This window comes from Sturnus vulgaris, chromosome 2 (assembly GCF_052056855.1).
Source record: "Sturnus vulgaris isolate bStuVul1 chromosome 2, bStuVul1.hap1, whole genome shotgun sequence".
NCBI lineage: Eukaryota > Metazoa > Chordata > Aves > Passeriformes > Sturnidae > Sturnus > Sturnus vulgaris.
Genome location: NC_142244.1, coordinates 105,844,245 through 105,959,851, shown reverse-complemented (window position 1 = coordinate 105,959,851; position 115,607 = coordinate 105,844,245). Strand labels below are relative to the sequence as shown.

At 40.9% G+C, this 115,607-nt stretch overlaps 2 protein-coding genes and 1 long non-coding RNA gene across 12 annotated transcripts; 2 read left to right on the top strand and 1 right to left on the bottom strand.

Moving 5' to 3' along the window:
- Positions 1 to 5,211: 5,211 nt before the first annotated feature.
- Positions 5,212 to 28,422, top strand: ACOT9 (acyl-CoA thioesterase 9). Of its 4 annotated transcripts, XM_014879722.2 has the most exons (16): positions 5,323 to 5,527; positions 6,870 to 6,961; positions 8,506 to 8,532; positions 11,480 to 11,525; positions 15,135 to 15,305; positions 15,398 to 15,435; positions 17,433 to 17,516; positions 18,091 to 18,194; positions 18,984 to 19,057; positions 21,115 to 21,182; positions 22,130 to 22,241; positions 23,296 to 23,386; positions 24,162 to 24,247; positions 25,027 to 25,114; positions 25,301 to 25,451; positions 25,703 to 28,422. In XM_014879722.2, the coding sequence occupies exons 1-16, from the start codon at positions 5,514 to 5,516 to the stop codon at positions 25,759 to 25,761; spliced, it is 1,305 nt and encodes a 434-aa protein (XP_014735208.1). In that variant the 5' UTR covers positions 5,323 to 5,513; the 3' UTR covers positions 25,762 to 28,422. The 4 variants fall into 4 exon arrangements, with proteins under 4 accessions (XP_088016450.1, XP_014735208.1, XP_088016452.1 ...); XM_088160324.1 differs by lacking the exon at positions 8,506 to 8,532 and having other exon boundaries at positions 5,212 to 5,527; XM_088160326.1 differs by lacking the exons at positions 8,506 to 8,532; positions 11,480 to 11,525 and having other exon boundaries at positions 5,329 to 5,527.
- A 3,986-nt stretch (positions 28,423 to 32,408) lies between these two features.
- On the bottom strand, positions 32,409 to 40,355 carry PRDX4 (peroxiredoxin 4). Of its 2 annotated transcripts, none has more exons than XM_014879723.2 (7): positions 40,087 to 40,355; positions 38,191 to 38,308; positions 37,119 to 37,235; positions 36,449 to 36,571; positions 35,703 to 35,833; positions 34,107 to 34,141; positions 32,409 to 32,532 (listed from the first exon to the last, which is right to left on the bottom strand). In XM_014879723.2, exons 1-7 carry the CDS (start codon positions 40,301 to 40,303, stop codon positions 32,482 to 32,484), a joined length of 792 nt encoding a protein of 263 aa, XP_014735209.1. In that variant the 5' UTR covers positions 40,304 to 40,355; the 3' UTR covers positions 32,409 to 32,481. The 2 variants fall into 2 exon arrangements, with proteins under 2 accessions (XP_014735209.1, XP_088016453.1); XM_088160327.1 differs by lacking the exon at positions 32,409 to 32,532 and adding an exon at positions 32,546 to 32,902 and having other exon boundaries at positions 40,087 to 40,341.
- LOC148224946 (uncharacterized) lies at positions 39,652 to 114,964 on the top strand. 6 transcript variants are annotated; one of them, XR_015801788.1, is made up of 7 exons: positions 39,652 to 39,846; positions 54,109 to 54,249; positions 54,417 to 54,580; positions 57,884 to 57,977; positions 85,191 to 85,305; positions 95,183 to 95,264; positions 104,787 to 114,964. It is a non-coding gene; the product is annotated as an uncharacterized LOC148224946 (long non-coding RNA). The 6 variants fall into 6 exon arrangements; XR_015801786.1 differs by lacking the exon at positions 39,652 to 39,846 and having other exon boundaries at positions 53,966 to 54,249; XR_015801790.1 differs by lacking the exons at positions 39,652 to 39,846; positions 85,191 to 85,305 and having other exon boundaries at positions 53,966 to 54,249.
- Positions 114,965 to 115,607: the final 643 nt, after the last annotated feature.

Sequence of the window (115,607 nt, the reverse complement as noted above, 5' to 3'; positions counted from 1 at the left end):
CAGAGACCCCCGATACTGCCCTTAGGGGCCCCCGGCACGGCCGTCAGAGACCCCGGCATCCCCCTCAGGGACCACGGCACGGCCCTCAGGGACCCCCGGCACGACCCTCAGGGACCCCCGGCACGACCCTCAGGGACCCCGGTACTCCCCTCAGGGACCCTCGGCACCGGCTGCCGCGGGACCCCGAAAGCCGCGCCGGACATGGCCCTCGGCTGGGGGCTCTCTCTCCCTGCGCGGGCCCCGCGTTAGGGGCCGTGGCGCCGCCCTGGCCGCAGAGCGCGGGGCGGCGTTGGGGACACTTCGTGCGCCGCTGTGGGGAGGGAGAGGGAAAAAGCCGCAGTGTTTGGGAAACACGGAGCACTGATCCGTATCCAACCCCGAGCGCGGGGGAGCGTGTCTAGCACGAAGGTACACCCCCGGGCAGGAGCGTCCTTACGGAAACCAGTCCGAACCACTGAAGTTTAACCTTGGGGTTGGGACGTTTCCCAGGCTGGGACACGCACCGTAACCCGCCTGACTGGAGGGGAAGGGGTTGTGCTGGGAGATGCACGGAGTGGGTTTAAAGCAGGGGGATCTGCCAGTAGTCTGCTGTAAGGGAGGCTGCCATGCCATCCCGATAGCGGTATGGATGTCACTGAGGAGAGAGGGAGTGTGATGAGGAAAATTCCATCTGCGTAGACTCAACAACATGATTTTGGAGTATGAAAGGATGGAAGAATTATCCTCAGCCCTGCCTTCCTCTGGGTATTACCTAGAGATACTGCTGTATGCTGAGGAACGAGCTGCATCATGACCTAGATGACTGTGTGGTCCATGGACCTGCCACTGGGCCACCCAGAGAAGTTACAAGTCTTTGCCATATGTGTGGTTTGCTTTTCACCCTCTTCTATTAGCTGTGCCACTATCATGTACATTCTTAGATACTGCATAGGAGCTCTTTATCTTACATTTAGCTTAATCTGACTTGTTTTAAGAGTGGTTTGGGATTTGGGAAGACACCAAGTCATGCTGCTGACTCTCACAACACACCCCCCCATTTTTTAATGTATCCAACAAACTACAAGGTTGGCCTTCACTTAGCATGGAACATGATACTGCAAGAGGATTGTATAAAGAAGTGTTTGTAAAGTGTGTGTTCGGGTGGCTGGTGTTAGCACGCAGTGGAAAGTGCCTGAAGGCCTGGGAGAATAATTTAGGATTTATGCAAACAGCCTAAGTGGCTCAGTTTACCCTCTACTGGAGCAAGAACAGAGATGCCCAAAGAATAGAAGCATTTCCATATCACTAAGCAACTGCCAGTGACTAGTAGTAGAAAAATTAAAATTTATTTCATGAGTTGTGAGTCTAGAAATCCCTCGGGACAAGGTGTTTAGTAGGGAGAAAGAATCTGAATAAACTACCAGACTCAGCTTAAAAACATACCTTTAATGAATACAGATTTTTTCATTTCCTAGAAATTATTAGACTGGAATCAGAAATGGGGAATACTGTCTCTGTGAAAGACAACAGCATTTGTGTTGTCTCAACTCTCCTTGTTTTGCATTTCACAATGAGGAAGTCACACTATCAGGGAACCTACTGCAGTGTAAGAACGCCTGGTTTCTTTCTTCTCAAGTCAGAAAAGTCACATGATTTAGAAGTTGAAGTCTCAGCAAAAAAAGACGCAAACATTTTCTCCCTTGAGTGTTTTTAAAAGTCCTGCTTTAATTTGCTCAGAAGTATGCTGATATTGTGTTGCCCGAGTTAATACAGTTCATTGGATTTAGCTTTCAAATTCACAAGGCAGAAGGAAAAAATATTAAAATAATTTCATGAAGTGTCAAAGTTTAATAAAACAATAGGAAATGCAGAGAATTTAGTGGAAAAAAAGGAAAATTTAAAATAGCTAATTAAGATGCCTAGGTCTCAGAGACTGCAGTACAGTTATTTCATTGTGTATTATTAGGAATATTTTTCCAGAATAAGTTTAATAAGAATGGTAAGAATATTTTACAAAAAGGTTTTCCAAAAGAACTCAGTTTGTGAATTAACCAGACCGTTTGGCGTGTGTTTTACAGCTTCTTCATTTTGTCTCAGGTCTCTTTGACTTCGAGTAGGTTTCATGTAATCTTGACATAGCTGAGGCCAGTGATGAAATCTCTAATGACCTGCACAGGGCTTGGATTTTATCCTTCAGTGGTCACAGCCTGTTGATCTGCCCTTTTTTCCAAGGAACGAGTAGTGGCAAGTCTCTTGAAAAGGATCAACATTTTTTTTAAATTATGCAAGTATGTGTGCTGGTAGATGGTTAGCAAACGTGTTCAAGGTAAACCAATGTTGAACTAATTTGTTACAATGAAATGTGCACTGAAGTCTGGAGTAGCTCACTTCTGTACCAGCCAGCAGCTTCTTCCATGCAGAACCTGCTGACTGTGAATCCATCTGCATTTCCACACGGTGGGTTGAACTTTGGTATTTGAGAAGGTAAAGTGGTTAGAACTATCTAAAATGTGCATCATTCCTATTATTCTTACTGTATCTTCTCCTTAAATATTACTCATAAGAGAAACTGAAAAATTTGTGCAAAATAGCAAGCACCACTTTCTTTTTTAGCATGCAACAGGAACTTTTATAATCAGCTGTTAATAAAAGCACATGGAGCACTACGTAGTGACTGAGGCAAGTCTTCCCCACATCCTGCCCAGAGATGGAGGTCTTTTCTAGCCTGAAGATACAGGAAATAGCCAAACCAGTTCCCCCAGTTCCTTTCACAGCAATGCAACTGAACAATATATTCAGAGAGTTATGGGACCCCATCTGCACTTGTATCAAAACCATGTTTTCATTTGCATCTAAATTTTCTAATGTTCTCTTTCCTTGGAGAATGGGCAGAAAAGCTCAAAGTGGGCTTTCTTTCTTTACTGTTCAGCTAATCAAACTCTCTTCCCCTGTTTTAATTTTTGATTTCCTTCTTCGCTAGGAAGATTCTTTGCATTCCTGTATGAATGCCTCTCTCATGCCTCAGAGGTTCTCTGTTTGTAATAAGTAAGAGGAGAAAGAGAAAGGAAAGGAGAAGGAGGAAACCTCTTTATTCCACATTAAAATATAGTGAGTTAATGATTTTTGATTGTGCTAAAAAATATTTCCAAGTATTTCAATCCAAGTTATATGTCCTTATTAGTTATATGTCAAATCTCTGGAGTGAAACACAGGAAAGGCAGTTAAATATTCAGTAATGACCTGTATTTTTTCATGATTTTGGATATTTTTTCATGATTCTGGATATATTTGGATATCTCTTATAATTTTCAACTGGATATTTTCTTCCTAATCCTTAGACCTTGCATTGGTATTTATGAGTTCACAGTTGCTTCTGATGTTTTATTTAAGCTACTTAAATTACAATTTATCAACACTAGGCTGTACATAGAAAAATATTAATCTCTCAGAATAGGACAAATAATAAATACTGCATGAGCAATGCTCAAAATTCAGGGAAAATGCAAAATTAACAGTTTCATGTGATAAAGCTACATGAATTTCCATGTGCTGGCAATAAAAGGACCATAATTTTTCTTTATTGTCTTTGAAAACATATTTTAGATCAGTAGAACCCTATTTCCTGTATGCTAATACATCTTATCTGTCTTTGTAATTATGCAGTTTAATGAATTTGGGATTTAGACACAACTAATTATCTGCTTGAATCCAAAAATCACCTATATAATGTTGCAAATGATTTGGGGTCTAAAAGTTTTAGAAATACATGTTGGGAAAGAAGCCAGCCAGGCGTCAGTTTTGGATACAGTAGAAGTATTGCATCTGGATACAGTAGGAGTCTGATCCTGCAGTGTACTTAAATCAGGGGGAACTATCTCAGGCTTTACAAAGAAACCTATGAAATCTAAATTTTTCCTTATAACTAACAGGGGCTTGCACAATGAGTAGGTGTTTTTATTATGTATCACAGTCACAGTTTTGTCTTTGGCACAGTCTTCTGCACTGCCCAGAGGTGATTCTTTACATGGCACCTTGATTTTTGAACTTTCAGCATGCACACTTACCAGGTTTCCACATTTTTTTCCCCCACGACCAGATGAGTGAGAAGCTTGGCAATAGCGCCCTCAGCTTTTTTCATGGAATCACACAATGGTTTCAGTTGGAAGGGACTTTAAACACCATCTAATTTACCCTTACATGTAATGAATATTCTGGTTAATGTACTTTGTGTTTGCCAGGACATGTTTTCTCATGTCCTCATCCCATCTTGCTGGTGTTTTGCTAAGTCTTCAGCAAGGTGTGCTTAACAACTTCATTGCTAACCTGTACCTCCTGTGTATACTGTTTTGCTGGCAAGCTGAAATGGCCAGTGAGGACCACAAGCATTATGGTTGGTGTGGAAGCCAGGGGCTGCACCTGGACACGTGTATGTATCCCAGTCCCCAGGAGCTGCACACACGATTATGGCACACACGATTATGGTCCCTATGGGCTCTGTGGTGTCTTGGTGCTGAGCCAGGGCTGCCCCTCTGCCACACACCCCGGTGCAGGCCCCATGTTGTCTCTGCTCTAAGTTTCTTCAGCTCCCAGAAATAAAAAACATTCTGATTAATTGAACTTGTTATTTGTCTGTGCAAAGCACACAGCTTATTTAACATAGATGTATTTTCACAAAATCAATTTTAGGTTGGGAAAGACCCGAGATTATCGAGTCCTGTGACAGAACACCAGCGTGTCAACTAGACCCGGGCACCGAGTGCCACATCCAGTTTTTCCTTAAACACTTCTAGGGACGGTGACTCCAGAAACTCCCCTGGGCAGTCCATTCCGATGTCTAAATACCTTTTCTGTGAAGAAATTGCTCTACCTAATGTCCAACCTAAATTTCCCCTGACGCAGTTTAAGACTGTGTCTTCTCGTCCTGTCGCTGGTTGCCTGGGAGAAGAGGCTGATCCCACCAGGCGACACCCTCTTTTCAGGGAATTGTACAGAGTGATAACGTCACTCTTCAAGATCTGAAACCTCTTTTTCTTACAAAATTCCGAGGCTCTCAGTTACCTTCCCTAGCAGTGCCCCCAAGTGACGGGCCGGAGCAGGAGGCCGTGTTCCCCATAAGCCGTGTGACGGCTCGGGGCGCGCCTCAGGCTCCTGGCACAGCGCCCAGCTGAGTGCCGCCAGCCCGCCTTCCTCACGGCACATTGAAAAAACGGAGCATTAACAAGAAAAAAATCACGATGTTTATTAAAAGCAAGTCCCGGCAGGGCCCGCCCGCTCTGCCGGGCCCGCCCGACGACTAACGGTGTCCTGCCCCAACCTCCGCCCCGGGGAGCGGCCGCGCTGCGCGCCCACGGTGACACGGGGAAGGCCAAGGCCGGGCGGTGCCGCCTGGGGATTCCGGGCTGGGCAGAGCGAGGGCTCCCAGCTGCTGGCGTTCCGGAGCCAGCTGTGTGCGCGGCGAGCCGCGAGTCGCTGGTGCGGGAGGACCGTGTGGCCAGGGCAGGCGCGGCCCCGCGGTGACAGCCCCGGCGAGCACCATGCTGCCCACCCGGTAAGGCGGCTCCCGCGTCCTCCGGCCCGGGAGGGAAGACGGTGACCCCGGCGGGCCCGGGGCTGGGCCTGGGCAGGAGAGGCCGTGTCCCGACCCTAGCCCCGCGGCTTCGCCGCGCTCCGCCGTGGGGGGCTCGGGGCGCGGCCAGGGCGGGGCACCTCGAAACTTGAGCGGCGCCCCGGGCAGCTCGGCCTCGGGCGGGGCGCCTGGTCCGGGCACCGGGCGTGACGGGCCCGGGGCGTGCGGCTGCCGCGGGAAGGCGTTTGCGGGCCTGGCCGTGACACACCGAGCCCAGAGGCTGCAGCAGTCACGGAGGCGTTTCACCATCGCCATTCACGTCGTTCCTGGTGCATATGGGATTCCGCTGCCCCTGAGTTTTATTTATTTTTTTTTCCCATGTGTGTTTATGTTCCCTTTTACTCTCTTAAGGCCTCTCTGTGTATCTGCAGACAGTGAAAGCTTGTGTGTACATAATATATATATATGTAGATATATATAAAGGGGAGAGAGATGTGTAAATGGCATTGCTTTCCTGTTGGTGCCTGAGGACCTGCAATCTTTCCTTTTTTGAGGTGGAACCCCAGTCCCAAAGGAAGAAAATTAAGCGACCAGCAATCCATATTCCTTGTCAGGATGATGCCATGAACTATCACAAGGGGTTTTACAGAGTTTTTAAAACTCTGTGTGTTTTTGTGCTACCATGGTTATGCTTGCCTAGAAGAGTAGTGCTGGCTGGTACCTTGTAGAACACTTAGTGAATTGTGGGTGGATTACATTCTCTGAAGGGTTTCATGGTTGTCCCTTCTTGCTTAATGGCTAAGAGGATTATATCCTGCACTTTAGGCTTGAGTTGCTGCAGTACTAAGCCATGGAGGAGAAAACCTGGCTTAGCTGAATGGGACTGCTTATGAGACCTTGTGAAATCCTTTGTGGGATATTCCTCTTTCCACTGCTATGCACACCAGCCAAGTGCAGGAGAAGTGTATGTTTAGGGTCGTGGATGATTTCCTAGAGGCACATAGACCCCATCTGTGGTAAGATGCTATAGAGGAGAAGCTGGTGTTGAGTCTAAGTTGGTTGTCTCAGGATATCTGAATAGTCAGTGAAGATTACAATTACTGCCAGTGAAACATTCTTCTTTTTTGATTTCGGATAAGGAAAGGGGTCAGTTGGAATTTCAACTGTCTTGGAACCGTTGTGCTGATAGTATCTAGTTCTAAAAATCAAGCTGAAAATAAGGACTGATGTTTCTGAAGTCACCAGCATAATTCCAAAATTAAATCCTAAATTATTTTCATAGGATTATTTTTAATGACACTAAATTCTTCTGCTCTACCTATAGGTTGTGCATCATGAGGAAGCTTCCTTCTGTTCTGGCTAGGACACTCACTTCTGGGACCAGTGCCTCCCCGGGGTTTCCTGACATGTCTAAAGGTAGAGTAAATAGCTATGCTCCAGAAGATTTAATGATGTTAAGGAATTTATTTTTTCAGATGGTGTCCCTTCATGCATTAATATGGTTTGGATAATGAATGGGCGCTTGTCTGTTAGCTCATGGTACAAGTGTTTAGGAAGCAGCAGAAAATCACTGTGTGTTTGGAGGTGAATGACACAAATATGCAGAATCATTGAAACTCCAGATTTAGAGGCTCCTGTGGTTCTTCAGCCTTTGCCGACCTTGGTTCTTTTCTGACAGGATAACTGCTGCTCAGCTTGGGTCTTGATAGAAAGTCAGTGTAGTGCAGATAGGTACAATGAGACTGGAGAGGATGGCCAAGAAACGGGGAATTGAGTGGAAATAATGCCGTACAGAACTTTTAATCTGTCAATCCTGTTAATTTCGGGAATTTGTAGAAATCTTTTAATCAGATAGCAGCATTGCCTCGTGAAACTGCTCTTGTCAATAGAGCTTTGTGTTGAAAGCTTGTTTCAGTGTTCTAATTACAAACCGTAATGCTCCTGTTTCAGAAGCTTTTAAAAAGGTTTTCTTGCTTTCTAATCCCTTGTACTGAGAAAAGGGCAGGCGGAAAAGGCTGGATCCAGGTACAAATAATTCCTTCAGGGTGCTCTGCTTATTTCTGAGATATTATTTTTTTCTTTGTTTTCTAAACAGAAGTCACCAATAGTTACTGGTTATCCAGTAAAAGAGAAAATGAGGGTTATTTCTTGTTAGAGAACTTATTTTTGTTGTTGTTAATAAATGGCAATTCAGGAAATAAGGTGAGAATCAAGGATAGAGAATGTTGCATACTTGCAACTTGCCTTGATTCTTTATTTAAATATTTGAAAATGATGCCATATAGGCCAGTAAAAATAGTGAAACTGTGAGGTCATCTTGGTACTCCAAGGGGTACTAATATTTTATGGACTACAATAACTGTAAACATTTGAGATTCTGTTTCAGAATTATTCAAAATTTTGCTGATACGTAAACTATTTCACTGTTATGTAAACGATACCTTCAATTTGGTATCCATGGTTTCACAGAACACCAAATACTTTCCCTTACTAGTTTTTCACATGCTTCCTTTTCACAATTTTGGGTTCCTGTTGTGATTACCCTGACTTCTTCCATGGCTCTTCCAAAGGCTACACAAAATAGGACTTTTCCTCTGAAAAAACTTTAATCCCACTTCCTGAAAAATTCAGCAGATACTCTTTCCAAAGTTAACAGTTCTTGTCAACAGTACGTGGCAGCTCCAAGTTTGAGGAACTGTTTGGGGTTACACTGCAAGCAGATACCACACGGAGTCAGTGGTCAGGGAATTGGAAAGCTGGCCTGAAGGGGAAGGACGAACTGAGTTGAAAACAAAAAGACTCTAAATCAGGCAAGGATAGATTGCCTGCAGTTACTAAAATTAAGGAACATGTGTCTAAATGGAACTGAAGCAGGTAGAATAATCAAGTATCTCCTTATTAGATGTAAATTGCATTGTTTATTTTCATTGTTAATCTAACCTGTGTTTTGTACTCCACAGGACAGTCACCCATTCATGTGAATAATGGTGTGTTGTGGTAATTTGTACATATTAAAATATTTGCTATAACACTAAACTTATTCAGCTACTGTTTCTCCTTACTTTAGCACTCATGAAAAATGAAGTGCCATAATTCTTCTCTGTTGCCTTGCTTAAAGCCCCTTTGCCTTTGGTGAATGGCCCTGGTCTTAATTGTGTCAATGTTGTTGCACTAAATCTCTGTCAGCACACTCTGTCTGTAGTGCTGGGTAAAACGTTTTTAAGAGGCTTGTGGGATACAAAATCTCTCAGGGCAGCAGCTCCTGCAGTACTTGGCTTCATTTTAGACATTTGAGTCTGTCCTTCACCTAAGTCCAGACCAAGCTCCGTAGCAAAGCTGATGGTCTGTCTGAACCTGGATGCAGCTGGGGAGGCACCAGCACGACGGACATGGATCTCACTGGTGGAGATGAATGCAGGGATCTTGTCTAAGTGCCCTCCTCATGTCCTTTTCCACAGTGCAGTGCTGATAAACTCAGACCCTGCTGCTCTGGCATTGATGGCCCACTGATCACGATTTAGGAGATACAGTGAAATATGCTACGTGAGCATGATGGAGGAGTCCCATTTGCTGTAACTGTTTTGCACACTTAAGACATTTGCCAGATAAGAAAAGAAATACCTTGTAGATTTTTGTACTGAATTTTCTTATTTAAGTTTCTGTTGTTCCTTACTTAAATTTCTAATATCTAGAAGAGCAAGATAGTCTTCCCAGGAGGAAAAAAAGGAAAAAGTTAAAAACTATGTATTTACGAGCCATAACATGGACTAGATTTGGCTTGACAACATTTAGAAACACTTTACACTTTGTCGCTTTTATTGTTAAGATAAAAGTTTCAATGTGTTCTCTGCCTGGAAAATATATTTTTTTTATACCTAAAAGTGAAATCAGATTTAAATGAGTGAAATCAGTATTAAATGAGACTAACAGCTTATATATATAAATGTATATATTTTTGCAGGTTTGGACCCGAGATTTTTTTTTCAAACTTTTAACCTCTTTAGAATTGAAAAGGAAGAGGAATTTGGTTTAAACAAAGAGAAAGCACTGTTTATTCCCTGTCCATCCCCGCACGGTCTGCACACTGTTGAAAAATTGAGGTTTTGTGTTCTGGAAGCTGTAACAGTGTTTTTGCTAACACTGTATTGATCAAATGCATGCTATGGCAGATTCACAGGTGGAGTATGAGTAACAAGAAAGTAATACCTATCCTGTAAGCAAGCCTGCTGCTGCTTAAGGAAAAAGAAATCAGATCTTCCCTGTTTCCGAAAGAAATCAACTCTCAAGATTTTCAGTCAGGTTCTTTCCTTGAAATTTTTTTTTGTTCTTAGAATTAGTAGTAGAAGTCTTCTAATTTCAAAACATGTCTTAGCCTAATTTTGTAAAGAAATAAGGCCTAAGCAATTTATTTTGTCTTTGTCTGCCTATCTTCTTGTCCTTCCTCTTCTTCCTCCTCTTCTTCTGACATGTTGTTCATGTCAGCCAAAACAGATGAGCCACCAGTCTCAAAGAGAAACATATTTCCACAAATTTTGTGAACATTTGCTTTCAAATCAGAGGTTTGTTAGGGTGCCAGAGCCGGTGCTGGGGTCAGCCGTGGACCCTAGTGTTTGCTGGCTGTTGGTGAGTCACTGGATCCACGTGCTGGCTGGCAGTCATTCCCTTGCCTGCCTCTGGCTCAGGCTGATGATTCTCTAGGAGGCGTGCAGAGCAGAAACGGGCTGGGAGTGTAGGGACAAGGGCTGAGGGTGCTGCAGGGGAAGGAATGGGGAAGGAGAGGTTTGGGATATAGCAGTAGTGGTGATGTGGGGGGACTTGGGCAGAAGCTGAAGTGACTGAGGAGGAGGGGGGCAGAGCTGAGCTGACTGAGAGAGTGGAATGTGATTTAAATCCTAGGAATTCAGCTAGGCTTGCTCCATGTTTTATAGGACAGCTTGCTGATCTCTGTGAATACTCTGACCATTTAGTCATTTAGTTTGAAAAATGCAAGCCTGATAAAGGATTAGCTTGTGACTCACCAGCAGCCTCTTTCAATTTCACCATGAAATTCTGAATATTTTTTGTTTGCTCTTCCTTGATGTGTCCCTAACATTTGAACCTCCTAGTATAAAAAATCTTTGTGAATAGACAAGGATTCCCTTCTGTACAATTCTCAACTTCTATTCTGAGCTTGGGAATTGTTGCTGCTTGTTTTCAGATACTTCCAAATAGCCAATATTCACCAGCCATGGAGTAGTTTGGCAAATTTGATGGGACCTTAGCACACATAATTTCATCTGAGAAAGAGCAGAAAAGATGCTTAGGAAGATTATTCTTGAAATTTTGGAAAAACTTGTGCAGAACTACTATTAACTCTGAGAGTGCAAACAGGACCAGAATAAATTGTATAGGCCTGGCTTCAATGTCTTAACACTGTGTTCTTTCAGACTGCTAAAAATTTGGGCGATGGAACGCTGCTGGCAAGAACCAGTCTGCTGAAACTGCCTGCCTTCGTGGGTGGGATAATTTAATTGGTGTTCTCCTCATTCCCTGTTTCCCAGCTGCACTGTTCCCTTTCAAGTTCTCTTACGACTTTCTGATTTGTGTTATCTCCATAGTTTGTGTTTAGGCTGTAATATTTTCATATCGAAATTCCCCAGTCTAATCTTGATCCATGCTGTCTTTCAGCTATTAATTAGCACTGGAGGTAACTGATTGCACTAACAAACACTACATGCAACAGGCTATGGCATCATGTTACTCAACCCATTACTGTGATATGCCTACTAACAGCAGCAGTGAATTTGGCCAACCTTTTGTTTCTGGGCTGCTATTTGCATGAATTTGCTTAATTTTCCTGTTCTGGGTTGAGGATTGTGCCTTTAATACCAGGCAACCTCATGTTTATCACTTGCAGAGCTAAGCTTGATTTGCTTTGATTTTTTTTTCTTCCAGTGCGGAGCAAATTGAGGGATATAGTGGGAGCATCTACCAACTGGAGGTACAGTGTGCATTTACATGTATTTTACTTGATTTGTGAAACCAAGGTGGAGCTCAGGGCTGTGGTAGTGGAAGTTGCCAAAAGTTAGCTTGCTGTCAGAAGAAGAAAAAGATCCCACTAAAAGGTAATTGAAACAAAGCTTCTGATTTGGTACTTTGTGGATCACAAAGATTTCTCTGGCAGAAACAAAATACCTGATCTAGATGCTTACAAGATTGTCCCACTAGCTTTAAATCCAGTGGGAGTTATGAGCTGTAGAGTCTGGCTGTCAATGCTGTGTTGCTGTTACCTCTTGGGTTATCTCTAGGTGGGTTGCCAGCATGGTGGATTTATCCTGCACTGGATGCAGAACCAGCTGAGCTTGTTCACTGTGTAGCTGGCTGTGTTCTGAATGGCACTCCTGTCTCCTTGGAAAATTGTCAGTTTTGGGATTAGGGTCTCCTTAATCAGGAACATTTTGAGCATTTTCTTTGTCTGCTCTAACTTCATTTTTTATTAATTTACATATGCTTTAAATAATTGCTGGTTTGATTTTATTCAAATTACTTTCCTCCCCCTTCATTACATTGAATAAGCCAGAGTTGACTGTAACCCTCTGCTGTTACAGTCTGGAAAAGTAAATGTAGCAAGCAGTCTGGAGGAATACACATTGCAGTTTGGTTGGTCCCATGTTTTTTGTTAATTTTGGCTGTGTTTGCTGAGCTCTTTTCTCCCATTTTATGCAGTGATAGGGAAATGAAGAGAGACTTGCCTGGGTGAAGTGTCTGATGTGTCCAGGCCTTCTGACTCAGTTTATCTAAACACAACTTTAGGCATTCTAACAAAAATGCCTGAGTCTGGGAAGCTGATTTTTGCCTAGTTAAGAGTAGTATCTCAGTATCAGGGAGCCTGAACTTTTCATCAAGTCAGCTAGAAAGGGCTCTAGAAATTGTTTATGAAAAAGCCTTTCCCCATTCCAGAATGGCTGAGTAGGAACGATGCCATATGGAAATACCATTCAAAATTTGAGATTTTAGAGGGGGCTCTGGTCAGATCTGATCTTCCATCTATTTTTTTCCCTCCATTGCTCCCATCCTGGAGGGAAGGCAGACTGAGGCCAGGATCACCACAGCAGTGTTTTTCTTGGGCAGGTACTTCTATCGTGCTGTACAAAATACAGCAGAAATGGTTTGCAGAGTAATGAATCCTTTAGCTTCCATGAAAAAGTAAAGCCAGGGAGACTACAGATGGCAGTGCTTGAGAGTGACATGTTTAATGTAAGGAGGTTTAGTGGACATGGATTGTGTAGCCTTTGAGGGCCCACTTTAAAAATAGAGTGACAAAGAGTTGATACATGTGGAGACTGAACAGTTGATACATGTGGGATTTAACTGAGTTAGGCCACAGAATAACTAAAGAGGACAAATCTGAGGAACAGCTTGATAGGGGTCCTGAAAAGGGAGCTAGGGAAGGACTGATGTACACATCTGAAATGCTGGGAGAGAGGAGGCATGCATGTTGGAGGAACATCTTTAACCATTGATTTAGCTAAAAGGAGACTTTGGTTTGTGATTTCTCTTGTAAAGGCCAGTGGCATTTTGTATTCGTTACTAAAAAGAAATATCTTGTGTATGTGTTTATTCTGGTTTTATACTTAAATTGTAGTTAAAACTATTGATCTGTTCAGATATAGTCTAGATGGAGTTGTGACCATTTCAGAAATATATAAATATTCCTCAGAATGTTTAGGGCAGATGATAGTTAATATTTAGATGAATTGTTGTTACTGTAGGACTAGTGCTGCAGTGTGTAAGAGTATTTGTCTGTTGAAAAATGTTACTGCATTGAGCCTAATTCTTCTGAATATTGAAGAGCACATTCTGACGTGGAAGTCAAGAAGAATTCTGCTGCTGACCTCAGAGGAGCCAGGATGGAGCTGGTGAAAACAGAATATAGTTACATTTTTATTTTTAGGTTTCTTTATGTTTGTAGACAAATTTCTGATTTAGTTTCTGATTAATTTCTTTTAAGCCTTTCACTGAAAGACCTTGGAAAAAACTTTTTAGAAAGCATGAAGATGCATCATCTTGGACCTTGCATCTTTCTTTAGTTATCCAGTAATATTCCATTGCTATGCAGTGGCATAACTTTAAACATTAACCCTCTGCAGGAGGTTGTTATCTTTCTGTTTCCTCTGAACTCCATGGTAATCATGTTGCCCAGATGAGGTAAACCACATCTCATGTTTAAAACAAACAAACAAATGAAACTAACTGAAGTTTTTGGCTTGACTTTCACTCTCTTTGATCATGGATTATTTGTATTTCTCTGGAACTTATTAAACAGAAAAGGGGGAATATAAATATGTTGAAGCTAGACTTTCTAAAATAATACTCAATCCAAATAAGCATTCGTATTAAGTGGGTAATACCCAGATTTCATCCAAAGTCAAAATTTAAGACAAAATTCCTTTTTGGTGAAAAGGCTTTCTGTTGTTGTCTTTATTTCTTTTTTTTTAATTGATTTTGTTAAACACAGTGTCACTGAAATCTCAGCAAGCACAGCAGCAGGCACAACTTGAAGGAATGGCATGCATCCAGAAATATACCATTAAGTTTTGTTGCTTAGTGTTTTATGCATTCTCTTGCTCTATGAAATGGATCTGTATTTTTGGATTCTGTTTTCTTCTTGGCCTTGGCTTTATACCAGAACTGTTGCATGTTTAACCTTAGATTTTTAATAGATGGGTATTGATTCTAGGGAAGTTATGAAACACTTGCTTTATTCAGTCAGGTTGCACTTATAAGGGGAGGGAACTTTGGAACAGGTAAGAGTGTGTTGGGCAAGATTGTTACATCTTGTAGATACCTGTGCAAAGAATCAACTTGGTAGATTGGGAAGAAGTGACAGTAAGTTGCGTCCTTCTCCATTGTGAGAGTTGCAGCCCCTCTGACTTGGTGGTGCTGGAAAAGCAACTCTGAAGGAATTTTTCTCCCTTTTCTGTGTTGTTTCTTTCTGTAACTTTCCTGTATAATTTTAAGATGTCTGGGTAGGAAGAGAGAAAGAGAAGTAGGTTAGTTTTATTTGTCTTTTAGCTTGCTATTAGAACTGATGCTGCAAAGGGGGAACTCACCTATGCATGATGGCAAGTCTTAGCAGATTAGTTCTCTTGTCGTTAGTGCTAGCCAACACGTACATCTACTTCACTTCTTGGGAGAGATTGTAAATTGATGGTCAGTCCTTTAAAATTGGCGGTGTGGGAAGATCTGTGGTCCTGTAGCTCTGAAAGACATGAATATGCACAAAACCTCATAAATTAAATTATGTGTGATTCGTTCTTTTTGAGGGGAATGATTTTGGTAGCATTCAGAATTAGATGCATTTTGTTCATCTCACTAGTGTGAAGTATGTGCTTGCCACTTGTACACAAACTATTTCAAAGATTTCATCAGTAGTCTTGCTTAGCATCTCTCATTTTGTGCATTTCAATTTCATTTCAAGGCACGTTCACTGTGTCTTGCTATTTCTACTTCTTTTTGGTTTTAACTTTGATAATCGTTGATGTGACATGTTTTACTTAGGGTTTCAGTTCTCTTGTACTTCAGAACTAAGTTTTTTTTTTCTTACCAGGGATCATGTGCAAGCAATGCAAGAAAGAAAAGCTCTTCATACTTTACTGGCAAAACGACAGGAAGATCTCCCTCCTAGGAGAATGAAGGATAGCTACTTGGAAGTTATTCTACCTCTAGGAAGTCAGCCTGAAATAAGAGAAAAGTACCTGAATGTACACAACAGTGTGAGGTAACAAAGCAACCATGTTACACCTACAGGAAACTCTTAACTTCTTTTTGCCACTTATGTAAGTATTTAATTGTCAAACCCCTATATTGCAGGTTTGGAAGGATACTTGAAGATCTTGACAGTTTAGGAGGTATGTACCTGTGCCCTTGTAAAGACTGCACAAAGTGAGTTAGATTACTTCTGAGCTTTGGGTAGTGTGACACAGTATGGTCTTGGAGGGAAAACCCATAATTCTGCCACCTCAGAAGGGAAGGAAAACAAGAAGACACTGGTACTGGAAGAGAAGGACAGATGATAAAGAACAGATGGAAGCAAAACTGTTTGGCTTCCTGCCTGTCAGATTTTTAAAGGACCAGCTACAAAAATAATTTACTGAAAAGTGATCCTAGATTATGAATTTGCATTGGGTGTGAACTCAGAGAAAATTTGCGGAGTGCATATTGAAAATGAAAACTTATGATTTTTTTTAATCTTAAAAAAAAGCCTCAACAAAAACTGCCACAAACATCAACAGTTAATGAGATGCAATTATTTTAATCTTCCCTTTGGGGAGAAGAGAGCGTTGTATGGAAAGAATGTAATGTATCCATTGAGAACAAATTTTAAAAAATAGGTTTTGGATTCTGCAAATTGTTGTTAAGGGTAAAACCAACTCAAATGTTTCATGGGTTATCTTTCTTAATTTTTTCTCCTTTTTATTAATTTATGGTCTTGAAAAGTTCACAATCTTTTCCTTTTGTAAGTGTAAGGTTGTTAATAAAACTGAGAAATACTTTTTTTAAAACATCACTAGGTGACTTCCTCCTTCATCCGTGTTCCGTAGCTGGTTGGGAGCTTTTTGAGAGAGGTTTTTGACAAAGAATTAATTAAAGGAAATTTGTGAATAGAACATCTTTTTTTCTGTTCCTTCTGAGAGTCCAGATGTACAAAATTGAGGAAGGCAGAGAAAGAAATGAATGCATGTCTGTTGAGGATAGATGAAATAGCTGCATGACTGATAGTTCTTCCTGGGAGGTAGAAGATACTCGTTTCAATGTCTGTCCTGAATTAAGAAAGGAGACTTCAAACTCTTGGCTACCCTGCATTGTTAGATGAGATGAGCCTGTTTTTAATTCTGTGCCTTGTTTAATTTCCCCAGAAATCTGTGAAGATCTAATTTTTTTCCTGTCACAGCACAGAATGTCTTTGCCTTGTCTGCAGTCATACTGGGCTCCAATCAGTTCCACTGGCGATGAATTGTTTTGGGTTAATCAAGATTCTGTCCCAATTAAACAACACTCAGGGTGATCATATTGATATACTAAGTTGATAGGCTTAAGAGGTTTTAGAATTGTAACTCCAGTAAACATAGGGAAAAAACATCTTAGATTACTTGGAAGGATAGAGATCCTCCATATCACAAATCACAGCCCCTTTGGAAGGGCCCCACAAGGATCATCAAATCCAGCTCTGAAGTGAATGGTCCATGTGGGGATTCCTTCTCTCTTATTAAGTACAAGACAGATATTTTTGATAATAGAGATCTGTGTTGAATGAAAATTACATGAACACTAGAAAAAACCATATCTTTGCAGCCTTGAATTACTCTAAGGAGTCTGTTTACTTGGGTGTGCTCTTATGAACAAAGCTAATTAGTTTAAATAGTGGTTTGGCTAGTAGTAATTGCAGTGTGATAAATACCTCTGACTATGGTTTCGTGCCTGTAAGGCACAGTTTATTTAATCTCCACCTCTTTAAAGGAATCAGTATTTAAAAAGTCCTCAGATAGCATGTATCCTTGGACAGCCTTCATGAAATCAAAATAAAAGATAGGAAAAGTCTGAGACAGGAAGCTGCAGAGGTAGAGCGAAGAGACTGTGGGATTGGAAGTCAAGTGATGAGCTGGTTTAAAATGCTTAGTTAAATTTATCTTTGTAGTAAGTAAATACCCATAAAACTGAGACAGCTGCTGTTTCTTTGTAGCAGTCCCATGTGTTACATACATAAAGATGTGGAAGCTGTGCTCTCCTATAGTAGGGTACTTTAGTTTGTGTTTTCCAGGTACCTGTTACACCTTGAAAGACGACTTTGATCAGCTCCACTTATGTTTTTGTTAAAGAGCTGGCTCCATTTTTGATCTCTTCACAGTTCTTATTTGCTACACTCACACCAAGCAGGAAATGCAGCAAAGGTCTCCTTTATCCATAGTTACAGCTCTGGTGGATAAAATCAGTAAGTGGAAATTTAGTAAATAAAATAATTTCATCTGCTTGTCTTACTCTTTCATCAGCTACTGTCTTCCCATGGTTGTTATTGAGGATACCTTTCTCACTCCTGTTTAGTTCACTTCATCTTCTTTTAGCTTTGAAGGCTTTTATTGACAAGAGGTGGGAAGAGGGTTTTGTAGATGCTTTTCAGCATTTCATATGTCATTTCCCTTCAAAATGCAACTTCCATGGTTCCCGCACTTTTGTGTTTAGTTTTATTTTGGCATGCAGATTATTAGCTTCTGTATTGAACAGTGTTTTTTCTGGTGGAGTTGGACCTTGCCTGTGTTCCCTGTTCTGCTGAACCCTCCCTTGGGTCTGCTGTTCACCTGTGTGCCTGCTTCCTACTCCTGTTCTGCTTTCAGAAGTTTGCAGAGGCAGAAGCTGCAGATAAGTAGTGTTGTCCCTTGCAACAACTGTCTTTTCTGGGTTGTCTTTGTGTGTGTTGCCACTTTCAGATCACGTAAAGGTCCTAGAGAATCTGGCCTGTCTAGTTGAGAGTGATCTGTCTCCAGTAACCACTAATGTTTGTCTTGTAGATTTGTGCCAGAAGATTATACATCCAGATTGTGACATCAAATTCACAGGCAATGTTTCCTGGGTTGGGAAGACCTCCATGGAAGTGAAGATGCACATGCTGCAGGTTAGTTCCTGTGACTTCTCTCCATCTTATGACAAGCATTAGGTGCTTCAGGGGGAAATTATGCGAGCATATAGTGACAGGACAAGGGGGAATAGCTTCAAACTGACAGAATGGGTTTAGATGAGATAGTGGGAAGAAATTATTTCCTGTGAGGATAGTGAGGTACTGGAACACGTTGCCCAGAGAAACAGAGATGCCCCATCCCTCTAAGTGTTCAAGGCTGGGTTGGATGGGGCTTTGAGCCACCTGATCATGGACGGGTGATTGGAACTGGATGTCTTTAATGTTCGTTCTAACCCAGATCATTCTGTGATTCTATGATTCTGTGATAATTCAGGTAAACAGGAATTTTTTTAAATTCAATTGTTCTCCTTAAATAAAGTCTCTGATGTAGAAGAGAATGCTATATCTTCTTGTTCTGAACTCCTCACAGTGCTGGTATTAGTGGCAATTTAGTATGTATATATTTAGATAGATAGAAAAAAAAAAGCTATGGCATATATTAGAGTAAAGGTTAAGTGGGTCTTTTTACAATGACTGTGTTGATTTCCTCCCCTCCCAGCTCAAAGTTTTATTTCCTGGTAAATATTTACATTGCAGAATTCCTGAAATTAAAGTTTTAATTATTTCCTTATCTTTGACCTAATGTGAGAGGTTGGAAGGAATGACAGAATGTGAAATTAAGCAGAAGTAACAGTATGATTGAATAATTTATGCCAACTAAATAGCTTGCTAAGCACATTTCCAATTTTGGAGTTCAGTAATGTATTTCTTTCCTGTCACTTTTAGCTACATGATGGTGATTACAGCCCTGTGTTAGATGCAACCTTTGTCATGGTGGCCCGGGACCCAGAGAATAAACGGTAATTTGTAGGACAGGAAAAGTTTCCTGACTTCTGCTGTGCTGAAAATGGCAAACATGGCAGCTTGCTCTGTATAGGTAGAAGCCATATAATGTAGCATCAGCTAGGTGGTAACTAAACCACATGGTTGGTGCTTTCTGCTGGCAAGTGTTAACTTTCCTGTGATAAACTTCATGATACTAGAAATTTCTGGTAGTCTTGGGATCTGACTCTTCTTTAAAAATATATATTTCTCTGTGTGTGAGTGACTGGTCTGAATGAACACAGAAGTGAATGAGTCTGCCAAAAACCCACCTGCATTGTGCTAGTTGTTTGAATTAATGATTGAGTTTCAGTGGTTAAATAATGTTTGCGTGAATAATACCATTGATTCCCTAACAGACACTTAATAGGTATCATCAGAATAATTCATGTTAGAACTTGCTTGTGTAACTAAGATGGAACTGATAAGTATTCCCATAGAACTTAAAAACCTCCCAGACACTTACTTGGTTATTTTTCTGGTTTTACTTTCTCTATAATTCTTTAGTTATTAGAATAAAAGGCTGCTCAGTTGCCATTTAGATTTATGACTCCAGCATCAGAAAAATTGGCTGTAATTCTTGCCTCTTTCTTATATAGCCTGTACAAGTAATCAACATTTCTGTGTTTCTAATTAGTTTAAATAATTGCTGGTATTTGACAAAGATGGATTTAATGAAGGGGTTTTACTTGATATAATTATGTGGTCCTGATAACATTAGAAGTAGTTTCTAGATTTTTTTTCTTCAGATTTTTTCTAGAACCAGTGAATATACTATACATTAAGAAAACAAATTATATTATGGTTCCCATTTAAAAGACTAATTTTTCAAAACAATGACATCAAATCTTATGTAATTTTACAGTAGCAGATTGACTGAGGACAAGCCTACATGGACTTGTGCAGATAGATGCAAACTTCCGTGGCTCTTGTACAAGCTAGCTGGCCACAGGCCAACCGTGTTTTGGAAGTATTCTGTCCATATAAGGAGGGTATTTATGTGAGGCCAAAACCATTCAGAGAGATACAGGATATGTTAGGGTGGCTGTAGCACCACAGGAACAGGGTTGTGTGGCTTTGGGACCATAGCAAACTTGCATCTCAGCACCTTAGGGCTTGGCCAGGAGAGCTGATGTAGATGTGTGCTGAGCTGAGAGGAAATGAGCTCTGTGATGGAGAAGAAGCTGGTGGATTTCCAAAATCCAGAGGTTTAGCAAACCAGGAAAGATCAGTTTGTTCTGAGAGAAAAGCTCCTCTCTGCCTCTTGTTGCCAGCCCAAGTAAAGGCTTAGGGTAGAGGTGAATTGTTCAGCAGGTCTGTGTGTGTGTGCATGTATGTATGTATATGTTGTTCTCAGCATTTGTGTAAATGTTGAAAGTTGAAAAATAATAGATAGAAACTATGGGGAAGAGCAAGTCTTGAAAATAAGTGTTTGTCTTTACTTGTGCAAATAATGAAGTAATTAAATGTTATATAATTAGGTTAAAGTAAACTTATTTGTGCAGTAAAATAAACATAGAAATGTTGTGCTCAAGGCAGCTTATCTTTGATAAGTGGTACACATGGTAAACAGTTTTTGGCTGTTGATAAGGCTGTCAAGGGAACATGTAGATTATAAAACCAATTGCTAGCTATGGCACCATGCTTCTTCTGTTCCAGGAGGAATGGTACCAGTCAAGTTTTGGTTTAGGCTGCCCTGTATCATCATGTTTTCACTTGCTGAGTTTCTGAACAGCTTTCTTCTTGAACAATCTTCATTATAATTTGAGTACAATTTTAGCTTCTTAAGAACCATAAATGTGACATTTTCTCGTTCCTGATTGCACTAGGTAGTGGTTGGATCAATTAGATGCCTCTTCAGAGTTAAAGCTGATGTGATATTCTGTTGGCAGCCATATTTATTTCTATCATATAACCTGAAGTATGTAATTTCATCTTGTACTACGTATGTAAGCAAAAGTGGAAGACTGTTATAATGTATTTACTGGACAAATTCTTGTAAAGTTTGTAACTTAAAAAAACTTCCTGTCCATAGGCCAGCATTTGTTAATCCACTCATTCCTGAGAGCCCTGAGGAGGAAGAAATCTTCAAGCAAGGGGAATGTATGTCATATTTCCTGGTAGTATGCACATCTGCCTCAGTTTCAACTTAATAGCTGGGAGGAAGCAAAGTTCAGGAGTGCTGCTACTTAGAAATGCTCCTAATTTGTGTAAAATCAGATTTTTGTTCTGTCTCATTTATGTCAATAGAGTAAGAGGATTTAAAAGCCTGCTACCACAGGCTTGGAAACTCTGGCTAAACTGACAGACACTCCTGATGTCTGCACACCTTCTGGACTTCTCCCTTGTCAGGATGCTCCCTCTGCTTTGGATCTGAGCGCAGCACAGGGGCTCCTAAATATTCTGGCCAATTGATTATCCCATGGTGGGCCTGCAGGACACCTCAGCTCCTCATCTGCCTGTGTGCCCATGTTCCTTTTGGAAAGAAACTCAGGAAAAGGAAAGGAGGAAAGCAGGGGAGAGCATGTAGCTCCATCCTCATTTATTTCAAGCTGGAGTTTTAAAGTGAAGAATTAGAAAAACACTGAAGACTGAATAAACTGGACAGAAGATTTTTTAAGCTATAATTTCAGTCACTGCAGCCTATGGTAATGAGTTCTGTCATAAACTTCCATTCTTGTACTATTGGCAAACCTGGAGCTGACTGCTCTGTAGGGTTTCCTGTTAGATATGTTCTGTACTTTGAGGGCAGTACTCAAGTTTTCTGTAGGAACAGCATGTGGGCGTCATAAAATATGTGTAGAAGTTCTTCATATTGGTGAGCTACTGGTGAACTTCTGCTTTATTTTTATTTCACTGCAGTCAATTAGAAAAGCCAAATTTCTCTTTGGATCTGTAGGACCATGAAGTTACAGCTTTTAACTTATGAGGGAAAAGAAAAACTGGAAAGACAGTTGATTTCAGGTTAAAATCTTCAGAGCCATTATTTGATCTTTCTTTGAACTTTAATACTGTGTTTTGTTTTGTTCTGTTTTGTTTTTAATATTCAGTGAACAAGTTGAAGAGGATTGAATTCAGCACTGCTTCCTTACTGAAAATGGCTCCCACTGCAGAAGAAAGAAACATTGTGCATGACATATTCCTTAATACACTGGACACAAGGCAAGAAGGGGAAGGGTGAAGGAGAACTTACGTCTTGTGAAAGAGAAAAGTGCCTTTTGAGTGGCTGCTTGTAACAGGGTAGTCTGGAATAAATGCACATTTAAATTCTGTGGCAGTTTATTTGACATGCAGGTACAAACTTTATTATGACAGCTGCAGCTCTTAGAACAGTCTTCTGTTGTTCTAAACAAGCTGCTTAGGAATAATTTTGAGGAAAAGGGTTAATGATGTTCAACCAGATAAGAGAATGGAATGGTTTTGCAGTCATGACTTGCACAATCAGTTTTCTTTCATGGTATCTAATTAAAAAAACTGTGAGGGCAGGAACTGGCCACCTTTTAACCAAATAACCTTGCAATGTGTTTTAAATACAATACCTGACAACATTATTTGAGGGAGTTGTTAGCATTCTTCTCTTATACTCGAGACTGGTGTGAAGTCATCTGAGGCCAACAGTGATAGAACAAGGTATAATTACATTAGTGCAGTGTTGTATTTATGCTGATTTATAATTTCTTTAATTTATTAGCCTATACAATTGTTACTTTTAAAGCTGTTTACCAAAGGCAGACCTGCTTTCCCTTAAAATTAGCAGTTGTACTTTGTACACATTCTGTCTGGGTTTGAAAACTTGAAAAACTGCATGTTTGATGTTGAATTATTCTATTACCTCACTTTGTGTTTTTATTTCCTATTATGACTTAAAAAACAGGGCAAGGCTGTTCTGACAAAGTGTGCACTTTGTGGTTGTGATTCATCTTCTCTTTCATGTACCTTTCTCAAGCCTCTTCATTCACATGAACTTGAACATTAGCAGAAGCTTTTGAAAGATCAGGAGCATAGGTTTATTGCAGTAACAAATCAAAGGACAGTTTTAGATAAGGCTTCAAGGTCAGCTGGAACAGTGTTTAGTGATACCATTTCTCTTTTGGGTTTATTTTGGTGTTCTATGTGGGTTTTTTTAGTATATGTCTGCATTTGCTATTTATGCTTTTTTTGGCTTGCTGAATTCTGCTAATTCTGTGGACTATAAAGTTTATTGTCTTCTCCAAAGGACAGTGAGTTTCCGGAGTCGTAAATTGCCACCCAATTCAGTGTGGATGGAAGATGCAAAGCTAAAAGGCCTGGAGATTTGCCATCCTGAGGTATTTTGAAACATATTCATGAATTACAGAAAGTTACTTAACAAGTGACTTTGAGAGGAAATTTTTACAGGGACACATAGTGACAGGACAAGGGGTAATGGCTTTAAACTGAAAGAGGAGAGGTTTAGAATAGGTATTAGGAAAAACTATTTTACTGGGATTGTGGTAAGGCTCTGGAACAGATTGCCCAGAAAATTTGTGGATACCCCATCCCTGGAAACCTTCAGAGCCAGATGGCTTGGGGCTCTGAGCAACCTGGTCTAGTGCAAGGTGTCCCTGCTCATGGCAGGGAGGTTGGAACCAGATGTCTTTAAGATCCCTTTTAACCCAAGCCATTCTATGACTATGAATTTTTGTCTAAGATTAGTCAAACCATTATTTTGTTTGGCTTCTGCAGTCCTTTCAATTTAGAGCCTACTTTCTTTTGCTAGTTTTTTGTTATTTGTATGGATGACCACTGCAAAATGGATGATTTTTAGTGACCTTGTTTTCTTACCAGACTATTCATTCTGTGTAAAGAAATTCCTTTGCAAAGTGTTTGCAAAAATTTTGGCCTTTGCTTGCTGATACAGTTTTGAGTTATCTTATGCTGTCAAATTAGTCAGATGAGCTCCTATTAAGTAAAATTGCCTTGGGCATTTTGAATTTTACATACATATTTCAGTAGTGCTTTTTATATATTCATATGTTGGGACTTCTGGTAAATACTGTGAACTGAACTGCAGACTTCAATACAAGGCTGTGAAAATAATTTGGTATTTGCTTCTTTGTACAGGAACGGAACATCTTTAATAGGATCTTTGGGGGTTTTCTCATGAGAAAGGCATTTGAACTAGGATGGGCAACTGCTTGCAGCTATGGGTGAGTTGTGGATCTGCAATATTTGTATAATCCAGAGCATTTTTCTGATACACAGAGGTTGGGAACCAAAGCTAACCAACCTAATGACAATCTGAGCTGAAAACACTTAGGGGTCTAGTAGAATCATGCACTGTTAGTGCACAGTGCTGCTTTACTTGGAGCATCAATCATATTTATAAAGAGATTGGCATCTTGCTCCTTGGAGCTTGGGTTTTATCACTTTTCAAGATAGAAAATGCACCCATTTTCTGTTTTGTTTTATCTTACCAAGCTATTGAGATGGACTTTTTAACCATATAGCATATTCATTCTATCAAATAAATATTACATCTTTGCATTTACTACACAAGAGGAATAGGTTCTAAACTTCTCTTAACTGTGTGAGGTTAGGAAGTGTGACTAAAGTCATTACCCAGCAAAGGTCTATGTGTAAGTTTAATGGGATATGCAAAGCCTGATATAAAGTTAAAGCTAAGTGGTTTGTGTCGGTGCTTGAAAAACTGAGGCCTGAGCACTGATGGCCTGAAGATAGTCTAGCAAGTGTAAGTCATAAGATACAATAATGGTGCAATAATGTATTCTTAGAAAGTGTGTACTTCATTGGTGTGAGAGATTTCCTCCAGTGATGACATAATTAATTAATAGTTCCTGTAGCGTCTGTTTAAGGAAGAGATTTATTCTCTAGTAACCCTTCATTAAAATACTGACAAGTGGATATTTTAAATTTCTGCAAACATCCTTTTTATTTTTGAGAAGAAATTTCTCTTTTGCTTCCTTAGGGGTTCCAGACCCTTTATTGTATCTGTTGATGATATCATGTTTCAGAAGCCAGTTGAAGTTGGATCCTTACTACTGCTTTCTGGACAGGTAGGAATTGATTTCCTTTTGAAAAGGAGCAGACCTTGTCTTTGCTGTCCCAGTGTTAGTCACTGATAATTAACAATATGTTATGAGAGTGTGTGACTTTTCTTGTTAAATGGTGTAATTAAATCTGTGACAGATTTCAGAACTGGTGATAAATTACAAGCTCTAACTCTTGTTTTAACTGTGTAGGTCTGTTACACAGAAAAAAACTACATCCAGATTCGAGTACACAGTGAAGTTTACAATGCAAATACCAGGGAGCACCATACTACCAACACTTTCCATTTTACATTTATATCAGAAAATGAGGTCCCACAAGTTGTACCTAAGACATATGGAGGCAAGTATCCCATTAATATGTTGTCATCATAACTCTGTAAAAAAAATTAATTTCTTTTTCTTGGAACACTGGTCATTTTAATAGATGAACTATTGTCATTTAAATAATAACAGGATTTCATGGCAAACCACATAGATTTTATGCTTTGATGACAATGTAGATTACTTCTTACTTTTGCCAGTCTGTTTAGTTGTAGTTGCCCAGTATTGATACTAAGGTACTAATGTGGTTCTCTCTTTTCTCCATTTCAGAGTCCATGTTGTATTTAGATGGAAAGCGACACTTTACTGCAGTCATGAAAGAAATCTGACAGGCACTGGGTGCTGCAGCAGCAATGCAGCAGCATGCTGTCTTGGCAAAAGCTGTCACCAGAGGTGGCTAATGGACAGGTGCTTGTAATACTCAAAGAAAAACCCAACAACTGCCCAAAACCAAACCAGCCAAACCCAAACTCCATACCAAAACCTGCCTTTTCAGTACTCTTCATGTATTTGCATATATTTGGATTTTTTAAATTCTTTACTACTAGAATTTGTTGAAATCTTTTACATGCCAATGCTAGGAAAAGAGACTGAAAATATGCAGTCTTAGGCTTTGGATAGACTGTCTGCTTTGAGAGATCACTTTATAACCTTTTCTGTCCTGTCACCATCTGCTGCCTTTCTCTTAGCAGCTCTCCTTTGTGTTTCCCTGATAAGGGATAGAAGTTCTGTCAGAAAAAGGTGTGCAATAAGTAGATATACACGGGTGAAGCAATTTGACCTACATTCTTGTGTAAATTAGGTTAAGGGTCATAATTCTTTTTTGAACAAGGATGTATGCATCTAAGTAGCAGCAGAGGCTCAGAAGTTACCAGTGTGTGCACAGTGGAAAGCAGGTGTTTCCCATCACTGGGGATTTTACAAGGTTATTGCAGCTTCTTTTTGGATGGTTTCATGTTCCCTTGAGAGGAGACTGATTTTTGCAATGAAGTGAGGTGACTAGATGGTATTTTCTGGCACTCTGTTTCCTTGCCAGCCTCTTCTGATTTTTCGTTTGTTTGTTTTAATATATTAACTGTGAGTTCCTTAGTGAATTATTGCTCATGGCTTGGAGACTAGAGGTCTGATTGGTGAGACTGGGTTGGACTGGGAAATGGTATTGTAGAACAGAACATTTTTGTTTATTAAGGACTGGTAACAAAAAAGGTAAAATGCTGTCCAAATGGTAATGGTGATGTTTGGTGCTGCAGTTAGGAGTCCTGAGAATCTGTGTTGAGCAACTCCCAGGTCAGTTGCTCAATGATGAGAGGATCTTTATCCCACTGAGGGGTGGTACAGCTGTCTCCTCCTCAGCTGGATTATCTGTTCCCTTGGTGGACTGTAGTGCAGTATGAGTATTGTACAGCTCTGAAAGTTGTCAAGTTTACCTGTGAAAGGACAGAGGGAACACCATGGTGATCATGCTATGGCAAATAAATAACAGGAGCAGAGTACTTGATACTGAAGTGCTTCCGATGTAATGGAGAAAGTTTTAATAATCTCCAGTTTTTGGCACATAAAGCTCAATTTCTTGAAATCAGGAAGCTGAGTGGATGGGAGGCATCAACTTTTAGCAATGAGAATGTCACAAGCATGAAAATGGATCTCTGGTTCGTTCACATCAAGATTGATGTCCTAATTGATCAGGACACCCGAAGAGGAATTGGGCTCAGTGGTTAAATATGATGACTTACAATACATAAGAACAGATTCTGGCTTCCCTGTGCGGTTTAAAATCTTTTGAAAAGAGGATGCAGGAAATAGGAATTATGTCAATCAGCACAGATACATGAAGCACGTTGGTAAAATAAAGCAGCATGTTGAGCTTTTATTTCTAAGTAAGAAGGCCTGAAATAGTCACAATTTGGAGCAGTTTCCTTTGGTGCTAGGATGGTATGAAGTTCATGACCCCTAGCAGCTCTTGTGATTGAGCATTGTAATAACCAGCATGTTATACATCAACCTTTCCTTCTTAAGATTCAGCTGCTGTACTGGATGAGTTAGGTGGAGGAGGCACAGCGGTGTGACCTGATCCAGAGCAGATTCATGCATTGTCCTGATGGTAAGCTCTTGGTTCCTTCCATAGGGTTTCTCTCTTCAGCCACACTCCAGTGCTGACTCAGCTCTATGACATTAAAATCTTTTTCTTTAGGCTATGATGCTGTGGAGATAAATCATATTTTCTGGGTTTTTCCTTTTAAAAACTGACTCTAATAGACTGACCACACAAAGAACTGAAATTGTATCTCAATCCCCCTTGTTGCAGGGATCAATCCTTTGTTGCAGGGATCAGTGTAGACTGCTTTTTAACAGTCTACATAGTCCATAAATAGGAAGGCAGGAAATGAACGGACCTTTTTCAGAACTGTGTTTTACTCCTGAGTACCTGCAGGTTTTTATTACTGACCCAGTGATCCTACCCAGATCACTTTTTTATAACACATGTAAGTTAAGGGGATACCAAATTCATCCTCTACTGACTTTTCAGCTGCATTTAAAGATTAATTTATCATAATTCTAAATTCAGCCTTTGGGGAGGGCTTGGAGATGAGAAGAGGTAATAGAATATGGGGGAAGGTGTGACATCAAAACCTGTGGACACAATGAAGAAAATGAATGCTACAAATGAAGATGGGTAGAAGAATTGATGTGTTCTCAAAGTTCGTGATAACTTATCACATACCACAATGACCGTACTTACAGAATGTATGTACAACCGTGCAGAATGTGTGTGTGTATATATACACTTCTGTAAAAGATACCTGCATTTCTGTTTATTGCTATATATATATATGTACTCATGTATTTTTTATTCCAAGATGGTAACTCCAAGCTGTCACCCTCTCTGGTATCTTTGTTCAGGAGTATGCATGTTGCTTTGTGCCTTTATGTGTATGCGAAAAAATATTCTCAGATCTCACATTTAGAATTAAAATATTTCAACATAGTAATTCACGTTGGGTTTATGTTGCAACTTATATCTAGCCTGTCACTGCTATAGGTGACTAACCATTACCACAGAAGCCTAAAGGAATTGCTAGAAAATCTTTTTATTTATAGTAAGCTTATCTATATAATTAATTGACTGTGGATCTGTAGAAGGAAGCAAATGTCTGTGCCCATTGTTTCTTGAAATGCAGTGAGGAGGAGCAGGATTTCCTCCCCTTACCCTCTCACTTAATAGTGATACAAAAGGAGATTTCTGTGGGATTGTCTGAACTCGGTGTTCAAAGGAGTGCCTTGTTTCAAATGTTTTTGTTCTGTGGTTTAAAAAAGTACTAAAATTGCTCAAACTTCATGTAACAGTTTCTGGTAGCCCTTTTTCAAGTGCAGACCATTTCTTTGCAGCCATACCAGATTTTGCAGCCATGTCACATTGTACAGCACTCTGGGAAGAAGTTTGCAGGGCCTGCTGCAATGTGGAACATTGAGCAAGTTTTAGGTCAGAAACTTGCTCCAAACTCACTCCACGCTCAGTTGGTTTTACTGCACATCTGGTCCAGCCTTTATGTGGTGACACTGGTTTGATTGCTGATCCTCCTCTGAATGCATTCTTAAGTAGGCATGGGAGAGATCATTTCTTCGTAGGCTAGGCACAAGCTAACAGGAAAATAAAAGGGTAAATACTCAGCTTTCATGAAAGAGAAGTTGGGGACTCTTGTTTGTGGAAGGTAGTTGGATGACCAGACCTGCACAGAAAATACTACTAGAGCACTTCTCTGCTAGCAGAGATCCTCATCCCTGCAGGGTTCCTGTCCATGAGGCTGGAGACACTGCTGGGCATTGGCTGCTCCTTATTTCCCTTCTGTTACGTAGCAGAAATGGGAGATTTCTGGAGAAGGAGAGTGGGACTCAGGGGATTGGTGCTTGGGGCACTCAGAAAGAAGAGTAGTACTAGTTCTGGTCCTTACTCTCAGTGTCACTCTTTTATGTGGTAACTGCTCAGCTCTTTGCTTTTTCTGTTGAGAAGACAGGATCACAGTGGCATCTACATTAGCGATTAATCACACCACAGAGCTTGCTCTGGCATCAGCTCATTTCAGCTCAGCTGAGATCAGACCACTGAGAGAGACTTGCAGAACAGCTGGGTCTCCAGAACCATATGTGACCTCCATAGCAAACTGAAAAGAGCTGTGCTAGCTTGCCATCACTGCCTGTTTCTCTACAGATGTGTAACAAAATAATTCAAGTTGGAAAATACCTGCCAAGATCATTGAGTCCAACTGTAAACCTAATACCCCTACAGACTCCCAGCAATGTAGTGTTAATTTTTAGATATACTTGAGTTTGCAGAGGAAGAGGTTTCTGTGGGCAAGGAATGGATGTAACCCAGGAAGGCTGCAGAGGACTACATTAGCTAACATCAAAAATCTGTGCCATTATTATTATCTGAATTGATGCTTCTTCAGTACTGCTGGAAGTGACATCCAGGTCTCAGCTAGGATCCATCCTGCTTGGAGAGGTGGCTTTCATCTGCAGACCTCACCACCATACATAGTTTAACAGCTGAGGGGGCAGTAGAGGGATGTGGGTGGCTTGCCCAAAATAGCAGAAGTTGAAGACTGTGTCTCACTATTAGTCATAACTTGCCTTGCAGAAACATTTTTTCTTTTTCTGTTGAGAAGACAGGCTCACAATGGCATCTGCATTTTATGCACTTCCAAAAGAGGGCCATGAATATATTCTGGGGTTTGGGAAAGCAGAGATAGATGAAATTTAAGTTTTCCACTATTTCAAACCTCACGTGAAGAGTACTGGAAGAACAGACTGCTTTGCCATTTGTTCATTTCAAGTATGTACAATCACATGGCAACTCAAGTCTTTGCTTAAGGACTATTTCCCTATTCCCCTAACACTTTTTGTCCCCACTGAACTGCATTAAAAAAAAACAAAAAAACCTACACCATCACTTACACGTTTAAAATGTAAATGTGCATTTATAAAAACCTTGAAAGTTGACACATCTGCACTGCTGTGACTTAAATTTCAGTGGTCAGAGCATGCAGATGGCATCAGTTTTCTTCAGTGATTAAGTGTTCTCAGTGCAGTTTTCTTAGCTCAGGCTCTGTACAGCTTTTGACATCTGCTGTAATTTGCTGCTCTCAGTGCTGATGCTACAGAGATACACCCTGTGGCTGTGTTGGTGTAACTGGCTGCTCACTGGGCTCTGCAAGGAGCCGTGGGCTGGGTGGAGCATGTTCAACACGTGGCTGATAATTCATCTCTGTCTTTATCAGGTGTCACTGGCTGGCTCAGTGCCAGAGGTTCCTGCAGCTGGGAGAGCATTAGGTGTGACTGAGAGCCCGCTGGCTGGAGAGGTGGGCAAGGCCTGTGGGGAGCAGAGGCCACAGGCACCAGGTCTAAAGGGGGCACAGGTATTGTGATCGTTTTGTGCCTTGGGCTGCTGCTCAATGTCTGTGATAGCTGGGCCCACATTTCTCACACTGCAGTGGCTTGGAGTTATTTGGATATTCTGTGTGTTGTTCTTAGTGCTTCAGGGTTGATGTAAACAGAATCCAGAGTAAAATTCAAGGTGATTTACATGCTAGTCATGTAAGAAACCACCTCTGCATGCTGCCCTCCAGTCTTTGGGATCACAGGCTGGAGCAGCACTTTGGGGTTTGGCATGGATCCCATTCTGCCTCTGTTACCCTCTAGATGGGAACAGGGAGGCTGAGGCTCAGTGGAGCTCTACTTGCTCTGGCTGTGGCTTCCTGTGCCCCTAGCATCTGCACAGGTGTTATTTGTATCAGAGCTGAAGTGAAGTAAAACAGCTGTTTCTGCTTTGTGTCTGCAGTGACTATAATGGAGAGCTGCTCCATACTCACCCAAGTCCACAAAATCATGTAACTTCACAGTGCAAATGCAACTCCTGGCCTAGTTCTGCAGAACTGTAGTTAAGTGTCTGTGTATAGGGCAGGGAATTGTATGGTCTGGTGAGGGAAGTGAGTTCTCAGGCATGCAGGATCCAACCAAGAATAATAATGTAGTGCAGACTGGGGAGGGAAAGTGCCTGTTGTCCTTTTCAAGGATGTCCCTGGTGAAAATGTCCCTGTCACACATTTCAGTTGCTGTTTTTTCAGTTGCACAGACTCTAGAATACCGTGCCAAAAAAGAGGAAGAGGTAGGAAGAAGCAAGATGACATCTTAAGGAAAGGGTTCTCCAGTGCACACTGCAGAACACATGTATGTCTTACATGGAGAGGTTCTTTTCCCTTGAAAGAAGAGATTCATGTCCATCAGCCACAAGTTTCTGATGATCACGTGTCAGTACTTACTTTGGAAAGACTACAACTACTCCCTTAAAACGAGGAGCCACAGAAGGAGTGCACTGGCACAGGACACTATCCCCCACATCCATTTGTTAACAGTGCAGAGACAGGGATAAAACTCAGTGTGAAACAGAATTGATCTTATCAGCAAATACACTACAAATTTAAGCATAGAAAAATTTACTGGTTCAGCCCTTGAATCACATGAACTAGGGCTGTGCTTTTTTCAGCAGATGTACTGATTTATACAGTGTAGGGTATGATCTTAGTAGCTGAAAAATGCTTTCAAGATTTACACAGACTGGAAATTTAATTCAGCAACTGTAACTTATTCCTGGCTTTTAAGTTAGCTGCTATTGCCCCTAGACTACAGACAAATGTAGCATAACCAAGTGGCTCTTTTCTAGCTGTAGTGCTAGAATCTGACCAAACACAAGATTTTTGAATCTATTGATAGCAAAAGTCATGAATCTAAGCCCAATATGCTCAGTGGATTTGGAGAAGACTGAACATCTAAACACAACCTAAAGAGAAAACCTGTATTTCATAAGAATATTCTCTGAAAACTAATGAGATACCTGTGCCTCACACAGGTTAGACTTCTGTTTAAACAATGAGCCCTTTAATGTTTTACTGCTGTTACATATTAATCAAACTCACAAAAGTACCAAAATTAATGACATTTTATTGGCAAAAATCAAGTTGAATATGACCTATTGAATTCAACAGATGCGAGCCTCAGTTTAGTTTATCAAAATACTTCAGTTTTCCAGCTGGATCTGGAATTATCTGTGCAAGAAAGAAAATGAAAATATTAGTCAAAAACCAAAGCCACGAAAACATAGCGAACTATAAAGCCACAACAGCACAGTATTTCATAGTAAGATGCTACTGACAACTCATTAGCAACGCTGAAGAGTAATTTGTCAGTTGATTTGGTACTAGATTACTGTTCATCTCTAAAGGTACCTAACAGCAGTAGCAGAGAGATTCAACCGACTGAGGCATGAGAGAGTGCAGTCTACCAAAGGAAGAATTTTGACAGCTTGCCCCAAAAGCAAGATATTTTGGTAAATTATTATCTGTAAGCTAGAGGCTTAGAATTTACTTACAGTTCTTCCCTTGGCCACCACACTCTCATGGCTTCCTCTGGTTTGATCTAATTAAATTAAACACATTTAGAAGGCATGACTACATCTTTGAGAAAGGCTTTTTCAACTACTCTGCTACTGTCTGCATCTTTTTCACAGAGGAGGTGGAGAATGCTTATGTATTGCATTAGATTATTAAATTGGCAGTGTTGGAGCTGTTAATATCAGCATTGTCAGACTATTTTCCAGAAAATATATCAATGTCTTGTTATCTAGGTGATCCTAATTATGGAAGGCAGAAGTTTTCAGTGTCAAAATACGAATGTTAAGCCAGCCAGCCCTCTTTTATTTTACAGTCTTAATATTCAGCTTCCCCCATCATAATGACACTTCTCTGCTAGTTTGAAAAAATTGACTCCCAGTCTCAAGTCATCCTAGGAAACTTTTACATCCAGCAAAGAAACATGGTTTAACATTCCACTGTTCTTTACTATCAAGTACAATGCTCACTAACTCTTAGTTAGTGCTTAGAGGCTGCTGAGACCTGGTTTTTGTTGAGCCAGCTCTTTAACCTCTGTCATCATCAGATGGTTCAGAAGGAAGCCACACGCTCACAAAAGTGACAGTGATCTCATGTGAACCAGGCAGCTCAGACCTCTGGTGGAAGTTTCATTATTCTGCTGAGGCTCACTCTGGACAGGGAACACAAACAAGTTCAGTGTTTGTGTGAACTCTGGCTCCTCTGCCTCCAGTCACATGGAGCCCAGGAGTAACAAAGAAGGGAGGGCAATTGCACAGCAAAGCAGTGCTCCCTGCTGGAATGCTGATAGTGGCACTGGCTCTGGCACATACCACAGCAGCCTAGGAGCTTTTATCTTTCTTTTTTTAGGTAGTGCCCAGGATCTGCAGTAAGAACCACCAAGAATTTATATGGACAAATAACGAGGAAGATACAACAAACTCAATAGTTTTGTACTTTGCCTCATCAGGTGTTAACAGGAAAAAGTTCTTGATCACAAACTCACTGGTGATTAAGTGAATTTTGTTCACACACCAGGAGTTTGAAACAACTGGAACATGTCTAGTGTGAGGGAAACAATCCCCTAATGAAATCAGTAGTAATCCAAATGGTGTAAGCTTAATAATGCAACATTACTCATACCCTCTCACTGACAGTTGCTAAGATTTTGGATTTGGGCCTACTAGAAATGGTAACTGAGTGCTTGTTAGTGCATGCATGTTACATGCATGTTAATATTAACAGTGACTTACTGTTTCACTGCCAGGTTTCCAACCAGCAGGGCAAACTGAAAAAAAAAAGGGACAAAGTTAGCTCAAGTATTTTTACACAAACAGACTTTTGTTTGCCTAATATTCTCTTTCTGACCTTGAAGTAAAACACCATGAAGTGTCACATGTCAATATCTGAAACTATTAAATGTGCAATTTTCTTTACACATGGGATGGTGACCTAGCAGTTTATACCTGACACCACCCACTACTTCTGTTACCTAAAAACTGCAGATCTCTGGATGGATACCTTAGTTTAATTCTTGTGCCCTTCTAAATTAAGTACTGGCAAAGCAGTATCAGAGAATGAACAGCTATTCTAGTAAAACAGAAGTTTTGCAGTGAAATTCAGGTGACTACACAGAGACACACCTTTCTTTCTTTAAAACCAAAAATAGAGGCATTTTTTAGATCAGTTCAAAGATTCCACAAGAGACTAATTTTATTTGAAGCCTTGCTTAGGAGCAAAGGGATCGCAGCATGTGCTTACCACAGTGTGGCTGGGAGCCCTGGGACCACCTGTACAGCTGCATATTCTGGAGTAAAGCTCTCATCTGTTCAGAACTCTCCCTCTGAGGCTTCAGCCCAAGCAGTTATGTCATATTACATTGCTTTAAGACATGCTGACAGACAAAATGCCCCACATGCTAGCAGGAATTGTGGAGAACTGTTATTCTGTGCAAGTAAACCAATGAGGTGTCTACAGAGGCTCTCCTCAATATTCATGTAAAAGCTGGGAAAAAAATGTGGTAAACACTGCAAATTAACATTCTGTAAGCTGGCTTTGTAACTAAATATGGGTAAATTTCCTTAGTCAGATGTGCACAGCCTAAGTATCAGCATCTGTTTTTTCAAGTCTGTACAGCACAGCAGAATAGTGATTTGTACCTTCATATAAAGGTACTTTAAAATGCCTGGTGACATTGAGTTGAACTGGAAGTTAAGCTGCTAAATGTGTATTCATATTTAAACAAATTTTCAAATAAATTATTTAAAGAAATATGAAAAAGTTCACTCTATGCTTGAACTGGAGGAATAAGAATTCTTGATACAAAGTAATGATCTGAAGACAATAAAATTTCTTTGTTGGGGAAAGATGATCACACAGCTATTACACAGAAAACACAAGTAATGGTGCTATAATTTTCACAGTATCACCATGTATCTTGATATGAAACACTCTCAGTTACTTGTCACAGGTCCTCACTGAATGGCACAGGACAAGGTTGGCCTGCATCTCCGTTATTTTAGTATGCAAAAATGTACTATTTGGCCTCATTCTTCACAGCCTCACATTTTGTACAAATTTGTGCTTGTGACACATGGTACATAATGCCAAAATTCAGACTAAGGAATGTTTTATGCTCTCATTCTAATGGATGTGAATCAAAATGTAAATTACTATTCTAGAAACAACCTAAGGACCTGGGACCACGGAATCAAGCAGGGCAATCAAATCACTTCAGTCACTGTATGAGGCCAGTCCTTAATGCTACTAAGCATCTCTCTTGCAAAAAGCTAGTACAGCTTCCAGGCTAAGTAAAACAATCTTCAATATGGCAGTATTTAAAAGAGCACCTTCTCCATGTTTGTCTGTGTACTGGAATGCTTGTACTAAACGAAGTGTTTCATCCACTGATCTCCCAACAGGAAGGTCATTCATTGTGATCTGTCGAAGGATTCTCTTATTGTCAATAATGAAAAGGCCTCTGTGGGGAAAAAAAAAAAAGTGTGTGTGTATTAGAATTAATGACAGAAGTGTTTTCATGCACTCTTTTATGTCTGCTGGATGGGAGTAATTTGATATTTGCAAACACCATATAATGCTCACCACCAGTAACCTACTATTCTTTACCTGGGTATCAGATGACATGTGCTGGGCTCCAGTTAAAACCAGAAAAAGATACTTCTTTGCAGAACACAGAACTAAGGTCTGACAGGCCCTGCCAGGGGATGCTGCACATGCTAGGGCATTACAGGGATCCCAAAAGAAACGATTCAGTTTTAAGCAAATGTATCTCTTTAGGTAACCTTAGTCTTGACTCCATTTGGACTTGGGAGGTTCCTGAGCCACTGTTCTGAACTGAGCAGTTCTTCCATATTTGTCCTGCTGTAGGTATCTTCTGATGCCTGCTGTTAAACAGGATATTAACCTTGACCCCTCTTCTGACTCATTATATTTTTTGTGTTCTTCGATTTTTGCTACTCACCATGAATCCCCAAGTAAAAGCTGCTCTAAAAGAAAAATTTCAAATGCTTCTTTAAATATAAGGAGTAAGTATTACCCCACCAAAACCCAGCCAAACTGCAGCCCAGTGAAATACCTAAGTGTATGTCCTTGATCTTCCAGATACACTCCGTAATCCTTTGAAATCTGGTGTGTCAGATCAGAAAGAAGTGGAATCTTCATTGGTCCAAGTCCTCCTTGTTTACGAGGAGTATTAATCCTTTGAAGGAAAGGAAATATAGATGCATTTCTCATACAGATTTATATTGCCCACACAAATCACAAACTACATCAGTATGGAAAGAAAGATTTAGTGCAAGTGACATTTTTTCTGTTATGCACACAAAGAGATGAACAGTATTTGTGGCTTGAACAAAATGCTCAGTAGATGTTTTGCAGGTTTTGGCCACATGTGTTAATGATGACCTTTTTCTTACCAGTCACATTTGCTTTATGATTACGTGCTCGTGAACTGGGACAATGCGAAACATTTACCGATAGTTTCATTAATATTTTCTTTTTGTATTTGTAGTATTTCTTGGACTGAGACATGACATACTGCAAGCAATACATGTTAAACAAGCTTAAAAAATAAAGGTACTTTCACATACTAGGGTTAAAATGTATTTTAAACATTTGTGTCAATAGCATCACACTTTCTCACATTATGATATACTTGCACAGGCTAAAAATCTGGGGAGTACTGTTCTTTTACTGAATTGGAACCATAAAAGATGTTTAGTCAAAGACAAGAGGAAGATACATACCATGCTAAGTGAGTGAATTTTGAGTCCACAGAACATGCTACTACTTCAGTATTTATTGCTCTGAATTCTTCAATTCGGTCACTGAAGGCAATTATCTCAGTTGGACAGACAAACGTACTAGAGATGATTGAAGATGATAAAAGTCAAAATTTCATGAGAAAGCCAGTAAATTCTCTGCCTATCTTAAAATGGTGTATTTATCATAAATTATTTCAGCTTTTGCTTATTTTTATTGCTTCTTCAGGTATTTAATGAAAATGCTGCCTGACAAATCCTCCACCCTTACACTCCATCTTACTTACAAATGGATTCTTTCTGAAGACTATAAATCTATGGTGATTTTACAATCTAGACTCAGAGCTTGTACAGTTACTTTCTTTTAGACTTTACAAATGTGGCTGAATTTAAGCACTACAATGCAGTATTTTCAGAGGATCATACTATAACTTGTTGTTACTGTGCAAATCTCAACGAATTAGTCTTCAACTTTTTCTATTACAGAAGAACTAAAGTAGTAAAGATAATGATGTTATAATATTAAATGTAGTTATGCATCTCTGTCCTCTTATGTTCATTTTGTGGAAAACAATGGGATTGTCCCTTAAAAAGCAGAGATGTTTTCACTCAATCAGTGAAGTTACTGCATTTTAAATAAAGGAAGTTAATGTTAAGTGCTCCGAGGATGTTACAGGATGAACTTAAAGGGAAAATGCCACTTCCATACACACTCTAGAAAAAGTAGATGTGATGCTTTCTTCTACTTGCAGCACTGATTTACAGCACAGAACAGAACAGAGTCTGCCTAACTGGGAAACTACAAAGTTGTTTGTTTTGTGTGGAGACACAAATTAGTTATTAGTACAGTTATTAGGACAAAGATTGTGTGGCAAGTTTACCAATGCATGATGAGAAAACAAATGCAAAGAATATATTTTCTTCTGTCATTCCTTTCTTCTCTCCCAAATTCTTACCAAACAAAAATATAAGACCTCAAAAAAAGAGAGGAATTAATGAATTATGAATCTAGTGTAGCTGCACTCACTCTTGGTACGCCTACAGTGCTCTTACTTACAAGTCAAGAGGATAAAAGAAGAAGACAAGATATTTTCCTTCATAATCTGTTAACTTCAGCTCTTTAAACTCTCCATTAATGACTGCTGTTCCCTCCCAGTAAGGCGCAGGCTTGGAGACTGAAATGCAAAGAATGTTGAATTAAATGTCAGAATATAACACCTGTGTTCAAACCAAGCTGTCCAAGGACACCTGTTCTTCCTTTTTCTTGAAAAACAACCTGCAGCAAAGTTCCAAGATGAAACTGCTTTCCAGCTCTAAACAGGGGGGTACAGAATGATGAAGAAATGAAGGCTTTAGTACACACACAAAGTAAATAATTTGGCCAACCTGTGCTCATACATGAGTCCTGTTGATCACTGATACTCAAGGCCACACAAACCTTATCTGGGCCTACTGAACAAACCCAGTGTGCACTGCCAGCTCAAGGCACCTGCCAGGCTGAAGGGGAAAGCTCTTTAATACTTCAGGTACTCTCATTGTTTTGTTAGGAATAGCTGTTGGGAACCAGAAGCACAGAATAGTTCAAATTCACTTTGCTACTTTTTAGCCATGGAAACCTGTCTGGAATTCTGGTCTATAAAAAATACATGCTACAACATGTTTAGAGACAAATGCCTAAAAATGCAGCATATGTTTACTAAATTACAACTCCTAAGCAAATTTAAACTTGAAGACAGCTGTGTTTTAAAAACAATATCCAGCTGCAGAGCAAGAAATATATTATTCCTATCAGAAGGGATTAACCTTGAATTTAAAATATTAAAAATTAATCTGCCAGGTACTATTTTCATACCACTGTGAATTCTGAGACAAAGGATAAGGTATACTGGAATTACAAGGTGATCTGAATACACTTGCCATACATCACATAAAGGACATTGACATACATCTCCAGCAAATTAGGGGAAAGCTGCTGAGAAAAACTTGTGGAATCTTGAATATTATCTGGGTGGTACCTGAATTGTTTGGCTCTCCTTTTGGAGACAACCCAACAGCTGCAGAATATAGTTACCAAGGATGTATAACAAGGACCTTCAGATTAGGAGGGAAAAACAAAATTAAACAAAATACTGCATATCTTAACCCCTTCCTTAATTAAGGTAATTGTTTTTGCAGTTATAAACATCTGTCTGTAATAACTTACACTGAAAAGGGAGAAAAACACAAACTATCAGTTACAAATATCTTGGCTGCTTTTCCGTTTTTTTTTTTTGGGGAGCATCTGCTTGCAAATGTTTCAAAAAAGAACGTATGCTCTTGGCTCAGTAAAAGAAAAGGACTTCACAGCTGTCAATTCTCACAGGGAAGATAATTTCTGTGTGATCTCTCTGTACTCTCTGTCCTGCAGGACGGGACTTTTAGCAGCTGTTCCTGAACATCTCACAGTGACGCGATTTACGGTGTTTGTCCCCACCGGTGTTTGTCTGTCATGTAAGCATTTAAATCGCGAGAGAGCACAGGCACAAAACCAGCGTCAAACCCAGCGCGGTGGCAGCGGGTTACGAGAGGTGCCCATTCATTGTTTCTGATGGCGAGCACAAAACATTCCTGTGCATCCCCTGAAGCGCTTCCCTGAACTCGTTCGCCATTTCTGGAACCACGGAACTTGCTGGAGGCCCGTGAGACGGCGACGGCGACCACGGTGGAAATACAGGTCTGGAAGGGGCTGGCGGGGCCCGGTCCACCCTCCGCCCTCCTTCCCTCTCCCCTGCGTGCCCCGGAGGCCGCAGCAGGGCTCGGAGAATGGCAGGGCTCGGGGAACTCCGCGCTCCGCCTGACGTGGCGCTGCCGCTGCCGCCGCCGCCGCCCCGCTCCGCAGCCCCGAGGCGCACTGCGGGCACATCCCCGCCCCGGCCCCGCCGCTCCCGCAGCCCCGGCCGCGCCCGCAACCTACTCTTGGCCTGGCTGAGGTGCAGCGAGTGGTCGGAGACGGGCAGCCGGGCCGCCTCCCCGGGGTACACCTGCCCGCCCGCGTAGTAATGGCACTGCTCGTCCCCGCGCTGCCGCGCCGCCCGCGGCTCCTCCGCCTCGGCTTCGCCTCCCAGCGCCGCCGCCAGCAGCAACAGCAGCAGCGCGGGGCACCGGGCCCCGGCCCCGCCGCCCGCCTCCATGGCCCGCCGAGCGACTGCACGTCCCCGCGGCGCGGCGAGGGGCGGTGGCGGCGGGGAGGAGCTTGGTCCGCACACACTCCCGCCTCATGGCCTGGCCGGGCCGGGCCGGGGCTCAGGGAGGCGGGGGGGGAACCGAGGGGCTGGGCTGTGCGTGTCCCCGGCCCTGCACAGTCACCCCGGGTTCGGCATAGGAGCCCACTCTCGGCACAGCCACCCAACCCGGCTTAGGAACCCCATCCTGGCACAGCCATCCCAGCCCAGCACAACCACCCTAGCCCGGCATAGGAACCCAATCCTGGTACAGCCATCCCGGCACAGCCACCCTAGCCCGGCCTAGGAACCCAATCCTGGAAGAGCCATCCCGGGGCAGATCACAGCCACCCCCAGTCCGGCATAGGAACCCTAGCCTGGCACAGCCACCCCGGGACACAGCACAACCACCCCCGGACTCGGCACCGCCACCCTTGGTCCCGGCACAGCCACCCTGGCCCGGCATAGGAGCCCCATCCCGGCATAGGAGCCCCATCCCGGCACAGGCACCCTGGCCCGGCATAGGAGCCCCATCCCGGCACAGCCACCCTGGCCCTGACCGGTCCGTGGCAGGGCGCTGAGCGCGGGCGGTGCTGGCCGGGCTGCGGCCTCGTGCTCCGGCCTCGGAGGAATCGGGAATTATGTACATACGTAGAGACAGAGGGGGAAAGTCCACGTGTGTGTGGAGAGAGAGCGCACACGTATCTGGAGCGGGTGATTGCAGAAGGAAGCTATGATTGTGAGAGCTTCCCGTCTGTTATCATCTCTTATCTGTGGCGGCGTGGGTTCTGCGGGCACGGCCCCGCTCGCGGTCGTAGCCAGACATGCTAAGTGCAGCTTGTGCATTCCGGCCTCATCAATACAAACAGTGCGGAGCAGGGGCACTGCCTCAGGCCAGAACCTTCAGTTGTTGACCCCTGGACAGCAACGCGTAAATGGGCACCATGTAGTGATGAATGTGTAAGAGTAGGTTAGACAGAAATTAAATGCTAAGTGCCTTAATTCACAGAATCACAAAATGGTTTGGGTTAGAAGGCGCCTTTAAAGATAATCTATCCTAATACCCCTCCAATGGTAGCGTCATTTTCAGCTATATCAGGTTGCTCAGAGCCCTGTCCAGCCTGACCTCGAATGTTTCCAGGATTGGGACATCCACCTCTGGTCAACCTGTTCCAGTGTTTTGCCACCCTCATTGTAAAAAATTCCTTATTTATATTAGTGTTAATCTACTGTTTTGCAATTTGAAACCATTACTCCTTGTCCTATCACAGTAGGCTGTGCTAAAAAGTCTGTCCCTATCTTTCTTATAAGCCCCGTTTAGGTACTGGAGGGCTGCTCTAAAGGCTCTCTGGAGCCTTCTCCAGGCTGAACAACCTCAATGTTTACAGCAGAGAAGCTCCAATTCTGTGATCATCTCTGTGAACCAGATGCCTTGGTTCAAGTTTGCCTTGTGAGAGGTCATTTTTCTCAATGCTGAGTAGATTCATATCACAAAACAATTACATAGTCGCAGATAAGCATAGATGGAATATAATTGCACAGCGCATTTAATAACAAGATTTTGAAGACAATAAGTAGGCTGTGACAAGCAGTTGGTAAGGCTTTGCAGCACAATTTCTGGTTGAACTAGGCATACCTATTGGACAGGGACAGGTCAGGTCATCTGTCACAGTGTATCAATTAAATTGTACCCAGAGTCCTTAAAAATAAGGGTGTGAAGGAGCTGGAGCTGTCCCTTATCAACAGTGTTGACCTTTTGTGCTTTGAGCACAGTGGATGCCATCCTCTGGGAAAACTGGTGGTCCAGTAAAAGTTCTGCAGACTGACAATGTCAGGAATGTCTGCATTGCAGCCTGTCTCTGCAGATGATTTGTTATAAATGCTTGAGGATGGTGTGGTACCTGTGCCATAATGGACAGTACAATTTCTCTCTTTTTTTTTTTTTTACAGAGCAGGCATGTAAAGAGCAGAGGCAAAAGAAAATGCTGAGGGACACTTTGTAAGAATAAAGGCCCTGTAAAAGAAGAAAAGGATTAGCAAGGCACCTGTGATTATACAATGTATCTTGAAAAAATCCTAATGTTTTTGTGGTTTCCTGCAACGGATTTCACTCTTTAGAAAGATACTTCACAAAATTAAATTCACAGGAGTGGAAGAAACAAGATCTTGTAGGCGTGCTTGGACTTCTTAACCTATGATTTTAGTGTTCCTTTCTCCCAAAGCCCTGACTTCTCTCCAGAAGGGTCTCCTTTTCTTTCTCATCTCTTGTGGCATTTGTCTTTAAGTTTCAGTCTAGGTTCTACAAGTTAGGGTCATGCCACTCATATCCTTACTGCCACAGTAATAATCTTCCTTGGGTGCATTTGCCCACCTGAAGGAAGGGATTGAAGATTACTGAGGGTCAGAAGCATAAGGCTCTGGAACAACCCTCTTATGGGTAAGGGAGCAAAACACCTGTATATTTACCAGGCTTGATCAGCATGTGTGGAATTAGAAATAAATTGTATTAAATGTCTGCCTAAAGGGGAAATGGACTTGATGACACATGAAATCCCCTTGTCTTGTTTTTCTTACAGGAAGTTGGTGGTGGCCATTCTCTGTCTATACCTCCCAAAGTGTCGAAAGCAGGATAAAACCTATTCTTTTCAGTGCTGCTGTTTGAGTTTGATACCCCTCCCCTATCAAGGTCATGTCATTAAAAGGAGGATGAAGAAAACCTGTTTGCTCATGTTAAGCACTCTGGCTGTGGTAGAAAAAAGCACTTAATCTGTGTACTCCCACTGATCTCAGAATCAGAGCTCTACATTTAAGCTTGTTAAAATGTGTTGATAGATTACTGTTTTACATGATCTAACTCTAGTAGCACTGAATTTAATATCAAGCTTTCCTTAGTCTCAGTGCTCCTAAGAAAAGTGATAGTCATGGCCTCTGTGAGTTCACAGAGAAAATTATTTTGGTTGACCCTGCTCTTTTCTTTGTGCTGGTGTTTTGAGCCATAGGAAATGGCAGTGATTTGAAAAGCAGACATACAGTGAGGTTAAAAAAAAAAAGAGCAGTTGCAAGGTATGCACTTTGCAAAGTATGTTAACATTGCTCAGTTGAAAGATATTCCCACATATCTCTAAATGAGAGAGAAAACCAGTAAATTCAATGCAGTAAAAATAGAAAAAAAAGCAGGCCTCTTGTGAGTGGAGAAAATGCTGAAGGACAAAAATGGGTTTTATCTGCAGAATATAATGTTAATTTAATAGCACTAATTTGAGGTTCATATGTGATTAAGTATATATAGGCATGGAACAGAGTTCAAAAGAGCAAAAAGAAAGACTCTAGCTGATACTGTACTCTCAAGACTTCTGCAAGTGATTAAAAAATGAAAAAAAAAATAAATGAAATCCAAGATGAAATCTAAATACATATCACTCTTCAGTGTCTAAATGGAGAAAATGGGCAGCAGTCTTTCTTTTTCCAGTGATTAAATACCTGACAATGCTGATTGTTGTGTTTAAATTGGTGATATTAAGTGATGCTGTTAAAATGTGATAAGAGAAACACTGCTACATATTCATCCTGTTCTACAGCTCTTCTGAAGCTGGGAAGGCTTAGCATGTGTAAAGGGAAATCTTTTAAATCCTTCCTTACCCCCACTACACTCACAGTATTTGTCCTGTCATGCTGTATCCAGACCCATGAGGAAGGTTCAATTTTGGCAAAGGGCTTGATAGTGGTAGGAGGTCATTGCCACGGTGGCACTTAAGTTATGTAAGCAGGGAGTGATTTTGGCTACTGAAGCAGTTTAGAAGTGGTTATGGAGGTTCTGTGTGGTGCTGAAATTACCTCACTGCAATTTAAATGACCGAACATAAAAATATCTTGGAAAAATTAGTGTAATATATTTTAGCAAGATACCTGTCACCATTTCCTGGAACAGATGGAGCAGATGTTCAATATTGTGCTGGTGAAACTAGCAGTTGGTTTTATCCTCCTCATGGTTTACAGGGACATTTTAACAAATATATTGCATTGCTCATCATTCATGCCAAAAAAATCTATAGCATAGGAAACTTTGCTGGAGAAATGAGGGTAGAAAACATCTGTTTTGTGAGAGAGATTGGAACAGAATGACCATAATTAAAATTAACAATTTAGAGAAGACTTCTTGTCTTTGGTTCTTGCCAAGGCCAGACTGGTGGGATCAGCTGTGTGTGCTGACTGCAAAGGGTCCTTGAAGAAAAAGTGTATCAGGCTGAGAAGTGCTGGGTGGTGCCATTTACTTTAACAGGAGCTGCATCCTGACTTCTGACGGCTGCTTGTGTTGTCAGCTAGTGGAAGCAGTATGACTGAGTAAACATAAACATAGAATTTGTAAAATCTGCCACTTTATACTATAGAAGCATCATATATATGTTTATTCCTGCAGCCTACCTTTAGGGAATACATTAGTGTTTAGAGATGAATTTATGTTTTTCCTCTGCAAACATAGCTGCCATAGAAAAGTCTGCTTCATTTCTTTCCCTTTCTTCTCCAGCCAGCTCTGTTTCCTATGTCATTGGTATCAGCAACCCTGCAGGGCCTGTGTGATAGGAACAGGGCAGAGCATGTTACTGATGTGTTTGACTGAGCATGGCAGCAAAAGGTGGTTGGTACTGCTAGTCACTGGGTGAGGGGGGAGTATGGTTTCTAAAGCACCTCCTGTTCCAAGCTCTCTTCTGCCTCTGTAAGTGCTGACAGAATCTACAAGTTTGTGAATAAAAACAAACATTGTGAAACCACCTTCTTGAGTTGACAAATCATGTAGTCCTTGCAAGTTTTCCTTGCAAGTCCTTATATCAGTTTTCCTTTGGCTGTCATCTGGGGGTGGGTTACAAGTCTGTCTATGCTCTATCTCATTTTTTCTTCCTTTAACAAGTATGTATTCAAAGAAAGTGCCCAAAACATCTCTGTGTACTAGCATAATTTTTGGACAGCTGTACTGACGAGGACAGAGAAAGTCAGTGCTGAACTGCACCTGTTAGACATATGTTGTTCTCTACAAGTCAGTGAACTGTGAAGGACAATTGAGGAATTGCACTGGAAAGCCAACACTGAACGTCTGGACCTGCTGTTGGCAGCATGCTGCTGTGTGCCCTGACACCATCACAGCCGGGAGCTTGCTAGCCAAAATCACCTAGCTGGCTTTGTCTGGTGGTGCTGACCAAGGCACACCTTGACCCACAGAGCAGTAACCCCACCTTGTCAAGTGTAGTGATCTCCATCAGTGACATTCACAGGGGTTCACAGGCTCCTGCCCTTGGGGTCCCACCTTTGGTTCTGCCTTCTCACATCTGAACTGAGCCTAGAGCATTCTGGTCCAAGCCTTGAGCTCAGTCAGACTTTGGGAAAAGGTGGAAAATTTGTCACCTCTCTGCTCAGACAAAGCAAAGCTGTGTCTTGCCCTCGCAGGTGCCTGAACCACAGCCTCGTGGATGGAAAGAAGCCCTGTGGCAACCTAATTTCATATTCTCTCAAACCAGAATGGGACAGATGCTGCTAATATTTTTTGGTGACACCTGGGGGATGCTTCTTCTGTGTGGAGCACTAAAGCCTTGCTCAAGATTGTGGGTATGCTACATGCCTTGCATTTGGGCAGTGAAGGAAAATGGAATATTTAGCTATTGTCAAAAAATAGACCCTAGTGTCTGAAGCATGGCTGATCCCATGGTCTATGTAGGAGAGAAGGCTGTATGCCCAGCATGGTGGGATGATGTGGTCATAAAGAGCTCCCAGCTACTCTTGTTATGCTGGCCTGCCTGTGCCTCTTCACTTTTAGCTTGCAAAGCTTTTTATATTATCTATTTTCTAGCAGTGTTCGATACCTAAATTTGCTTTTCTCTGCTATTTGTACTTATGAAAGAGAAAAATGGCTAGTAATGAGAAATATTTATGCGCCTTAAAGTGTCAGTCGCTTTTACATTGCTCACTAGATGGCAGTACGATGCTTGCTATGCAGATTGAAAGAACTGAAGTCATCTATTCTGTATTGTCTGAAAATCCTGAAAAACCTGGGGATCTGGTATTTTCTTTTCTAAAATACAAGGTCCACAGGTATAGGAAATGCAAGTTGAAATCTATATTCAGTCCTCACAAACAACTCCAGTTCCTCTGAACTTGTTACAACAATCAAGCTTATATAATTTTTCAATAAAAAGTTTACTCTGTTGAATAACCTCTGAAAGTGAAGATGCTAGTGATACTACAGTAGTCTCTTAAAAAGGAAGAAAAAAAATTAAGAAAACCCCGTAAAAATTCTGATAAAAGAGGCGAATATGTGTAACAGAAAATGAGTTTTAGCCTGGTCACTGTGGAGTACTGAAATCAATACTGTTTTTTTGTTTCTGCGTCCTTTTTTGCTAGCTACACACAGTTTTCTGGGAGTTTAGGAAGCAGTCCAGAAATCTTTCATCTCTACTTTGACTGATCAGAGTGGAGTGCATAGGCTCTGGTTCTTCTCTCGTCTTTCAGAAATCTCTGGGCTCCATTTGGAATGGCTGTAAATAAATGAAGCCTTTACCTTTTTTATAATAACATCCTCACCTATCCCAGTTCAATTTTGCAAATATTTCAGAGGTTCAACTATTTCAGCTTGCCTGCTTGATCTAATGCAAGGACCTAGAGGTTTCCATACAAAGCCAAATTTCATAGTAATTGGAAATGAAATGGACCCAGTATTTGTGTTCCTTGGACCATATGTATATGTCTTAAATCTCCTTCAGATAAATCCAGTAGTCTAATTTAGCATATAGGTTGTGTAGTAAACTGTAAATTACTTTGGCTTAATACTGAAATAACTCCTCTTAGAGTCAAAGATCTTTCTCTGCTTTGATTTGCCAACTTTCCAAGTGGCCTTGGGATGCTGTGCCTCTGTGCAAGAGTAAATATTTGATCAACCACAACTAAACTTGAAATGTAGGTCTGTTGTTTTCCCATGATTAAAGGAAAAAAAGCTCGTGATTCATAGATATGAGTTTTATTTCTTGCTGCATGTTTACTCATTTTTAAGAAAGTCATCATTCTTAGAAGTTTGGAGAAGTTTGCAAATTTAAAAATTCTTAAGTGAAAGCATAGGGATTTCAAGATACTATAGATACTCTAGGTAGTGCACTGGAAGTATACTACCTGTGTGCAAACCATTTATGTATTTATACCCTAAAATCTCATTCACCATTACAGAATCAAAATATGGATGAAAATGTTTAGAAAATACCGATACTTGCTGCAGTTGGGTGCAGCTACTTTTCTTTTTTCTGCTGCTCTTGAAGCCTAAAATAAAACACAGTGTGCAACTTGCACACTTAAATTGTAATACAAGAATGAGAGCCAAAATACTCTGACTGTTTTCTTCAGTATGGGGCCTAAAGTGATGAAAAGGGAAATGGGTTGGTGCACACCACCGTGTAATCTGAAAATAAAATAGCACTTCTCCATGAGCACAGTTAATGCTCCCTGTGCCATTCCAGGCATGACCCAGAGCCTGTCCCTGGACATAGGGATGAGTGTGTCTGAACCACTCCTCAACTGCACTGTCTTGTCAAGATTTGTGTCATCTCTGTCATTCACTGTGTGGGAGGTGCTGCCGAATAATTCCCCCTGTTTTAAAAAAGGTTTCAAAACTTCCTAAGATTTTGAAGATGGTAAATGTTGCTGAGATATATAAAATGATGTGTTGACCTTCTGCACAAGTAGCTGTTGCAAGGGATTATTCCTCAAGCCTACGCTTGAAACAGTTGCTGTGAGCAACTATTGAGTGAGCTGAAGTTGCCAGTTAAGAAAGCTGATAACACAGAATAGTTCATGGAGTAGAGTTACTCTCTTAGACCTGGGTGTTGATTTCTGAGATAAGTTTTTTGACAGATGGTATTTTTAATGGAAATGAAACAAGCAGCATTTAAAAAAAACCAACAAACACCAAAAAGTTAGATTCTGTATCTCCTGATCGTCCTGTAGGAAAGCAGACTTCAAGGTCGTTTGCAACATTTTCTGCCATTTCTGAGAGGCCTGGTGTGATGCTTTTTATCCTGGTGAATCTGCAGCCACATTATCAACAGACTGGAGCCTCTTAGTGTTTAGCAAGAAATAATTAATTTTAAAAATGCCTCATTAAGAATACCTGACATAATCTCTTTGGTCATTTAATTTTTGTTACCCATTTGGTCCGTTTTCTTACTAGAAAGCCATTTAGAACCTGTTGTGGCAAGTTGGCATTGATACTGAAAGGCTTGGCTAGGCCATGAGCTTTGTGCTCTGCTCCTCCCCAGGCAGCAGCAGTACACCTTGAGAGTCACCTGCTTGCTGTGCCTGCTGTCTGGACATACTTGAGTAGGTCACCAGAGCAAACCATTGTCTGTATTTACCAAATTGTTTGTTAAGGGTCAGTAGCTCATTATAATCCAAAACCACTTTGTGCTTCAGTGCATTCACATCTCCATCTCGGTGCTCCTGGGTGCTTCTGATAAAGGCAGGAGAGCTGCTGTAGGGTTGTTATTGTGCAGGGAGGGATAGACTGCCACCAGTATGTCCTGCCTTTCAGAGGAGTTTCTTTGAAAAATTGCAAATAAAGTGCAAGCAGAAGGCTCGAGATGACAGAACATATAGCCTGTACTAAATCCTTCTGCACCCACTCGAAGAAAACAGAAGTCTGTCCTGTCTGGAGCTGTCTGTTTTTCAGAAGCTGTGAAGATTTTGATTTTAGCCTGAGCATTCGTGATGTGAAGCCTACTGTTGGTGACAGCAGTGCTTCCACAATGGGAGAGTGTGAGCTCTGCTGGGCAGCAGTGGTTGCTTCCCAGCAGACCAGCCAAAATGCTCCCTCTTTCCTCACTCCCCAGAGTGAGCCAGATCACAGCCCCAAGCCTGGAAGGAAGAAACACTGAGTCCTGTGCCTTGAGCTTTTGTGCAGTGTTGCTAAACTCAGATACTGAGAGGTTGGAAGATGGAAAGCAGTAGCAGTAAGAGTCTTGGAGGTCTTTGAACCTGTCTGTTTCCTGGTGTCCATGTAAGATTCACGTCTGGGTTTCCATGTGGCCCCAGACTGCCATTGTTTTAAATGGAAGATGAGCTTCCATATAATTGTGAGACATTTGAAGGAAAGACTTTGGGGAAACAAGCAAATATTGTGATGTTCCTGAACAACTGTGCCCAGCCTTTGGGTGGCTGGAAGCAGAAGAGTGAGGAGGACTCTTTTGCCATGGGTCAGATTTGATTGTGGTTGTTACACAAGGTTTGTGTAAAGGCAGAGTGTGTGGGGTCAGAACAGCTGCCCTGCTGTGCCTGCAGGCTGGTCCTGCTGTGGACTGGCTGAGGGAGAAGCCAGCAGCTCCTTCCACCTTCCCTTCCCCAGCAGAAAACTGCTGCTGAGAGAGGCAGGAGGGTCAGGGCTGGAGAAGAGGTTACAGGCATCACCAGGAGGAGTCTGGCATTACCCTGCTCCTGTCCAGCCCAGCAGATGCTGCTGCCCTGGTTAAATACCTCAGAACAGCTGGACCAGGCTTGGGTTTGGAGGAACATCATCTCTGAAAGGTTAACTCAGGCACCTGAGGAAATTAGTGTGGAATAAAAACTTGGGAAAACTGAACTGAATCTGAGCATCGGCAATGCATCAAGAGACACAAATATTGCTAAAATATATGAAATGAAAGTTAGTGGAAAAAATTAAATATTTAGTGACGCATGTAGAGCTGGAAATATTGCTATGGTTATTAGGTTTTAATTAGTTGGAAACTGTTCATTCAAGCTCAGTTTCTGTGCAGTGATTGTCCTAATGTGGTTGGGTTTGGGATTTATCGTTTCTGAATTTTCCTTTCATTATGAGTTCTATGGCCTGAAATATTCATTGTACATGTGTCCTTCTGGCTTCTGGAGTGCTGTGGAGGGAGATTTTTTGTACACAAATTTTGCAGTAAATTGTACCAGTTACTGCCTAGTGGTAATTACCGTAGCTCTAGGCACTTAAGTGGTCCTGCTCAAAAGATATTTAATGGGAAAGAAAACATTTGAGGTTGTTTCACAACAGGAAAGTAGTGCCACCTTAGCTGTTTCACCTTTCAATATTAAAAAGACTGAGAAACTCAGGGTCTGTGTTTTTGCAATGCTCTGTGAGTTCATGTGGCCTCTATATGTACATATATGCACACAGACACTTAAGTGTGTCAGTGAAAAAAATCAAATTAAATATTTTTCTTTCACTGAAAGGTTTCACCTCCTCAGTTAAGAATTCTCCATTGCTATTAACATTACTTCATAATATCTGTTTTCAGGGACAGGAACATTTTTAATCCCTGGTCTTGCTTCACATGAGTGAATACAGATCTACCTGTTGACCAGAGCATTGGTACCTGGAATTAAAAAGGCATATTTTGGCCATTACTGTTGTGTCTGTTTTCCAATTCCTTGTTTGGAAGTCTTTATCTTTGCTATCTTATCTGATGCCTTCTGGAAACAATTTTCCCTTAACACCACTTCATAAATTTCAGCATACACTAGACTGAAGGTTCTGGGCCATTTCTCACATTTTATAATGAATTTTCTGATTGAATTCTTTTACAGATAACACCTCATACATGCAAAGCAGTGACTAAGATCCTGGTGGATTTTTTACTGATTTTATGTATACATCCCTAAGAACTTGTGATATATTCTGAAAAGCTAAGTTGTGACGGAAATGGGCACATTTATGTTTTCCAAAGCTTTAAATGAAAAATCTGAAAAGGTATAAGAATAAGATAAGAATAAGCCTATTAACATAATACCAGGAAAAATTAGAAACCAAGTGTGTTGGCATAATTAAATTTTATTTGGACTAACCACAACAATTTGAAATAACTACCAGATCTGTTGTCAAATAGTAGCTGAATGTTATTAGAGAAACTCTTGTCACTTACATTAATTTAATTAATGCCTCAGGCTTTACATGAGTAGCCATAACACAAAGATGATTAATCTCTGATTGTAAAGGGAAGCAGTGTATTTCTGTGGGTTCAAAATTTTCCTCACTGGGCAACCCACATGAATTTTAATTTGGAGTTTCGTTAAAACTTCTTAAAAGGTAGTTCTATCATGTCATGTTCTTCAGGGATGGCTGAATGTGGGGAGAAAGGCAGGGGCCTTTCCCCTGTGAGAGCAGATCTCCAGAAAGGCTGCAGGAAGGGTTATTCTCTGGGGGTGTTGTGGGCACTAAAGGTGTGGAAGCAATTCACAGAACTGAACAGCTGCAGAAGAAAGCAGGACTGTTAGTGGAGAAAGAATAATGATGAGAGGGATTCTGCTGCTGCAAAGTGTTGAAGGCACTGAGTGGGGAATCCCTGGAGAAGAAGCAGTGCTTGGCATCATTCAGAATGGTTAGGGCTGGAGGGACTTTTGGTCATTGCAACCACTGCACATTCAGATTTAGCCAATTTTCTGTAGTGGAATAGGAACTCCTGCACCTCTGCCCCACACATCTGCTGTGCCTCAGAAAGGGAAAATAGCAATTTGTCACCTGTATTTAAAAAGGACTTTGGAAACATATCAATGTGGCTTTTGTTGGGAGAAATCGTGTCTGAGAGAAATCCACTGCTCTTTGTCTGAAGCACTGACATGAGTGTGGATTAGGGTGATTTGGTTGGTACAGTGTGCTCAGATTTTCCTAAAGCTTTTGATAAGCTCCTCAGTCAGAAGATCCTAAAGAAGCAAAACAGTAGCAGGATGAAAGGAAAGTTCTCTGCTGGAAATGATGCGAGGAGTAGGAATAAACAGTCAGGTATTTCTGTGGGAGATAACAAGTGGAATCCCACAGGGATCTGCACTGAGTTCTGTGATGTCTGGCATATTCATAAGTGGTCTGGAAAATGTCCTAAATAGTGCTGGATGCTTCTTTGCCTGAGTTATTCAGGGTAGGAAAAATAAAAATCTTCTTTTAAAAATGTGGTGAGTAGTGTTTCAGTGAAATGGCAGCCTGCATTTGGTGCCAATAACCACAAGATAATGCACATGGGGAAAAATAAACCTGACTATATGATGCTGAAATGGGGTTTAAATACCTATTGTGACTCAAGGAAGAGAGCTCAAATTAGCTGTCAGTAATTCTAAGAAATGTTGGCTGAGGGCAGAGCAATGCTCAAAAGCAAATGGATTGTCAGCAATTGCTAGGGAAGACCCAGCAAACAAAAGAATTATTTTGCTATGCATTCACCTCTAGATTACTGTGTGCTGTTCTGGTCTCCACGTCTAAGAAAAGGGGACAGAGAAACCTGACAAATGTTTTCACAAACAAAGAACAGCTTCTGAATTGAGATTGATTAGATAGACTCCTTAGATGGGAAAAGGGAAGGTGGAAAGGCATGTGATAGCGGTGTTTAAAATCATGAGTGGCACGGAGAAAATAAGTAGCAAATGATTGTTTGCGTTTCTCCCAGAACAAGAACAAGGGACATCAGGTGGAATTACTGGGTAGTGGCTTAAGCAAACAACAGCAAACTTGGTCTTTGTGGTGTGTGATTAAACTGGAACCAGTCTTACAGTATCTGCTGGGTGTCAAGAGGTTAGATGGGCTCAAAACCAATCAGGCCAATTAACAGAAAAAAAGCCTATCAGGGATTAATAGGCAAGAAGATGACATTTGTGCCTGAGGAGCTGCTTGCGTGGCAGGCTCTGGATGTGGGGAGGAGAGAGTGGAGAAAATAACTGCATGGTTACCCCTTTTAAAAACTGTTTGCCTTGGTGTCTGCTGCTGGCTCCTGTCAGTGAAGGAACACCGGACATAGTGGGCCTTTGATCTGATCCACAGAATTCTGCATAATGTTTCTGTTTAATGTTTTTTTATGTTTTTGCACATAAAATAGCTCAGAGACCTACAGGGTCCTAAGGTTCGATCCCTACTTAAATAATTTAGACCCAGCCTGGATGTCCACTCAGAGTCTTGAAAGAGAACATATTTGGAAGGTCTCATTGATCCAGCCACCTGAGAAGGTGAGAGCCCTGGGATTATGGTGATGAGCCAGAGGCACCCATGCCTCTGGGTATGGAATTTGGTTCCTTGTGGGGTAACTAAGTAAAATGAATACCAGTGCTGCACTGGGTTTTCTTTCATCCTGAAATTCAGTGGTTTGTAGTTGTCTGAAGAGTACCTTTTGCATTGCACAGTTTATTGTTCTGCTTTCTGAGCTTGTGTATAACATGGATGTGCAGGAAGAAGCCAACATATTGTCATTGGTAAGAGAATGTCCCTTTAAAGCAGTGACAAAATTACTCTGTAGCTAGAAGTGTGACCATGAGAACTGCATTTTGATACCAGGAGAATGTCGATCTAGAGCTAAATTGAATGTCTGTTTCTTCAAGGAGGGTAAATTTAATCAGCTGCTCAAAATCAAATTAAGGGGGAAATCAGTTTGGAAAAACACAAGAATTACAATATAGCTAATGACCTGAGGTAATACTGGCAAGAAATTTGCTTTCACATTATAAAATGAAAAATTGTTTCTCTAAGAGGGAACTGCTTGTAGCTCTAGATTGCCTACGGTAGTTCAGAGCCCGGTGTTTCCTTGAGAGAACAATTAAAATGTGCCGCCCTTCCACCATTTACTTCCCCTCTATTATAGTAGTAATACCAACAGTTATTATACTGTGATCAAGCCTTTCAGTGTTTCTATCATAGTATTATTTTCTAACTTGGATGTTAAGCTGGAAATGTTTTCCCAGCCCAGCCTGAAACAGCCTCTTGCAGCTGGTGGTCCATGAGTGATCCACAAGTGTCATATCTTTTGCAGGAACATAGGCTCTGCTACAGCACCAGTCCTTACAGGAGCTCTCTCTACAGCTGGGAATAGAAAGTGAATCCTGCATTTGATTGCATCTTGCTGCAGAGAGGGATTTGGATTTTATTGTACAGATTATTTTGATTAACGTGGGTAAGTAGAGGGACTTTATTCAGTGCGGTTGAAAGGGGGAACGTCTTCTCTTGCTGATTTACTTACAATATAAAGGAAAGACACTGAAGGAGCTGTGGTTCAAAGGTACTGCTGCTGTTCCCTGAAGGTGATCCCTTCTGGCATAACTTTGTCTCTCTTATTGACAGAGAATTTGGAGATGATGGCCAGAAGCTGCAGCCATGACTCAGTAAGAAGGGGAAGAGTGCTGCTCTGATGTTACCTAGAGTTGCATTTAACTTAAACCAGCACAGTGCCTTGCTCTTCTGTGACCTTTACCCATCAGGAGTTATTAGCTAATTGAATTCAGAAGGTAACTCTCTAACTGTTTTCAAACTAAATTAACTTGCTTCAAGGGACCAAGTTGTGTTTGTATTTCCACAGAGATAATGAGTTTAGGCTTCAACTGAAACCTTGCCAGATAATGAGGAAAAAATAAATCAATGACCTCACTCTTATCTGGTCTTAACAGGCAGGCTTTCCTTTGCTAAAAGTGACCCTGAAATGGTCTGGATTGATTCACACAAATACTGAACCCTGCATCCTGCTAAGCAGAGCTGTCCTGGGGAACACTTTGCTCCATGAGGAGATCTAATCTGAGCATCAGCAAAGCTGCAAGGATTTAAATCACAGCTTTTCTTAGAGTCAAAATGAATGCTTCTGAGAAATTAAAATGAACAGTAAGATGCAGAGTTAAGGAAAAATTTAGCTTCAATACTTATTAGAAGAAAAAACCACATTCTCACACTTGTGCCTGGGACTGAGCAGTCTTCACAGGCATATACTTCCCTGATTCTCCATAGACATATGCTTCTCTGATTATTTAATTAGCTGGTATTGTTATATAAGAAATGCTTTACAGATGTTAAAGGGAGATTGTTGCCTGCTGAAAACTGGTGTAGCTGTATTGGTGGAGACCCTTCCTTTGGTGCCTTGATTAATGGAAGAAGTACACAACTCAGAAATGTTCCTCTCCAAAAGTACCTCCTTAGTCTCTGTATGGATCTCTCAAATGAAGGCTTAAATCTTCAGGTAATAAATGTGATTAATAATAGTTCTAGAGCATATATGAGGCAATCTGTTCAAATATGCAGAGGTAAGAGGCAGGAGATTTTAATTACTTGTAAAGAATCTATAAAACCTACTGTTAAGTCCAGAAAAGAAAACTGAAATTTTATAGTAGCAATAGCAGCAGTAGTAGAGAAGACCATTCTGGTCTAATAAGAGATCTGATGTTTCAGGGAGAGAGGTTGCTTTTATCAAATTTGTTGATACAGGTTGCATAGTGCACCAATTCTTCTATTGTTGAAGATCAAGGTAAAAGTGCCCCAAGGGAAAACCCCTTGGAGATCTTCAAAACCTGACTGGACATAGCCCTGAGCAGCTGTCTTTTTTTGACTCTGCTCTGAGCACAGGTCAGGACTGGGTGATCTGCCTTCCAAACTCAACCAATCTATGACTTTGTGAACCTAGAATACATTTTTAATGGTGGCCAGGACCTTCTCATGGGAACTGGTGCAGAGAGCAGGGCTCAGGTCTCCTGTAGGGGAAAAAGGCTCTCATGCATCAAACTGGGCTCCTTGCATTGCTTAGCTCTTTGTCCTTTTGCAAAACCAAAGTCCCATGCAACTTTTAGACAACTTACTCCTGGGAAGTGGCTGTGATTCCAAATTTATCAACCTGCCACCCCTGCAAACTGTGAGAAGTGGGCCTTTGGGCATAAGTGTGTTCCACTCAGAGCAATCTTCATTTGTGACTGGCCTGGGTGTGCTTCCTTCAGTGCTGCATCCAAAAGGATAAATGAACTTATTAGGGAGGTGGTTTGATCTGGGAATAAAGTTAATTAATTCCGAAAACATCATAGGATAAAGCAAAATGGACAGAACACTCCCATAAAATAAATCAGATAGGGATAGAAAATGTTGGAAGCTGAAATCATTCTATGTAATGCATTTTATTTTTCAAGTATTTGCAATGGAAAAGTTTCTTTTAAATGGTCACATTTGGAAAATCTTTTGATTAAAGAAATTAAATTAAAATCTCCTCTGCATTATTTAAAATATTTCAATCTTTTTATATGTTGTTTCTGTGATTATAAAAATTAGAAGAATAAAAGATAGAAAATAGATGTTTGAAAAGCTGCTTTAGGTCATTGTCTTCAAGCAATTGCCATAGCTCCTTAGTGACAACTTGAAGATTATTATATAGTCAGAGTGCTGCAGGGATGAGAATTAAGGCTTGAACTTTAGGAAAATTGTAGGATATTTTCTACCAGGAAAGGTGAAGGGCTGAGTCCTTGCACTTGGTGGAGATCCAGTCAAAGACCACACAGAATGTAACATGCTAACATAAATATATACAAAAAGCCCCCCTCATATCAACAGTGAAGAAGTTGGCTGCTATTTGATTGTAAATGTGATTAAATAGATATTTTCATCAGAGTCAAAACTGATTTTTTCAGCTGGATCAATCTTCACATGGAAGCAGAATATTCATCTAATACATGAACCACAACTTCTATTATAAAGCTTGCACCCTAGTTTTAAGTTGTTTTGTGGGAACCAAACCCTTTTCCTTTCTTGTCAGCTGTTGCCCTGCCTGTGCAGGGCAGTTCACTTGGCAACCAGGGCTCCATCAGTTTTATCAGTGGTCACCTACTATCAGCAATTGCAGGAGGCAATTCCCCAGTCTCAGGGCAGTTAAAAATACATTACAGCTTCATATTATGTGAGGAGTGTTTCCTTCCTGCATGAAGCTTATGTGGGCTCACAGATGTGCACACTTGGGCTCCAAGCACAAATATATCTGATCCCCCTCTCTTTTCAGGTCCCAAAACTAAAATAGATTGGATTACCCCCAATGGTAAGACTGAGTGTCAAAACGTAGGAAGAGAGAAAGTTTGTGTTTGTTTCTGTGGTTTTGATCTTTTTTTTTGGGTCCTCTGCAGACCTCAAGCTTTCCCCACACTTGGGATTTTCATTACCACTTGCTTTCTGTCCCTTGTGTGCAATCTGGTTTCTAAAGAGGCGGGAGTTTGTTCACCAGCCTTTCCCCCACAGGCAGCACTAATGAGCTCTTTCTCTTCCACCCACACCCTGTTTTCAGGAAATCTGTAGGAACTTAATGACTGTAATACTTCTGGCTTGTCTTATTAGATCTAAATTGTCCAATGGGCTCACAAAAGGTTAGGGAAGAGACACAACAAAAGACAAACAGCCCTGGATGCAGACACGAAGAGTCTTGTTTCCTTAAGAAATGTTGGCATTTTAGCTTTCACTCAGAGCTGACTAGAGCAACATCTGGAAAGAAACAGTGCTTTTCTGCCTAGATGGTTCTTCAGACCTGGGACTTTCAGGACGGGGTAGTGGCTGAAGGAGCCTGGCTGATCTCCTTTCCCATGTTTGATCAGTCTGGACAAGTCTGGACATCCCTGTCCCTTCAGGGATTCATGGGTTTCCTCTCACATGTGCAATCTTTGCCTTTCCTGATGGTCTTGGTTTTAATGTCTGCCAGTGTGTCCACTCTGAGCTGAAGGAAGTCATCATATTGTGATAATGTGGAAAACTGTTCTATTAATTCAGCCCTTTAACAAATTATTCAATTTTTCTTCCCTCAGCAGCTTGCTTGCAATGATCCTTCTTTATCCCACTCCTAAGTATCAAAAGCCTGGATAGATGAAACCATTCATGGAAGAGCTGGTGTCCAAACAGGTGAGAAAGACTTCCAAAAGTGTCACTAGCATCAGCCTTCTTCTCTTGGAGGCTTTAAACTGGGCCACTCATTATTGTTCCTCTTCCAGCTACTGCGTTTCCAAGTGCAGGTTTTCTGTGCCAGCAGCAATTCACTGCCTGCAGTCATACCCCAGCACTACAAGCACTTTCTGCTTGGCTAGGTGGGTTCTGCATACTCTTACAGCCACAGCAGTGTCTTATCTCTGCTGCCTGATGAGTCCTTTCCAGGTACTCTCAACACTTAAGTACTCACTCATCTCCCTCTTGTTCCTACCCCAGGGCCTTGCCCAGCTGCTGGGGCTGACAGGAGGAAAAGGTCTGGGATAATTCCCAGCCAAGGTGGCAGGCCCGAAGTCAGAGCAGTTTTGTGTCCCGACAGGGATTCTCCTTTTATGTAACCCTATGCATAAAATCACAGTAGCTTGAAATTTTATGGTAGGCTATAGGGGATGTTAGGGGATGTGTGTTTTGGAAAGAGCTGTGCTCATGCAGGGTTGTTACTGCAGTGTAGGAAGTCTCAGACCTTGGGCTCCAAGTTTCCATTTTGATTAAAAATAATTGAACTGAAATGAAACAGTCCATCCTGCCATCCTGCTCAAAATATCTTCTCTCTTTCTCTCTCTTTTTTTTTTTTTTTTTCTTTTTGGTGGGAAAACTTGAAAAGTATGGTTTTTTTTAGAATTATCTGAAGAAGTGATTTTAGATCTATTTTGTCCCAAAGTCAAGATTTCGTGGCTGGCAGTTCCTACTGTGTAAAGCAGTTGTATGCTATGTAAAGCAGAGTCAGCTTGAAGGCAGCAGGTGGTTACAGATGCTGTGATACTTCAGTGATACAGTTGAAAGAAAAACAGAGATGGACTTACATGTTGTTAAAGTTTAGGTGGTTTAGTGTACTATCAAAAAGACATCACAACAGCTACCTGTAACTTCACTGAAGATGGAAAACACCAATTTAATGTGGAGTTGGTATGTATAATTATGTTCAAATTCTGCTTTAATAATGTTGTCCGTATTTGCAATACTGTAAATGTGAAAATGAATTTCTGTCTGAAAGAGTGCCAGTGTGAAGCAGCATATAATTTTGTTTTTGTTTGTGCTGTACTCTGCATAATTACTGTAATTATGCATATTAGGCTGTTCTGTGTAATGGCACCAGAAGGTAGATAATTTTGCCAATGAAGCAGCTTATATACATTTTGTACTATCTACAGAAGTGCTTTTAAGATCACTTAATAGTGCTGATTTGCCCATAATAGGTCAAAAATTATGGCTGCTGCTTCCAAAATGTCTATCTGGAAGAGATGTTTTCCATAAAAATCAGGTGCTACTAAAAATATCAGAACTTTGTGTCTGAGAAAACAGAGAAAAGAAAAAGGGTAAAAATCTTTAATTAGCTGATAGGGCCTCTATCAGTATGATATGACAGGAGGATGCAGCACAGATTATACTCTGCATAAGAAATGGCAAATATAGAGCCACAGAATCATAGAATGGCCTGGGTTGGAATGGACCTGCTCAATGCCATTTACTTATTTTTCAACAGAATAAAATTTTAGATGAATATACTTAACAAAGAGCTAACATGAAAACTTAATTTTAAAATGATTCTAAGCAGAAGCACATGGATGATAGAGAAAACAAAAGGGGGAGGGAACGCAGGTGGGAAAAGTGGAGTCAGGCAGGGTGAGGTTGGCATGGAGTAAGTTATTACTTGGGTAAACTCAGAGTTTCAAAGGAAAGGTGTTATATAGGAGATGGTTCCTTCAAAGGTTCAGGAAAAATGCTTAAAAGTAATCTTTTTTGCTGTATGAGGTTGTTAGTGATGGTATTAGGGTAACTGGAGACCTCAGCCATTCCCTGGGAGTCTTTTGGCTGCAGCAGTGGGGCTGCAATGCTGGGACCAGCTCTCCTGCAGACCCGGCTCTGTCTGGCACTCAGTTGCAGTGGCCGAGCTTTTCTCAGCATGGAAAAGCCCAGCATGGGGGCCAGCCCTGTCCCTGTTAGAGGGGGTTCCTAGGTGGTGGTCTGCAGATGCTGTGGCCTGGGAGAGCCTGGCACATGGATTTGTGTGCTGGTCCCTTGCTGTCTGTGAGCAGCACCCTGTTGGCAATAGCTGTTTTTTAGTTGCTCTTTCTATCCCTCAGAGTGATGGATCTTGCATAAGTTTTTTTCCTGCCATAAGAGGCCTGGGTGGGTAGATAGTGACTCATTTGTCAGAAAAGTTTGGGAACTAGTCACTGGAAGCAGAAGTGGAGTTGTTTGGGGAGATGAGCAGGGCACAGGGTCTGAAGCTGTCGTGATTTGCTTTTGTATTATGCTCTGCATACTCATCAAATTAGGGCTCTGTTCTGTGAGAGGGGATGCCTGAGTGATCCTGCTGATCAGATGCATTACAAGTGTCAGCCCTGGTGAAACAGGAATTCTGCTGCTAGATAAGAGCAAATTCTCTGAGAGGATCTGTGTCTCCCAAGGCTGAATGGATTCACTGTGAAGTAAAAGCCACATGAAAACCTTCAATGTCATTTTTAGCTGTCCTTCAAAAGGCATGGTTTGGCAGCACTGATTTAAGATACGCAGGCTGTGTGGGGTACACTGTTATTTATCTTGCATTGATCTGGTGATCATAACCTGTGCTTTCCTGAGATGGCTCCCTTCTTGTTTGGCAAAACTGACCTGCCACTTGCAATTCATTTGAAATGCAGCAGCCATGGATCTGAGCTGGCACATTCACCCTGCACCGTTTTCTTTCTTCACCCAAATCAGGGTAGGTGTGAACACAGCCAGCTCTGGAAGGGGCTGGCTTTGGTTGTGTGTAATATCCTCTCCTTGGTCTCTGTTTGAGGGGACTGCACTCACCTGTCATGTGAGATTCTGGGTTTTGACATCACGATAGAAGTCAGAAACTAATAATAATTTGGCTATGGTGGCTCTGACAAAAGGCCATTTATTCCTCTCTGAAATTTGGCTGAATTAATTTCCACTCATAAAAGCAGCCACAGATAAACATTTTTCCCCTGAGTGATTTGAAATTATGATTGTTGCTTTATTGACTGATGTGAATTTCAGTCAACTCACTCTTCTTTTGTTGACAACTTTGTAGAATATTTCAGGTAATAAAAAGCTGTTTTCTCTTTGTTGGTCACCTCAAATGTATTTCTGTTCTTCAGATAAAATTGTTATTGCTTTGGTTAATATCTAAAAGAAAAAATCGTTATGGAAGTTGTAGAGCCTTGTTTATCAGCCTACAGTCTCAGGGAAGGGTGCTGTCATAATATAAAACTCAAGTTCAGCCTTCTCTTTAATAAGGAAGGTGAGAAAATCTGGTCAAATGACAGAAAAAAATAATTAATCTTAAAACTCAGAATTAAATCAGATGGTGAGATTTAACTGTAGACTGGTCAGCTGAGTGAGACCTTCAGTTTGGTATTGGGAAGGAAGCTGTAGTTCTTGGTGACCTGGAGTCACTGACATGGCTGGGGGTGGTTTTGCTCTAATGTGCACAAGGTCTGAACAATTTTTTCAGCTACTGCCAACCTTATTTCCCCAGGAAGTTTTCTATCTGAAGTGTCTCTGCACTGTTTTTTTTCTACTAGTACAGTTTGTAAACTTTAACTACTGCTGTGCTACTAACACCCTTGTTCTGAGAACATCTTGGACTAGTTTTTCAATTTGTACTTTCATTCCTGAGATAATTTTTATCATTCATATAGAAGAGTATAGCAAAGTGGAGGCCTCAGAGGTGGAAGCATAGTTTCACTCTGTGCTGCACTTCCCTGGGTGATACAAGTAGCTCCCCTACAAGGTCAAGCAATCCAAGTGTACTTGAAGAGTTTGGACAGTTTCACTCTGTTTTTCAGGAGATCTCAAATGAAAGTCTGTCTTGTTTTGATGCATGAGACTTTAGCAGTACTGCTTGCCTAAACTAAATTCTCCAGCATAAAATCAATCAGATATTCAAACTTGTATAGTGGAAAGTCTAAATGTCATTCATTTACTTGCAGGGACATGACAGTCTTCATTGATTTCTGAAAACCAGTGAGTTATTTGCACTCCTTGCGATATCAAAAAGAAGAGGGAAAAAGGGAACGAGGGAAACTTATGTTGCCTCATTCTTTTTCTGAATTCTGGTTATCAAATTTTGGCAAGTAATTCCTAATGAGCATAAGGAAAGAAACACCATTTTAGACCAGTTATCCTGCCTTTAGTCAAGCTGCAAATACTCAAGTGAGAGAGGAAGATAAGAGAAAGTACACAGTGATACTTCCTTAACACTCTCCCAAATACTTGGGATTTGTGGCTTAGGGTCTATCTCACTGCAAGTCCACCAAAAATCTGTGAGCAGGTTTCATATTGTCAATCCAAAAGTCTGGACTTGTTCCAGAAAGAACCCTAATGGCTGAATTAATGACCTTAGAGATGTTTTCCAGTCTAATTGATTCTGTGATTCTAAGCTGAGAGGAATACTCCAGTGTGTTGCAGGTGTTCCTGGAGACCTCTCTGGCCCACAGGAGGGAAGGTTGCTCCAGTTTTTTGAGAAATGTTGGTCTTGACCCAGTTGGAGGAGCAGGGCAGAGGAGACCACACTGCATATGAGTGGTTGGTCTGGCCACCAATAGTTCTGTCAAGTTAATAATGCTACATGATTATAGCAAAGCTGTGTAAGAAGCAACTTTGTCCTTCTATAAGAAGTACAGGACAGACTTACAAAAGTTTTAAAAAAGAGTTGTGACTCTCAAACTAAATTTGGGTACAGTCCCAGTGATGCTCAATAAATAAAGACATGATAATTGGCAAGGTTTAAGTTAATTTACTTCAAGTAAATAATAATATATGAAGTAGGTCATATGCTGAGCAGATCATGGACAAATATGTTTATTTTAGTTAAATTTTCCAACGTGTTCCCAAAGATGGACATTTTAGTTTGTGAGAGAAAAGCAGTTTGATCAGTTTTTCAATGAGTTACTCAATTTTTTGCTTCCTGCAGCTTTGCTTGCAGAGGATGATAATCAGCTGAAAATTGGACAAAGTACCATGAATATTTTTATTGTCAGTCTTATGGATTATAGCTCTGACTTAATGAAGAAAGTCAATGTTCCCACAATTTCAATATGTGAGAAGAATTGGCCTTAAAACCAAATGTGCTCCCAAGTGTTACTTAAAGGAAGAAGTTTGGACAATTTTTCAGGAAAAGCACTAGGTCTCCTCCATATGTTCTTCTTGCTAATGTGATTTCTTTTTATTCCATGTTCTGTATATGTTTAGCAGTAATGTATTAAGAGTTGCTTGATTATTCTTCACCTTACTTCTTTTGCCTTCAGCTGCTACATCATCAGGTTGTGGGTGAAAATCACATCTAAATGATTTCAAATGTAAGATCAGTGATTGAATTCTGCTACTAGTTTGTGGTCATAGTGGTGGAAACTAAAAGTTAAGAAGTTACTACTTTTTTGCCTTTGCCTTTAATTATCTGTTTTCATTTTGCAATCTCATATTAAAACTCAAGTTAAGTTTTAGACTGACAGAGATCTCCAGACAGACACTGCCATGTGTATGTGATTACATCAAGCACTTACTGAACCAGTCCAGTTACTCCACAGCTACAATTCATTAAAATATTTAATATTTCCGTAAAATATTTTCAGGTCTTAGCTTCAGTGCTATAAGTCTTCACATGATTTGAAGACTACTTATATTTTTGTGTAAAGAGCTGGTGCAGCTGTAGGTAGAGATCTGTCATGGAAAGCTACTAGAGGCTGTATTGTCAGTAAATCTCCACATTAGGAGTGAGTTTACTATAGCAATTGTCCACTCCACTTGTCCTATTCCAACAGTGTTGAAACAATGTTATTACAATGACAGTATCCCTTGGGAGATTTCTTAAGTAATTTACAAACAGAATATGCAGCAGTATTATTATTGGGAGTCATTAATAACATATTTATATTATTTATGTATCAATATACATGCACACATATGTATGCAAAACACAAGTGAAAAAATTGAATTGTCATGAGCAATTATGCACAAGGGATAATTTTCTGTGTCTATGCACAGCACTACAAAAATTATTTCCTCACTTCTATTTAATGAATGTCCAACTTACAGACCAACTATTCTTTCAGACAGGGCACTCAGAGATGATGTTCAAATGGGAAGGGATGTAACTCTGCTCACTCTGAGACACAGGGCATTTTGAGTGAGTACCCTTTTGGAGGATAAATCTTGTTTTATAAGTTTTAAAGTTTTTCTCATTTTTTGAGAGAAATAATTACTGTCCCTTCCTAGCTTCTGCCAGATAAAAATAGAAATTATATTAAGGAACAATAAAAAAGTGTATAGCAAAGGAGTATTTGACTTTTTTTTCTTTAGGTGGTTACATTCAAGGTTGAAAATAGCAACATGTACTGATGTAAAGGATTTACCAGTTCTCTAACAGATTGTGTTGAGAAGAAAACAACAAATCCAACAAGGAGAAAAAGAAGGAAGGGAGTAGATGCAAATTTTTATAGGCTTATGGGTGAATACAGATACATATAATTCGTGCTGTGCTCTGTCTTACAAGAATTCATCTTAGAAAAGTTCAGGCAGTAGGGAAGTACAAGTGCTTTAAAACACTGTAAATGAACTCCCTCTTTTGAGCCTCTGTTGAAAGGAAATTAGGCCTAATGTAAGAGTACCATACTCCCATTAAAATAACTTCATAAAATATTTTCATTTACATAGCAGAGGGCAAAAGTTGTGGGGAGGGACCTGCAGATTTAGCAGGGTCCATTTCATTGTGTACAGTGGAGATAACAACTTGAGTTCCTGTTCTCAAAGCAACACAGATGATCAGATAAGGGAACAGAGAAAGAAATAAAAAGCCTAGGCATTTTTAACAGACACTAACAGTGCTTTTAATTTTTGATTCTTACCGAATTTTGAAATTTCTAGAATAAATGCATGGGATGGCCTGTGCTAATAGGGCTTTTCTGTCTACTAGTTAGAAAAGGATCCTAAAGTTTGTGGTTTTAATGAGACCCAGACCCAGGAGGGAGTAGGACCCAGGACAGCAGCAGGCAAAGACTTGTCTCAGCTGTTGTGTGTCTCAGCTGCAGGTTTGTTCTGCTGAGAGCTTGGATGCTCTCCTGGTCCTCTCCTGTTGTGTCTCTAGATGAAAGAAGAGCAGCTGTCCCTGGAACCTGCTCCTTCAGTCCCTCCCTGCAGCCTCTGGGCGAGACCCAAGTGCCCTGGAGAGAGCATGTACATCTCTTGTGTGTTTTGTGTGGCCTTTTGTCAGGTGGAGGGAAGTCTGAAGTCTTGGCCTGACTGGAGGCATGAGTTACAGGTGTCCCACACAGAGTCAAACCTCCCACTCCAAGGTGTGCATGAGATGCACGGAAAGCAAACCTCAGCTCTCAGACAATGGCTTCCTCAGGCTGGAAAAGTAGGGCAACATTTTTGACTTTGATAACTTTTTTCTGTGAAGAGGATGGGATGAAATGCATTGAAATTATGGATGAGCTGGGGCTAGAGAGAGTCTTTGCTGTAACATGAGGCAGTGTCAGCACAATAATCAGTGGTGCCAGTGCAGGCTCTGAGCTGACAAATGCTGACTTCTACAGGGAACTCTGAAGACTGCAGAGACAATTGAAGTTATGCACAACCATAAATATTTAATTCCTATTATTGCATCCCGAGAATTGCAAGACCGTCTGCAAAACACTGTAAAACAGCAGCATAAAATATATCAGAAATACAATATGCTATAAATATTGGAGGGAAAACAGAAGCATAAAGTTAAATCTTAAGTTTATTTATAACTATAGACCTTGGGATTCTCTTGTGCATTGTGGTGGTATTTTGTAATTATACCAGCAGGTAAAAATGACCAATTCTCTCCTGGCATAAAATATGCTGCGATTTAATTAAAGCAGAAAGCTAATTTAAGTGGAATTGAGAAAGGCTAAATCAATTACGAAGAATGCTATTATTGGATTTGAAAGTCTTGCAAAATTAGTCAAGTACTATAGCACCACATTTTCTCCTTTTTAATGTAAGAAAAAAGATTAGTTCATCATTGCCTCCAATGGTTCAAGGAAGGTAATTCACAAAAATTGAGAGGTAACATTTTCAATCAATTAAGATATAATAAAATAATCACTTGAACTTCAATAGCATTTTGGCAGAAATAGGTGCTTTTCATTGAAAACAGAGGTGGTACAGCCAAGACCTGTGCCTGTGGTTTGGTTTGGCCATGCCAAATCCTTTGGAAAGCTGCCATTTGTTTTCCTCATGCCCCCATTTTGCCCTGTAAGGTTCCCCAGAAGCAATGGTTTTCATGAGTGAGGGGGACTGATATCTTCAGGATGTACAACTAGAGAGCTTGGCCTACATCAAGGGCAACATAAGTCACTCAAATGATAGTTATTATTCCTGCTTTCCCAGTGTTTTTTGGTGAAAATATGTTCTTTTTTTTTTTTTTTTTTATTTGAGATTTTGCTTTTCTGTAGCAAAAGTCAGAAATAGTAACTTGCTTTTCAATTGTTTTTATTTTCAATCAGATTTCTTACTCAGCCATTTTAAAGAGTTCTCCTCCATTACCCTTATCCTGACCCTCACAAGCTGTGTATCTGGACTGGTGGTTACTTTTCTAAAACATCAGTATGTTAAATCTTTTTTAAACATTGATCAAGTAAGTAGTGGAAGTGCTAGAGGTGCAATTATTATTCCTGAACATTATGATGTGCCAGTCTTCCCACATTGCCAGAGGAGAACATTGTGTCTTCTCAATACACATCCTTCTGCTCCTCCCTGCCCACTCAATGGCTTGCATACAGAAAGCTAATAAATGCTTAACTGAAATTAGGACATTATCGACTTTTCTAGGTGAGGAAAACTCCCCAGGGAATAGTTTAATAGGCTGGAACTGCTTACACAAGTTGTACCAGTGTAGCTTCAAAGAAGCCCTACGTATGGCCGGCGAGCTGAGGTCTGGAAGAGTCAGAGGGGCAGCATCAAATCATCTGTGGTTTGGGGGCCGATGTTTCTGCCTGTTCATAAGAGGGATGGAGAAATGACCAGAAATTTGGACAGAAGAGTGCAAGTGGAGCCATAGGATGTATCTTCTTGAGTCATGGCTGTAGGCTACTCTAGAACATGTCTAGTGCAGCAGAGCAGCTTTACAGCCCAGCCCTCTCATGATATCAGCAGGCACGTGCAAGACTTGAAGTGGTTCAAGAGCTTTTCAGTGCAGAAGCTGTGACTGCTTAGTTTGTGGTGCTGTGATTTCTACCTTGCTATCAATGCTATCACAAACCATCTGAGTTGAAATAATCCAAGACACTGCACTTTGTAATAAACTGAACTGAGGAGATGTGAAAACCATTCACTACATCTCAGATAACCTCTAGATGAGCAGTAGGTTCATTTCTCACAGTTGTCTAATATAGTTGGAGTCTTTATAAGTTTCTAACAGCAAAAAGTTACACTTGACATTATTTATACCAGGTATATCATAAAACAAGGAATAAAACAAATGAGGTTAGCTAAAGTGATTTTCCAACAGAAATATATCTATGCTGGCAAGTCTAAAAATGTCCTATGATCTCATTTGTCCTCTCCCTTGTTTCCTCCCCCTCTCCCCTCCTTGCTCCCTTCTTCCCCATACGTACATAGAAGATGATTATACTGGCAAATATTCCAAGAACAGAGCTTGCCTGAGACGAGGTGACAATAAAACTTCACAGCAGGGGAAAAAAACTCCAATAGGTATTCCCACAATGCAGCTTAACTCAAATGTCTGTATACTTTCGCTTTTTGCAATAAATCTGTGTCAGTCTGACTGAACAGTTAAATTCTGAATGTTCTTGCTTCTGATGGGCAGGCTTACCTACTAATACTATTCACCAGTTTTGACATTCAAGAGTTTAGTTCTCCTATAAAAACAAACAAAAAAATCTTCCAAAGTTTTTGAAGTGCTGTGTAATGATTGGTTATATGAATTTATAAGTTAATTTAAAAAAAAGTGCCTGGAAGTTGATAGATCTTCATTGGCCATTTAATAGTCCAAGCTCAAGAGGACTCTCAGTGTCTTTTATCAGAAAAAAACCCTTCTCAGTACACAGACAAACTAATTTGCAGCACTCTAGCACAGAAACAACCACAATAAAGTAAAATCTCACAATGCTTTAGAAATGAATTTTAGAAAAGAAGTGGCAGTAATAAATGTTCTCACTAACCCCAGAAATCTCTCATAACTTTATGTATCTTGCTGAGAAGTTACTTTTTCTAGACTTGCATGAAATCAGCTAATGGTGTGATATCAAGGCTCAGATTTCTCTTCAGAAATTGTTTATATTAATTCTAAAAAAATTTACTACGAACTGTCTTAATCTAAACTGAGAGAAAATGCTCTTAATTGAAATATCACTTTCTACAGATGGTTGAGCAATAGTGCAATACTGGCTATGAAATTGATTTAATTTAATTGGTGCAACCAGTCCTTTGGGGCCCTCATTATAGGAGACAGCAGTATGCATTTCCTTCACATAACACCCTCTACTTCCATTACCCAAAACTCATTTGCTGCATTTATTTGGCAGGAGGAGCAGGTTTCTCAGTTCAACTCCTGCTCTCCAGCCACTAATCCTTCTGGATTTGTCTGCAAATTCTGCTGCAAAACACCATCCCAGTGAAATGAGCTGGTTCAGCTCAGAAGACAGCTTGGCCCTTGCAGCATCCAGCTTCAGGTGATGTTCCCACATCTGAGATGCAGCTTTAGTGTGATGGAGGCAGCACACCTGTGTTGTGATCCCTGCTCCTGCCTGGCATAAACCTCTGCAGGACCTTGGTATGAGAGACCACTACAAAAATGTCGCATTATAAGTAGGTCTGTGAACGCATAATGAAACCTTCACTGGTATTTAGTTTCTTTTCTTTACTATAAAAAAGCCTAGACACTTCTAAAGTCCTAAGATTCCTGTTAAGTATTAATTTGCCAGCAGGTTCTGAATCTACACTCCAGCTAAGAACTTGGACATCTGACATTACAGTTTAAACTGGTGCTTGTTTCAAGTCACTCAAAGATGGTGGATTTTCCTCAGTCTTTACCACATGAAAAACAGTGAAATTCTGGCCAGTGCTAAAGACCAGACATATTTTAATGTGATTCTAAAAGTCTCCCCCAGGCTCTCCAAGGTTTCCTCCTGGGAGAGTCCTTGTTGCTGATGGTGACAAAGTTGTATTACACAGTTAGTCTTAAAAATTAGGGGAATGTGTCCAGTCTTAGCTCAGAGCTGGCCTTGCTTCAGGCCCTGCCAGGCTAAGAGCTATGGAAGGCTCTTTGGGATGGATGTGAAATCATTAGTAACAAAATTTATAAGGATGAAAATGATCTATTGAGATTTTTTTATGGTTGGTCCATTTGTTAGTGCCAAGAGTTGTTCATCTGGGGCTGGTTCATGGTCTCCCTGCCAGGCTGCTGCTCTGTGCTGGTGTCAGTCTGGTTGCTGGTCTGTGCATACAGCTCTGGACATGGTATTTACTGCACTCCTGTTTTTTCTTCACCCTGAAGTACATGGGGGTGCCTTGTGTTCACACCTTCTTCTCCCTGGGAGTGTGTCTGGATTTCAGGTCCTTACAAGCTGGGATGTACCTGAAGTGCACACCTAGAGCTGAGGAAGAGAATCGTGTTCTGGTTTGCAGAAGAGATGTCCCTGCTCACATCTTCTACTCTTCATGTCTTTGATCCTTTTGCTTCTTTGGACTCTCTTCCTGCTGGTAGCAGCACTTCTAAAAGCCTGAGATGATCTTGTTTTTCTGTATACTATCCTTGTGAGTCCCTTCCAACTCAGAAAATTCTGTGATTCTCTACCATTGTTTGGTTTGTTGTCCTTTAGTTCCTGTGCCAACATCCTCCTAGCCCATTATAAATTACAAAACTTACAGGTGAAAATCCACAGTAAAATAGCAAAGTAGTTTATGTTAATTTTCTTCCCTGAAAAGCATTTCCTCTCCACTTTGTTTTGAAATACTGTATTTTGAATGCTTTTCATGGAGGAAACTTAACATGAGCTGTCTAATGGCCCTGCAGCCTCTAAGTGTTTCCAGGACTAACAGAATGATTTCAGGATTACTCTTTTTCCAGGAGACGATCCAGTACTCAAATCCTAATTTGAGGGCTGATATCTAAAATAGGAACACTGGCATCTCTCAGTTTGCTGATATTAGTGTTTTCAGAGAGTTTCCTGGTAGCACCCAGTCTTTACCCAGATGTGTGGAGCAACCAGATGTAGATATTTATTTGAGGCATTCCCTTTTGGTGCTTCATTCTGTCACTGCCTGTTATTGCTGTTGTTTCTCTGACTTTTTTTTCCTTTTTCTTCTCCCTGCCTGTTTATCTTCTGTTTTTCATCTGCTTCTCTTTAAATTTCCCCTTCTTAAAGGGTTTCGATGGCCATTCACACCCTTTTCTCCTAGCGTTCAACCCCCAGATGGCTGGTGCTGACACTACAGTGTTATAACTAAAGCTGGTTGTGCTAAAACCAAATAAGCAAAATTAAATGCACATTAGCTCACCATTTCAGGATGCCTCTGGACTACAGTTAACAGCTTCAAATCCATTAGTGCTCAGCCAGCAGTAAAACACTCTTCATCATATCCCTGAGAGTTGGAAATGCATATTAAAAACCATGTGGTTAAGGCTCCTGATGATCCAAGTGCCTCCTCCAAGCCTTGTAAAGTTGTCAGGTATTTCATGCTTGTAATTTGTTGTGGACATCAACTACCAATTTTTGCTTATGTAACTTTATTTCAAAGCCAGAAAAGAGGATGGGAAGAATGGGAAAAACACGGAGTGAAGAATGATTTGTGCTAACCCTGGTGACATTTATCAGCTACTAGGCTGCTTGCTTTTACCAGCTGCACTGCCATAGCTAAACAGCTCAGGGCTGTGGCAGTTGTTGTGTAGTGTCTGCTGTGTTTTGGGGTGCCCTGAGAACCCAGCTGAACAATTTCAGCACTTACAAAGGATCTGCCATTGCTTGAGGTGGAACATGCAGAGCACACACAGAAACCAGGAGGTAAATGGCAATGTAAGCTCACCTGGGAGCTACACTTGACCTAACATTTCATCCAGTTCTGTATAATGAAATTGAGAGAGTGGTGCTTGATAGCGCTTATTAGGAACTGGGAATTAAAACTGATATTGCTAAGCAGCAAATACAGTTGCAAGGGAGAGGATTAAAGGAACAGGCACAGTTCAGGACAGAAATATTAATCTCCTTATTTCCAGTTCCAGTTATGCCCAATGCATGAACTGAATGTTCAGCAGCACCTGGTGTGTCTGCCACCCACTGAGCTCCCAGCAGCAATAGTTTTCACTCATTTGAGAGATTGTTTTTAAAGGAGATCCTAAACTCTATGGTGAAGCTGCCTTTCCTGTAACTCCAGGTGAAAAACCCCAAAGTGTCAAATGCTTCCCATGATGTCTGTGGCAGGTGAAACAGTATGATTTCTATCTGAACATTAGAAACCATAAAACCAAAATGGAAACATTATTGAATAGGTACTAATCAAAACCCAGTGACAGCAAAATAATATTATTGATAAAGATTCAATTGAAAAATACTAAGAAGATATTGCATCTTCCTGGAAGCTGTCCTGGTGCAAAAATGGTAATCAAGTCTTCAAGTTTTACATTTCTGTTGGGGTGCATTTCTGTTTGGGAATTATGCTTCAACTTGAAAAACCCATATGCACATGAACTAGTTTTGAGTGTTCTATGTTTTTCACTAGAGGATTTTTGCTACTATGCTTTGAATGTACATAGACTTGTACTTTGTGGGATACTTTCCAAAGGTGATGTAAAGGACCCAGTATAAAAAGAGTAAAATATTTTATTGTGTGAGCAATTAAAAAAGTGATTACGTAAACGTTGATTTTAGAGATTTGGATGTGATTCAGCAAGGTTTTAAATGTCCTGCAGAAGAGCATTGTTTTATTTAATCATAATTTTTAAATGAATTTGTGTTTTTTTTTTAATTCAGGAAATACAGATTCAGATTAGTGTTAACTAATGAAAACATAATTGCTATTGGTATGATTCATCCTTGCAAAAAGGATATGGATAAGGCAATGGATGTTTTGATCCCTGCAGAACAGAGCAGATGTATGTGCTTCACATTATCCACCTACTGTGTCACCCTGACTTTCATGTGTAGTATGCTGTGTGCTTTGCTGGAGCACCACCTCATTCCCAGGAAATGAATCACAGGATCACACAGAATGGGTGAAAGGGGTCACTGGAGGTCATCTGGTCCAACCTCCCTACTCCCCTAAAGCACATCACTCAGGAATGTGTCAAGGGAAGGGATCTCCAGAGGAGGAGACTCCACAACCTCTTTGGGCGGCCTGTTCTGTGCTCAGAATGAACAGGAAGCTTCACTTTCTAGACCTCTGGATTCTTGACAGCTTTTGTGATTGCAGAGGTGGCAGTAGCTGTTACAGATGGTTTTCCTTTCTGTTTTTTAAAAATCTTTTTCGTATGCCCAAGGCAGCCAGTGTGCTGCAGACAATATAAATACAGATTTATTGCTGCTCAAGGCAGCATGAGGTTGAAAGATGTGGCTTGCAAAGGCAGAGTCAGAGCCCAGTGTTGGAAGTGTGTTTGCCCTCCCTGCTGGAAGTGGCTGGTGTGGCACTCAGGCAGGGGTGTCCTTCTGCAGGTGCATGGTGGTGGCCTCATGGTGTGTGTGCCTCACTCAGGATGGCATCTTCCAGTTGCCCTGGTTGGCAGAGATTGCTTAACCTGACTCCTGCTGGTAAAGATTCTGGGAGGTTGATGCTGAACAGCAGAGGACTGTGGAATATGCCCAAGAGATTTGCTTTTTGTTTTACTTACTCAGTACAAAGGAAAGTACTTCCCAGTAGGAGCCCATGGGAGCAACTTTTGTCTCATCTGGGTTTGCTGTTTGAGACCAGATGAACCAAGAAGAGTTTCTGCAAGAGTAGCCCCTTGCTCATGAAAACTGAGTCTCTGGTGGCAGGCTTCACTGTGCCAGTTTGTACATTAGAGAACTGGATGAGGGGGAGAATGTCTACAGGCAGGAACTGCCTAATGCTTCTTTAAATTCAGTCATGCCCCTGGTCCCCAGAGTGTGCTGTGTGTGACACAACCCATTTATCCATTTTTAATGCTGAAATTCTATTTTAAAAGAGAGATGGTTGAAATCTTACACCTCTCTATGCCAGTGAAAACACTCCAAGATCAAATAGCCCAATATTTATTCTCCCCCTCATGCTCCAAGGTTTAAAAAGAAATGATAACCTTTATGTTCCCCCAATTACATCTTGCAGAATCATTTCCAAATTCTGTAGCTGAGATGTAAATGTGATGGATGTGATAGAATTACTGAGTTGACTAACAAGAGCACATTAAGTCGTCATAATGAAACTTGGATTAATTGCTTGGGTATACTTGTTTTTTAAAGTTTTTAACTTATGATCCTGCCCACGCATAATCTATGTGCTTCACTGATCTTATTCTCCCTTGCCTCTATGGAGAACCTCTGTCCCTGGGCCCTTGAAATAAGTGCTCAGTCATACATTCAATTGGACCTGCTCTGTGAAGGCTGTTGCTCATAGAGTGAGCAAAGAGAATGGGAGAAAACAGCCTGCAAAAAAAACCAGCAGTGTGTTAAAGACAGAAACAGCAATTCCCATAAATTACATGTATTTGAGGAATATGTCTGTTCTGGGAAATAAAGGTAAGCAAGTTGAAGATGGTTCCATGCTGTGTTATTTCAGCCCATATTCAGTACATTTTAACAGCTCATTTTGAGGACCCATTTCCTACATGATTCAGGTTCAACACATTTCTCCAAGTGCCAGGCAAACTGCAAACTGTATGGAAATACTGAGCTCTGGTATCTGAGGCTGGACCCAGAGACAGACACGAGTGGTTGTTAACATACAGAAATGCAGATTTACTGTGTTTAATATTCTTTGCAATGGTTAAAAATTCTGTGATATAGAAATCAATAGTGTTAATAGTTCTAATGAGAAAAAATATAAAGATTACTGATTTTAATGTGTTGTTATAGGAAAAGCTGAAGGCTTTGATTCTACTATTTTTTCCCCACATCTTTTAGAGAGCAGGCTGCAGCTTTGCACACACATATAGCATACTAATAGGATATTATTTTCCACCTCTCAGATCTCTTTTGAATTCAAATATATCTATTAGCACCTTTACACCTCAGCTTATGCATATCCCAAGCCTATGTGATTAACTATTTCTACAGTACCATTTGGTGGGTGGCATTGCAAATTACAGAATAACGCAGGGAAACAGAATTTTCTGCTGTGGGTCTTAACACTGTGTATGGAAAATGCAGAGAGGAAAAAAAAGAGAGATTTAAAGTCATTTGGATCTGCATTATTTAAGCTGGCAGGGATCCAGGGTTTGTAATTTGAAGGCTTGTGTATGGGTCAGGATGATGACAGGTGAAGGGAAGCCTTGATAAGGGGTTTGAAGGCAGTTTCAGGAGCACAGGTCAGTGCCAGTACAAGTCTGGTGGAGGAAATGTGTATGGCTGAGAACTGTTCCCCAAAGGAAGGTGCAGAGTGAGAGCTGGCTCAGGACAGCCAGCAGGGTGGGCATTACATCTTCTGACTCTGGGCTGAGGTATTTGGCTGTTCCTTGCTATAGAAAGACGATGGTGGAAGATGGAGACAGACTTTGCACGGGGAACTGAGGGAGCAAGAACAAGAGTAAACAAGGGAAAAAACTTGTTTTGATGTGACTGAAATGTCACAGTGGTGAGGCACACCTGCCTGCATATCCCAGAGCCACCTTTGGGAGCACCCACTTGTCTGGCCTTTGAGGGCTCTTGATGTGGGTGAAAAAGGCAGTGAATTCACTCTGCTGCTCCTGGTAATCAGTTTCTCCACGAACTTTGTGGGAGCCTGAGGCTGTCCTCTCCTGGCTTCTGAAAGCAGCTTCAATACCTGAACAGTCTTGTCATATTTTATGTTTCCAGGCAACTTTGAAAGCTGCACTCCACTCCCAGGAGGGCATCAAGGGTCTTTCTGTTGAAGACAATGAAGACTGAATCAGGTCTGCAGGCTGCATCAATCTAGGGCTTTTTTTTTTTTTCATATTATATACAATTTTTTCCTAGCAGACAAAAATAAAATGTTGGATTTTCTGAACAATGCAATTGGTGGGATGGTCCAGCTCTGGCAGTAGACTTGGGGTATGGCAATACTGACTATCATCTGCTGCACTGCTCTCAGAGTCCTGGTGACTCTCCAGCTAGTGTTAAAACTAGCTTAAAACTGAGCTGTCTTGATGCTTTCCTACTCAGAAACTTAGGCATTGTGGTTGAAGAGGAGAGGATTGGTCTGTCAAGTGGTTCTGCCTGTTGTGTTTGAGGTATGGGCCTGCACCACTTACTGCAAGGCTATAAAACTGGATTGTTTCCTTACCTCTCCTTGAATTTAGCACCAGTTCTACACTGTCTTCTGGAGCGATGACCTGCTCTGCTTCTCATTTCTGAGGGCAGGTTTTGACAAGCATCTTTCTGACCCTGATCTCCAAGTGCTGCTTTTCATTACAGTCCAGATAGGGCCAGGACTATGTGCTCTTCTATGCTTACTTCCAAAGGACTCTCCAGAGACTTCAATGCAGTGTTCTCTATGGTTTCCAGCTACCTGCATGGGACAGATATAAATAATTTCAATCCTGTCCTCAACTTTTGGGGCCTTTTTTGTAGATATTACTATTTTAAAAATTTTTGGTTTTTGTCCTTAAAATCCTCGTTGTTAATGAAGTTGCTTGCTAGGGACCTTTTGTAGAGCAGTGTTGTCTCTTGTTCTGTAACCTGCTGGCTTGCTGTCATCATGAGCCATAGCCATAGAGAAATGTCTGCCTTTGCCTTTACAGTAGTGATGCTTAATGGATTTGACAATCAAGTGGAGTTGCAACATGAACAACTCCTGCAAGTTAGGTAAGTCTGAGAGCCTAACTGTTATCCTAAACTCCATGAGCTAAGTTTAACTTGGATGCTCTCTAGTTACCTTCTGGTACAAGACTCTGAAGCCAGTGTCAACATTTTAAAATAAATCTAGTTCACGACTTGTCACATTATAAGAATAGCCCCATTATGCTCAACCAAAGGCCCATCAAGCTAAGTATCCTGTTTCTGACAGTAGCTGATAATTAAGGAAAGGGTGTAACTGCAGGGAAAGTATTGAGTGATATTTCCCCAATATGTTCTCCCGCCCCTCAGCAGTTCATGGCTTAAAGATTTTCTGATCTCTGTGTTTAATAAGTCTTTGTGGCTTTATCTTTTGTTGATTTGTCAGATTCTAGTTTTGCTCTCAGCATCTGCAGCACTTTTGGCAATGAGTTTAGCAACTTAATGATTCACTCTGACAGAAAGTCCTCACTTTTCTTTCTTTTAAAGCCCTGGCTGAAGATCTCACGTGATGCACCCCTATTTCTTGTATTTTGGGAAACAAAGCCTTTTATTCATCTCTTTCAGGCCACTCATGATTTTATAGAATTCTAATGAGAACCTAAACGGAATGATTTCTAGTGTGATTTAAGTCTCTGTATTACGTTTTATGCTTTCTGGCTGTTTATATTCTTTTTGCTTTATGTTTATTTCATCGTCACAAATTTAATCATTTTGAGAAGATTATTTTGTCTAATTAAGGTAGAATTAATCCAGGGGCAGGGATAATTTGAGAGCCAGGATTTGAAGGTAGTTTATTTAATCTATGTGTCTTCAAATCCTTTGGATTCAATTTGCCCAGCTTTCATACTGATGGATGCTGTATTAAATTATTTAAATAGATGAATTAAATTTGGAGCAAACAGAGGCTAATGCATTTCACCCTCAAATAACACGGCTCTGTAGCCAGGGAGATTTTTCTAGGAGAACTGAGGAGAGTCGTGAGCTGGAAGCACTGTATGTAAAACAGGGGGTAAAGGCCACATGAAAACCCCTTTGATTTATCCTCTAGAACTAATTTGTCGATTCCTTGTGGTCAGATTAGCAGAATGGAGCCAAGAAAGAAACCTCACAGAGATTGACCATGTGAGCTGAAATAATAAGCAGCTGTTGCTCAAGAGAAAGCTCAGACCAGACTTGCAGAAATGTAATTAGCAGCGTGCTGGCTAGCTGCTTCCATGCCTAGAGCCTGCATAATGCCCTTCTGGGGGGCAGTGGTAATTTTTGGTCTCTCTTTTGGACAAAGCTGCTTTCTCGCTAAGAATCAGGAGGACTGGAAAGGGATAAAAGAGATGGAAAAGAGTGAAATATACTCTGCAGTACTCAGGGACACTAGATGGGGATATTTGCTCACTTTATGGTTCTTGGCATCCCTCACAGCTTTGGTGGTGATGTTACCGAGGTACAAGGAGCGTTGGTGACATCCAGAGGAAGGGATTGATCCGAGGGGGTTGTGTGGGACTTGAGGGGCAATCCACAGCTTTGTTGCTATTTCTCACTCTACGGTTCCCATCTCAAACACAGCTGGTCTGTACAGCTCAGGACACTCTGAGCTCTCTCTTCTGGCTGTGAAACACAGCTCAGCATCACGTGGGACAGGGTGATCATGGTTCTTCCTCTGCACTGGGAGAAAGAAGGGCCAGATCTTCCCTATGGGAGAGGGAGAACCAAAACCATGGCAATGTTACCATTGTGGGCCTGAAGCATTGCTGCTGTAGGTGCCACTGGTGTGTTTTTGAGGGCAAGAAAGGGATACGAAGCTACTTTTTGTATTCCTTTCCTTGACACGTGTTTGTCTTGCCAAATCGATGTTGTTTAAAGCAGGAGACTCCTTCCCTGACTCAGAAGCCTTGGCTGCCTGTGATGTGTGGCCCAGGGCTGTGAAGATGGGCTGCTGGGACAGCTTTGTCACCAGGACATGACTGCTGCCTTTGCAGCCCTTGCAGAGCCACTGGGCTGGAGTGGGCTTTAGGCAGTCCCAGAGAACAGCACAGCCACAAGCACAGGGATTCACGTGTCACTGCACAGATTGGGACAGATTTCAAAGGTGTCCATGGGATGCAAGATAGAGCTGATGTGTTCTGGCTCTGTGGGATGCTGGTGGCAGTGTTGGTAAATGCTGCTGCATATATTCTGTGTGTGGTCGGGCCGAAGAAAGGGCTCTAAAGAAAAGATGAAAGCCTTGAATTCTCTTGTTAGGCTGGTGAGTAGACAATGAGGAAAAAAGGTGTGTTGTTGACAGCCTTCAAAATCCATGAAGGATAGACCATATCTCTTAGTAACAATTGTGGGACAGATGTAATAAAAGCAACTTGCTTGGATCAGATATCTGCATTTAGTGTATTAGGGAGCCCTTTTGATTTTTTTGTCCTGTTTGTTTGTGCCCACGTACACTCAGAGGCAGACGCTGTATGTAACAAACACTTGTCAATACCTGCTAATATCAGAATTTATTTCAGCCTCAAAAATACTATTGACTGGTCTCAGTGAAGGCAAAGCATAGAGAGGAAGCTGCTGAGTCATGAATAGGTCCCCATGTTTGCTGTGTTCTAATGACTTTAAACACTCCCACTCTGACATTAAACACTCCCAGTGCCCTCTTCCACCATCTCTGGCAAGTTGTTAAGTGATAGATTCTAGATGATTGTTAAGGTCTCTTCCAATCCAAACCATTATATGATTCTACTTCCCAAAGTTCGTTTGAGGTGAAAAAAACTGAGATCTTCTCCAAGTCCCCTTTTGTATTTTAGAATTTTTAGGAAGTTCAGGCTTTGGTTAGTAAAAGCTATAGTTGATTTTCAGAAGCAACAAATATCCTTTTTTTCCCCTACATAGGTTCATTACTTCATTGTACTTCTCTTAAGGCTTGCCTAATCCAGGTTTTGTATACAGCCTAGCATTCAGCATACAAACACATTCTGTGTAAAATTAACAACGGATGGAAATGTTTGGCTGAGCTGGTGGAGCTTTACATTTCCCTTTTCTCAGGATCAGAAGGCTGCCTGAGCTAGATTATTTTCTTGGTTTAGTTTCTGACTTTTTTTCGCTCTTTTGCTTTGACAGTATATGTTTAGATGAAAAAAAAGGGGGTGGAGGAGCTCTGTGAGTGACTCCTTTGATGAAACATTAATTGGTATCTACACATGCAGAGGTAACAAACTGCTATGCTTGAAATAGGATCTCTACCCGTTTTGTGTAAGGGTTTGCATTTCTGAAAGGGATGGACTGCTTAAGCTTATTGGCTTGGATTTTTTTTCAAGTGGAAACAGTTTTCTCTTCAACAAGCTCCAGTCTCCAATCCCTGACTTTGGACTTGCCTACATTTGGAAATGTACCAAAATAACTATTCCAGAATAAGATCCCAGGAGGATATTTTAGAACTAGATTAAATTAAATTGGAAATAAGAACTCTTATTTTGGAATAAGAGGATCCGCTTTGGGATTTATATTGAAATAAACCATCTCAGAATAATTGTACCTATTTTGGTATATTTCCAAGAGCAGACAAGAGCTGAGCATGTTCTGAAATAATTATATTAAAATCTCATGGATGTGATGGATAATGGAGAAATTTCAATACTGAGTTAGAACAATTTGGAGTGAGTGTGTCTGGTGGTGTTATACACCTGTTCAGTGGGGGGTTTTGAGTTTAAGCAAAAGATCTCACCCTTCAGGCTATGTATATAATTTGTTATTAACATTTTAGTAGCAACACTACTGTGCTAGGAACAGTCTTACAGACACAGGTCCCACCTCTGCACAACCTGCAGTCTAGAAATAATCCATTTGCTTTGTAATTCTATAGATGTCAGCATGTCTGTTCTGCAGATAAAATAGTTCTCAACTCTTCATAACACTCCTTCTTTGTAACACTTTGTTGGGGGTTGAATTGTTCCCTTTTCTTTCTGTGGAATTTTCCCCATTGTTATGCTAAGTATTTGTGGCTACAGCTTAGTAGCAATAGTTTTCTCTCGCAGGGGGGTGGGGGATAGGGGGAGACTGGAAAAGGAAAGGTGGCACAGGGGTCCGGGCTGTCTCGCTCTTGCTTGGTTCGTGGAATGAGAGGAGGACGGCCCGGGCTCTGATCTGGCACCTTCCTCGCCATCCCAGCGCTGATATCCACGTTCCCTGCCGTCGGACACCGCTCTGCTGCTCTCCCACATCACCCTGCTACCTCCGGGCACTCTGCCGAGCACCACGACCGGCACCGTGAGGGGGGAGTCGATCCCCCATCCCTCTCAGCCCTGGGCGCTGCCGCCATCACCCAGCGCCTTCAGCTGCGCGGGGCCTGCCCTGCCCACAGCACCGGGAACTGAGCGCACGGAGAGGGCTTGGCCAACGGGACTGGAACTGAGCTACACTGCTCTGTTCTGTTGTCAGTTTTTATAGCTGTTGTTGTTTCTGCTGTTTTGCCTTGTTAGATATCAGTAAAGAACTGTTATTCCTATCCCCATATCTCCTGCCTGAAAGCCTCTGATTTGAAATGATAATAATTAGAAGGGAGGGGGTTGCACTCTGCATCTCAGGAAAGGGCTTCTCTCCTTAGCAAAATACCTGTCTTTCAAACCGAGACACACTTGTTTATAACAATCCTTGTTTGTAACACTTGCTGATAGCACTCTTTGTTCAGGCAAAGCTGCTACTTAGGTTTGGTTTCTTTTCTTGAAGGAAAACAGAAGAGGATAGTTACAAGAAGATGGAAATGATAAACAACCACGCATTTGTTCTGTATTTGTAGTTACTGTGCCACCCCTCTGCTTAGTTTACTGTAGGTGGCACGTGAGTCATTACTGGTAAGGCAAAAGCCATGTGCCACATCACATCCTGTGCCATGGAACCAGTCCAGGTGTGAAATGAATATATTGCCCCTATTAACATACACACAGGATGTATGGAGTGATGGTTTAAAGTAACACTTTCTCATTCAATAAGGAATGCTCACGGCTGAGAAAGTTTTGTTATCTTCCTGGGTAAAATTTTTTTCTTTTTCCTTTAGGCACTTTCATTTGTGCCTTGACTTCCTATGAGTGGAGGTGGCAGGAATTTTCTCTGTGGCAAGAAAAGGTCACACTCTGTATTTGCTCATATTCTAATCTTCCATGTACTTTCAATACTATTTTGGTTCCATACTGTAGGTCTGAAAAAAAGATGTGGAAATTCAGTAGCACAATTTCAAGGTTATCCCACAGGTCAGCAAATCTATAATGTGATTTTTTTCTCCCCTTTATGATACTTCATAATAAAAGGAGTTGATATAATATGAAAGTGAAAGGCAGTTTCTTCCTATCAAATTATCATATCTAGCATCAAGCCTGCGCTTGAAGGTAATTCTAGCTAATCCTTTGTAGCAATAAATATCTATTACATTTATCACATTGAATTTGTTTCTCCTTCATTTCATCCAATTACCTTTTCTACAACTGGTAAATATATCAGAGCTGTCTCAACATATTTTTTATGGATGTTAACTTACTATTCTCTTCTTGATCTTCTGTCAAGATGTGCTTTAATTAAAATGTTCATGTAACTTGTTCAAGTTTATCCTTCACTCCTTCACTATCCAGATAATTGATGGGTTTGCTTTTAAAAGTGGAATATAGCAGTCCCAAGGACTGGGCTAGGACTGAAATTCTTAGGTTTAGAAACTTCTAAGCAAGTTGCTATAATGCCAGAGTTTAGGATGCTATAGTCAGAGGTCTGACAGCTTTACTATTACACATATTTTTATCTGGTGTTTTGCTATTAAAATTTCCGTAGGAAATACATATATAGATAGCCTCAATCAGCCAACCTTTTTTTCAAATTAAAAAGACATATGGTTTCATAGTGTGAAAAGGCAGTTGGTGCTGCTCACTCACTCAATAGCTCTGTGACAGTGACACTGTATCAGCTCCAAGAAAACTGCAGGTTTTCCCACTGCTTTCTTATAGAGCCTGAGCTGTGGGTTCCCACACGATGGCACCTCAGGGATTCCTTTTCCAATGGGAGTGTTTGTGAAGTTTGTGTGCACAGTGCAGGGATGGTGCTGCTGTCTTATCAATTGCATCTCATGTTTCTTTCAGCTCCTTACCCTGTGTGGAAGTCATGGTGTTAGGCAAGATGTGTGGGTTGCTTATTTGTGTTGTTCATATCCAATACAGGCTTTTTTAGCTGGGGTGATGTGAGGCCAGAAGATGGATTAAGACAGAAAGAATGGAGTGATTCAGAAATCTGTGATTGGTAAAGGGTTGTCATTAAATGGGGGAGTTTTAATTGAACTCTGCGGCCTTGGCTGCTTTCCTTCAAACTACTCACCAATCCTGACAGTAAGAAATAAGGTGAAATCTTTGTGATAGGTATCTTGTAGATATCATGGTGGCTTCCCCGTGCCAGTGATGAGCAGTGGGCTGTTGGGTGAGCTATCCAAATGCTTGGCTGTACACGTGGCTTTGCCAGATATACACAAAGCTATTGTGAAAGCACATTGGAATAAGGAAAGAAAATACTGGGGGGCTATTTCAGCCAAGTGACCTTGAGAGAAACATCTACAACACTTTACACAATTGCACAAAAACAGCTCCTCAAGAGAGGGAAAAGAGTAGATGTCCAAAGACTCAACCTTAGGAGCCTTTCCAGCTATCAGGGAGAAATTTCTCCCCTCTTTAGGGCCAGCCTGAGGAAACAAGAAAGGGTATAGGAAAAGGGATTAATTTCTTTGAATGTCTTTATTGCCTCCTTCTCAGCATGTGTCCTTTAAAGGAGGTAATACAGGAGACTAATTACTGAGGTTAATGTTCTGAAATCCTTCCTTACTCAAGGCTATTTATGTGGTTGAGGAGATGTTAATACCTGCAATCAGTCACAGATTCACAGGGGAAGGCGCTGACCTTTTGAGGACTGTGGGGCTTAGGCCCCTGAATCCAACAGTCAGGTGTTGCCTGAAATCCTCTCTTTTTATTTCAACCATCACAGAAATCCCAAAAGGGTTGGTTGCAACAAAACATTTGCAATATGAATGCAAAAAAATGTAAATCCTGACTTTAAAAGGGATGCATCTCCCCATCTGTTCCTATGTCTATTTAGAAACTTTCAGGTTTTAGGGAGATATTGGCAGCTTCTTTTATCAGGGAGGATTCCAGGTGGTTACTGCTCTGCCCTGAGTTCCTTCAGAGCATGGCACAGAGGGGGAACTCTGCTGCTCTGGGATGATGTGCTGATGGAGAAGAAATAAAACTGCCCTAAGGCAGGCTCACAATGCAACAGCCTAAAGGAAGATCTGGCATGTGCCCGAAATGTCTATTCCCTTCTGCACTCCTAATGCTTCATCAATCATATCACCTGTGTGTCATGATTGTCAGCATGGAGAAAAATATTTGGAGTGTTCTGGTTTCCTTGTACACTGCCAGGGTGGTGTGTTACTGGGAAAAAAAGTGCCTTTTCATAGATACTAGCTCAAATCAGGAATATCCACCTGGGAAGAGAGCCCACAGAAACAGACCCATTGTAGTAAAAGTCTGTGAAGCTCTGCAATTTATACTTTTTACAGGAAGATTAATATGGATATGTTAATCCACATTAACATACACATGGTTGCATCAATTAGACAAAAAGGTAGACCACACTCAGAACAACAGGTTTTTCATACATGCAGACGCCTAGACCTGCTCTGGGTGCCAGGTGCCAGTCTTCTTTGGAGCTGTGGAAGCTCCTGACTCCAGAGAGTCAGCAGAACTCTCAATGACTGCCCCTCATACAAGACACAGAACTTCATTCTTCATAGAAAAAGCCAGCAAAACCCAAACAAGCCAGACTCCCAGCTCTTACAGATGTCTAACACACCAAGAAGCAGCAAGATAAGGGTACAAGGACAATTTCTTTCCCTCCTCCCAGGCCACCTTTGAATACTGATAGAGGCACCAGCAGAGGAAAAGTGCTTAAAGCAGTTAAGAACAAGCTAGGGAAACTCAGCCTACACCTTGTCTCCTTAAACTGCCTTACCTCTAGTGCACCACACCAATGTAGACTCAAGTCTCTGAGTCAAAAGAGCAGCTACATCAGCACTGGCATCCTTCACCTTAGAGCTACTGAACTGAGCACCTTCACACTATTTCTTTTCCTCTGGGAGGTCTATGCCACACACTTAATTTGATGTTAAAATATTTGACCTTTTTTTCTGCTACATAAATAAACAGATTTTAGCTGAATTGTATGGAAAATACTATTTCGTATTTCCAAATTTTTCATGAGGTAATATTAGATAAGCCACCACTTGGACTGAGGGCAAGTGTAGCACACTAATAATTTTGAAACATTTTAAATATTGGAAATGTGTAAAATGAAGATTGCATTCAAAGTTTTTTTCCCACCCTTTTACCCACCCTCGAAGCCTTGAGCAAGAGACTAAGTGTAGCTTTAAATGAGAACTTCAGTAGAATTCAATTTTAAAATCAGCAGTTGCTAATGTTATTATATCCTTTCTGTAGTAAAGCTCAAATGCCTGGCTCTCTCTGTGATTCCCTGGCTGTAGGCAGCATTCACCATGCACTTTCCCAGAGATTAGAGGCACTTTCATAATACTCATTTTGGTGGTGCATCTTCCTTGTTTCTTTCTTACTTGAGGGCAAAACCAGATGATCTTGTTCTGAGGATCTCTGACAGTGGCTATTCCATGTCTGGCAGTCACTACAATCTAATTCTGCTGGATGTAACTACCATAATTTATTCCCTGTAGATGGTTTCCAAAAATAGAAGTAGGTATGATCCTTGCCCTACAAGGCTCACACAAAAGACAGAGAATTAAAAAGGCTGGCAGATACAGGAGAAAAAGTAAAAGAAGCAATGGCTATGTGAAGTACCCAGAGAGAGATAAATTAAATCCAAATTAGTCCTTTGGTGTGATAGTGAGACTGAATAAGCAAGTTTATTAAAGGGAAAAAACATAATTCAACTAAAAGACAGAGATGCATGAATAGCTCTCAGAATAACACACAGAATGCCAGCATCCTAATGGTATAAACCTTACACTACAATTGAAAAACTTTCCTTCAGTTCAAATCACTTGTCTCTGGTGTCACCCTGTCAGTGTGATCAGTAAGTAGCTTTGTCCTTCCTTAGGAACCCCATCTCTTTCCTACAACTGACTTTAAAATGCATCATTATCTCATTTCCTTGTCACATTCCAAATTGTTTTTAGAGTCTGTTGGGCTCTCCACAGGCGATGAAAAAGCTGTGAGCACAGGCCTTGATGTGCAGACCCCTCAACAGACCTTGGATCACATTTCACCTTCCAGGCTGGATGTTCTCTCTTGTTGCACAAGGATTTCCTGAAGGTAAGGAAGCCCTTTTGTAAGGCAGGGATGGGGATGCTGCAAACCCCAAACCTGCTTCTTCTCTCAGGGTTTTTCATCTCTGTTAGTACCTGCTGCTGCAGCCTCACATGTGCTCCCATGTTTTTGTCTTCACCCTGTCCCTGTGATGTGTGGCCCTGCTGCTGTTCCTCCCTGACAGGTGACCGAAAACTTGCTTGAGGTTTGCATAGGAAACCTGCATGGAACAGCCTTGAGCCTGGCTCTTGTGTGGTCTCATGTGGAGTGGAGACCATGCCTGGCTGAAGTACCACACAGGGGAGTGTCCCAGGCATGAACTCCTGTGATCACCTAGAAATCTTATCCCCTTCAACTCTGGGTGCTGTGCCCTAGGCTTTGCTGGTTGCTCTTGTGTTTTGCATTTCTACATCCTGAGTGTTTTCTGCTACTTATGGGATTTCAGGCTTTACTCATCTTGTTGCTTCCTGCAAGTTTCTGTGGATGTGTCCTTCATGGATAGTACAGCTCAGGTTTATGTGTAGCACATTTTACCTTGTGGGATACCTGGTGTCTCCAGCATAGGGAGTCCTTCTGCCTTCCTTGGCCTTTGGAACAGGCTGCTTTTGGGGAAAAGTCTATATCATAAGAAAGCCTCCATGGAGGGGAAAAAATATCCATAAAACAATTTATTGCTTCAATTCTGAAATCCCCCTGCAACCTTTACCCTAATATATCACTCTGCTTGCAAGTATATAATTGGTTGATTTCTCCTAAAAAGCCATGGAATTTTCTCCTTTCCTTTGTGTGCAGGAATTTCTGGATAATCTGGGGTAAGAAAAGGGATGGTGCAGATTTTGCTGTTACAACAAATCACTTGTGCATGTTTAGCGCTGTCTTTTGTGTGTTGATTTTGGGATCGGTCTCAGGCCTCCATAAGGAAAAGCTGCTCCCAATGTTGTTTTGGCTGTTTGTTGCTTCCTGTCTTTCAGGACAGTGAAACATCTGGCCCAAAGCTACAAGCTGCTCTCCACAGTGAACATAGCAGTGATGGCCAGATGGAAATGTGCCACATTCCCATGTCACCCTGCACACTCAGGGAATGGCACGGGAATTGCAGCTATGGAGGAATTCCTACTGTAATCCCTACCTACCTGTAATCCCTACCTACCTGTAATTCCTACCTGCCTGTAATTCCTACCTGTAATCCCTACCTGTAATTCCTACCTGCCTGTAATTCCTGCCTGTAATACCTACCTGCCTGTAATTCCTGCCTGTAATCCCTACCTACCTGTAATCCCTACCTGTAATTCCTCCCTGCCTGTAATTCCTGCCTGTAGGAGTGGGGCAGGAGCTGCTGTTTGAGAAGGGAGCTGAGGGCGCCACATCCCGTGAGCAGCTGCCTCTAGGGTGTGGAGCAAAGGGAAATCAGGCACTCAGCAAGTGCTGCTTTCCCTGCCTGGAAATTGGCTTACAGGTGTGTGGGTGTACATGCTGTAGGTGTCTCAGGTTTGTTCATAAAGCTCAGGATATGAATAAAAGTTAACTGCTATTGCATGGTGCTCCTGCCACTGCAGTTCACTGGTAGCAGTAGTTGGGTGAGAGAGGATGCTGTGGATGCACAAAACCTTCATCTTCCTGCCATCTTTGCCTTCTGATCCCATTTCACTGGGAATCAAACAAATTAACAGTGTTTTAACTGGAGAATATTTTAGTTAAAATTTCTCTTTAGAAGGACAAATAAATCTTGATCTTGTGATTAAGAAGGCACAATTAAGGAACTGAAAAATAAAATGTTTGCTTATGGGATGTGCTCCACTAGTGGTATATAAGTTCAATGTAAGTTTATATATTTCTTAATGTGATACATATTTTCTTACAGATTTTTTAATGCAAGAAGAATGTTCTTTTATTTATCTTTTAGATAAATAGATAAAAATTTAGGTAAATTTAAAAAGAAAGAATACTTACATTTATCGTTTATTATTGTAAGTTTGCCATGATAGAAGGTTATAAAACACTGTTCTGGAGAAGAGAGTGACCAAAAAATAGCTTTTGAGGAAAAGTAAATAGTGAGGGGAAAGGATGCACTAAGCTAAGACCTCACCAAAAGAACAAAGCACCACGGAGATGTGTCTGGCTACAAGTACAAAGCATAAATACAAAGCACTCTGATTAGTTAACTAGTCTGCTTCTTAGGTTTATTAAAAATGACAAGAAATTTAATGACAGAAATCAAGGTATTTGTAAAACACTAAAGGTGAAACTGCTTTCTGTTTACAACCAGTGATTTTTATGTTGCATTTCATAAGAACTGCCCGTCTCTGTCCAAAGCAGAACCAAAAAAAGGAATAAAATAAATAAGAAATGGTGCATTGTGATCACAATCATAGGCTGTTTATATGTATGCTTCAAATTAAGGGTTTGGTGTCATGGAAACAGCTTCTTCATTTGGAAAGCTCTGCGGCAGCGTGAGAAGGGAACGACTGGAGAGGGCGAGAGGAAGAGGGAGCGCAGGAGCGCGGCCGTGGAGCCTTCCCGGCATCAGCAGCTCCTTCCCTCCCTCCCTCCCTCCCTCCCTCCCTTCCCCGGAGAGCAGCGGGGCAGGGCTCTGCAATAATGCACAGCATCCCCCCTTTTGCTGCTCGCCATCCACATGTGGCTTATTTTGCAGTTAATGCACAGTGTAGTTCTAAACACTTTTAAAGGGAATTTTCTGTACTGAAGGAATGTGTATATATATATAGTATGTATGTGTGTATGCACACACATATATAGATGTGTCATGTATTTTTGTAAATGGACTTTACCTAAATACAGTATTTATCCACCAAAGCAAATGAGTCCAGAATTTCTATAAATACCGTTTGTTCAGTTCTGCTTGTGTGCATATATGCATAGTATGGTTTGTGTAATTCTAGTGCTAAAAAGACACTCCCTGTTGCTCCACATCAAAGGAAAGCAGTCATTTGTGTAAAGAGCTTCTAAAATTTACCAGGAGAGAAACCTCTCCAATGAATACCGAATTACAATAGATGGCTGGGAATTAACACCACCACTTGCATTGTCCTAGCTTCGATGCCAATTTATGCTCATTTTGTGGGCACAGTTCAGATTACTCAGTAATTGATTGCATTAAGCAGTAACAGGAGAGCTTTACAGGGACTAAATTAAGGGTATGTGCTATATTTCTGCTGTGTTGCTGTCATGAACATCACCAAGGAGGAGAAAAGGACTAATCTTATAAAACATATATTTTTTTTAAGCATAGTAAAGTTAGGTGTAAGATCTTGAGGTGGGATCATGTGAAGGCAGTGGAGTTGTTCCCCACTCCTTCACAAAGCTCAGGCTGGCATTATGGAAAAATCTGGTTACAGGCCAGTGTAAATCCTTTGCTGCTTTCACAGTGGGGCCAAATGTGTCCCTTCTCAGATGAAAATGCTGTTCTGCTCTCCACCTAACTTCCTAACTCAGCTAGGTGTGAAAATTTTGGTGATTTGGGCATCTTGTGATGGTGCCCAGATGCTGGGAGACCGGTTAGACAAGTGGTTTAGTTCCAAAACCAGGAGAGAGCTTGTCCTCAGCCCAGGGGGAAAGAGCTGCCCACACCAAAGCAGGGGCTGAGCTTGGGGCACAGTGTCTGTGGCGAGGGAAAAGCCACTGAGGAGATGCTGGCTGTCATAAGGGGGCAGCCCCAGGGGGAATGAGGGCATCCACACTGTGGGTCTGGTTTGTAAGCAGCTTTCACTGGGCTCGTTTCCTGCTCTCTGCTCACCCCCAGAGGTGTCTGCTTGTGGTTTGGCTTCCTGGCAGGGAGGACTTTCTGTACCCGCTGTTCTCCAGTCTGGGCATGTGGAAGAGCAGGAGAGAAGTTTCAGGGAAAAAAACCCAACAAATTAATTTGTCTGAAACAGGTCATTTTGGTTTAAAGCTGTCATTTAGCTCCCCTGTACCTGAAAGAAATGGTGTTTCTTTTAGCACTAGAACTGAAAAAGGAGTAGTCAGGTTTTTTGTGTGTTTTTCTTTTTTTTTTTTAATTATTTCCAGTTTAAGAAATATGCTAAATGAAGCACCTGTCCTCAGAGACAACCTGGGAGAAAGAGAGAGGCTGCAGTTCTGCCTGCTTTCATTATGGCTCCTGCACTGGCACAGAGGTATCCCTGTTAATTCTGCGGGAAAGATGCTTCTGGTACAGCAGTGAATTCTGCTGAATGGAATTCTGGTGCAGCAAAATCAACGTGCAGCTTTGGCACTGAAGGTTCATAAAGAAGAATTCGGTGTTGCTGTGAGGAGTGCTCAGCACTGCAGTGGCAGCATCTTACTGGGGAGACACCACCTAACAAAACCAGCTCATTCTTGTCTGCTGTGCAGAAACAGGTGTGTTAAAGAAACTGGAGGTGGAATGGTAATTGTGAGAAAAGTGCTAAATTCTCAGAGGAAAAAAACTTCATTGATGCAGAGGAAAAAAAATCCCAACAAACCTTGAAAATTATAGAAATCTTTCTGTCTTGGAATAGCATAATAGTTAAAGTAGAAAAGCTTGAAATGTCTTTATTTAGAATCCGGCAATGGAATGTAGTTTAGTTGAATAGTTCTGTTTCAGACTTTCGTTCCCTTTATTATCAAAGCAACATGAAAGGCATAAAAGCTTGGGCAAAAGAGAAATGATGTGCAATCTTTCTTCTCCTTGAGCTGTGCCTTTGTGCATGACTTAGTGTTTTCAAAAATATTGAGGAACAGGACGAAGAAATGTGCATTCACATTAGTGGTTTTATTCAGATCTGGAATGCATTTTGAAGCAGCTCTTCCAGTTGTTTGCACTAAGGTAATTTGGTTTGTGATATGGGGTGGCCTCAGAGCTCATGAGCTCAGCTCCTCCTGGATGGAGCCCAGAGCTCTCATTGCTAACCCAGCACATCAGATCAGACTAGACCATCCCTGAATACATCCCCACTCTCCCTCCTCCCTGATTTTTTAAATAATGTGGCATTAGGTCCTCAGAACTAAGCATTTATCTCCCCATACATCTTTTAATTGCAATACAGACACAGCCTTAGGCAATGGAAATGGTTTCCCCACTGCTCCCCATTTACATCTTCAGAAGATCTTTGTCTCTCTCTCATTCAGAAGGTTGATAGTATGTGCCCAGTAAAGCTTTTTTTTTTTTTTTTTCAGGAGAAAACAGCTGTTTAAATAGCAATTATTATTGGTAAGCATTCATGGTACAACCTAGTGCCATCTTTCTCCTGAATATTCAATCCACAAGATTCCCCTGAGAGGCAGGGTCATTAAGGAGCTATCTAGATACATATGCTTTTGCAAGTTTTTCATCTAGCTCGAAGGTGGGAATGCAAATTTTGAAACTTGGGGACATCCTGTGGCTTTGTAACACTCTCCAGGAGAGAAGTGCTCATTGAGATGAATAGCTCTCACTCATTCATATTCCTCGTTTACTCATGTAACATTTATAATATGGGTAATGTTCCTCCTTTTATAATAGCTCAGTGTGAGTTACAGATAGAACTTAAAATGACACTTCTTGTACTGAACTGTTTCAGATGAGGCTTTGCAGGGCTGTGCAAGGGGCAGAGCAAAGGCTGCTCTGCTGCAGTGGGAGCCTAGGGAATACAGTGCTGCAGGCAGATGTGAACACTGGATTTCCTTCAGCAAAGGAGGTGGGGACTCAGGCCTTCCTGGTCTCCTGTCCCTGGTGTCCCTCGATGCTTTGGTTTGCTCTGGGAGCCAAGCTTCCCCATGGTGCTGCTTCCACCTCTTCTATCCCTTTCCTGGGTCCTGTCTTTTGTGTTGGGAGCCAGCAGAAGCTGTTTTGGTGATGCAGGGAGGCCACAGTAGAGACATGCTTGTCCTGTGGGCTTCTTGCTCCTACTCCACATGAGTCTGGCTCCACATTATTCTTCACATGCAGGGATGCGTGGTTTGCAAACTCATGGCATATGACAGGGTAATATTTTTCATGCAAGAGCACACAAACAGCTGCTGCATCTCAAAAGACACCTCTCCTGTGCCACACAGCTGGATGGTTGGATTCAGTGATCTTAGAGGTCTTTTCCAGCCTTAATGATTATATGATGATTCTACACTTGAAACAAAGGGCTCAGGTGCTGCCCTGTTTCTCTCTCAAGCTCTGCACTACCATCCTTTATCTCACTAGAGATTTATTTTTTTAACATCAGTATCTACAACAAACATCCTAGTAGATGTTATGCAGTCCTTGAGTTTCTTCTTTCTTGAGATGTGATTCTGCTTCAGGGTAGTATTTTCTGTATTGTTTTATTTATTTTTTTTTTCATTTTCCTCAGTGGCTTTTTTTTTGTCTGTCTGGTTTTGGAGGAAGATCATGGCAGCTTCATGGAATCAAAGCCTGTGAAAAGTTTTCTTAGCTAGTCTTTTTAGATATAAAATTTTCAATAAATACTTTTCACAGAAGTTTTGAGACTCCTGCTTGCCTTAATAGGTATAGCACAAAGACTTGAAGATGTTTTTGAGATAATGGAGGTCCTTAAAATAGTTTTTTAAACCACAGAGCAAGAACTTTCTTAAATTACACTGTGATGTCAGGAGTGAAAGTTGTTGGTACTGGTGACAGAGACACCAAGGGAGGAGAGAGAAAGGAAAAATAAAGCATCATCAATAAAATCAAGCAAGTTTGTTTAAGAACTGCTCAGTCCTTACAGTAGATTTTTCAGTTCTTCTCTAGGACTATGAATATTGTGTATGTAACAATGATTTACAAAAAAGTATCCACCTTGTTCTCCTCAAGACAAAAAGGAATGACTTGGCTGGCTTCATTGCCAGTATAAATTGGGCAGTAAATATAAGGAAAGTAAATAGAAAAAAGTGTGGACAAGACTTTGAGCAATTGTCCCAGCTCAGGAAGGAGTGAGGAGGAGCTTGGGACAGGACTGGTGTGTTGCTGTTGCTTGGGAAAAGGCTTTTGTTTTCATCTGTATCTCACGTTGTTAAGACACGTGTGGGAAATGCTTCTGACATGATGGAATTTGTAGCAGTTTGGTGTCCTGCACTGGCCTTTGTCTTCGCAGAAATACAGGAATATTTTCTATTCTGAAATAAAGAAATAAAATCCATCTTTCTTTCCATCTGCTTGGATATTGGACCCTAAGTATTTTAAGTAGCTTTGTGTTGAATTTCAGCATACGCTTGATCAAAATTAAAACATTAACTTGGAAACATAAATGAAGGTATGGCTGAGGGCATAAATGATAGCTGGGGGAAAAAGCCCAGTCAACAAGTTATTTTCATTTCCCCTTTCAGTTTTCATTACATTTCACCTGACACCTAGGAGGGATCAGTTTGCTGCTGAGAACTGTAGGCACCACCTGAAAACAAAGAGCAGTAACTGTGAAATGCAGAAGCCCTGTAGCACATGAGCTCAAGATCTTGCTGTAGCCATGGTGTTTGTTTTTTTTAAGTGCCTTGGACAGTGGCACTGCTGTCAAATCCAAAACCTTGAGGAGTGTAGATTTCAGCAAATGGAGGAGGATGATACAAACAATTGTAGACATTTAGATAATCTATGTTTTACCAACTTATGTAAAAAAATATTCAAGAAAGATATTTCAGGAAAAAAACCCACAAAAAGCAGCATGATGTGACAGAACTCATTGTTCAAAGAGCATAACTCAATATTTTAAAAGATGAGCTGTTTTTTAGGCTGAAGAAGCACTGACTAGCCTGCCGTACAGGGAAGGACCTGCTCTGAGTAAATAAAACAAGCTAACGTTGTTCTCACAAAATAATTAAAGCATATCTGGACAGTCCTAAGAATCTTTTGATCTAAGGAAATGAAATGTTTTGCTCAATTCCAATTTCAGTTGGTCCATTTCAAATGTAAAAAAGCAACTTATGTCAGTAAATGCCTTTGGAAAAGGAAGGAAGTAGTTCAGAATAACTATGTTGGAAAAAATCAGATTCCACTTGATTATAAAAAATATTGAGAGAAGGTCTACATTTGTACAATTGATCAGATTAAAATGAAAAGATGGGAAAATAGTGAAAGAATTTTACTGTACTATAGTGGGTGTTTCTAAAAATGTGCACTTTTTTTGTTTTGTTTTTGTTGTGGTTTCTTTTAGTTTGTTTTGGGTTTTTTTGTTTGTTTTTTTTTTGTTTGGTTTTTTTAATTTGTTTTTTGTTTTTTGATTAAATCTATGTTATAATTTTGGGGGTGCTTTGTCAGGCTGTGTGTATGCATACAAATAACAGAGAAAAGCAACTTCAAGTGCTAGAATTGACAAGCTTAATTTAGGTTTTTTAAAACAATCAGTGCTGGTGGTGATGGTAGTAGTTCTCTTTCTGTGTACTCTTTCTAACATGACTCATTTGTTTGTGATTAAAAATTTAAAAAGTCACTTCAGGCATCCTGTGGGGATTTTCTGCAAATCCCTGTATTTGTGTCAACGGGCCCATATGCAATTTTAGCTCGAAAAATGCCTTTGTAAATCTGCCTTCTGGCATCTAGGATGTTAATAAAAGACAAGGTCATGGCCAAAATTTGCCTCTTCTGTCATTGCTGCTGTAAATGGGAGATGAGCTTGTGCTTTCAGAGCAGAGTTTGGCCTTTAATTGGTGTTGGCTCATCCTGTGTGATCATGAAACATTATAGTAACACATGGGATTTTTATTGTAATTCCTTTGCAAGAGACATTCTTGCTTTTTTTCTTTCTCTCTAGATTGCTGTTTATCAGCTCTGCCCAAAGGAGAATGCCATTTATTCTGTAATGATAATTTGTTCTCTGATGAGTGGAGTGGATGCACCAAGATTTGCCCGTTCATGTTTATCTCAGCTATTCGGTGAAACCTTGGAAGCAATTTTGCTAAACCCAGCCTCTCTATCCAAGAGTTTCTTTTGCTTTATTCATGGGACAGTCTTTTTTGTCTGTGTTAAAAAGGTTTTCCCAACACCTTTTCCTCATCTTGTAACCCAAACCTGCCCGTTCTCAGCCAACCAACCATTCGTGTTCAGGACCAGGCTCTTAACTTTTGAAGGATGTGGAGATCTGAAAAGGTGATTTTAGTCAGCTGCTTATTTTGCCTAAAGGTTCTTTGTGGGACTCCACAAAGAGTTTTTGTGATATATATTCCAGACTACTGAGAGGGTTAAAAGGGGACTTGAATATTTGCAGTATAGAGTAGGAGAAATTGATACTTTAAGAAGGCTGAAGTCAAAGGGGATAAGAAGATATTTTGATAAACACTTTTGTCTGCTTCTCATCTGTGGTTATGTGGGCCATCTTGTACTTAATTATGCATCTGGTTCTGGTTTTGTAGCCTGAGGTAAAAAGGCTGTTCTATACTGGAAGTGTTTTAGAATTAATTCCTCCAATTTTTAAAATTTTGTCCATTGCACAGTGGTGTTGTGTGTTATTTTAAGATGAAGACTGCTAGCATGACTATGCTGAATTTTCTCAAGGGTAAACTGCTGCCTATACCTGAAGCCACACTGAAAATCAAGGTGGAAATCCAAGTCAGGACAAGGCAATTTGTTTTATGAGCAGGCTGATTCACCAGAAGCAAATGAAAGATCCAAGAGAATCAGTCTGATGTCAGAAGAAGATTAGTAACACATGAGGATTTCTCATAAAAATCCAGTTCTCACTAAATGTTTTTGTTGTAAACAACTGCTGCTGAAATGATACACGAGAAGAAATACCGTACTTCATTACAATGCTCCGAGTCTTTCTCTTTTCACAATATAAATGCACCAATTTTCTTCAGCTTTTATAGCTCTGGCAGATAAAGTGTAGAGGGCTGCTTGAAGGATCACCTAGTTTAACCTTTATTAGCACATGAATGCATGAAACAGTATTAAATACAAAATAGAAATGCCTGAAGATCATATCAAGTGCTCTGTTTGTATTTACAGGTTGGACTGTAATTTGTGAAGATACTGGATGACAGGTCTTTGTCTGCCTGGATGTTAAAAAGAAGAAGTTGGCATTCTAGAGGTAATAAAGCAAGAAAGATTCTCTCTTTCATTGTTTTTGTTTGATTGCTTTACCTTTTTTCTTAAATATATTTAACGATTTCTCTCTCTCCTGGAATAAAAATTTGTAAATTCTACGTGTGTCATTTGGCTTTCATGACATTTTATTCAGTGTCAGAATGTGACAGTGCTCATTTGTTTCTACCCTTTGACATGATAAATATGGAAGTATGAGGTATAAATCTTTTTCTGGAGATGCTGTTGAATTAAAACTCCATTGTAATAGTCCTTAAAATGGAAAGTTTAATTGTAAGTGAGTTGAACACTGTGAAAACAGGCACCAAATACACGATTTTTTTCCCATTTGTATCTTGTATACTGGGCTCTTGAAATCAACCTTTTGGGTTGAATAAGTTCTTTATCATGAGATTTGACTGGTGTGAGTTGGTTCTCTAGTGAGGGAATTCCTATACACAAATTGAAGTTATTTTCTAAAGTTCGCTGCTAAGCTCATTCATTCCTTCCTCTTGGAACCCAAAAAGACAGATGTAAAAGAGCAGAAAGGGCTCCCCTATCAGCCAAAGCACATTAGTTTGTAACTCATGCATGATCCAGAGGTGTTGAACAGAAGATTCCTGGAGTTGACACCATGAACTCATTTTCCATGGGGTGTAAGGTGGCATTTTCCTGTTCAAATTCCATTTGCTGCAAATAATTTAGTCCTCTGCACTTCCTAATTGTGCATGAACAGAAAAGAAAAGGTGGGCTATAAGTAAACCTTACCAGAAGCTACGAGCAGCTTGGCCAAATGTGGCTTTGCAGAGGCCATGGACGATGCAGACTTTCTGTGCCAAGCCAGGTTCAGCTGCCTCTAATCCGTATTCTGCTGCAATTCAAGATCCACGTCCCCCTGCTCCATCAAAGTCACCATAATCTTTGTCCCTGCTTTTCTTCCTCGTGTTCAGGCTGCAGGGCTGAGGGCAGTGAGCTGTGAAACCTCTTGCTGTTCCTGCTTCCATAGCAAGGCGCAGGGATGCTCTGCATGGAGTGGGGAGGAGCGTGGGGGATTCCCGGGTGGGGAGGGGTAAGGGGGGCACACAGAGCAGAACTGGAGAAGGATGGGGTTACTGGAGTGTCTGAGGGGTCCCTTCTGGGACCACGAGTATTTCTGAAAGGATTACAGTACCTGGTCCTTGCCACGTGCTGTGATTTCCCAAGTGTGTGCATCTAATCACGACTGTCACTTACTCAGATAGATGGAAAAGATTTGAGGTTTTTTTTCTGCCCAACATCCAATCTTCCTCACAGACCCACATAGCTCTGAGTAGAACTTGCTGTTTTGTGTAAAAAAAAAAAAAAAGGTGTCTTTTGCTTTGTTAGAGCCTGTCCTGCCCTCTGAGGTTTCTGTCAGGGTGAGGTTGTGTTTTGGGTTTGTTCTGCATTGTGGCAGCTCGGGGGGGAGAGTGTGGGCACTGGGGCCAGGGGCTGGATCACTGCTGGCAGGCAGTGCTCAGGCTGACAAAGGTGACAAAGGGTCACCTTTGGGGCTTCACCTTCAGCGTGCTGAGCCCTCTGCCCTCTCAAAATTGCCCAGATGAAAAATGCTCCAGTGGGAACTTGACCTTTTCCTTCCTGGTCACCAGAAGTCTGGGGGAAACAATAAACTTTTATCAAAATTGGTATTTTCTTGAGAAAAGGTCAGTATTGTTTAAAAGAGAGGAATTTTTTGTTTGTTTTTACTGGCTGGTTTTGTTGTTTAGTTTTTTGTGAAGGGAGTACAAAAAACCCATCTGTTTCAAGGAATGGATCAGTTTGCTATAAATCAAAGGGAAGTGGAAATGGGCTGGGCACTCCATGAGAATCATAAGCTTTGGCTGAGGAACAGATTTCTTTGTTTCCAGTAAAATTGGCCAGTTCAGGACTTCCACCTTGTCTTAACAAATCATTAGTGAATTCCCTCCTCTCCCCTACAAGTTTTATATTAAAGAAGAAAGCCCAGCACAGGTTATTTCTGTCTCCTTGGTGGAGGCTGGGAGCAGCAGAGAGAGAGGCTCCTGTGTGACCAGTTCATATTTATCACTTGAGCTGATTAAGATGGCTTTTCACACAGCATTGAAGAATTGGAAAAACTGTCAGAAATTTTGTTTCATGTTAGTTGACTGCTAAAAGTCTGAATTTTGAGAGTAAAATAAAGCCAGAGCCACTTAGAAGTCACGAAATGTTCAGTATGTTTTCTCTTTCTTTGTTTTGACCTTGTCAATGTAGAAGGTCTTCAATAAATCACAGAACTCAAAACATGAGCTTTTGGGGACTAATTCTTAATTACTTAGCACTTACAGCCTGAATTATTGTCTTTCCTGAAAAACCTCACAAATGTCAAGTTTTAAAAAGAGAGTACATGAGGAACATTTGAGGGTGATACCACATGTTTTGCATGTTAAACATCATGATAAAACTTAATGCAGCTTAACTATGGCATGGCAACATGTCTTCCAAAAATAACTGTGGCAGTTGCAAATGAGTGTCACCAATTTGTTCCAAACTAGGCTGGGGCACCAAAGTGTTTTAACCAATGTCTAGAGAAAAAACAACTCTTGAATGAGTTAGAAATATACAAGAAAGATATAGGATGATAGTAGGGGTTGCTTTTTTTAAAACTTTTTCAGAATATTTCTTCCCTCAAGCTATGAAAAACAGTGTGGTTGGTAAGATGTGGACTTAATCATCTTAGAGGTCTTTTTCCAACCTTCATGATTGTTTGATTCTGTGATCACTTGGTCTTGTCAGAGGCATCTTCCCTGTCACAAATGCCATTTCATAAGCAGTGCCAAACAGCTGCAGAGCATTGCCATTATTCAAACATCCATAAAAACAACCTGGGTTTATAAGTGAATATAGAGAATCCTGTGGAAGAAAAATGAATTGGAAAATGACTAAGCAAATTCAAAGTCAAATTGATCTTTTTGGTGCAGAACCCTCTTATGTTGTTAATGTCTCTTATTTAGATAAAATCTTTCACACTTATGGATCAATACTGTGAGGTTGTAAGGCTGCAATCACAATGGTGCTTCCATGGGGATGAGCAGCACGGGCAGCCAAAGCATTTCATGGCACCAGTGTTTGCTATAAATTAAGTGTGCTGCATTATATTTTATTGACAGGAAATAGCTAATTTGTCTCAAGGCATCTGGCTCTTGATTTTATTAATCTGCAGGATGCCTAAACAAAGAAGCATATATATAACATTATGTCAAAAGGATAATTATTTCTGGAAGGGTATTGCTTACAAGAGACACACTGGTGTTTCATATAACAAGCAGTGGAATAATTGTCAAGCCTGTACATAATTAGAAAGTATCTCAGAAGGGGATAAAAGTAACTTTTCACTGGCTTCTTGAGAAAAAATATTATGCATACATACATACATACATATATAATTGTTATATATCTATATATGTGCACTTCATCCTATCTTTAGTTATTTTTGTGCATTTAATAGTAGCATTTCATATTCTGTCAAATTCCATCCAAGCAGTTAACAGACATTAATTGAGATCCATGGCCTCACACCTGTCACTTTGATGAGAGATGGTGGAGTGGAAATGTAAGACAAACGAAGGCTCTGACAGTCAGAGGGGAGGGTGTCCCTGGGTAAGCAGTGTGCTGAGAGTCTGCCTGTGATCCCTTTCTGGTGCTCCCAGCTCTGAGAGCTCTACTGCAGCTTTTTGAGTTTTCATTGAAACGTCTCTATCTGAAGTCACATTACTATATTGCTTTATGAGAAGGCTTTCATTGTCAAAGAGACCAGCCTGGATAAGGATACTCCAAAGGCTCAAAATACAGAGCTTAAAAGAAGCAGTATCCTTTCTATTTAAAATATAATAAAGGATATTTCATAGATTTCATAGAATCATAGAAAGGCTTGGGCTGGAAGAGACCTTAAAGATCCTCTAGCTCCCACCCCCAGTGACTTCTTCAAGTGCAGGGCTGTTGGGGTTTCCTGGAGCCAAACAGGCGGTCATGAATCTCAGAAAGCACAGCAATTTTCAGGAACAAACTCCAGACCACACATTTTCTTTCCCAAGACTTTCAGTCCAAGCCTGTGGTTCTTGGCTGGATGATGATGCCTTCAAGCTCCAGTTGGATCAGTTCTGCTGATCCAAACACAGGGAGTTTGGAATTGATCTTGAAATCTGTCTGTGGTGCTGGGGCTCTGACTGCCAGTGTGAACTAGCCCAGGGCACTGGCAATGGCCATAAAGAGCTCAGAGCTGTTTAACAAGTTTGAGCTCTTTCAGCAGAGGTTGTGGCACCCAGCTGAGTCAGAGTGAGCTCCTTGCTGAGACAGCAGCTCCTTAAGCTTCTTGCACATTACTTTGCCAATGAACATCTTGAACCATGTTCCAAAGTTCCCCTTGTCCTCCTGGATGCAACCTGAAGCTGCAGGTGCAAGGCTCCAGCCAGGGCACCGTGGTCCTAAGCCAGGTGGTTGCTGATGGGTTTGTCACAGCAGAGAGGCAGGCTGGGAGCCTTGCAAGGCTGGCTTCTTGTCCCACACCTCAAGCTCAGGCCTAAATGGCAAGATGGATGTGTCATGGAAAGCCAGGCCTGTCTGTGTTTGAAAGGTGATGCTGTGACCCAGCTGGTGTAGACCCTGAACTGTAAGCAGGCACTCTGACCACCCAGCTGCAGTGATGGGGTCACTTGGAATCAGTATAACATCCTTTCTTCGTTTGACAGATTTGAGAAAACTCCTTTTAAAAACACACACAGCACACTCACATAAACCTCCTCCTCCTGCCAGGGCTATCCATAATCTCTGTAGTCAGTACATATGGCAGCTGACTCCAGGCAGCCTATAGCTGCCCCACACTTCTATCGACACCTAAAGATGTAGTTGGGTTAACAGATTATAAATTCATTATAAATTGAATAAATAAATAAATGACCGAGCAAAAAAAATTAAACCAACCATTATGTAATTTATCATTGCATTATATTATTCTAATCTATTATTTATTAATAATAATAATAAATAAACACATACCTATAAAACAGATTCTATAAATGAATACTATTCAGCTGGGCAAATGTTACAAGAGTAATGCTTGTCAGTCAGCCAAAACCACTTTTAGGTGTGGATAGCAGGTGTGATGTTTGCACAGCAGATGCTGCTTATGTAGAGTGAAGCTGTCTCCAAGTGCCTCTACAGTACAGACAGGCACAATCATCTGATTCAGTTGGGATTAGGACTGTGTAATTTAGTACTGTAGAGAGATGAAAAGATTTTTAAGAGGATGCTGCCTTTTAGTGGAGGGGATAAATTGGAAGTACTGCTAAAAAGCTTTGGGTTTTGCTTTCAGATACAGAGAAAGGACACTATAGAGAGAATTCACCTCTTAATCTCTGAGTAGTAGAGAACTGGCCACTTAACAGAATTAATCTGTGGTCATTTAGTTACTGTTTTGTCAGGTGAGGTTGTCTGGTTATCCAGAGATCACATGCATATTCTTTCTGTTTGTAAAAGCTTTCCTTAAATAATGCAGCCAGGTAATCAAGCCTCACTCCAGGATACAAAAATATTTATAATTGTTTTTCTATGTTTAATAACTTTGCTAAAATTTAAGAGTTCATATTAAAACTTCAACTGCCAAAACACTTGCACAATTTCTATTCTCTGAAATGATTTGCCTATTTGCAAGAAAGAGGGGGCAGCCTTGCTCAGGTAGAGCTTTAGGGCAGGGCTGGAAAGCTGGGTGAGGAGCAGGGCTGGTGTCAGGGTCTGTCCAGTACTCTCTCTGTGAAAATACCCCTGAAAGACTGAAGTTTCTGCTGGCTGATTTGATTCTGTGTGCAGAATGCTCATTGTGGGTGTCTGTGGTGGAGAGGGACACGGGAATGGGTGAGGGAAGGCTGGGGATGAGGAAGGAGAGGCAGGATGGAGCCCTCTGGGATGAGGGCAGGGCTCAGGTGGGACTGGACTGGAGACATCGAGATCAGGAGGGTTGAACCTGGCCTGAGGAGTAGAATAGCTCAGGGTACAAGGGCAAAAATTCACTTATTGCCATTGTGGAGTGTAATTCCTTTTGCTGAGGAGCCAGAGTGGCCATTTGCCATTGTCATCTTTGTGACACCTATGCAGAGGATTAATCCTGCCTCAGGGTCACTTCAGGGCTACAGGCATGAAACCTGGGAACTTTCTAGCCCCTTCTTCATTTGTCCTAAGGGTTTTCTTACAGCACTAGAATGAGGAAGTAGAAGAAAAAAATCATTTTTTGAACTTGCCTGTTCAAAGCTGGCTTTATAATCCTGAATGGTAACAAGTGCAATTTTGGGTTACTTGTTCACCCTTCACCCACAGGGTTTTCCACATTGTTATGAATAGTTCAGGGTACATGGGCTGGGGGATGTGTCACAGCTATGGGGAGAAACTGTCACCTCCAGGACCTCTGCTTTATTTGCTGTAGGAACTGGGAATCTGTGCAGTGAATAAGATGGAACAAGAGGAATCTTCTGGGATGGGCTGTTAAATACTGCCCTGGAGAACTTTCTTGTCTTCCTGATGTGCCAGAATTCCACTGGGATTTAAATCACATCACTTCACTGACATTTCTCACAGGTGATGCCTGTGTGTTCTTCAATTGATTTCTTATCTGAGGCCTTCAGTCTGACTTGTTGAAATGAAATGAGGAATGCTTGGAGTTTCCAATGGAGACCAAGAGACTCTGCATTGCTGTGGAGAAATGTAGTGGAATAAAATGCCTGGCTCTCTGAGAAAGTCGAACTATAAACTTTTAAAGTGACTTAGCCCTGCTGACATTAATATTTCTGTGCCTCAAGCTTCTATTTGTAAAATGGATGTAAGGAAGTTTCCTCATCTCACAGGACATTTGGGAGAACAAAGTCATTGCTCTTGAGAAAATGTTCCTATGCTGAGAAGTGGTAGGGATGTGGATAATTCTGTTTTACAATGGAATTTGAGTAACTTGTAATAGGGGTGGCCTTGGTGGAGAACTGAACAAAAATGGAAACTGTACAGGGACTTAACAATGTATTTTGCCATTCCCCCAATGGGGAAGATCAGGTGAGCAGTGCTGCCCTGTCTATTCTGTGTAAAAAGGACAGGAGCATGTAGAGAGGAAGGTTTGTGCAGTTAAACAACACGTGATGGAGCTGAGCCAGGTTTGCAGGAGCACAGCCCTGCCTCAGCAGCTGCGTGCTTGGCACTGTCCCTGGGCTGTGGATGTGCTGCACAGCACCCATTAAAAGGCAAGTCCAAGGAGGGTGACAACAAAGCTTCGTGTAGCAAAGCCAAGTGTCCTCATCCTTGGGTCCTCTCTGCACTAAACTGCTGCTGCCCAGAGGTGCTCCTGCACTCAGAGCCAGCAGGCTGTGGGAGCTCAGGTACCAGTGCAGACATACACATGCAGCAGGACTGAGGTGGAGAATTAATTTGCAATTCAAATGTAGCTACTGAGGTAGATAAATTTAATTATTTAGAGACATTCAAGCCAGATTTCCGAGTGCCACACTCATGTGTATTTGTCAAAAACGATCATTTGCTTCATTTACTCTGCAATGATTTTCATATTTTGAATTGTCACCTCAGCTCTTAAAGTTGTGATGTATGGCTGGCACTGAAATATCTGAGGAACTCCAGACGAAGAGTAAATGCTTGGGAACGTGGCCGAGGCTGTTCTTGCTCCAGTGTGACAAGGAGCAGGCTGCATTGCTTAGTGCTCACCATCAGAGCTAATACACACCACCATCTGCCAGGGGTACATGGGGAGAAAGCCAGATTAACATCGTGCCTGGAGGAGGCACAGTTTGGTGCCATACATTACAGGAAATAAAGCCATACATTACAGGAAATGAAGCCTTGGCAGATGAATTCCCCTTGAGGTAGTGGGAAAATCTTGCTCGCCTTATTTACCCCGGTGATTTCGTTGAGGTGAACTTTCATGAGAAAGGCAGGAGGAAGCTCTGTCGATCTGATGAAAGACTCAGAAGGAGCATGCTTAAGACAGAGATGGAAATTGCAGCCCTTTAGTAGAGCAGAAATGGAAAGAAATTGGGAGTAGATGTTCAGCAAGTTTTCTGAGAGCATACATTTAATTTTTTCAGATGCATCATTGTGAGCAGTACACAATTTTCAGCCCAGGCAGATCTGGCACTAGCATATTTTAGAGGCTTTTCAAGTGGAGTGGCACACTACAGCTCTAAGCCCTCTGTTACTCATGATTAATGCATCCTGCTTTCTGTGTATGAGGAACCTCAAGCTGCACAGGTACATCACAGACACATAAATGGGCAGAATTCAGAAAGGATTTTTCTTATTACCCTGGTGGCTGAAAAATACAGAAGATTTCCTTCTTTTCACCTGACCTCATATCTTTGGTGAACTCTGTTTGTCCCAAAATAAGAAATCTGCTTGTCTTGCATTTTGATGGATGATTCTGCTTTACAACATGGCATTTTACAACTTATAGAGAGTATTTCTCAAAAGGGTCTTATTGTGCAAGTCAGAGATATGCTTTTGCATCATAACCAAAAAATATTGTGGGACAGTGTCCTTAAAAGTAATATTTATTCTCTATTTTTATTTTATCAAATTTGTTTTCCACCTGCTTTACATCATTGTGACACATTCTTTTGTTAAAAGACCTCTAGAGGGAAATACTACGTTTTCTTTCCTTCTATATTATGTGCTTAGATACCTTGACTTTTAAAAGGGAGACAAATCCTTGCCGTTTTAGGGCCTAGATATAGATATTTTTGATTATATAGGCCACCCAGGAATATATCTGAATTTGTTCTGTTGCTTAGGTGTATGAAGCACACAGTACACGAAACTGTAAGTCACTCCCTCCGGCTAATCAACATGATTGTGTATTATCTGACTTCCCATCCCGAATGAGACACACAGAGAAGCCTGACAGCTCCCTATGGATCATCATGGCTCTGATATCTAGACTGATGTCCAAATGAAGAATCATTAGGTTTTTGCAGAGGCAAAATGGTCCTGAAGACCCTGTTAGGTTTTAGGATGTGCTTTTCAGCATTGGTGTTTGTGACTCGGGTTGACACACGGGGCAGCAGGCAGGCAGGGACACTGGCAGCTGCTGGGACCTGTGCCTGCAGTGTCCCTGCTGTCCCCTCCTGGCTGTGCAGCACCTGAGCTCACGTGGAAACTGGGAGATCTTGTGTCAGCACCTGTGAGATGGATGGAAAGGTAGGAAACAGGCATCCCCACGAACTCCAGAAACCCTCTGACCACCTGCCACCCCTTTTGGATTGTCATGGCTCCACTGGCTCCCTGCCCCTCCTGTGACACTGTGTCCCCCTGTGCTCATCCACAGCCCTCCACCTCCGGCATCTCCTGAGTTTCAGGCCTGAAAGGAGACCTGTTCACTCATTTGCTCCTGTGCTGACAACATTCAGGATTCGTCTAAACTGCCAAGAAATCTTTGAACTGGTTCCACTAGTGAAACATTTATCTAACTCTTAGTGACACTGTTGCTTCCTTGTCTGGCCCCTGTTTGCAGGTGTCTCATCAGACCTATCGGGTGGATGGATGGAAACATCCCTGGTCCAAGAAACGTGGCCTCAGTGTGATGATTCAAGCATTTGAGTACTCACTTTATGGGACACGTTGTAAGTCTGAGATATTGAAATGATTGAGTAAGTTTGGGCTGCTCATAAATTTTTCAGTGTCCTTTGCAAAGGATGGAGGAGAAGCCAGGCAGGCCTGAGTTGCCATTAAAAGAAACAGAAAATACCACTATTAATAGGTAAGGAGAGATGCTGGTTTGCTAACTTATTTGGTTTTCCTGTACCTCCAGTTTGCATTAGGTCCAATGAATTAATGAAATTTGAATGAGTTTACAATATTTTTCAGATAATACCAGTTCTTCAGAGAAAAAAAAGAAATTTAAGATATAGTATTCAATTATGCAAGAATAGGGAGAAAGTACAGAGCAGCTGACTCAAGGCAAACAGACTGAGTGTTGGACAATGCTGTGGTGCTGCAAATCTATCCTTTAATGATTATTTATTAAGAACAGACAATATGTGAGCTCTCCCTCACTGGCTTCTGTTCAGCTGGATGCCATCAATTCAGGAAGGCTAACAGCAGTGACTTTGGGATAGACTATGTTAGAAAGGGTGTTAGAGGCTACAAAAAGATGGAGAAATGGTGCAGGTATGGAAAGAGTTTTGTATTTACCTTTTCTACAATGAAAACAGCATGGATTTGAATGCTGCTGCTGCTATCGATTCTTGGTGACTTCATTGAGAGACACATGCAGTCAGGGACGTGGAGTTTGATTTTATGTGGCTAAACATTTAAGCAAAGCTGTCAGAGGCTTTTCAAGGCAAAAATTCAATTACTGGGATTTTGACATCACTATCTGTTTTCTCAGAATTATTTTAAGTTCTGGTATCATTCCTGCCTTTTCCCCATACCCTTGTTTTTCTTCACTGTTTCTTCCTTTCTACTGATGGCATCTCTATATTTTGCCTTCTTTTTCTGCTTTTTTCCCATTCCACTTATTTCTTTGACTTCCCCCCCGTCTGTTAATCTCTTTTCTCTCCCTGCATACTTTCTGTTCTTTTATTTGCCCCTTTTAGTCTCTCCCATGCAAGCTCTCTCACTTTTACATTAATAGGCTAGCCACAAGCAGTCAGCAGTTTAAGCTGGCTTTTTATGGCAGTAAAGAGAATGAAGCTTTCCATTTGTGAATAAAAATATTCTTGAAAATATAACTTTGAATGACTTCTAGCAGTGTGAGATGGTGAAAGAGGAAGTCTGAGGTGAGCTTCTGAGGAAGATGATTCTGCAAAGGCAAAAAGTGCAGTGTATATGGCATTCTGTATTGTGAAAATGTTAAAGAAGGAATTTGAAGGAGCTGGACACACTAAACTTCTAATACAGTGTGTTTTCTTGTCAAGTGCCTCTAGCAACACAAATATTTCATTGTGTTCTTTTACCAAACCTCTTAACTGTCTGCACTGAAGTCACGAGAAAATTTACAGAAAATTTATAATGTGATTATCAAAAGATCTGACTGCATCTGGAAAAACAACTGCAGTTCAAGCTTTCCTTCCTATTCAAAATTTTCTTGCTGAAGGACCTTGCCAGTTCTCTATCATCATTTGGCATTCTCAGTGTTTTACATGGCAGGAACAATGCCTGTTGTGTTAGCTGGTCTGTCTGGCACCCCTAAGATTCATGATAGAGGTGAACTGAAAATTCTCCACACAAGCATTTAATTCTTTGTTCCAAGGAGCAGAAGGAGTTCCATGGACTGTACCCAAAATGGCAGAGATTTCAAGTATGGTGGCAATTTCCTTCACATAGAAGCTATTAAAATGAGATTCAAAACTAAGGTCATAAGCCTTTACCTATCTCTTGTGTGCAAACCAAGTGCAAGCATACATGTGTACACAGTTGGACTGAATGACCCTAAAGGTGTTATCCAATCTAAAGTATTCTATGATTCTATGATAATGCTGACTAAGAACAACCAATGGAAGAGATAGGGAACATTAATGGCAGAAATGGGATGCCTGGAGGAGTGCTTCTTTTCTTCCCCTGGGTAGTATTGCTTCTCTTTAGCCAGTTAATTTGGAAAGTGGGAGCTCAGGAGAATCCTTAATTTAATACTTGCAGTAATTCCCACCAGCCAGCCTGATCCAAATGCTCAGATTAGGAGGTTAGTCCTCTCCATGTCATCAGTGGACAGAGGGATATCCTGCAGAGCCTGTTGAAAGTGGGACCTTAACTCATCTCAAAGGAATCTTTGCCCTGAGGACAAGAGGAATTTGGTGGGACCCTTGCCCATAAACCCCCCCCCCCAAATATAAAAACTGAATTGTGGAGCAAAACAACTGCAGTGAAAACACACTCACTGAAGGCTGCATTAATATAATTTTGAATAATGAATATGTGAGAGGAAACCAATTTGCTTTTAGATATCCCACAAACAGAAAAAATATCAGATAAATTATTCATTGTGAATTATTTGCATAGACCGATAGGAACTCATTAAATACCGAAAGACTGATTTGCAAGAAAGAAATGGAGAAAGTATTTAATCTGTTCTTTCTTGTCTCCTAAGCTTCCAATAATTGTCTATTCAGCAAATTAATTTGTCTCTTTCTTCTGATGTTCTGTACTTCATGGACCCTTCTTACTGGATGTTTTACAGCAGAGATTCTCTGTGAGCTAAAGAGCTTGAATTTCACAGTTACCTATTAAAGTGCATCAGGAAACAGTAGAAGACATCAGATTTTCTCCACTTATTGTGGCTGAATTGCTACAAATTTTAAATTGCCATACTTTAAAGTATTAGCTACAGATACATAAATCTCCCATTTTTTTACACATCCCAGCCTCTACAGGCCAGGAATTCAGCTTCTATGCTAAGCAACGTGACAAGCAATTCAAGGTGCTTCTGCTTCTGAATACACAATCTGAACCAATTTAAAAGGGCATAGCTGGGAGCAACCCACATTGCTGTACCATACTTGAGTTGGAAAACACTGGATTTTTGTAAAAAAAAGGGGCTGAATCAGTATCTAGGTTGTTTCAAGCAGTTTTTTGTGTAACCTCTTCCTTAAACCCTGCTAAACATGGACACACAACCAGCCTAGGCATATTCCCAGTGCATGCCTATTCTTGGAATTAAGATATACAAATTGACTTATATTTGCTGCAAATTAAACTGGTTGTGTCTTGTCCCACCTTCAGGAGACACAAGAAACATTTGATACCTGTTCTTATGTATCCTTTTCATACAGAAAATTGTTACTGTGGTTCTCAAATTAATCTCTTCTAGAATAAGCAAGCTTTCCTGAAGAAAGTGCATTTTTCTGACTCCTCATTCTCATTTAATTCCATACTCTTTCCGAGGGTCATGCCCACAGTGTTCAATTGAAGATTCATCTCCTCTAAGGAGAGCAGAAAAAAAATGTCATCCATGTCTTCTGTATGTGATTCTTTTAATAAATTGGGTAAGGATTAGATGTGGTGGCTTTGTAGCATTGCCATAGTTTTTACTCACTGTGAAGCAGTGACTAAGTGTAATCTCTGATACTCTTCTGCAAAACTGCTGTTTAATCAGTTTTTCCATACTTCGTGTTTGTGCCACTGATTTATCTCTCCCCATGGACTTGGCTTTTCTGAATTTCTTATAGTCGATTTCACATCATTCTTTCTTTCAATGGTATGAGTGTGTTTTGACTCTGTTCTCAGCCTTCAGAATTCTGCAGTTCTTCCCAACTGAGGCAGACAATGCTTTATTTATGTATTCTTTTGTGCACTCTCCGTGCTGGTACTAGTGAACACATTGAATGGAGCTGGCCCTGAATAGCCCATGTGGGATCTTCCCCTCGTGTGTCTGCTAAGAGTACCACTGAGTGCACAAAATATGAGCATGCACACACACGCAAAGTAGAGATGGATTTGAAATGTGACCCGATAGTTCCTATTGTACCATAATTACTCTAGGATATGAACACAATTGAATTTCAGAAACGCTTATCTTTTTTCAAAATAGTGCCATTTGACATTGTAATTGCTTTGTATTCAAAGCACAGACCAAAACTGCTAACACAAAACCCACTATGATTTTTGTTAAGAAATAATGATATGCCCTCTCCACTGATTGTACTTGTAGTAAACTCACAGTAGATATTTTGTAAAAATTGGTAGCATGCTTGGCTTTTGTTTCCTCTGCAGTATTTTGGATATCTGTCATTAGATCATCTTTCTCTGTTTCTTGTGGCGTATTGAAGAAAGAAGTAATAATTTTGCCAGAATTGTGGATTGCTTTCCTTTGCCAATGGAAGTTGTGTTGGCTTAGACCATAGGGGAAACGACTGAGATCAGCTTTTTGCACAGGAATCTCTTATGTGTGTCTGTGAGATAAATGAGGGTGAGAACAAGCAAGGAGAGAGAAGGAGGATGGCATTGCAGGAGGGCAAGGTGCCAGGGAATCTTCCTCTGAAGAAAGACAGAGATCTTGAAATATGCATTGTCACTCCCAAAGGAGAGGGGGACACTCCTGCTCTGCACAGCAGAGCCTCTGTGTGTTACAGAAACTTCGTGGGATAACCCAGGGCTCCTTGGGCACAATGGCAGGACCCGGCTGTGTCACCCTCCTGTTTTGAGGGCACGCCAGAGATTTATCAGTTCTTCAGCTCTAAGTGGAAGACCTTTTTCTCCTTTCCTTTTTCCCCCAGACTTTGTAGTCGAGGGAAGAGCCCAGGAATTAGAAACCCTTTGGTATTTCATTACTGGCACATTGCTGGAAAAATGCAGTCCTTCGGGCAGTGACCTAGTTAAGGCTCCTAATTCTGCAGAAATTTGGAGTTCCCACATAGGAAGCTCCTAGCAAATGCCTGGTGAGCTGTTCCTTTTTTCTCCCACACTCTCTGGAAGGTTGTATCTCTCTCTTTGCAGGTATAATTCAATTCAAACAAGAACTGCATACTCCTTGCTAGTCACTGCCTAGTTCCCCAGGCACTGACCGAGTCATTGCCTTCCCATCAGCCTCAATGGGAAGTTGCATAATGCTGCAGAGATACAATGGAGAAAGGGATATTTTTAAATGTGTGCTTTATTTTTATTTTTTTTTAACCTGTATAAATAAATACAAAATGACAAAGAGGTTCATGTTTACTAAACATTGCATTTGATTGTATGACATTACACAGTGTGTGTCACAATAGTTCACCTTGTAATTGTGTCCTTTTAGCTGTTGGTGCATAATTCCATAACTCATAGGATACAATTAGTCCTGAAGCTGCATCCAGCCACCCCTTTAGTGGAACCCCTGAGTACTTACAATTGCAAGAGTGTAGTAGGGGAGCGCTTGAGTCAACTGGCCAAAATTGGGGAATTTCGTAAGAGAGGTCTGTCATAGCAAAAGGAGAAGGAAATGGGAGGTCTAGGATAGATTCTTGAGAAAAGAAAAAGTAATAAATGTTTGGAGCATTTTTATTTCTGTTTTTTTGCCCCCTTGGTGGTTAACAGAAACATACAGGAATTAATCAAAGTCAGCAGCAACCACAGGCTCATTTAGGAATATGTTTTTTTTCATGCTCACTGAGAGCAGGCAAATGGACAAACCTTGCATGATCAGTTTTTACCTGATGAGTTGGTTCATGTTTGAAAAGGGTAAAAATATACTCAACCACTTGATGAAATGCTGATTCTCCAAACCACTTACCATCCTCACCCACTGAAGGTCAACTGCCAAGGTTTTATAGACATTCTCTGATCATGATTCGCTTGCTTGCTTCTTTAAATTGCACTCCATGTGCTTTTTCACATTCGTTCTCTCATTCATTCTCTTCAAAAGGCTTGAATAGAGCTACTTTACCCTCACATTTTGAGCTTATATGAGCTTAAGTATTTGCTGCAAACAATTTTTCAATTCTGTTTGGCCTGTTTAAAGCAAATTGTTTTCACATAGCTTAGAATTTTGTATAGATTTTTCCCATTACTCTGTGAAACACATATAAAATAGCTGTAAAGGATGACCTTTGACTACTTAAGATCTATGGCTGGCCACCAAACTGAGTATGTTTGTATTTGGTCAGTGACTGAATGTATATTAATGGTAACTATGTCTAAAAAAAACAGTTACAGATTTGAATTGAGTGTGAAAGCCATGGTTCTGGTGACCTTACGAATAAGACATAACAAGAAGTTAGAAACCAAAGAAAGGTTTTTTAAACAATCTTTCCCTGATGTTAATTTTCCCGCATCAGGAGATTTTTGGTAACATTTAGCAAATTATACATTCAAATATCTGTTTCCATAGAAGTGCAATGTTTGCTGTTGTTTGCATTTGCCTTGATATCTTTTCTCAGCTCACGTCTGGCCTCTGCTCTCCTGAACAGAAGGTTTTGTATATGATTTTGTGTGCTTTGAGTTTGCTAGACTTGAAGACTTCTCCTTGCAGAACAAAGGTAAAAATGAGAACATTCTTTAAAAGAAGAAAACCCAGTCTTTTCTGCTGAAAATTTCAAATCCAGCAAAACTATTCACATCTCTTCCCCTTCCCAATGCTTTATTTCCACTGGACAACATAGTTTCAATACAGTGATTATACTCTGCTTGAAGTGTACTGAAAATCCATAGTTCTTCCTGGCTTGGGAGTGGAATAGTGAGCACCTTTAAAAAATTTGGTACTGGAAAACAAGGCTCACAAAATTACTGGTAGTTGAGCCTCACAAAACTGGCTGCCACTTAACTGAAATGATGAGACTTTTGCTTGCTTTCCAGTTCTCTCCTTCCTGCTGTGGCCACCTTAATTTCCAGATGTACTAACAGAGAATAGACATGGCAGGTGTGGAAACCTTCTGGGGCGAATAGAAGAGTTCATATTTAAAAAAGAGTTGTTTGTTTGAACAAAATCTTTTTCACCAAAAAACTATCTCAATGAAACTTGCAATATGAGTTTCAGAGGGGCTACATGGCATGAAGCCAAAGGCTGAGGGCTACTAAGATTTGGGAAAGCAGAAGTGTAAGGATGCCTGGACAGCATCCATAGCACATCTACTGCTTAGGGCAACCACAGAGTACCACAGAGGCCAATTTTTCTTATAAGCTTTTAAAGTACATTAGAAATTGGAATGACCTCTTTTGCACAGCTGTCTGATGAAGGAGCAACAATGCTTTGCCTTGCCATGGCTCAGGTTTGGGTTTCCTTTGCTGGTCTGTGCTCACCTCTGTGTCTCAGGTCCTTTGTCACTCAGACACTGTTAGGGGGATCATCTGCCTTGAAAGCAGACTGGCAAAATTAAACTCAGCCTTTGGCTTCCAGAGGAACGGGAGAAGAGTTGTCTGGAATGTGCTGGGTGGTGCCTTAAACAAATGTTATTAACTGTAACTCCTGAGAAGTCTGTGGAGAGGTTGATGAACACAAAGAGTTAAGTATTTCGGTATTTTCCCCATAATTTTTCCATTTCTCCCCTACCCAGGTTTCACACTTTAAAGCTCTGTTGGTTGTAGTTGTGAATAATTTAAAATTCTTACCTTATTTTTGATCTGGTGCTGGAACAGACCACCTGAAGAGCTCTCCAGGGCTGTGAGTACATTTAGGAGGCTTTATGTCCAAGTTTTCATGAGTTCTCTCCAATAAATCTAGACATTTCTCATCTAAGTTGATTTTTTTGTCTCCCTTGATTTTACAGTTTCTGATATGTATTTGTCATTTCTACCTGTGAAATGTTCTCCATGAATTTATTATTTGCTTCTCACTTCAAATATTTTGTATTCTAAGATTCTGGCTTTGAAACATAAGCTGGGCAAAAAAAAAAAGAAAAAGAAAAAAGAGGAACTCACTGATGTTAGCAATCTTACCCATAATTCTGAAGGCACATATCACTGCTCCACATTTCTCCTTTCTAAGACAAATTATTTTAATCTTTTTCCATAAATTATATTCTTCAGGTTTTGTATCATCACTGACTGTGAGGCAAGAACTTTTCCTTTGATGGAGAGGATTGGAAAGTGCTGAATGAGCAGTTTAATTAATATTCTTTCTCTCTCTTCTCCCTACTTCTGCAAATTCCATATAATAAGTCTGCTGTATTAACATCCTCACAGATGGTGATATTAAATATCATATGATATCCTGACAGTGAGCTTTGGATGCTTCTCCTTGCTAGATCTAATAATGTTACGTCACTCGTGTATATCAGAGGCATGGCAATGTTGTTGGTTGTCCTGTGACAGCTGTTCCAGGTACCCTTCCAGTAACATCCAAGATATTGACAGAAAGGCTCCCATGAGAGGGGCTAATGAGCAGGAATAATGCTGAAATTATAATGTGGCCACTGCCCCGGAGCCAACACCAGGAGATGCTTGGCAGAACCCCACCTCTCTTGCAAAGAGGGGTACAATATACTCATTGGTAAAGCTGTCAATACACAGTTTTGGAACAGCCTGCAATAGTATGCAGAGAGGAAAGAAAAGAGAAAATCAATTGCTGATGGATGTCCTTGAATCAGGAATCACCTTAAGAGAGCTGGAATTTCCCACTTTTTGCTGTAGGTTATGTGCCTGAGAGCTCACTTCGTCCAGAGAGAAAATTGATCGCATCTTCAAAAGAAAAGAAAAGAAATCCTTCCAACACACAAGTATTTTGTCAGGAAGGTATGGCTATTTCAGAACATTAAAGCCAGCTGTTTCTCTCCAAGTAAAAGCTGCAGTAAAATAGTGAGGGTCAATTTGTCATTTTTAAGTAAGTTATGAGCCAGAATCCATGACCAATCTCTTTTTCTGTATGATTCTGTTTATATATCATGTTAAATTCTCCAGCTCTGGGCTCCAGATTAGATTATGAATGATATCCTCCTTTTATTCCAAAACAATGAGGTATTGAATCTATATTTGAAATAATATAATTAGGCAGCGGTGATTTTATATTTTCCTTGTATGGACAGATCCTGTCTTTTATGTAACAGCCTTAATATACATTACAGCTGCTAGTCTTACATACCTTCATATGATTTTTCTCAATCTCATACTAGCTTAGACTTTCCTTCCCTTTGCAACTCAGAGGTTTTTATATAATTTCTTTCTCATCCTCCTGACACAAAAACCCCTGAGTTTTATTGACAGCTCTGCATTTGTGCAGCCAATTTCTTTGTTCCTAAACTTCTTACCAAACTTCTCTGTTGCTCCTCCCCTGCTGATCCATTATTAATCTCAGTACAGATAAACTATTCTTCCTACCAGCTTTCAACTATATTTCTAGGTTGGCTTTTCCTCCTCTTTATACAGAGCCAACTTGTGTTGGGCGTATAAGAAACACATAATTGGTATGGGGGTGTATGCACTATATATACATTAGTGGGGCATCTCATTTTCCTGAATATAGCTGACAAATAAAAATCATTTTTTACTTGTAGCATCAGGGAACAGATTGCTTATTATGAAATATAATCAGTATGTGAAGGCATATAGGCATATTTTTTTACAAATTGTGTTTTCTGGCATCAGTTTGTTTGTATACATTTAAAATTTTGTTTCCAGCAAACTTCACCTGTGCAAATTGGTAATTTCTGAGAAGATAAATGTCAGTTTTGCTCAAAAGTATGCCTCCTCACAGAACAGAGCATATTTCAGAGGATTCAATGTGGCTAAAAATAACGGAATATTCTGCATTAATATATAACATATGCTATGTGTGGTCTGGATACCCAGCTAAGGCCTTTAACATGATTCTTACATTTCTCACATGAAATTTTCAAGTGGACTTTTTTTCTCTGCTGATGGACTGTTGGATATCTTATTCCCTGGTTCTTTCTAGCTAGTTCTTGGTATATATTTAAGTTATATTTTACCTGTAAACTGAAGTCAGCAAAAAAAATCCTGTTCTTCTCAATGAGTTCTATATTGTCATTAACCTTTACAAGTTTAAGTGATATTTACGGGATGAATGTAAACATAAGCACACTTCACTGTTTTGGTTACACAATCCTGCCTAGTTTCTGTGTGCAAATTAGTTTTATAAATAAGAAAATGTGGTATTTTGGAGTGAAAATATTCTGACTTGTATGTAGCAGTATAAAAATTGCATGTGGAATTGAGACATGCTGCTCACGAACATTTGTTGGGCTGAACTGTATTCCTTGGTAAGCTAAAAATCAGATTTAACATGCCTTTATTTTGAAGGTATACATACAGATGAATTTTCAGAATAAAATGTGCTGATTACACATTTGGAAAGCCTGAATTTTGTAAATTAGATTGGTGGAGATTTGCATGAAGGAGCTCTTGCTAACACAAATGAGGAATGCCAGCCTGGTGTTGGGGTTTTGCTTCTTGAGTTCCTGTCCAATGCTTAGACACAGCTTCTCTTACATTGCACTAACAATTAGAAAAATTGATATTGTTTGAGTTTCAGTTTCAGACAGAATTTTTGGCAAGAGTGCTTCTGGATTCTGAATTTAAGGCAATGAGAGAAAGAATGACTGAAAGGGACAAGGCCACCAGCTGTAACAGGTGACAGGCATCACCTTTAAATTGCAGACCCAAACTTCCCTAACTAAACTAAAGCCACTTTAAATTAAAGTGGCTGAAAGCCCTTGGTAGCCAAAAGCCCCAAACCACTGCTATTTTTTGCAGTGACTTGGGATTGGACCTGGCTCACCTGCTTTTTACAGTAAAATGATGCATATCTCATTTCTGCAGTCAGGTGTGACAGAGCACCTGTAGCTGTCACCCTCCTCCCCTGGTGGGGTGGTTTCCTTCTGCTTTGAAGCAGTAGGTCCAAATGGGCCTGTAGGGATGCTGCTCCCCTTCTCCAAAACATTAGGAAAGAAGTGTGAATGGGTGGTCTGCTTGG

Excerpts from the sequence above, each read along its gene's own strand:
- ACOT9 (XM_014879722.2), top strand. Across the intron at positions 8,533-11,479 it reads ACCCATTCATGTGAATAATG|TGCGGAGCAAATTGAGGGAT; the intron begins GTGTGTTGTGGT and ends TTTTTCTTCCAG. Across the intron at positions 11,526-15,134 it reads GGAGCATCTACCAACTGGAG|GGATCATGTGCAAGCAATGC; the intron begins GTACAGTGTGCA and ends TTTTCTTACCAG.
- PRDX4 (XM_014879723.2), bottom strand. The coding sequence starts at position 40,303 with ATGGAGGCGGGCGGCGGGGCCGGGGCCCGGTGCCCCGCGCTGCTGCTG. Across the intron at positions 37,236-38,190 it reads TTCTTTTATCCTCTTGACTT|TACGTTTGTCTGTCCAACTG; the intron begins GTAAGTAAGAGC and ends AATCATCTCTAG. Across the intron at positions 34,142-35,702 it reads CACAGACAAACATGGAGAAG|TTTGCCCTGCTGGTTGGAAA; the intron begins GTGCTCTTTTAA and ends TTTTTTTTTCAG.